This window comes from Bos grunniens, chromosome 3 (assembly GCF_055505025.1).
Source record: "Bos grunniens cultivar Pamir isolate PY7600 chromosome 3, Bosgru_T2T1.0, whole genome shotgun sequence".
NCBI classification, from domain to species: domain Eukaryota; kingdom Metazoa; phylum Chordata; class Mammalia; order Artiodactyla; family Bovidae; genus Bos; species Bos grunniens.
Window position 1 is genome coordinate 27,866,495 of NC_141167.1, and position 117,460 is coordinate 27,983,954.

The window sequence follows — 117,460 nt, forward strand, 5'->3', positions numbered from 1 at the left end:
TACCGGAAATACATATGCTAAGCATTTTTTGATGTATACTTTTCCAGCTGAGCCTTGCAACAGCCTTGTAAAGAAGATAATTATGACATTCATGGGTAAGGAAATTGTGAGGTATGAAATAACTTTGCCAGGTTCATAGGTTATGAAGTTTCAGAGTCACACATAAGATTTAAGTCTATCAAACTCTGAAATCTATGCTCTTAAACACTGTGCTATAAAGGGGAAAATCAATTTAACCATTCAGGACAATCTCAAATCTCATTTAAACATTAAGGCCATTCCCACTCACACTTTGGCCTCTCTCAAAGGATGGAACCCATTGACAGTTTTCCAAGTTTATGATTTGCAACCTCACTGGCCCTTAGCGTCATTATTGTAGTGTCTCCTACAATAAAACATAAGCCTTTTACAACTTAGGGAGAAAATTTCCTCCCCAAAGTAATAGGGCTAAAGAGACCAAGAAACCACCACACTGATACAGATAGAGATTACTTAAATGTGAAAATATCTGAACATGCCTTATCTAACTAGTATGGAGCTTTAGAAGAGTCACCTGCCACAGACCTCATTTGTATGGAGGTCTCCAATCAAAGGGGCACTGACCTTGAGCACTGCTGCTGCTGCTAACTCACTTCAGTTGTATCCAACTCTGTGCAACCCCATAAACGGCAGCCCACCAGGCTCCCCCGTCCCTGGGATTCTCCAGGCAAGAATACTGGAGTGGGTTGCCATTTCCTTCTCCAATGCATGAAAGTGAAAGTGAAGTCACTCAGTCATGTCTGACTCCTAGTGACCCCATGGGCTGCAGCCTACCAGGCTCCTCTGTCCATGGGATTTTCCAGGCAAGAGTACTGGAGTGGGTTGCCATTGACTTCTCCGTTGAGCACTGAGACATTTCCAAATAATTGTATAAACAACTCTCATCAGAACCTCCCATCCTTTGAAGCTCTAAACCAACTCCCCTGCCGTATTAAGCCAGTATGTAAACCTTTCCCCACAGCTGTTCCAGGAGTTAGTTTCTATGTAGGTTATTCCCATGTGTGTAATAAAATTTCCCCTTGTTTACCCTCTGTCAGTCAATTTATAGGTCTCCTTCCACCTCCAACAATCAGACCTAAGTTGGTAGAGGAGTTTTTCCTCTCATAAGCCTTCACAATAAGTTCATTAAAAAAAAAATGTTAAAACTAATAAACACGGAGAGAAAATGTTGGAATAAAGGACAGTACTTTAAATGGATGCATGTAGTTTTATATGTATCACTTGCCCTTATTTTACTCATTTTCTGCCCACCTGTGATAACTTAGAGACAAAAAGAGTCTTTTTGGATGGGCCTTAGAGAATAATTTCCTTAATTTCGTTTCCCTGGAGTGGTTTGTCTTTCTTCAAGTTCACTACTTCAGTGTGTTACCTTTTACTAATCAAATTAGCAAAGAGGGAGACTGGGGCTTCCCAGAGGGCTCAGTGGTAGACTTCCTGCCAATACCTGAAGAGATGTGGGTTTGATCCCAGGGTGGAGAAGACCCCCTGGAGGAGAACGTGGCAACCCCGCTGCAGTATTCTGCCTGAAAAATCCCATGGACAGAGGAACCTGGCGTGCTACAGTCCAGAACTCACAGAGTCGGACAAGACTGAGTGACTGAGCACAGAGGGAGACTAGTCAAGAGGGAGATCTCAGAACTCCAGGCTGCCCCTCCCTAAATACAGGAAGCCTTTTCTTTAGGGCCATTGATACTTTGTACTGCTCTGTGATTCCAGTTCCTTTATTTTCTAAGCAGGCTCTTCCTATAGTAATACAGGTTTTACTGCTGATCACTACAATAAGAAAAATAAACCAAAGCTACAGACATGGATAAGACAAAGACTTAATAGCTAGTCTTTGTGTTTTTGATGCCCAGAAAGCGACAGTTGCTAAAAGTCTCAGAGCTTCAAATGACCCTTTTCCTTAGAAATTATCCTGTCTACTAGAAAGCACAAAACTGACACAGGCGGTGTTGATCTCTTAGTTTTTGAAATTCGGTAAGTTTGGTATTCCAGAAGAGGAAGTGAAGCTCACAGGGTACTACCCAAAGGTAAGGTGGAGATGGACTCTGAATTCAGGCTTTTTTGACATCAGAGCTCATGATCTTTCCCCTGTATTTCATGCCAGTTGTTGTTGAGCAGCTCAGTCGTGTCCAACTCTTTATGACCCCATTGACTACAGCATGCCAGGCTTCCCTGTCCTTCACCATCTCCCGGAGCTTGCTCAAACTCATGTCCATTGAGTCAGTGATGCCATCCAACCATTTTGTCCTCTGTCGTCCCCTTCTCCTGCCTTCAATCTTTACCATGCCAACATAGCTAAAGAAAATTTACAAAGTTCTTAAAGAAATCCAACCATGATCTAAAGAATCTTGACTATAGTTTTCTCATTTCATTGCAGAAGTTTAATTTCTTAAGACTTTCCAATTTATCTGTTCCTGCACTATCCTTTGCCCATTCTTCAGAGTTGTCAGGAAAAGGGAGGGGAATGTCAGGGAAGGGCTCTCTAAAGGAAGTGAGGTCTCAGTGAAATCTGAAGGATTAATACAAATTACTTAGAAGGGGGAGGTAGCATGGACAACAATGAATGTGCCAAAGTACAAGTCTAGAACTGAAACAATTTCGCTATATGATGTTAAAATGAGAATGCAAAGTGAAATGAAAGTGTTCGTCACTTGTATCTGACTCTTCGCGACCCCATGAACTATAGCCCACCAGGCTCCTCTGTCTATGGAATTCTCCAGGAAAGAATACTGGAGTGGATTGCCATTCCCTTCTCCAGGGAATCTTCCCAACCCAGGGATCAAACCCAGGTTTCCTGTATTGCAGGCAATGTCTTTACTATCTGAGCCAGAATACTAATAATTTAAACTAGAGATACAACCAGGAGCCAGATCATGAGGATGATCTAAGCCATCCTAAGAAGTTTGGGTTTTATTCTGAGGACAATGGGGAGACATGGAAGTGTTTTAAACTGGGGAAAAACATCATCAGATTTGTGTTTAGGTAGAGTACTCATTTTAGGTGCGTAAAAGATTGGTTGGGATGGGTCTGGTAATGGATCAGTTAGGAGCATAAATCATCAGAAATTATTGAAGTGGAAAACTGGAGACTAGGTAGGGGATGGATATCGGAGAAGGCGATGGCACCCCACTCCAGTACTCTTGCCTTGAAAATCCCATGGACGGAGGGGCCTGGTGGGCTGCAGTCCATGGGTCGCTAGGAGTCAGACACGACTGAGCGACTTCACTTTATTTTTTCACTTTCATGCATTGGAGAAGGAAATGGCAACCCACTCCAGTGTTCTTGCCTGGAGAATCCCAGGGACGGGGGAGGCTGGTGGGCTGCTGTCTATGGGGTCTCACGGAGTTGGACACGACTGAAGCGACTTAGCAGCAGAGGCAGCAGGGGAGGAAGGGCAGGAAGCACAGTTTATGACACAAATTTGTTCTTCCCTAAGTAGCTGCAACCTTGCCTCTGATTTTGGAGACAAACTTCCTTTTACAACTACAATTGATTTTTTCCAGGTAGCCATTACACTTTTTTTTTTTCCCCCAACAAATAATACTGGCTACCTTCTGTAAGTTAGGCACTATTATTTTTAGTCACTAAGTTGTCTGACCCTTTTGCAATCCCATGGACTGTAGCCCACCAGGCTCCTCTTTCCAAGGGATTTCCCAGGCAAGAACACTAGTTCAGTTCAGTTGCTCAGCTGTGTCTGACTCTTTGCAACCCCATGGACCACAGTATACCAGGCTTCCCTGTCCATCAGCAACTCCCAGAGCTTGCTCAGACTCATGTTCCATCGAGCAGGTGATGCCATCCAACCATCTCATCCTCTGTCGTCCCCTTCTCTTCCTGCCCTCAATCTTTCCCAGCATCAGGGTTCCTTCCAATGAGTCAGTTCTTCGCATCAGGTGGCCAAAGTACTGGAGTTTCAACTTCAGCATCAGTCCTTCCAATGAATATTCAGGACTGATTTCCTTTAGGATGGACTGGTTGGATCTCCTTGCAGTCCAAGGGACTCTTAAGAGTCTTCTACAACACCACAGTTCATAAGCATCAATTCTTTGGCTCTCAGCTTTGTTTATAGTCCAACTTTCACATCCATACATGACTACTGGAAAAACCATAGTTTTGACTAGATGGATCTTTGCTGGTAAAGTAATGTTGCTGCTTTTTAATATGCTGTCTAGGTTTGGCATAGCTTTTCTTCCAAGGAGGAAGCATCTTTTAATTTCACGGCTGCAGTTACCATCTGCAGTGATTTTGGATCCCTCCAAAATAGACTGGGTTGCTATTTCCTTTTCCAGGGGATATTCCTGACCCAGGGATCAAACTTGCATCTCCTGTATCACAGGTTAATTCTTTACCACTGAGCCACCAGGGAAGTCCCTTGGCACTATTTTACACCTGGGTATAACAAAGTCTTTTCCCTCATGTTAGTTCAGTTCAGTCATTCAGTCATTCAGTCATGTGCAACTCTTTGCGACCCCATGCACTGCAGCACACCAGGCTTCCCTATCCATCACCAACTCCTGGAGCTTGCTCAAACTCATGTCCATAGAGTCAGTGATGCCATCATCATCCTCTGTAATCCCATTCTCCTCCTGCCTTCAAACTTTCCCAGCCTCAGGGACTTTTCCAATGAGTCAGTTCTTCACATCAGGTGGCCAAAGTACTGGCACTTCGGATTCAGCGTCAGTCCTTCCAATGAAGACTCAGGACTGATTTCCTTCAGGATTGACTGGTTTGGTCTCCTTGCAGTCCAAGGGCCTCTCAAGATTCTTCTCCAACACCACAGTTCAAAAGCATCAATTCTTTGGTGCTCAGCTTTCTTTATTGTCCAACTCTCACATACATACATGACTACTGGAAAAACCATAGCTTTTGATGGACCTTTGCTGGCAAAGTGATATCTCTTCTTTTTAATATGCTGTCTAGGTTGGTCACAGGTTTTCTCCCAAGGAGCCAGCATCTTTTAATTTCATGGCTGCAGTCACCATCGGCACTGATTTTGGAGCCCCCCAAAATAAAGTCTGTCACTGTTTCCATTTTTTCCCCATCTATTTGCCATTAAGTGATGGAACTCGATGCCATGACCTAATTTTTTTGAGTTTTAAGGCAGTTTTTTCACTCTCCTCTTTAACTTTCATCAAGAGACTCTTTAGTTCTTCTTCACTTTCTACCGTAAGTGTGGTATCATCTGCATACCTGAGGTTATTGGTATTTCTCCCAGAAATCTTGATTCCAGCTTGTGCTTCATCCAATCTGGCATCTCACATGATGTACTCTGCATAAAAGTTAAATAAGCCTTACTGATAAGGCAATATTTGAGCTAAAATTTGAAGGAAGTAAGAGAGATATCCATGAATATAACAAGCAGTCCAATGGTGCTGGAGTAGAATAAATAAAGGAGAGAATGGCAGAAGATGAAGCAAGAGAAGGGCATGGAAAGAACAGATTATGTAGAACCTTGGAGAACACCATCCTTATGAATCTTTATATTCTGCCTGAAATGGGAAGCTATTGGAGGATTTGGGGTAGAGGATGACATGATGTTTAAAGTGATCACTCTAGTTGCTATGTTGGGAAGAGATTTTAATGGAACAAGCCTGAAAGCTGGGGAACCAGACAGGAGGATAGACAGGAGGATATTGTAAGAATCCAAGTTGGTTCTGACAGGGGCTTGGACCAGGTTAGCAGGTGGGAGAGATAAGAGATAGTCCTTGGATATATTTTAAAGACAGAGTCGATAGGATTTCCTAACAGATAGGATATTGGATATAAGAATAAGAGAGGAGTTAAAAATTATTTCCAAGGTTTTGTCACAAGCAACAGAAAGGAAGGAGTTGCCATATACTAAAATAGGAAAAGCAGATTAGGGTAAGGACAACAGGAGTTTACTTTTGGACACATTAGGCTATTTTGATAACCAGGTGTATATGTTGAATAAACCACTGAATGTATCACTCAAGTTCAAAAGCAGGGTACAGTCTAGACATAAAACATGGATATATCAGCATATAAATTTCTTTTAAAGTTATGAAACTAGACAAAATTACCACAAGGAAGAGAGATTGGATAGGGAAGACATATACAAGTACAGAGTCTTGGGGGTACACAAAGATTTAGAACTATGGGTGATGAGAAATCAAGAGGATGAGAAGGAGCAAAAATGAGGTAGGAGGAGAAGAGAAGAAAGAGGAAGGCATGGGAGAGGAGGAGGAAGAGAAGATGCATCCTGGAAGCCAAATGGAGAAAGGGAGGAAGAAATGATCACCTGGGTCAAATGCTGCTGAATAAATAAGATGAGAGAAGAGTGACAACTGAATTCAGCAACCTGGACGTTGAGAAGAATGGTTAGTGGAGTGGCAGGGGAGAAAGAAAAGGGTAAGAAAAAGATTGGAGACAGCATGTACAGACCACATTTTGGATAAGTTTTGCACAAAAGGGTGAAGAGATATGAGGGCAAGACCTGAATAGGTATTAAGTACTAGAAATTAGGTCAAAAGAAGTGTTTTTTTTTTTTTTTTTTAATTATGGGAAAAGTATCAGCTGGTGGCAATGATCCAAGAAAGGGGAAAAAATAATTCAGGAGAACGAAAGGATGTTGCTGGATGATGTCTTTGAATAAGCAAGAGATGAGACTTGTTGCAGAAGCCCAGAACTAGCCAAATTGCCAATATCCATTGGATCATAGAAAAAGCAAGAGAATTCCAGAAAAACATCTGCTTCTGTTTCATTGACTACGTTAAAGCCTTTGACTGTGTAGATCACAACAAACTGTGGAAAATTCTTAAAGAAATCAGAATACCAGACTACCTTACCTGTCTCCTGAGAAACCTATATGCAGGCCAAGAAGCAACAGTTAGAACCAGACATGGAACAATGGACTGGTTTCAAATCGGGAAAGGTGTACATCAAGGCTATATATTGTCACCCTGCTTAACTTATATGCAGAGTACATCATGAGAAATGCCAGACTGGATGAAGCATAAGCTGGAATAAAGATTGCCAGGAGAAATATCAATAACCTCATATATGCAGATGACACCACCCTTATGGCAGAAAGCAAAGAGGAATTAAAGAGCCTCTTGAAAAAGGTGAAAGAAGATAGTCAAAAAGTTGGCTTAAAACTCAACATTCAAAAATCTAAGATCATGGCATAACTGGTTCCATCACTTCATGGCAAATAGATGGGGAAACAATGGAAACAGTGACAGACTTTATTTTCTTGGGCTCCAAAATCACTGTGAACTGTGACTGCAGCCATGAAATTAAAAGATGCTGGCTCCTTGGAAGAAAAACTATGACCAACCTAGACAGCATAGTAAAAAGATCACTTTTTACATCACTTTGCCAGCAAAGGTCCATCTAGTCAAAGCTATGGTTTTTCCAGTAGTCATGTATGGATGTGAGAGCTGGATGATAAAGAAAGCTGAGCACCAAAGAATTGATGCTTTTGAACTGTGGTGTTGGAGAAGACGCTTGAGAGGCCCTTGGACTGCAAGGAGACCAAACCAGTCAATTCTGAAGGAAATGAGTCCTGAGTCTTCATTGGAAGGACTGATGCTGAAGCTCCAATACTTTGGACACCTGATGTGAGGAGCCAACTCCTTGGAAAAGACCCTGAGGCTGGGAAAGATTGAAGGCAGGAGGAGAAGGGGATGACAGAGGATGAGATGGTTGGATGGCATCACCGACTCAACGGAAATGAGTTTGAGCAAACTCTGGGGGATGGTGAAGGACAGAGGAGCCTGGTCTACTGGAGCCCATGGCGTTGCAAAGTGTCAGACATGACTGAGCAACTGCACAGCAACAACAAAGAGTATAAAGAGTTCATGGTAATAGGATAGAAAGCCTGTAGTAGTAGATGGGTAGATACGATGGTTGGAGCTTAGAATTCTTTTTTTTAATATTTATTTATTTGGCTGCTCCAGGTCTTAGTTGCTGCATGTGGGATCCAGTTCCCTGACCAGGGATCAAACCTTGGCCCCCTGCATTTCGAATGTGGAGTTTTAACCACTGGACCACTACAGAAGTCCCTAGAATGTTCTTTTTGATTCTTTTTTTTTCAGTGAAAGAGGAAATTGACAGTATGATTAGGGGAAGAGGTGTTCAAGATTTGAGGACGAAAGTTATAAAATAGTCTTAAAAAATACTCTACTATAAAATTAAAAAGTACACCTGAAACTAACACAGCATTGTAAATCAACTATACTTCAATACGAGGCTTCCCAGGTGGCACAATGGTAAAGAGTCTGCCTGCCAATGCAGGAGACACTGGGTCAGGAAGATCTCCTGGAGAAGGGAATGGCAACCCACTCCAGTATTCCTGCCTGGAGAATTCCAGGGACTGAGGAGCCTGGCAGGCTACAGTCCATGGGGTCACAAGGAGTCGGACACGCCTGAGCGACTGAACAACAATCAAGGACTTGTTCTCTGTCAAGCATTTTCATGTGTTTTACATACATTTTTTTTTTTTTTCTTTTTTAACGCGCAGTTTGTAGGATCTCACTTCCCCAACCCGGGACTGAACCGGGGACAAGGTCGTGAAAGCGTGGAATCAAAACTTTTAGACTACCAGGGAGCTCGCTACATACACTATCTTATTTATAAGGCATTCTCATCCCATTTTACTGATGAGGAAGTTGAGCTTTAGCGAAATTAAGAAGCTTGTCCAAGAGCAGGCATTCCAATGCAGTATTCAAATTCAAGGCTCCCTACTCTTAACAACTATCCTTTTCCAAGACGTCCCTTCTGTTAATTTTACTAGTGTACTAATTTATTGCTCTCTTTCACGGTTTCTTGGAGCAGATTATAAGGGTCTTCTTGATACTTTTTAGGTCATAAGAAACAAGAGAAGTGCTATTGCCAGTTCTAAGAGAAAAGTCTTTTAAAAATATATTTTTAAATGTATGCATTTAAAATATCCCTCAATATCCATGGGTTCTCTATCCCCGGATTCAACGTCCATGGAACATGTTCAGAAAAAAAGTTTTCTTGAGGTTTCAAAAAGCAAAATCTGAATTTGCTAGTACCAGCAAATTATATGTAAATATACAGAATTTACAGTGTATTAGTTATACTAGTATGAGCAAGCTACAAGTCATTTAAAGTATAGAGGAGGAAGTATGTAAGTTATACCCAAATACTACTCTTTTTTATAAGGCACTTCAGTTTCACGGGATTTGGGTATGGTGGACCCTGAAATCAATGCCCCTGGGGACAGAGAGGGACCACCATATTCTGTTTCCCAACTCCACAGAGCTGGTCCATGGGCGTGCCTTTGACGGGCAAAGGGAACGTGGTATTGAACCCTATGGCGTAGGTTTTGTGGGAGACTTGGGCATAGACGTGGGGGTAGGAGTTGAGTTGTCTGTACGGCGTGAAGGAGGTGGAAGGAGAACAGCTGGGTCCTCACCGGATGGAGTGGTGGGTGGCCGGGGTGGGGGTGGTGAGGCCCGTCCTGGGGGCGGGGTCTACGGTGGGCGAGTGCGCGTCGCCGCGCCCGGCATTTCAAACCTCGCGGCTCGATCGCTGAGTGTCAGCTCGCGGGTGTTGCTCAGCTGCTTCCTGGCGCGGGTCGAACTCTCGCGGGATCCAGGCCCACCTCGACGGCAACTCTCTCCTCGACGCCTCACAGTCGCCATGGTTCACTTCTTGCACCCGGGCCTTTCGCCCCGGACCATCGTCCCTCCGGACGCTCGGAAGGATGTACTAGGCTTCCTCGTGGTGCAGGTGAGCTCCGAGGAGGGCAAGAATCGGGGGTAGGAAATGGAACGCGAACCTCGGCTGGACGTCAGCCCTGGGCGAGCACGGCAAGTCGTCGGGGACCGTGCGGAGACATTTTTGGCTCGTTTGACCTACGCGGGGGGTAACGTCTGAAGAGGCTGAGCCCCTGTTAGGCTTCTGTGTTCAGATGCTGGGAAGTGCTTGTCGGAGAGGAGTTTTCCGCCCGGGGCGTCCCAGCCTCCGAGCGCGCCGACCCTGCGCAGCGGAGGAGTGGCGGGGTGTGTCCCGCCTCCCGCTTGACCTTGGGCGGGTCTTCTCCTCTGGTCCCCTTGGTTCTCCTGTGTGAGTGAGTGCGTGCGTGCTAAGTCGCTTCAGTCGTTTCCAACTCTTTGCGACCCTAGGGACTGTAGTCCACCAGGCTTCTCTGTCCATGGGATTCTCCAGTAAGAATACTGGAGTGGATTGCCATGCCCTCCCCCAGGGGTATCTTCCCTACCCAGGGATCGAACGCGTCTCTCCTGTCTCCTGCATTGGCAGGCGTATTGACTAGCGCCTCCTGGGAAGACTACGTGCAAGCGCGGGCGACAGCAATTTTGCAAGGTGGTGTTAAGTTTAGACGTAAGCACTGGGCGTGGCTTTATGCTTGGCCCGTGGCATTTATTGTCATCCTGCGCCCAAATGCCTTAAACTTCAACTCTTCCCTAACGTATGTTGGGGACTTGTTGCTCCCCAGAGTATGCGACCTGTCGGTCCTGGGATTGTTAATAGAAAGAGCCCGCCTGGAAGAACTGGAACCCCAAAGTGAAATTCCTAAAATTCCATGTGTTCTTTTCGGCCCCGCGCACCGTTTCCCTCGGAATGCCTTTCAAACGAAATTGAGCAACACGCAAACCAAAAGAGTGTGTATTTGGAGCCTACTGTGTATCAGTTGTCGCATTTCTAAAATCTCTCGGATTTTTTGGTAGGCATTGATGGTCTCCATTTTACTAGTGTGTAGGAAAATTGAGAACCCTTGACTTGCTCAGGATCTTAAACCTGACATCATTTCTGATGTGATTCCATATTCTACAAAACCCCAAGGGCCTCCCTTCTTAGAACTCAAAATCTAGTGAACCCATATAGTATGGAGGAAAGGAAATATTCTGATTGAGGTTGCACTTTACACACTAACGCCTTGTTGGCCTTTGTGTCCTGCAGAGATCTAACCTGTAATCCTGTAGACCCTTTTGGACTCACTTTTAAAAGCTTCTTAAATAATGCATACATTTATTTGTTATTGTTCAGTTGCTAAGTCCTATCTGGCTCTTTAGCGATCCGACGGGCAGCAACACTGCTCCACTCCCCTGTCTTTCACTCTCTCCTGGAGTTTGTGCACATTCACGTCTTGTCTTTTGGGTTGGTGATGTTCTATCTCATCATCTTATCCTCTGCCTCTCCCTTCTCCTTTTGCCTTCAATCTTCCCCGGCATTGTTCTTCCCTGTTAGCTCAGTTGGTCAAGAGTCCGCCTGCAATGCAGGAGATTCCTCGGTAGGGAAGATCTGCTGGAGAAGGGATAGGCTACCCTCTTCAGTATTCTTGGGCTTCCCTTTTGGCTCAAGAATCTGCCTGCAATGCCGGAGACCTGGGTTCTGTCCCTGGGTTGAGATCACCTGAAAGAAGGGCAAGGCTACCCTCTCCAGTATTCTGGCCTGGAGAATTCCATGGACTGTAAAGTCCATGAGGTCGAAAAGAGTCAGACAGGACTGAATGACTTTCACTTTCCCAGCATAAGGGTCTTTTCCAGTGAGTCAGCTTTTTGCCTTAGGTGGCCAAAATATTGGAGTTTCAGCTTCAGCATCAGTCCTTCCAATGAATATTTAGGGTTGATTTCCTTTAGGATTGACTGGTTTGATCTTGCTGTCCAAGCAACTCTGAAGAGTCTTCACTAGCACCCCAATTTGAAAGCATCAGTTCTTTGGCACTCAGCCTTCTTTATCGTCCAACTCTCACATCCGTATATGACTACTGGAAAAACCATACCTTTGACTATTTGGACCTTTGTCGGCAAAGTGATGGCTCTGCTTTTTGATACTCTGTCTGGGTTTGTCATAGCTTTCCTTCCATAGCACAGGCGTCTTTTAATTTCATGACTGCAGTCACAGTCTGCAGTGATTTTGGAACCCAAGAAAATAAAGTTTGCCACTGCTTCCACTTTTTCTCTTTGTCATGAAGTGATGGGACCAGATGCCGTCATCTTAGTTTTTTGAATGTATACTGTTGGGGTATGAGGTTGAAAGACGAGAGTGAAAAAGCTGGCTTAAAATTCACCATTTTAAAAACTAAGATCATGGCGTCTGGTCCCATCACTTCATGGCAAACAGGAGGAGAAAAAGTGGAAGCAGTGACAAAACCAGACTGGATGAAGCACAAGCTGGAATCAGGATTGCCAGGAGAAATATCAGTAACCTCAGATACACAGATGATACCACCCTTATGGCCAAAGTGAAGAGGAAGTAAAGAGCTTTTTTTTTTTTTTTAAAGAGCCTCTTGATGAAAGTGAAAGAGGAGAGTGAAAAAGCTGGCTTAAAACTCAACATTCAAAAAATGATGATCATGGCCTCTGGTCCCATCACTTCAAGGCAGATAGATGGGGAAAAAATGGAAACAGTGACAGACTTTATATTCTTGGGCTTCAAAATCACTATAGATGGTGACTGCAGCCATGAGATTAAAAGATGCTTGCCCCTTGGAAGAAAAGCTATGACAAACCTAGACAGTATATTAAAAAGCAGAGACTACTTTTCCAGCAAAGGTCGGTCTAGTCAAAGCTATGGTTTTTCCAGTAGTCATGTATGGATGTGAGAGTTGGATGATAAAGAAAGTTGAGCACCAAAGAATTGATGCTTTTGAACTGTGGTGTTGGAGAAGACTCTTGAGAGGCCCTTGAACTGCAAGATCCAACCAGTCAATCCTAAAGGAAATCAGTCCTGAATATTCATTGGAAGGACTGATGCTGAAGCAGAAGCTCCAATACTTGGCCACCTGATGCGAAGAACTGACTCATTTGAAAAGACCCTGATGCTCAGAAAGACTGAAGGCAGGAGGAGAAGGAGACGACAGAGAATGAGATGGTTGGATAGCATCACCTACTCGATGAATATGAGTTTGAGAAGCTCCGGGAGTTGGTGATGGATAGGGAAGCCTGGTGTTCTGCAGTGCATGGGGTCCCAAAGAGGCTGAGCGACTGAACGGAACTGAACTTTCACCCTTATCAAGAGGCTCTTTAGTTCCTCTTCACTTTCTGTCATTAGAGTGGTATCGTCTGCATATCTGAGGTGGTTGCTATTAGTCCAGCAGTCTTGATTCCATCTTGTGATTCATCCAGCCTGACATTTGTTTGTAGCTAATGGAAAAGCTGAGTTGTTAATGTATGTCCAAGCACAGCATGTCAAGTACATTTTTTGCTGCCACTGGCGTAATTGAAATGCAAGGTTTTCTTTAGAAAAGTGATCAGACTAATTCATTTCTGTGTGGGTCATTTGGTTAAGATTTTTAGTTAATTTAAAAAATTGTATAATTCATGAATACTTTTCCTTTAGATTTCTCTGTTGTTTTAAATGTTATTTAGCAATGTTTTGTAGTTTTTAATGTAAATGTCTGTTACATATTTTGTTAAATTTATCCCTGTTTTTGTTAGTACTGTGAATATTTTTTAAAAGTTTGTAGTTTGGGGGGTGTATTGATCTTGTATCTTATGACTTTGCTCAAGCTACTTTAAAAAAAATAGAAAAAAATTTAATCAAAAGTTGGTTCTTTGTAAAGATCAATAAAATTGCTAGATCTTTAGCCAGGATAACCAAAGGAAGACTGAAATAACCAATATCAGAATGAAGGAGCTACTGTCACTACTGATGTAAAGCCACATATATTGTTTTTTTTTTTTTTTTATGTTTTCTTAAGATTTTCTTTATAATCTGTTATCTGCAAATAAAGACAGCTTTACTTATTCCCTTTCAATCTGTGCTTTATATTTCCTTTTCTAAAAAATGCAATATCTAGGACTTTTTGTAGAATGTAAGAGAAAAGTGGTGAGAAGAGACATCTTTATATCATTCTAGCTCTTGGTTTTCCCATAGATGCCTTTTATCAAATTAAGGACGTTTTCTTCTATTCTTAGTTTGCTGATTTTTTTTTTGTTTTTGCTTTTTTCAATCATGGAAATCATGAATGTGTTTTGAAATGTGTTGAAATACTTTCTCAGCATATATTAAGGACGTATGTTTTTGTTCTTTATTGTGTTGATGTGGTAGGTTTTATTGATTGTGAATTTAACTTTACATTGTTGGACCTTAGTTCCTGGACCAGGAATTGAACTCTCACCTTTGACAGTGAAAGCTGAGTCCTAACCACTGGACTGCCAAGGAATTCCCTCCATTGAGTTTTTTTTTTTCCAGTTGATTATTTTAAAAGTTTCATTCTACCTTTTCTGTTGACTTACTAGTTCTCTTCCTCTTCTCTGAATGGTCACACAAAGCTAACAGTTTTTAAAATGTGGACTGAAGACCTCTGGGGTCTCTAAGACCCCATTCTGTTTCGTTAAGCCTCACATTAATGAAATTTGCAAAGATGTAAAACAGTGCTGCCATTGTCACTAAACTTTTAAAAATTCTTTTTGAAAATACAGCTCTTTAAAAAAACTGTTCTTTATTGGGAACTTCCTGGTAATCCAGTGGTTAGGACTTGGTGCTTTCACTGCTGCGGGTGCAGGTTCAGTCCTTGGTCTGGGAACTAAGATCCCACAAGCCATGTGGTGTGACTGGGAAAAGAAAATGTTCTTTGTGTGAACATGTGATTGGTTTAATTTTTATTATTTCTGAATGAAATATTTTAAAGATTTCTTAGTTTTAACTTATAATACAGTAAATGTTGATATATATAATCCAGTTTTTTAAGAGTACTGTTGGTGCTAAGACTAAAAAGTTTGAGAGTCACAGCTCTAGGTTTTAAAATGTACATGTTTTGGAGAAGGAAATGGCAACCCACTCCAGTATTCTTGCCTGGAAAAGTCCATGGACAGAGGAGCCTGGCAGGCTGCAGTCCATGGGGTTACATGACTGAGCATGTGTGCATGAGGGTGGAGGGTCACGGGTTGGTAGCAATAAACTGGTAGAACTAAAAAAAAAAAATTGTACACGTTTGACTTACTGCACTACTTCTAAATATATCACTTCAGCTTACAACAGTGTTCTTTGATTTTCTCCCCTCTTTCCTCTCCTTTGTACTGTTTAAATAATACATTTTACTTTTCTAAGTTGCACAGTATATTGTTTTTACTTTTTCTTTGATGAGTTATTAAAGAAATTAGGAAATAAGAAAAATAGTTGTATATTTATCCACATGCTCCTGTTTCCAGTACTCTTCCCTTTTCTCTAGATCCCAAATATCCATCCTGTATAATGTTTCTTTACCTAAAGAACATTTTACCTTTCTTATAGTGTAGATCTGCTGATGATAGGTTCTTTCTACTTTGTCTGAAAATATCTTTATTTTACCTTTATTTTTGAAAGATATTTCAATGCACTTAGCTTTTCTTCCTACTGCACTTAAATTTTTTAGAAAATTTTATTTATTTAGTTTGATCTTTGTTGCTGCACGGGCTTTTCTTTAGTTGTGGTGAGCAGGGGTGTTCTCTGGTTGCAGTGCAGGGCCTTCTCTTGTTGCTGAGCACAGGCTCTAGGATGTGCGGGCTGCAGAAGCTTGGCGTGTAGGCTCAGTTGTGGCTCTGGGGCTCTAGAGCACAGGCTCTGTAGTTGCGGCACGTAGGCTTAGTTGCTCTGAGGCATGTGGGATCTTCATGAATCAGGGATAGAATCCATGTCTCTTGCTCTGGCAGGTGGATTCTTTAGGACTCAGTCACCAGGAGAGCCCTCTACAGCACTTTAAAAGTGTTACTTCATTGTCTTTTGGCTAGCATTACTTCTGATGAAAATTCAGTGGTCACATTTTTTCATTTTAAACTGTCCACAGTACCTCTAGCTCCCTCTGCCCCACCCCTAGCTTAGATTTTTCTTTTTATCATAGGTTTTTAGCTATTTGTCATGTTGTAGTGTCTTTTATTTCACTTTGGGTCCATTCTTGCTTCTGGGATCAGTTGGTTGATATTTTGTATCTAATTTCAGTATTTTTTGACTTTTTAAAAAAGAAAGTTATTAAGTTTATTGTTTTTTGTACCTGGCGAATTAGCTATGTAATTCAATAAATATTAAGCTATAAAACAATTTCATAGATTCCAAATATAGGACATTGTCCTTGTTGACTTTTTTTATTTTTATTTATTTATTTTCTTGCTGCATGTGGGCTTTGTCTAGTCTCTGTTGAGATTCTATATTTATTCCCTTGTTATATTCATATTCTTCTGTATATCCATGAATTATAATACCTATTTTAAAGTTCTTGTTTGCTAATTTTGTTATTTCCAGATCTGTTTCTTGTTCTCTTTTTTTGGCTGCATCATGCAGCTTGTAGGATCTTAGTTCCCCATCCAGGGATTAAACCCAAACCCTCTGTAGTGAAATTGTGGAGCCCTAACCACCAGACCTCCAGGAAGTTCTCTGGATCTATTTCTTGTGACTGATTTTATTTTCTTTCCTGCTTCTTACCATTTCTTATATTTTATTGTAAGCTAAACATCATGGGTCCTAGTGTGTTTAGATTTTTGTTGTCTTTTTGAGTCAGGCCTATATTTGAGGTTTTTAAAACAGATTTTTTTTTTTTTTGGTCTGTGTTCTGCCCTTCATGAGATCTTAGTTTCTGACCAGGGATGGAACTGAGGCCCTCGGCAGTGAAAGCGCCGTGTCCTTACCACTGACCGCCAGGGATTTCCGTGAGGTTTTTTTGGCTGAGCTGGGTGAAGATCTTTAGTTGCAGCATTGTAACTCTTGGTTGCAGCATGTGGGATCTAGTGCCCTGCCGAGGGGTCAGACCTTGGCTCCCTGCATTGGAGTCCCAGTTTGAAGTCTGTCACTGGACTACCAAGAAAGTCTCTCTGAGGTTTTTAAAGCGCTATTGAAGGGACTTCTCTGGAGGTCCAGTGGTTAAAGAATGCAGGAGCACAGGTTTGATCCCTGGTCTGGGAATTAAGATACTGCATGCGCAAGCCACATGGTGTGGCCAAAAATAATAACAAAACAAAAACAAAAAATGCTGTTGTAAACTTTTAAAGTTTAATTTTCTAATTGTTGGTCGTATATAAAATACAGCTTTTTGTTTGTTTTGATTTATTACCTTATACCCATTAAAACATGTTAATTAGAGTTATGTAGTAGTGTTTTGTATTTTAGAAATGATGAATCTAAACCCTCGGTTGAGATGGATTGGAAAAGGATTAAGAGTGGAAGCAGAATAATTTGGAGTTTTTTAGTATTCTTGGAAAGATATGGTAGTGACTTGACTTAGGAATTGGTAGTGGAGTTAGAAAGAAGGGGATGAACTAGAAATTTATTTGGGAGGTTTGATAGGCATACAGCAGGAAATAGATGACACAGTCAGAATAGGGCTAATTTAATGAGAGTTTTGGAGAAGGAAATGGCAACCCTCTCCAGTGTTCTTGCCTGGAGAATCCCAGGGATGGCGGAGCCTGGTGGGCTGCCATCTATGGGGTCGCATGGAGTCGGACTGAAGCGACTTAGCAGCAGCAGTGAGAGTTTAATTAAGGGATTACTTCCAAAGATAAGGGAGAGGTATGGAAAAACCACAATAATATACTACTTCATGTCTAGTGACAGTAGCTCTTGCTACCCCTAGGCGCAGAGGACCTCTCAGAAGGAATGTCTTAGTTCATTTAGGCTGGTGTGACTAAAATTCTGTAGACTGGGTGACTCATAAAAAACATAAATTTATTTCTCACAGTTCTGGAAACTAGGAAGTTCAAGATCAAGGTGCTGGAAGATTTGGTGTCTGGTGAGAGCCTGCTTCCTGGTTCATATACATCTTTTTGCTGTGTTCTCACATGGCAGAAGGGACAAGGGAACTCTCTGAGGTCACTCTTGTATGGGCATTAATTCCATTCAGTGAAGGCTTTACCCTCATGACCTAATGACTTCCCAAGGTTCCTCCCTCCAAACATCAAATTAGAGGTTAGATTGCAGCATAAGAATTTTGGAAGAATGCAGACATTTAGTCAATAGCAAGAACAGAGGACTAATCTTAGAGGAGTGATTAGTATGCCATAGCCAGCCCAAGATACTTTAAATGAGAAAGAACAGGGGAAATTATCTGTGTGGAGTTTAACCCCCAAAACTTATATCCAGTCTTAACCCTTAGAACCTGTGAATTTGACCTTTGGAGTCAGGATGTTTACAAATGTAATTAAGTTGAGGATCTTCCCCTCTTGCTTCTCTGCACCCCCACCAGGTGGCTTGTGGGACTGGGGATTGAATTTGGGCCCTTGGCAGGAAAGCACAGAGTCCTAACTACTGGACCACCAGGGAATTCCCAGGTTGAGTATCTTGGTGAGAACATCTGATCCATCCTAAAGTTTTAGGCCAGACCCTAAATCTAATGTCTGGATTTATAGTGTTTATAAGATAAAGGGATAGAATTTGAGACCTAGAGATACAGGGAAGAAGGCCATGTGAAGATTAGAGTTGTGCTGCCACAAGCTAAGGGAAACCACAGTCCCCAGAAGCTGATAACGTAAGAATTCTTCCCTAGAGCCTTCAGAGGAACAGTGGTCCTGCTCATACCTTGATTTCTGGACTTCTGTCTTCCAGAACTATGAGAGAGTAGATACCTGTTGTTTTTAGCCACCAATTTTGTGGTAATTTCTTATAGGAAATTACCTAGGAAACTAATACGTGTTCCAGTTTTTTGAGAGTTTCATGTCAGAACCAAACTAACAGCCAGAGGGTAAGGGAACCTATTCATGAGAACCTATTCATAGGATCTACACAGGTCACCTCAGCAGTAGAGGTGGAGAAGATTGAGTGGGTCTGGGGTGAGATGGGAGGTAGTTAGCAAATAGAAGATGTCTGGCACAGGTAGAACCAGTAGGATTTGCTAATGTATTGGATCTGTGTGTTTTGTGGGATGTTGATTAAAGATAAGGAAATGTCAGTAAAGATTAAGCAGCTGAATAGATGTTACACCATTTCCTGAGTAGGGAAAGACTGGATAAATATAGTTTCCTACATGTTAAGTTTGAAGTGTTTGTCTGACATGGTTAAGTAGATACGTCAGGGAGGCAACTGGTTACCTAACACTGGATTAACGAGAGATCTGGCCTGAAGATAATACTGTAGAATTCGTTGGATTTATAGATAACATTTAGAATCATGTTATCGGTAATCAGATATTATAGAGGCAAAGTTATTAGTCATTAGTGGTCTTGATGGGAAGTCAGTCTCTAAAACATACTACTGATTTATAAAACAAAGACAAGTAACAAAATACTGTGGTATAATTCTATGTATATAAAGTTCAAAAACATGTAGAACTAAATAATATTCAGGATAATGGTTACTTCTGGGTGAAGGGGTAAGTAGCATCAGGAAAGGGTATGTAGGGACTTCAGAAAATTGATATATTCTATTTAAGCTGTGTCATGAATACAAAAATATTTTTAAAATATATTGTTTTATATTTAAATATTTTACATATGTTCTAAACTTCATTTATATGGATTTAATCTTTACTGTATTTTAAATATGAGACTGCCATGTCCAATAATTTGGCAAATAATGTCATAAAGCCTTAAAAGGAAATATTCTGGATAAAATGCAGCAAATTCAATTACAGAGTAAAGGAAATCCCCAGCATTCCCACTCAATTCATAGAAGCTGGAAATCACCACTGTAAGCAGGCCCTGAAATAGCCAAAGATTAGAGACTAGACCTTTGCCAAAACCAGGTGGGAAGTTTGAATGGAGACTGTGAATTGTAATATATATATATAAACGTGAACTAACAAAAGCTGATTATACTTCAGGGAAATGGTAGATCTAAAAGTCTGCTTATGGAAAAGAGAAATAGGGGACCTTGTCAGTTTTGGCTTGGATTTTTGAATGAGAAAAATATCTCCTAAAAATGTGCAATCACATTTCTGTCCTCAGACTCAGGGTTTTAATTGACATTTCTTGCTTGGTTCAGGAAATGTGTAGCTGAGAAATTATCAAAATGGTCACTGATGATGCCCCTGGGTAAGTAGCATTTAGCATAACCACCCGATGTGGCCTATCTTCTACCCAGGTTTCATAGGAGTCTAGTAAAATCTCACTAAAGATTAACTCAGAGACTTAAAGATTAGATCATGGACTTCTATGTGGCTCAGTGGTTAAGACTCTGTACTCCCAGTCCTAGGGGTATGGATTTGATCCCTGGTTGGGGAACTAATATCCTGCGTACTGTGCCATGAGGCCTTAAAAAAAAAGAAAAGATTAGCTCACATCTTAAATTATGAAACATGAACCTCTCTGATTAAGAACCAAGAGAATCAGGGGCTGTCCTGCTGGTGTAGTGGTTGGCAGTCTGCCTGCCAGTGCAGGAGATAACAGGTTTGATCTCTGGTTTGGGAAGATCCCACATGCCATGGAGCATCTAAGCCTATACACCACAATGCTGAGCCCTGTGCTCCAGAGCCCAGGAACCACGACTACTGAAGCCTGTCTTCTAGAGCCTGTGCTCCACACCAAGAGAAGCCACTACAATGAGAAGCCCATACAGTACAATGAAGACCCAGCAGAGTAAAAAACAAATAAGTAAATCTTTAAAAAAAAGAATCAACAGAATTAGATTCCCAGACTTCAGAAAATGGTATTAATGAAACACTATAAAGCAAGTGTGTTTAAAATTTATTAAATAAATATTGCATAGGAACCTGGAATGTTAGGTCAATGAATCAAGGCAAATTGGAAGTGGTCAAGCAGGAGATGACAAGAGTGAACGTCGACATTCTAGGAATCAGTGAACTAGATGGACTGGAATGGGTGAATTTACTCAGATGACCATTATATCTATTACTGTAGGCAGGAATCCCTTAGAAGAAATGGAGTAGCCATCATAATCAACAAAAGAGTCCAAAAGGCAGTACTAGGATGCAATCTCAAAAATGACAGAATGATCTTTCTTCGTTTCCAAGGCAAACCATTCAATATCACAGTAATTCCAAATCTATGCCCCAACCAGTAATGCTGAAGAAGCTGAAGTTGAACCGGTCTATGAAGACCTGCAAGACCTTCTAGAATGAACACCCTCAAAAAATGTCCTTTTTATTATAGGGGACTGGAATGCAAAAGGAGGAATTCAGGAAACACCTGGAGTAACAGGCAAATTTGGCCTTGGAGTACAGAATGAAGCAGAGCAAAGGCTAATAGAGTTCTGCCAAGAGAACGCGCTGGTCATAGCAAACACCCTTTTCCAACAACACAAGAGAAGACTCTACACATGGACATCACCAGATGGTCGACACCAAAATCAGATTGATTATATTCTTTGCAGCCAGATGGAGAAGCGCTATATAGCAGCAAAAACAAGATTGGGAGCTGACTGTGGCTCAGATCATGAACTCCTTATTGCCAAATTCAGACTGAAATTGAAAAAGTAGGGAAAACCACTAGACCATTCAGGTATGACCTAAATCAAATCCCTTATGATTATACAGTGGAAGTGAGAAATAGATTTAAGGGACTAGATCTGATAGACAGAGTGCCTGATGAACTATGGATGGAGGTTCGTGACATTGTATAGAAGACAGAAGTCAAGACCATCCCCAAGAAAAAGAAATGCAAAAAAGCAAAATGGCTGTCTGAGGAGGCCTTACAAATAGCTGTGAAAAGAAGAGAAGTGAAAAGCAAAGGAGAAAAGGAAAGATATAAGCATCTGAATGCAGAGTTCCAAAGAATAGCAAGGAGAGATGAGAAAGCCTTCCTCAGCGATCAATTCAAAGAAATAGAGGAAAACAACAGAATGGGAAAGACTAGAGATCTCTTTAAGAAACTTAGAGATACCAAGGGAACATTTCATGCATAGATGGCCTCGATAAAGGACAGAAATGGTATGGACCTAACAGAAGCAGAAGATATTAAGAAGAGGTGGCAAGAATACACAGAACTGTACAAAAAAAGTCTTCACGACCCAGATAATCACGATGGTGTGATCACTGACCTAGACCCAGACATCCTGGAATGTGAAGTCAAGTGGGCCTTAGAAAGCATCACTATGAACAAAGCTAGTGGAGGTGATGGAATTCCAGTTGACCTATTTCAAATCCTGAAAGACAATGCTGTGAAAGTGCTGCACTCAACATGCCAGCACATTTGGAAAACTCACAGTGGCCGCAGGACTGGAAAAGGGCAGTTTTCATTCCAATCCCAAAGAAAGGCAATGCCAAAGAATGCTCAAACTACCGCACAATTGCACTCATCTCACACGCTAGTAAAGTAATGCTCAAAATTCTCCCAAGCCAGGCTTCAGCAATACGTGAGCCGTGAACTTCCAGATGTTCAAGCTGGTTTTAGAAAAGTCAGAGGAACCAGAGATCAAATTGCCAGCATCCGCTGGATCATCGAGAAAGCAAGAGAGTTCCAGAAAAATATCTATTTCTGCTTTATTGACTATGCCAGAGTCTTTGACTGTGTGGATCACATAAAGTGTGGAAAGTTTTGAAAGAGATGGGCATACCAGACCACTGGACCTGCCTCTTGAGAAACCTGTATGCAGGTCAGGAAGCAACAGTTAGAACTGGACATGGAACAACAGACTGGTTCCAAATAGGAAAAGGAGTACGTCAAGGCTGTATATTGTCACCCTGCATAATTAAGTTATATGCAGAGTACATCATGAGAAATGCTGGGCTGGAAGAAGCACAAGCTGGAATCAAGATTGCTGGGAGAAATATCAATCACCTCAGATATGCAGATGACACCACCCTTATGGCAGAAATTGAGGAAGAACTAAAGAGCCTCTTGATGAAAGTGAAAGTGGAGAGTGAAAAGTTGGCTTAAAGCTCAACATTCAAAAAAATAATATCATGGCATCTGGTCCCATCACTTCATGGCAAATAGATGGGGAAACAGTGGCTGACTTTATTTTTCTGGCTTCCAAAATCACTGCAGATGGTGACTGCAGCCATGAAATTAAAAGACGCTTACTCCTTGGAAGGAAAGTTATGATCAACCTAGACAGCATATTAAAAAGCAGAGACATTAGTTTGTCAACAAAGGTCCGTCTGGTCAAGGCTAAGGTTTTTCCAGTGATCATGTATGGATGTGAGAGTTGGCCTATAAAGAAAGCTGAGCGCCGAAGAATTGATGCTTTTGAACTGTGGTGTTGGAGAAGACTCTTGAGAGCCCCTTGGACAGCAAGGAGATCCAACCAGTCCATCCTGAGGGAGATCAGTCCTGGGTGTTCATTGGAAGAACTGATGTTGAAGCTGAAACTCCAATACTTTGGCCACCTGATGCAGAAAGCTGACTCATTTGAAAAGACCCTGATTCTGGGAAAGATTGAGGGCAGGAGAAGGGGACGAGAGAGGATGGGATGGTTGGATGGCATCACCGACTCAATGGACATGGGTTTGGGTGGATTCCGGGAGTTGGTGATGGACAGGGTGGCCTGGCATGCTGCAATTCGTGGGGTCGCAGAGTCGGACACGACTGAGCGACTGAACTGAACTGAAACAAATGATGAAATAAAAAAATGAAAAAAGAGCAATATATAATCAGACTATGAAGAACTAAATGTGACAGAGTAAAGAAATAGTGACCTGGAAGGTAGATCTGTAGAAATTACCCATGGGAAGCATAATTTCCATTTTCACATGGGCATATGAACCAATTCTGGGTTTTGAGACACAAGTAAAAGTCTGCTAAGACTGTTTCAGGGAATTTTTTTGCTTCCCTGAAATTGATGCTTTTTTCTGCATGAATTCCGACGTGGCCAGGGTTTGAAGCAGTTTAAACTCTCATAAGGTCTTTTGGGAATGCAAAATAATAGAGCCACATTACAAGAACAGGTGAGTACTGTCTTATGTAAAGTTAAATTCACACTTGTAGCAAGTGTGGAATTCCAGGGACACAGAAATCCCATTTTTAGGTGACTACCCATGAAAAATGAAAACTGTGTTCCCACAAAAGTTTATGTGGGAAGCCCCACCAGGGACTTCCCTGGTGGTCTACTGGTTGGGAATTCAACAGCCAGTACAAGGGACACAGGTTCGATTCCTGGAATCATCTGGAAAGACTGTACATGCCACAGAACAACTAAGCTCAGCTAAGCTCTAGAGCCTGCAAGCCACAACTACTGAGCCCATATGCTGCAACTGGAGAAAGCCTGAGCACAACAAAGAACCAGCCCAACCAAAAATAAATTAAAAAAATTTTATGTGAGTTGTTACAGCTTTCTTCAAATTTGTCTAAAGTGCAAATAATCCAAATGCTCTTCAGTTGGTAAAGAAAGAAATTCTAGTATATTCATTACAGTGGAATGCTTCTCAGCAATAAAAAGGAACAAACTACAGAAGCATGCAACACCACCAAGAACCTGTGTTAAAATGCATTATGCAAAATGAAAGAAGTCAGATTTGAAAGGCCTAATTACTTAATGATTCTGTTTATATGACATTTTGGGGAAGGCAGGACACTGGAGACAGAACAAAGATGAGTAGTTGCTTGGGATTGTTAAGAGGGATTGTCTGCAAAGGGACACTGGAGAATTTCTGTGTTATGGAACTGTTCTATATCTTTATTATGGTGGTCGTACACAACTGTATGGATTCATCAAAACTCATTGAACTAACTGTATACCAAAATAATTTTTTTTGCTATGTATAAATTATACTACAATTAAAAGAAAAACAATGAATAAGAAAATAGTACAGTATTCAGAGTAAGTCAGAGTAAACTTACTGGAGAAATTTGGTTGTGAAGAAGAGTAACTGAAGAGAATGTGGGAGTCAACAGAAGGTTTTTGTTTTTAAAGCAAATAATGGAGCATAAACTGCATGCTGTTGCTGCTGCTAAGTCGCTTCAGTCGCGTCCGACTCTGTGCGACCGCATAGACGGCAGCCCACCATGCTCCACCGCCCCTGGGATTCTCCAGACAAGAACACTGGAGTGGGTTGCCATTTCCTTCTGCAATGTGTGAAAGTGAAAAGTGAAAGTGAAGTCGCTCAGTCGTGTCCGACCCTTAGCGACCCCATGGACTGCAGCCCACCAGGCTCCTCCATCCATGGGATTCTCCAGGCAAGAGTACTGGAGTGCGGTGCCATCACCTTCTCCAGTAAACTGTGTAAGAATGATCTATTTTATGGGAATTCCCTGGTGGTCTGTTGGTTAGCACTCTGTGCTTTCCTGCAGGGCACAGCCGGGAAAAAGAAGAATGATCCGTTTGAGAAGGATGGTTTGAAGATGTAAATAAATGAAGAAACAACAGGAGGAGCCAAGACAGGAAGGATGAAATCCAGCCAGCACATGTGGAAGTGTTGGTCTTTGCAAGGATGTACGTGTTTTCCATAGAAGAGGAGACCAAGGAAAAGATGCTTGCAGTCTTGAGCTAAATTTGATGGGGAGGTGGCTTCATTTTTTTCACTGAAGTGGATCAGATTCTGGTACCAGTGTGAAATGGGTTTGAGGAACAAGTAGAAGGCATGAAATAATTATTGCTTGATAGTGGGAGAGTGCCCTGTCTAAGGAGACTTTGAATGATTTCCAGCTATTAGGGCTCATTTGAAGTTAATGTTCATGAATTTTCCATGACATAATATGTTGTGTGAATCTTCCCCTCTTCATAGATGATTAGCTGCTGGGTGTTGCCATAAAGAAAGGTGAATAGCGAAGTTCTTCCAGGAGAATATCTGAAGAGCATGATGGAGGAGAGAAAACAGGGAGTTGAGGATATTTATGAAGGTGGCGTGCTGCGATTCATGGGGTCGCAAAGAGTCGGACACGACTGAGCGACTGATCTGATCTGATCTGATCTGAATCTATACTTTGGACTATGGAGGGAATTTATTCAGTAAAAAGTGGTGTGGAGGTCATTGAATGTATTGCATGTTGAAAATTTGATAAAGATGGCAATCCCTGGCTTATCGCTCTCTCTTTATGTCTGAATGCCATACCTTTCAAATGTTTGTTGAATGAACAAATGTCAGTCTCTTAGCGAAGATGTCTTATATCTCTCAGTTTGTATTCTTCTACAGCCTCCTGATTATAACAGTCTTTTATAGTGTGAACACTTTTGAGGGTGGGAATGGGCAGACCTTCTTATCCTCTGGCATGTGGTAATCACTGAATAAATGTTTGCTGAATAAATGACTGTGTGATTTCTGCTTGTTTAGTTCCTTGTGTTGTATTGAAATTGTCAGATTTATTGGATGTATTCTCTACTTAACTGTTTGGTCCAAAAGGATTAGAGCTATATCTTACTCATCCCTGTATTCTCAGGGGCTGGCACAGAACAGGAGATAAGTGAAGGATTGAGAGAACTTAATTTTTTTTAAAGATACAACAGAAGCTACAACAGGTAAAAATCTTCCACATGGTTGATAATTGGAATAAGGTGGTTTCATTACATATAAATCATTACAGTTAGAAAAATGTATCTTAAGATATTCTCATGTATAACATGACCACTTTTATGTTGAATTTTTGTAGATGTAACAAGTTTGTTTGTTTGGGGGTTTGTTTGCTAGGAGGACGCATCTCCCTACTCTTTGGTCAACATATGCCTGAACGTCCTGATTGCTAACCTGGAGAAATTGTGTTCTGAAAGATCTGATGGAACACTCTGTCTTCCGGAGCATTGGTGTTTTCCTCAGGAATTAGCTGACCGATTCGTTTGGTTGATGACTCGGCAAGGTAACGATAAGACTGCTTTTTTGTGTACATTTATAGCACTTTACTATTTGAAAAGCACTTTTGCATATAATTCTGTTTTGTTCCTCTCAACAACCTGCTAAGAAATGTAGAAGTTTGTGTGGAGGTTGATTTTCAGAATCTTTCTGGGATCCTTTAATGAAAATTATCTTCCTTCTAGGTTTGCCCTGCTATTGCTATAGTCTCATCTCCCATTCTTTTGATTGTGAATATGAACCTTTAAAAATTTTTTCCTTTGCTTCTTTTTGTAGTAGGGCTTTCAAAGGGCTTTGTTTGTTATGTTAGTGTTTTCTTAATGAAAAATTTTGGAGAGTAACACATGATTGAGATAAAATTCACATAGTGTATAATTCATCCATTTAAAGTATATAGTTGAGTTATTTTTTTTAGCATATTCACAGATTTGTGCAGCCATCATCCCAGGCAGTTTTCATCACCTCAAAAACAAAACAAAACAAAAAACATGTTATTCATCCCCCTATAATTCTTAGCAGTCACCAATCTACTTTCTACCTCTATGGATTTGCCTTTTTTGAACATTTAGTGTAAATGGAATCACTTAATATGTGACCTATTGTGTCTTCGGAGAAGGCAATGGTACCCCACTCCAGTACTCTTGCCTGGAAAATCCCATGGATGGAGGAGCCTGGAAGGCTGCAGTCCATGGGGTCGCTAAGAGTCGGACATGACTGAGCGACTTCACTTTCACTTTTCACTTCCATGCATTGGAGAAGGAAATGGCAACCCAGTCCAGTGTTCTTGCCTGGAGAATCCCAGGGACGGGGGAGCCTGGTGGGCTGCCATCTATGGGGTCACACAGAGGTGGACACGACTGACGCGACTTAGCAACAGCAGCAGCATTGTGTCTTGCTTCTTTCATTTAGCATAATATTGTCAAGGTTCATCCATTTTGTAATATCAACTACTACTGAATTTTTATGGCTGTGTAATATTCCATTATATCCATATACTACCATTTATTCGTTTCTCAGTTGATGAACATTAGGTTGTTTTTAAGATTTTTGTTTAAATGTGGACCATTTTTAAGTCTTTATTGAATTTGTTACAATATTGCTTCTGTTTTATGTTTTGCTTTTTTGACCACAAAATGTGTGGGATTGTAGCTCCCAGACCAGGGACTGAACCCTCACCCTCTGCACCGGAAGGCAAAATCTTAACTCCTAGACTGCAGGGAAGTCCCTGTGTTGTTTTTATTACACATTTTGGCTATTATGAATAATGCTTCTATAAACATTAGTGTACACATTTGTGTGTGTGGATATATGCTTTTATATCTTAGAGTTTATACCCAGGAGTGGAATTGCTGGGTTAAGTGGTAGCTTTGTGTTTAACTTTTTGAAGAACTTCAAATTCTTTCCCAAAGTAGCTGTACCATTTTATGTTCCCACCAGCAGTTGGAACAGAAGAGTTCCAATTTCTCCACATTCTTACCAAAACTTGTTATCTAATGACTTTGATGATAGCCATTCTGGTGGATGTGAAATGGTATCTATTCTGATTTTTATGTGCATTTCCCTAATAGCTAATTGGCTTCCCTGGTGGCTCAGACAGTAAAGAATCTGCTTTCAATGCAGGAGACCTGGGTTTGATCCCTGGATTGGGAAGATCCCTTGGAGAAGGGAATGGCTACCCACTCCAGTATTCTTGCTGAAAACTTCCATAGACAAGAGGAGCCTGGCAGGCTATAGTTCATGGAGTCACAAAGAGTGAGATGTGACTGAGCATGATATAAAATATAAATATAAAAAATACACATATACCTCCTTTATCTATTCATCTGTTATTGGTATGTATGTTCCTGTTGCCGTTTTAAAAATTGTTTTTATAGGTCTTTTTCTTCTCTTGTGTTTTCCGCCTAGAGAATCTCCTTTAACATTTGTTGTATAGATGGTATCCATTCATCTGTTGCTGGACCCTTACGTTGCTTCCATTTCTTGGCAGTTGTAAATAATGCTCCTGTGAACATCAGGATGTATATATATTTTCAGATCAGTGTTTTATTTTTTTCATGGATTATATACCCAGGAGTGGAATTGCTGGTCATATGATAGTTGAGTTTTTTTAAGAAAACTCCACAGTGTTTTCCACAGTAGCTGCACCAGTTTTTACATTCCCACCGACAGTATATGAGGGTTTCCTTTTCTCCACCTCCTCACCAGCATTTGTTCTTTGAGTTCTGTCTGATGACAGCAGTTCTGACGGGTGTGAGGTGATCCCTCATTCTGGTTTTGATTTGGACTTCCCTGGTGATTAGTGATGTAACACATAAATCTTTTCATGTGCCTATTGGGCATATGCATGTCTTTGGAGAAATGTCTGTTTAGATCTTCTTTCCATTTCTAAATAGAATTGTTTGTTTTCTTGATATTAAGTTATATGAGTTGTTTATGTATGCATTGTAGATGTTTTAGGTTGGTGAAAAAGTAATGGCAATTCTTCAGACTGTGAATTTTAATTTTAAATCATTATCAGTTCAGTTCAGTTCAGTCGCTCAGTCATGTCCGACTCTTTGTGACCCCATGAATCGCAGCACGCCAGGCCTCCCCGTTATCACCAACTCCAGAGTTCACTCAGACTCAGCGTCTATCGAGTCAGTGATGCCATCCAGCCATCTCATCCTCTGTCGTCCCCTTCTCCTCCTGCCCCCAATCCCTCCCAGCATCAGAGTCTTTTCCAATGAGTCAACTCTTCACATGAGGTGGCCAAAGTACTGGAGTTTCAGCTTTAGCATCATTCCTTCCAAAGAAATCCCAGGGCTGATTTCCTTCAGAATGGACTGGTTGGATCTCTTTGCAGTCCAAGACTCTCAAGAGTCTTCTCCAACACCACAGTTCAAAAGCATCAGTTCTTTGGCGCTCAGCTTTCTTCACAGTCTAACTCTCACATCCGTACATGACCACTGGAAAAACCATAGCCTTGAGTAGACGGACCTTTATTGGCAAAGTAGTGTCTCTGCTTTTGAATATGCTATCTAGGTTGGTCATAACTTTCCTTCCAAGGAGTAAACGTCTTTTAATTTCATGGCTGCAGTCACCATCTGCAGTGATTTTGGAGCCCCCAAAAATAAAGTCTGACACTGTTTCCACTGTTTCCCCATCTATTTCCCATGAAGTGATGGGACCAGATGCCATGATCTTTGTTTTCTGAATGTTGAGCTTTAGGCCAACTTTTTCACTCTCCTCCTTCACCTTCCTCAAGAGGCTTTTTAGTTCCTCTTCACTTTCTGCCATAAGGGTGGTGTCATCTGCATATCTGAGGTTATTGATATTTCTCCCGGCAGACTTGATTCCAGCTTGTGCTTCTTCCAGCCCAGCGTTTCTCATGATGTACTCTGCATATAAGTTGAATAAGCAGGGTGACAATATACAGCCTTGACGTACTCCTTTTCCTATTTGGAACCAGTCTGTTGTTCCATGTCCAGTTCTAACTGTTGCTTCCTGACCTGCATACAGATTTCTCAAGAGGCAGGTCAGGTGGTCTGGTATTCCCATCTCTTTCAGAATTTTCAACAGTTTATGTGATTCACACAGTCAAAGGCTTTGGCATAGTCAATAAAGCAGAAATAGATGTTTTTCCGGAACTCTCTTGCTTTTTCCATGATCCAGAGGATGTTGGCAATTTGATCGCTGGTTCCTCTGACTTTTCTAAAACCAGCTTGAACATCTGGAAGTTCACAGTTCATGTATTGCTGAAGCCTGGCTTGGGAGAATTTTGAGCATTACTTTACTAGCGTGTGAGATGAGTGCAATTGTGCGGTAGTTTGAGCATTCTTTGGCATTGCCTTTCTTTGGGATTGGAATGAAAACTGACCTTTTCCAGTCCTGTGGCCACTGCTGAGTTTTCCAAATGTGCTGGCATATTGAGTGCAGCACTTTCACAGCATCATCTTTCAGGATTTGAAATAGCTCAACTGGAATTCTATCACCTCCACTAGCTTTGTTCATAGTGATGCTTTCTAAGGCCCACTTGACTTCACATTCCAGGATGTCTGGCTCTAGGTCAGTGATCACACCATCGTGATTATCTGGGTCATGAAGATCTTTTTGGTACAGTTCTTCTGTGTATTCTTGCCACCTCTTCTTAATATCTTCTGCTTCTGTTAGGTCCATACCATTTCTGTCCTTTATCGAGCCCATCTTTGCATGAAATGTTCCTTTGGTATCTCTAAGTTTCTTGAAGAGATCTCTAGTGTTTCCCATTCTATTGTTTTCCTCTGTTTCTTTGCATTGATCACTGAGGAAGGCTTTCTTATCTCTTCTTGCTATTCTTTGGAACTCTGCATTCAGATGCTTATATCTTTCCTTTTCTCCTTTGCTTTTTGCTTCCCTTCTTTTCACAGCTATTTGTAAGGCCTCCCCAGACAGCCATTTTGCTTTTTTGCATTTCTTTTTCTTGGGGATGGTCTTGATCCCTGTCTCCTGTACAGTGTCACGAACCTCCATCCATAGTTCATCAGGCACTCTATCAGATCTAGTCCCTTAAATCTGTTTCTCACTTCCACTGTATAATCATAAGGGATTTGATTTAGGTCATACCTGAATGGTCTAGTGGTTTTCCCTACTTTCTTCAATTTCAGTCTGAATTTGGCAATAAGGAGTTCATGATCTGAGCCACAGTCAGCTCCTGGTCTTGTTTTTGTTGACTGTGTAGAGCTTCTCCATCTTTGGCTACAAAGAATATAATCAATCTGATTTCAGTGTCGACCATCTGGTGATGTCCATGTATAGAGTCTTCTCTTGTGTTGTTGGAAGAGGGTGTTTGCTTTGACCAGTGCATTTTCTTGGCAAAACTCTATTAGTCTTGCCCTGCTTCATTCCGTATTCCAAGGCCAAATTTGCCTGTTACTCCAGGTGTTTCTTGACTTCCTCCTTTTGCATTCCAGTCCCCTATAATGAAAAGGACATCTTTTTTGGCTGTTAGTTCTAAAAGGTCTTGTAGGTCTTCGTAGAACCGTTCAACTTCAGCTTCTTTAGTGTTACTGATTGGGGCATAGACTTAGATTACTGTGATATTGAATGCTTTGCCTTGGAAACGAACAGAAATCATTCTCTCGTTTTTGAGATTGCATCCAACTGCTGCATTTCGGACTCTTTTGACCATGATGGCTACTCCATTTCTTCTGAGGGATTCCTGCCCGCAGTAGTAGATATAATGGTCATCTGAGTTAAATTCACCCATTCCAGTCCATTTTAGTTCGCTGATTCCTAGAATGTTGACTTTCACTCTTGCCATCTCTTGTTTGACCACTTCCAATTTGCCTTGATTCATGGACCTGACATTCCAGGTTCCTATGCAATATTCCTCTTTACAGCATTGGACCTTTCTTCTATCATCAGTCGCATCCACAACTGGGTATTGTTTTTGCCTGGCTCCATCCCTTCATTCTTTCTGGAGTTATTTCTCCACTGATCTCCAGTAGCATATTGGGCAGTTACTGAGCTGGGGAGTTCCTCTTTCAGTATCCTGTCATTTTGCCTTTTCATACTGTTCATGGGGTTCTCAAGGCAAGAATACTGAAGTAGTTTGCCATTCCCTTCTCCAGTGGACCACATTCTGTCAGACCTCTCCACCATAACCCACCTGTCTTGGGTGGCCCCACGGGCGTGGCTTAGTTTCATTGAGTTAGACAAGGCTGTGGTCCTAGTGTGATTAGATTGACTAGTTTTTTGTGAGTATGGTTTCAGTATGTCTGCCCTCTGATGCCCTCTTGCAACACCTACCATCTTACTTTGGTTTCTCTTACCTTGAACAAGGGGTATCTCCTCACCGCCGCTCCTTCAGGCTCAAACACATCTTTATTAATCAAAAAAGGAACCATTACAATCAACGTTTTTCCAATGAGAAGTAAGTTTTTTTATTCCTGTAGAATAAAAATCTGTATTTTGGGATTCAGTGAACTCTTGGAAGGCATTTTCTGCCTCTGTTGGTTGTGGAAGCATTTTCCCTGCAGAAAGTTGTCGAGATGCTTGAAGAAGTGGCAGTCGGTTAGTGGGAAGTCAGGTGAATATGGTGGATGAGGCAAAACTTTTAGCCCAGTTTGTTCAACTTTTGAAACATTGGTTGTATGACGTGGGGTTGGGCATTATAGTCGGAGAAATGGTTCGTTGTTGTTGGGTAGAATAAGAGAAAACAACACTTCAAAACAATGATTTTTTTGATTTTCAGTCACCTCATGAGGCACCCAGTTACTGAACTTTTTCACCTTTCCAGTTTGCCTCAAATGCCAAATGACTGCAGGATGGTCAATGCTGAGTTCTTCAGCCACATCTCACGTAGTTTTAAGAGGATCAGCTTCTCTCTTTGCTCTCAGTCGGTCGTTGTCAACTTTCAATGGCCAGCTACTACACTCCTCATCTTCGAGTCTGCTTTTAAAACTGCTCAACTTGTCTGCTTTTAAAACTTCTTGAACCATCACTGCATTGTATGTTCGTTATCAGTTCCTGGGCCACATGCGTTGTTGATGTTGCCCGAGTTCTTCTCCACTGCTTTACAATCCATTTTAAACTTGAATAAGAAAATTGCTCAATTTGCTTTTTGTCTAACATCATTTCTGTAGTCTAAAATAAATAACAATAAACAGCATGAGAAATGCTGGATGAAGCACAAGCTGGAATCAAGTTTGCTGGGAGAAATATCAGTAACCTCAAATATGATATCACCCTTATGGCAGAAAGCCAAAGAACTAAAGTCTCTTGATGAAAGTGAAAGATGAGAGTGAAAAAGTTGGCTTAAAGCTCGACATTCAGAAAATGAAGATCATGGCATCTGGTCTCATCACTTAATGGCAAATAGATGGGGAAACAGTGGGAACAGTGACAGACTTTATTTTCTTGGGCTCCAAAATCACTACAGAAGGTGACTGCAGCCATGAAATTAAAAAACACTTGCTCCTTGGAAGAAAAGTTATGACTAAACTAGATAGCATATTCAAAAGCAGAGACATTACTTTGCCAAAAAGGTCCATCTAGTCAAGGCTATGGTTTTTCCAGTAGTCATATATGGATGTGAGAGTTGGATTATAAAGAAAGATGAGGGCTGAAGAATTGATGCTTTTGAACTGTGGTGTTGGAGAAGACTCTTGAGAGTCCCTTGGACTGCAGGGAGATTCAACCAGTCCATTCTGAAGGAGATCAGCCCTGGGATTTCTTTGGAAGGAGTGATGCTAAAGCTGAAACTCCAGTACTTTGGCCACCTGATGTGAAGAGCTGATTCATTGGAAAAGACTCTAACGCTGGGAAAGATTGAGGGCAGGAGGAGAAGGGGATGACAGACGATGAGATGGTTGGATGGCATCACTGACTCAGTGGACATGAGTTTGAGTAAACTCCAGGAGCTGGTGATGGACAGGGAGGCCTGGCATGCTTCAGTCCATGGGGTTGCAAAGAGTCAGACATGACCGAGCGACTGAACTGAACTGAATTGAATTGAAACAGCATGTAACAAGTCATTAGCAAAAAACATAAAGTGAGAAATGCACATTAAAATGATGGAACCACATTTATTTAAGAATGTATCCCAATATCCAATGGCAAAGTTCAATAATGCAAAACCTCAATTACTTTTGCACCAACCTAATAGATTAGAGGGGAGAGCCCACAGTAGTGTTTCACTCTACCATGCTGCTGATGTTATGCCCTCTGCTGTAGTTCTTACTTCTTTTCTTCTGCTTACTTGTGATTTAATTTGTTCTTCTTTTTCTAGTTTCCTAAGGTGGGAACTTAGGTTATTGATTTTAGATCTTTTTTTACTAATGTATGCATTCACAGCTATAACTTTCCCACCTAGCACTGTCTTAGCTGCATCCCATAGATTTGGGTAAGTTGTGTTCTTATTTTCATTTAGTTCAAAATATTTTGTAGTTTCTCTTAATTTTTTCCCCTTGATTCATCTGTTGTTTAGAAGTATGTTCATCTTCATGTATTTTGGAACTTCCAGTTATTTTCTTTCTTTAAAGAAACTGGTCATTTGTTTTGTACAGTATCCTGCAATCTGGACTTTACCATTGTTTATGCTATGATTTGACATGTTTCTCTGATTCTTGTTAATTCCTATACATTGAAAATTAGATGTAGAGGCTTGATCAAATTGCAGTTTGATGTTTGGTAGTGATGTTTGTACTTCTTGTCCTCAGTTGCTTCAGTTGTGTCTGACTCTTCACAAACCCCATGGGCTGGAGCCTGCGAGGCTCTTCTGTCCATGGCAGTTCTCCAGGCGAGAATACTGGAGTGGGTTGCCATTTCCTTCTGCATTGTACTTCTTAAAGGTGTTAATAAAGTCTGATTGTCTGGTTGGTTTTCACTTTTGGTGACCATAGATGATAGTTACCTACCTAGATTTATTAAATCAGCAGGGGTTTTTGTATGTTTGACTTGGTGTTTATTACTCTCAGCCTTGCTGGTTTGGAGTAACTTTGTTTTTTTGTTTCTTATCCTTCATTCCTGTTCCACACTTTCTTTTGTATGCTTCCGTTTCTTTATATATGTGTTGTTTTATGTTCGTCAAGTTGCCATCTTGGGAAGCTTTGTATATTTTCTCACTTTGTATACTCCCTGGATAATCTTCTTTGGTTTAGCTACCACTTCTACTTTAATTTCCCAGAGTTTTCAGTGCAGGTCTTTATTCGAAGCTCCAGAGCCACATACAAGATAGGCAGGTATCTTGGAACTCTTAGCTAGGCTGCTGAATCATCCTCCTCTTTTGGTTTTCTTCTACTTCAGTGTCTGCTGCTTATGTTTCTGCTCATCTGGCTTCCCTTGAAGGACAGTGCAAAAGCTATCTAGAGTGTAGATGCTTTTTGGTAGTTGGTCCTTGTTCCTTTTCCTCTTACATTTCCATGTTTTAAACACCATTCTCTATTCTGAGAAGACCTTGGCTGATTTTCTGGAAAGTCCTGAAGAATAACTACTCAGATCGGTGTTTTGTTAGGGTGTGAGGGCTGGATCTTTATACTTCCCAACACAGTCTTTGGATGTGGATTTCCATGGAAAAGTGGTATGACCATGGGTGAAGCAACTCTTTTCAGCTAATGCAGTCTACACAGATGAGGGCTGTCAGTTGGTGGCATTTCCAGCAGCTCAAGTAGTAAGTCCTTTATTTCTTTCTTTTTTTTTTTAAACCATTTATTTATTTATTAATGGCTGCATTGGGTCTTAGCTCTTCAATATGGCCCGCAGGCTTCTCTCTAGTGGTGATGTGTGGACTCCAGAGTGCAAGGGCTCTGTAGTTGTGGCATGCAGGCTCTCTAATTGGGGTGCGTAGTTGGAGTTTGTGGTCTTAGTTGCCTCTCGACATTGGCATCTTAGTTCACCGACCAGAGATCAAAACTGCGTCCCCTGCATTCAAAGGTAGGTTCTTAACTGCTGGAAGTCCCAGTCATTTATTTTTAAATGTGATCTGGTGTCACATCACAGCATCTACTACACTGCCATTTCCTCCCATCTCAAGATGGTTTGGCCATCTGTCTACCTGTTCAGTGACTTAGGAGTCACTTTTCATCCCCCTCCTCCGCCCCCCTCCTTTGTTCTTTTGACACGTTTTCTGCCTTCAAAGTACATATCTCAAATGTTTTTCTCCTCAAGTCAGGTCAGATGTTAGTTTCTGACTCTTTGCAACCCCATGGACTGCAAATGACCATGGGTGAAGCATTAGCTGCCAGGCTCCTCTGTCTGGGGAATTCTCCAAGCAAGAGTATCAGAGTGGGTATGCATTCTCTTCTCCAGGGGATCTTCCCAACCTAGGGATCAAACCCAGGCCTCCTGCATTGCAGGCAGATTCTTTACCATCTGAGCCACCTTCTCCTCCTAGCTCCTGTCAATGACACCTTTCTCTTTCTTCTCCCCTGGTCTCCCAAGTGGTTTCCTTACCTTTAATTTTGTACATCGCCAAGCTCTGCCACATAGCCGAGAGTAGTCCTCTATATCTTAATCAGATCTGTCTGCACTTTTGCCACTCTTTAAAGTCTTCTCTTGTACTTAGGATAAAATGCCAGTTATTTACCCTGGCCTACAAGGTCTAACTGACTCTTGCCTCTGTCTATAACCTGTCAGATTATGGTATCCCCTTCTCTATTTGTGCTTCAGCTGCACTGGTTTTCTCTCATTTCACAGGAATAGCCAAACTGTCTCTTCTCAGGGCTTTAGCCTGTCCCTCTATCTGGAATGACAGCTACCTTTGCCTTTCACATCCTTTTTGTCTCAGCTTAAATGTCACCTCCTAATACTTCACTGAAAGACAGAAGATTCTTGTCTTCCTTCTCATTTTTCCCCACCCCTGTGTTACAGTCTTGTTTGTTTCCTTTAGAACCTTTACTGCGTTGTTAATAGTATTTTGCTTGTTTTATATTCTTTTGTATCTGTGTTCTTCTGCTGCTGCTAAGGTGCTTCAGTTGTGTCCGACTCTGTGTGACCCCAGAGACGGCAGCCCACCAGGCTCCGCCGTCCCTGGGATTCTCCAGGCATGAACACTGGAGTGGGTTGCCATTTCCTTCTCCAGGGGATATTCCTGACCCAGTTTCTCCACCATTGCAGGCAGATTCGTTAGCAACTGAGGTGCGTGGGAAGCCCTTGAATAAATGTAATAAGTTCTTTCTGAAAGCCTTGAGTATTGAGATTTCCTTTTTCCTAGGTTAGTAGCATAGCCCAACTCAGACTGGGGACTTGTGAATCAGCTTATATACCTTTTCCCTCTGTTCTTTCCCTTAATGCATTCAACTGCTGTGTTCTGTCAGTTTAAACTTTCATCTCTCATCATTAAAATCATTAATAATCTCTTGCCCCATCCCACTCCCATCAAACACCGTCTTAATTCTTTTGTGTCATCACACATAATTGGTCTTTGTAAAAATATATTATAACCATTCATTTTTTGCTTAAAAAGTTTGAGTTTTTCATTTTTGTTTACAGGGTACATGAGTTTCCTAGCTTTGTTTACAGGCCCCATCTGCCTTTTGCCTTCCTCTCTGCTGTCGTTTCCGCCAGGCCTCCCCTTGTACACTGTGGTCCAATAGCACTGATCAAATAGGGTCGTTCTGAATAAGCTGACGTTCTGTGCCTCTGTGTCTTTGTTGTGTTCTCCCACCCTTCACCTTCCCATTGGGAAACCGATATTCAGCCTTAAAACCTGCCCTGATATTAACCTCGTCTGTGTTCAATATCTGGTACAAATCACCACTGAATATAATATATTATTATAGTCACTTATTTGCCTGACATGCTTCCTAGACTGAATTCTTTGTGGTCACAGGTGTCTTATTACCTTGTATGCCTATTACTTAATATGGAATCTCATATATAGAAGATGCTTAATATTAATAAGTTGTTTCTAAATGAAATCTAATACAACCCATTCATTTTACAGATGAGGAAAATGAGGCATAGAGAGAGAAGTGACTTACCAAAGGCCATCCACTAGTTTGGTTAAAAGTAATCATTAGTGCTATTTGCATATTACAGGCCCTATACTTACCTACCTCTTTTATTTTGTCTTTTTTTTTTTTTCTATGAACAAAGTTGAAGTGAAGTGAAGTAAAAGTCACTCAGCTGTGTCCGACTCTTTTGTGACCCAATGGACTATAGCCTGCCAGGCTCCTCTGTCCATGGAATTCTCTAGGCCGGAGTACTGGAGTGGGTAGCTATTCCCTTCTCCAGGGGATCTTCCCAACCTAGGGATTGAACCCAGGTCTCCCACATTGCAGGCAGATTCTTTACCATATGAGCCATCAGGGAAGCCCCTGAGTACTGGAGTGGGTAGCCTATCCCTTCTCCAGAAGATCTTTGCGACCCAGGAATCAAACAGGGGTCTCCTGCATTGCAGGCGAATTCTTTACCATCTGAGCTACCAGGGACGCCCAAGTAAACAAGGTTACTATGGTTAAAACTGTGGACGCTGAAGTCAAACTGCTTTTGATTCTTGATTCTGCCACATATTTTGACCTTGAGTAAGTTCCTTAACCTCTTTAAGCTTTAGTTTCCTGAGCTGTGGGATGGTAATAATCATAATTCCTTTACAGTATTATTTTAAAGAGTAAATGAGATAATCTGAGTAAAGTGTTTAGAACAATGCTCGGCACAGAGTAAACAGTAAGTATAGTCATTATTGTTACTGTTAGCATGTATCAAAGTTTACTGGCCACAGTGCCTCCTGGAAAAGGCATAAGATTTAGTTATTACAAGCTGGTTCTGGTTCTCTTGTAGGCAAGCTGACTGATAGAACAGCAAGCATTTTCCAAAGCAACCGAATGAAACTGAAGCTAGTCAACATTCAGAAAGCTAAAATATCCACAGCTGCATTCCTAAAAGCCTTCTGCCATCACAAACTCATTGAACTGGATGCTACTGCAGTACACACTGACCTCTCCATCCCAGACATCCTAAGTGGACTCTGCAGCAATAGCTGGATCCAAGAAAACCTCCGACGTCTCATCTTGGACTCAACAAGCATCCCTCGAGATTCAAGACTGTTGTTCTTTGGTCAGCTCACTGGTCTTCGTGTTTTAAGCGTTTTCAATGTTTGTTTTCGTAGTGAAGACCTGGCTAATGTTTCACAGTTACCCAAACTGGAAAGCTTGGATATCTCTAATACTCTGGTCACTAACATCTCTGCACTCCTTACCTGTAAGGATCGACTTAAATCTCTTACAATGCACTATCTAAAATGTCTGACCATGACCAAACCACAGATTCTTGCAGTCATTAGAGAACTTAAATGTCTGCTTCACCTTGATATTTCTGATCACGGGCAACTCAGGTCAGATCTAGCTTTTCATTTGCTACAACAGAAAGATATTCTGCCTAATATTGAGTCCCTGGACATTTCTGGGAGTAATTACATCACTGATGGAGCTGTAGAACTATTTATACAACAACGGCCTGCGATGCAATTTGTGGGACTGTTGGCTACAGATGCTGGTTATTCCGACTTCTTTTCTGCAAAGAAAGGCTTGAGGGTTCGTTCTTTTCTGAAATAAGTTTGTTTTATTTGTTCAGAACATTATTAAGCTTTCTTTGTGTATCAGAATCTGTACTAGGCATTCGGGTTACAAAGACAGATGAACAATTCTTAAGGAGCTTAATGATTAAGAATTATTGTGTAACTACTATGTAGTATGAGGTTGTGAAAATATAACCTTAAATAAGATACAGCCCTAGCCTCCAGTGTCTTCCAGTCTAGCTTGATAACCATAAGCAGAGCCATTCACACATTACCTCTTAGGTGCCAGTTGGCATGTTTTGCACATTGTTTTCTATTTTAATCCTCCCATTTTACAGATGAGGAGGTTAAGCTATTTATCCAGTCATAGAACTATTAAATGATAGAGCTGGCCGTATATTTGGGTCTTTGTGAAACTAATGCTTTTCCCTCTAGGGACAGCTAAATATAATGAATAAGGCAGGTGATGTATGCCTAACACCATTTTTGAACGCAATTTTTAAAAGACCCTGAAGGAAAAAGTATTGTACATTGCTAGGCTATGTTTATAGCCTCTAGTGGTGCTGTTTTTAAAAGAGCATATATTTAAATATTTATGTCCTAGAATACTTTTTAAAAACAGTGGCTTTCTACCTCAGTTGTACATTCTAATCACTTTGGGAGTTTTAAAATACACTGATGCCTGTGGCCTATTCCCTAGAGATTCCGATGTAACTGGTCTGGGATTTGGCCTGGGCGTTAAGTAATTCTAACGTGGAGCCAAAGTTCAGAACAACGACTTCAAAAGAACCCATTAAAAACAATGACTTATATAATTTTTACTGGGGTGAGAGTAAAGTGATTTGCAGTCATTAGTTGTTTTCACATTTTATTCTTTTGATTTTAAAATAGCAATTGTGTCATAAAGTTTTTTAATTTTAAATGACTTCTTAATGAACCCATGAAGCTATCAGTTGCATCATTAGGCTGCAAATAGATAATTTGAACTTTCAGATTAAATGTGTATAATAGAGAATTGTTTACCAAGAATGTACACCTAGGCCTGTTTCAGATTAATGGCACTTAGTGTCCCAATGATCAAAAGAACCACAGCAGTTTAAAAAAAAAAAAAGATTTTAACACATCAACTCATGATATATACAGTAATATTGCCAAGTGCTAGAATATTCTGTAGAGAGATTATGCATGTAGTTAAGATATTATCAAAGCCAGTACACCAAAAGAAAATGAGACAAGTTTTCTTTCAGTAAACTTTATCTGGTATACATGTAAGTTTAGTTTATTTTGAAAATGTTAAATAATGCATTGTATACAGTGTTGGATATTTTGGGGGAGGGAGAGGGGAGACCACAATCTTCCCAGTACTAAGAAATTCTAAAGATCCTAATCCAGACTTAGTGGAGTATAAGGTATGGTAAGTTTAAAAGGTGTGTTTCAGAAAATTTTATATTTAAGAGAAATATGTATTTTTCAAATCAGATACAAAATATACTAAGCATTTTTGTTGTTTGGGTTGCTCAAAAGTTTGCTAAAAATGGATAAAATTAAGGGTTAGTGAAAACCTTCTAACAGAACAGGTATGTGTTATTTTCTTGTACCTAATGTTACAGTGGGCAGTGTGTACTTAATTTCTTTAAAATGGGTGGAAAGGGCACCCACCATTAGTCCTAAGAGCCGTATAACATTTTCATTTGCTAGGGAATCCTTGCTGATCCACTGGTGGGGTGTCTCAAGAATGAGAATTGTTTTGTACTGGCATCTGTAGGAAACCTTGGAGAGAGAGGGTGATGTAACAGCTGTCTGGTCTTCTGCTTAGTCTTACAATGGCTTTTCCTGTGTTTTTCTTTCAACTCTTACATCTAGATTATCACAAAATTTAAAAATCTAGACTATATCCATTGTTTAGATTGTTAATAATGTGTAGATCCTTGCACAGTTGATCTACATATAGTACTTGAAAACTGTTTTGAAATAATTTTTAATGTGGCAGATCACTAACTTTAAACATTTTGCCAAATTTGTCTTACCCTATTCTGTCTCTATACATGCAATTTTTAATACACACAAACACACACACATGCGTATTTGGCTGTGCTAGGTCTTAGTTGCAGAATGTGGAATCTTTAGTTGTAGCATGTGGGATCTACTTCCCTGACCAGGGATCAAACCCAGGCTCCTTGCAAGCGCAAAGTCTAGCCACTGGACCACCAGGGAAGTCCCCACACACAATTTTTTTCTTGAGGGTAGGTTGCATACAACATGCACCTCTGCCCATTAATATACTTTAGCTTGTATTTCCTAGAGGAAAGATGGTCTCTTTGACTCTCTGAGAGCATGGGTAATCTCAAGAATGACCATAGTGCAGCTGTCAAATTTCAGGAAATTTAACATCGATACAAATCTTTTATATAAAAGTCTACTGTATGTGTTTCCAGTGTTGATTTTCCCAGTTTAACACCATTTATAAAATATTTTTCCTTTTAGTCCATGATTATTTTTACATTCAGTTGTCATATGTGTACTTAGTCATGTCCAGCTCTTTGTGACCCCATGAACTGTAGCCTGCCAAGCTCCTCTGTCCACAGAATTTCCCAGGCAGTAATAGTGGAGTGGGTTGCCATTTCCTACTCCAGGGGACCTTTCCGGCCCAGGGATCGAACCAGCATCTCCTGCATTTCCAGGCTACCTGGAAAGCCTCAGTTGTCATAGTCCTTCCTTTTCTTCATTATATTGATGTTTTTGAAGAATACAAACTAACATTGTTTTGTTTGCTTTTTTGAAGAATGTTCCTCATTTTGGGTTTGTCTGATGCTTCATCATAATTCAGATTCTTCTAGGTCTACCCAGAATACCACATAAGGGATGTTGTGCCCTTATGTAATACACTTACGTGTCTCAAGTGTATTACAGTATGAAGCACAGAGTGCCCCTCATTGGTGATATTAATTTTCATCACTTGGTCAAAGTATTGTTCAGGTACTAGGTAAAATATCCAGGTGCAGATAAAATATTATCTATATACTCTTGTACTGTTTCTACCCTACATAGATAATACTATTCCTTTTGAAGCTAATGAATGCTGTATAAGATATTAGAAGACTATGCCAATATCCTGGCCCTCATCAGAGTTTCTGATCTAGATTTAGCATCCATTGATGATTCTTACTTGAACCATTCTTTACTGCAGTGGTTGCAAAGTGATGATTTTCCAACTCTAACTCTTTTTTTTCAGCTCTTCTTTTTATTCAAAACATTTAGCAAGTCTAACATATCCTCAGTATGAACTCATTGGTTCCTGTTGTTTTCAGTGATTTATAATGCATTGCTGTTCTTAATTATTTTGATGCTCAGCTTGTCACCGGGTGGCCGATGAGAGCTCCTGTGTCTGTTTTTACATGCCCCCATTATTACTGTTATTATTTTGAGTCTTTCTTTACTTTCTAGGCTTCTTATACTTCCCTGTTTTGGCCTTAGAGTTAGATGTTTCTCCCAAGAGCCCTGGTTCCTTTTAGTGGGAAACCACTGAGTGTTAGATGTGTTTTTAAACCGTTTCATCAAGCAGAGCTAAGAAACAGATGAAATAAGTTTAAAAGTGATACTTACAAATGTCCATCTTTATATTGTTCTTCTTTGCCTTTCCACATTCTGTGTTTGTATCTCTCTTTTCCACATGGAGAACCTCGGCTTCCAACAGCCTCAGCACATTTTCCTTAATCCTATAACATATATAAAATAGTTTCAGAGTTGCTTCATTTATACTACTTTGAAACACAAACCTACTGAAAAAGAGTTGAAGATATATTTGCAATTCTTTCTTTTCACTCTTGACTGAGAGTATAGTCCAAGTATTAAGCCATATATGTTTAGGTTTTTAAATTTCCACTTCTTACACAGTAGGTAGCATAGTACATGTACTCTGGACTTTGCTTTTCTAACTTAGTGGTATGTCTTGGAAATCACCCCATGTCAGTTCATGTTCCCGTTTTTTGGGAGGGGATGGTAAGATACACATAAAATTTATCATTTTAATCTTGTTAAGTGTATAGTTCAGTGGTTTTAAATACATTAATAATTTTGTTCAACCATCACCATCATTCATCTCCATAGCTCTTTTCACCTTGTAAAGCTGAAATTCTGTAGGCATGAAACCCTGCCTCCCATTACCCCTTCTCTCCAGACCCTGGCAATACAAACTTCTACTTTGTGTCTCTACGATTTTGACCAACTCTCTGATGTAAGTGGAGTCGCACAGTACTTGTCCTTTTGTGACTGGCTCATTTTACTTTACGTAGTGTCCTAAGGGTTTGTCCATGTGGCATACTGCCTTTTTCAGGTTGAATAATAGCCATTATGTGTATACCACATTGTGCTTATCCAGTTGTCATTGATATGTACTTGGGTTGCTTCCATGTTTTGGCTTTTGTGTTGATTATTGTGAGTAATGTTGCTGCAAGTAGGAGTATACAAATATCTCTTTGAGACTCTGCTTTTTTTTTGATCACTCTGTGAAGCCTCAGTTCTTTGACAAGGGATTAAATCCAGGCCTCTGCAGTGAAAGCCCGGAATCCTGATCACTAGTCCACTGGGAAACTCCCAAGACTCTGCTTTTGGTTCTTTTGGTATATACCCAGAAGTATATACTAGAATGGACATGAGTTTGAGCAAACTCTGGGAGATAGTGAAGGACAGGGAAGCCTGGTGTACTGTAGTGCATGGTGTCACAAAGAGTTGGACATGACTTAGCGACTGAACAATGAGCAATCCAGAAGTGGAATTGCTGGATCATATGGTGTGAAAGTTGCTCAGTCGTGTCCGACTCTTTGCAACCCCTTTGGAATTCTCCAGGCCAGACTACTGGAGTGGGTAGCCTTTCCCTTCTCTAGGGGATCTTCCCAACCCAGGGATCAAACCCAGGTCTCCCTCATTGCAGGTGGATCATATGATAATTCTTTTAATTTTGGGGTAACTACCATAATGTTTTCTGCAGCAGTTGCACAGTTTTTACATTCTCACTAACAGTGCACAAGTGTTTGAATTTCTTCACACACTGGCCAACACGTTATTTTTTTTTGTTTTTAAATTTTTTAATAGTAACCATTCTAATGGGTGTAAAGTGGTACCTCGTTGCAGTTTTGATTTGCATTTCCATACTTATCAGCTATACTGGGCATCTTTTCAGAAGGTTATTGACCATTGGTATGTCTTTGAAGAAATGTCTAGTGAAGTTGTTTGCCAGACTTTAAATTAGGTTGCTTAGGTTTTATTTTTGTTATTGTTGTTGAGATATAGGAGTTCTCTGTGTAGTCTGGATATTAATGCCTTATGATATAAGATTTTCAAATATTTTCTCCCCTTCTCTGGTTTGTCTTCATGAAGTTCAGTTTGTATTTCTTTTGTTGCTTGTACCTTTGGTGTCATATCCAAGAAATCACTGCCAAATCCAGTATTGTGAAGCTTCCTCATGTTCCTTATAGGAGTCTTATAGTTTTAGTTCATAAATTTAAGTCTTTGATCTGTTTTGAGGTAATTTCTTTCATGTGGTGTTATGTTAGATTTTACAACTTCATTCTTTTACATGTGGATATCTAGTTTTCTTAGGACGATTTCTTGAAAATACAAAATTGTCTTAGCACCCTTGTTAAAAAATAATCTGATCATAAATGCAAGGCATTGTTTTAGGGCTTTCTAGTCTATTCCATGGGCTCCCCTGTGGCTTAGATGATAGAGAATCTTCCTGCAGTGCAGGAGTCCTGGGTTTAATGCCTGGGTTGGGAAGATCCCCTGGAGAAGGAGATGGCAACCCACTCCAGTATTCTTGCCTGGAGAATCCTATGGACAGAAGAGCTGGGCAGGCCAGGTTCAATCCTTGGGTCGGGAAGACCCTTGGAGAAGGGAATGGCCACCCACTGGTCTGTATGCCAGTATTTATGGCAGTGCCACATGTTCTGATTATTTTAGCCTTGTATTGATAGTTTGAAATCAGGATGTGTGACTCCCTTGGAATTCTGTATAAATTCAGGGCGTGTGTTTGTATTTCTGCTAAAAAGGTCATTGGGATTTTGGTAGGATTATATAAATATGTAGATAATTTTGTGTAGTATTGACATCTTAAGTCTGCTAATCCATGAACATGGGGTGTGTTTCCATAATTTATGTCATCTTTAATTTCTTTCATTAGTGTGTTGTAGTTTTCATCATACAAGCCTTTCATCTCCTTTGTTAATTCCTAAGTACTTTATTGGAGAAGGCAATGGCACCCCACTCCAGTACTCCTGCCTGGAAAATCCCATGGGCGGAGGAGCCTGGTAGGCTGCAGTCCTTGGGGTCGATGAGGGTCAGACACGACTGAGCGACTTCACTTTCACTTTTCACATTCATGCATTGGAGAAGGAAATGGCAACCCACTCCAGTGTTCTTGCCTGGAGAATCCCAGGGATGGGGCAGCCTGGTGGGCTGCTGTCTATGGGGTCACACAGAGTCGGACACGACTGAAGTGACTTAGCAGCAGCAGCAAGTACTTTATTGTATTATTGTAAACAGAATTATTTTCATGATTTCCTCTTCAGATTGTTTATTATTATTGTATAAAAATTGAACTGATCTTTGTGTGTATCCTGCAACTTTCTGGATTCATTTATTAGCTCTAATAGATAATAGTTTTTTGTTTTTTTTGTGGTATATAAGATCATATAGTTTGTAAGTAGATCATTTTATTTCTACCTTTTCAATTTGGATGCCTTTTATTTTTTTAATTTAACTTTTTATTTTATATTGGAGTAGAGCTGATTAACAATGTTGTGATCACTTCAGGTGAACAGCAAAGGGACTCAGCCGTACATACACATGTATCCATTCTCCCCTAAACTCCCCACCCATCTTGGATGCCTTTTATTTCTTTTTTCTTACCTACTTGCTCTGTTTAGAACTTCCAGTGCTGTGTTCAGTAGACGCTGTGAAAGGGGCTTTTGTCTTTTTCCTGATTTTAAAAGCTTTTAGTCTCTCACTATTGAGTATCATGTTCATTGTAGATTTTTCATGTATGACTTTTATTAAGTTGAGGTAGCTTCCTTCTGGGCTTTTTGCGAGTGTTTGGGGGCTTCCCTGGTGCCATAGACAGTAAAGAATCTGCCTGCAATGCAGGAGACCCAGGTTCAATCCTTGGGTCGGGAAGACCCTTGGAGAAGGGAATGGCCACCCACTCCAGTATTCTTGCCTGGAGAATTCCATGGACAGAGGAGCCTGGCCCACTACAGTCCATGGGATCACAGAATTGGACACTTTGCCAGAAAGGGTGTTGAGTTTTGTCAAATGCTTTATCTGCATTAGATGAGGTGATCATGTGGTTTTCCTCCTTCATTCTAATACTCTTGTATATTAACATTGATTTTTTAGTATACCATGGTATGTTGAACATTGCATTCTGGGAATAAATCCTACTTGGTCATGGTGCTGTGCGTATTTGCTTAGTCATGTCTGACTCTGCGATCCCATGGACTGTAGCCCACACAAGCCCACCTCTGTCCCTGGGGATTCTCCAGGCAAGAATACTGGAGTGGGTTACCATGCTCTTCTCCATGGGATCTTACCAATCCAGGGATCAAACCCTCATCTTCCACCTTGCAGGCAGATTCTTTATCACCTGAGCCACCAGGGAAGCCCAAGAATACTGGAGTGGGTAGCCTATCCCTTCTCCAGGGAATCTTCCTGACCCAGGAATTGAAGCGGGGTCTCCTGCAATGCAGGCGGATTCTTTACCAACTGAGCTACCAAGGAAGCCCTGGTCATGGTATATAATTCTTTTATTTGGCTGAGTTTGGTTTGCCTGTATTTTGTTGAGGATTTTTCCATTTCTGTAAGGACTGTTAAATTCTAGTTTCCTTTTCTTGTAGCGTCTTTGGCTTTGGTATCAAGGTAATGCTGGCTTCGTAGAATGAGTTAGGAAATGTTCCATCTCCAGTTGTTAAACTGAAAAGTTTTAACATTAATTCTTCCTTAAGTGTTTGGCAAAATTTACTAGTGAACCCATTAGATCTAGGGCTTTTATTTTTGGGGAAGTTTTTGATTATTGATCCAGTTTCCTATTTCAGTTTTCTTCAGTGTCTTCATGATTTAGTCTTGTTAGGTCTTATATGTCTAGAAATTTTCTCATTTTATCTAGGTTATTAAGTTTATTAGAATGTAATTTTTCATAATACTCTTAGAATTCTTTTTTTTTTCCTATTGAATTGGTGGTAATGTCTTCTGTTTCATTTCAGATTTTAGTATTTTGAGTCCTTTCTTTTTTCTTAGTTTCTTTTTTTTACCCTTAGTCCATCCATCTGTCAGTTTTGGTGATGTGTTCAAAGAACCAATTTTTTGTTTCATTGATTTTCTTGCTATTTTTATATTCTCTATTTTTTTGCTCTTTGCTTTAATAATGATTATTTCCATCCTTCTGCCAGCTTTGGGTTTAGTTTTTTGATCTTTTTACGTTTAAAATAGTTACTGATTAGGAAGGACTTTGCTCATTAGTTTCTATATGTTTTACAACTTTTTTTTTAATCCCTCATTTCCCTCATTACTGTTTTCTTTGTTCAACTGACTTTTTGGATTTTTTTTTTTTTTTTTTTGGTTGGTATTATTCTTGTGTATTCTGTAGCTGTTTTCTTTGTGGTTATCATGGATGTTAGTTACATTTAACATCCTAACGTTATGACACTCTAATGTGAATTTATACTAGCTTAATTTCAATAACAAACAAAAGCTGTTCCTTTAGCTGTCTGTCTGCACCCCTTTTAATTGATGTTCCCAAATTATAGATTGTCTGCCCCAAAGCACAGAATAATCCTTTTTAGTGTGTTCATCACAAGTTTTGTAGAAAACAAAATTTGGAATTAAACCAGATTTATAATAACACTAGTTTTTAGATGAATAATGATCTTTTGAAGGAACTATTTGTTTATTAAATCATGTTGAAAAAAAGTGTTACCGACCATTTAAAAAATACCACTAGCTTTTGTAATTGCTCATGTATTTACCTTTGTTGAGATCTTTATTTCTTCATATAGCTTCTTGTTACTGTGTGGTGTTCCTTCATTTTCACCTTGCAGGACTTCCTTTAGCGTTTTTCATGGGGCAAGTTTAGTGGTAATGAACTTCCTTGGCTTTTCTTTACACGGAAATGTCTTGGCTTCATCCTCACTTTTTAAAAAACTTAACAGTTTTTTATTGGGATATAGCTGCTTAATAAACAGTGTTGTGATAGTTTCAGGTGAATAGCAAAGGGACTCAGCCATAAATACACATATATCCATTCTACCCCAAACTCCCTTCCCATTCAGGCTGCCACATAACATTGAGCAGAGTTTCATGTGCTGTATAGTTAAGTCCTTGTTGTTTATCCATTTTAAACATTGCAGTGTGTACATGCCCATCCCAAACCCCTTAACTATCCCATCTGCCTATCCTTTCCCCCTAGCAACTATAATTTCATTCTTTAAGTCTATGAGTCTCTTTTTATTTTGTAAGTAAGTTCACTTGTATCATTTCTTTTTAGATTCTGCATTTAAGGGATGTCATTTGATATTTCTCCTTCTCTGACTTACTTCACTCAGTATGACACTAAGTCTGTGTTGCTGCAAATGGCATTATTTCATTCTTTTTTTAACGGCAGAATAATATTCCATTGTACTTATGCACCACATGTTTATCTGCTCCTCTGTCAATAGACATTTAGGTTGCTTCCATGTTTGGGCTATTGCAAACAGTGCTGCAGTGAGCATTGGGTTACATATATTCTTTTGGATCTTGTTTTTCTCTGGATATATGCCCAAGAGTGGGATTTCAAGGTGATATGGTAGCTCTTTAGTTTTTTAAGGAACTCCCCTCCTGTTCTCCACAGTGACTGTACCAATTTGCATTCCTACCAACAGTGTAGGAGGGTTTCCTTCTCTCCACACCCTCTCCAGCATTTGTTGTTTGTGGAATTTTTGATGATAGTCATTCAAGCTTTCACCCTCACTTTTGAAGGACAGTTTTGCAGTGCATAAGATTCTTGGTTGACAGTTTTTTTCTTTTAACACTTTGAATATATCAACCCATTGTCTTCTGGCTTCTAAGTTTTTGATGAGAAGTCTGCAGGTCTTAACTGAGGAGCCTTTGTATGTGATGATTTGCTTCTCTCTTGCTGCTGCTTAGAATCTTTGGCATTGAAATTTTGATTATAACATGTCTCATTGTGAGTCTTCTTGAGTTCATCTTGCATGGAGTTCTTGAATTTCTTGGATGTTTATATTCATGTCTTTAATCAAATTTGGGACATTTGCAGCCATTTCCCCCCCAATATTCTTTGCTACTGTAAGTCTCTTCTAAGATTCCTACAGTGTGTATGTTGGCCTGTGTAATGGTATTCCACAGGGTCCTTAGACTCTGCTCCTTTGTTTTCAATCCTTTGCTTTCTGTTCCTCTGACACAATTTCCTTTGTCCTATCTTCAAGTTTGTTGATTTTTTTCATCTTCCCGCTCAAATCTGCCTTGAAAAACTCAAGTGAATTTTTATTTCAGTTATTATACCTTTCAACTCCAGAATATTTCTGGATTCTTTTTAAGGTTTTTTTTTTTTTTTTAATTTAAATCTCACTTGAGTTTTCTCTTTTGTTCTTTTTCTTGACTTTATCTAATTTTCCTTTCGTTCTTTGAATGTCTTTAAGGTGGATGTTTTGAAGTCTTGTTTGAGTTGACCTGCTATATCAGTTCTGTTACAGGGACAGTGTCTTTTGATTTTAATTTTTTCCCTTTGAATGGGCCATGCTTTCCTATTTCTTTATACGCTTTGTGATTTTTGTTGTTGAAAACTAGGCATTTGAAACTAATAATATGGCAACTCTGGAAATCAGATTCTTTTCCCTTCCCAGGGTTTGATGTCTATGTTACTGTTTTTGTGTTTGGGATCTGTGTTGAGGATCAGCCTGAAGTATAAATTTTAAGATCTCTAGGTCTTTTATGAGCCTTTCCCTGGATATGTGCAGTAACTTTGGGATATTCTCTGTATATGTAGTTGTTTTGAATGTCATAGTCATTAATGTCTATCTTCTAAAAGGGGAAAAGGAAACAATGAAGGGGCAGCCCTTGAAATTGCTTGGAAGTCATTTTAGCTGGTGGGAGAGGGGCTTTGAACAGTTGGCTGGTGAGGGTGCAGTGGCATTGGCTACCCACCTTTTTGTGCCTGTTATCAGAAGCAGTCAGAGCACAGATTCCTGATATTTGGAGGGTTCTTTTCCCCACCTGGACTCTCACAGGCTAAGTGCAGGCAGCTCTAGGAGCATATGCTGGTGGCTGGGAAGTGGGATGGGGCATGGGCAGCTATTGTGGAAAGAGCTGAAATTGATGGAAATGAGCCACAGTTTATTGTTGAAACATCCTGTAGAAGTTGCAAGCATGGATATAAACTCCTTTATTTACCCTTTTTAAAAATTTTATTTATTAAATTTTTGTTGTGCTGGGTCTTTGTTGCTATTCACAGGCTTTCTCTAGCGCTGGTGAGCAGGGGCTACTCTCTAGTTGTGGTTTGTGGGCTGCACGTTGTGCTGGCTTCTCTTGTTGCAGAGCACGGACTCTGGGTGCGTGGGGTCAGTAGTTGTGACGCATGGGCTTAGTTGCCCTGTGGTATGTGGGATCTTCCTGGACCAGGGATTGAACTGGTGTCCCCTGCATTGCTAGGCAGATTCTTGACCACTGGGCTACCAGGGGAGCCCCCTTTTCTTTCCTTATTTCTTGAAAATGGTTGTCCACTGTTACATTACATTGTGTGTTGCTTGTTAAGTCTGATGACAATCTAGTTCTCTGATTTGTTTTGATATTTTAATTATTTTTAAATGAAAGAGATGAATATTTTTAATGATAAAAGGTACAATTCACAAAGATAGACATCATAAGCCATTAGACACCTAACAACAAAGAAACAAAGATACATAAAGCAAAAATCAGAACAGATCTAAGGGAAAAGAAAAATACAATCATAGTGACACATATTAACATTTCTCTGAGTATTTTATCAAGTGCAAAAAAAAGAATAGGAACATCTTGAGTAATGTCATTAAAAATTATAGTAGATTTCTATTCATATTAATGATTTGTTTGATCTTTTTATAAGAAGGCCCTGAAGGTTGTTTTTCTTTACCATGAAATTTAATCTTTATACTGTGATATGTCTTGGATTTGATTTAGGTCAGTTTTCCCAGGTGGTTGATGGTAGTTCTTTCAGTGTGTTGATTTAGGTCTTTTTTTATTTCTGGAAAGTTTTTGTTGGTAGTAATTTTAAAAATTAGTTCGTTTCTTCCCCAAGAACTTCAAGTGTATGTGTGTTGTATCTTTTTTCCATATCAGCACTCAATCTTAGATCCTTTTAACTTCTTTCTTTTAAAATTTCTTTATCTTGTTTGTTTCTTGCATTTCTTCTCCTTACTAAATTTTAGTCAATTCTATTATTCTTTGGATACTTTGTACTTAGTTTTTATGTTTGATATGACTTGATCTTTTCTTTTCTTGAGTTTAATCATCCCTGTTTCATCTTTTTGTTGAATGTATTTTTTTCACATCCAATAATCCTTATTAAGAACATTTACTTCAGTTTAAAGTGGTATGTTACAGATTTGTTTTTGATTTACGAGAAGAATTTTTCTTAGCTGAAGTGTGTAGTTTTGCTTCAGTGTATAAAGCTGTTACAGGTCTTCGTTGTGGCACATGCAGTCTCTGAGGCATGTGGGATCTTTAGTTGTGGCTCTAATTCCCTGACCAGGGATTGATCCCCGGCCCCCTTCATTGGGAGTGTGGAGTCTTAGCCATTGGACCACCAAGGAAGTCCCTAGATTTGCTTTTTAAAAAAATTCTTACAGTAGCTTTATATGGAATTGGTTTGAATCTTTTTATTTCTTTGCATTTAATTGACCGGTGTCCTAACTCAAAAGCAGTCTTCTGTCATTTTAGTGATGTGATGTTTCTTCAATGAATGTTGTTACTGCTGATCATGGTGGAGTTGTTTTTCTTTTCATTTTTGTGAAATCCTGAATTTTACCCCCTTTTTTTTCTTTTTCTTCACTTCCCAGTAATGCTGAAAACTAGATAAAATCTAGTTTTATATTTTTAAATAAATGTTTAAATAAATAAACATTTATTTTTCATTTACGGTTTGGGTAAGATTACCATTATTCTCCAGACCCAAAGTCTATATACAGACTTCTGGAAGTTATTACTTTAGTGGTGGTGGTTGTTCAGTTGCCTAGTTGTGTCTAACTCTTTGCAGCCCAATCAGCTGTGGCACACTAGGTCTTCCCGTCCCTCACCATTCCATCTCCTGAAGTTTGCCCAAGTTCCTGTTCACTGCATCAGTGATGTCATCCAGCCATCTTATCTTCTGACACCCTCTTCTCCTTCTGCCCTCAGTCTTTCCCATCATCAGGGACTTTTTCAGTAAGTTGGCTGTTTTCATCAGATGACCAAAATACTGGAGCCTCAGCTTCAGTATCAGTCCTTCCAACGTGTATTCAGGGTTGTACTTGAGTTGGTAGCAAAGAAGAATTATCTTAATATTAATGAACTAATTAATTAGTTCTATAAAAGTTCAACTCCTTTTTCATCTTAGTTATTTTATCTTTTTTTTTCCCCTATCTTTTTTTTGTCTATTTTATATGAGTACTTAGAGAACACACGTTCATGGTTATTGGTTGTTTAAGCATTTACATGCTATGCATTATTCAGTCGAGGTCTCTACTGTAACAGCTGTAGGGAGATAGTATTTGAGTCTGTCTCCACTGCTTAATTAGTTTGTTATATTTAGCAATGTACATCACCTCTCTGGAGCCACCATGTAAAAATGAGGTTGAGGAGAACATTTACCTACTAGAATTACTGAATGAGATCAACATTGTAAAGCTCTTGAAACATTTAAGTGAATATTCATTGTTTCAAACACTTGACACACTAAAAAAAGCCTTCCTTGTAGGTGAAAGGTGAAACCTGTTGGTAACATCCTTGTTTTCTAGGTTGCTGGAGGAGCAAATATAAGTCAGATTTCAGAAGCACTGAGCTGCTACAGGAATAGATCATGTTTTATGAAGGAAGCCCTCTACAGGCTCTTCACAGAGACGTTTTCAACGCAAATAACCATGCCTGCTATTTTAAAGGTAACTACAACTCAGAAATGTAATTTTTAAAACTACTTATTACTTGATTCAATTAAAGTTGTTTAAAATTTGGAAAACTCAGCAGTGGCCACAGGACTGGAAAAGGTCAGTTTTCACTCCAATCCCTAAAAAGGTAATGCCAAAGAATGTTCAAACTATTGCACAATTGCACTCATCTCACACACTAGTAAAGTAATGCTCAAAATTCTCCAAGCCAGGCTTCAGCAGTACATGAACCGTGAACTTCCAGATGTTCAGTCTGGTTTTAGAAAAGGCAGAGGAACCAGAGATCCAATTGCCAACACCCGCTAGATCATCAAAAAAGCAAGAGAGTTCCAGAAAAACATCTATTTCTGCTTTATTGACTATGCCAAAGCCTTTGACTGTGTGGATCACAATAAACTGTGGAAACTTCTGAAAGAGATGGGAATACCAGACCACCTGACCTGCCTCTTGAGAAATCTGTATGCAGGTCAAGAAGCAACAGTTAGAACTGGACATGGAACAATAGACTGGTTCCAAGTAGGAAAAGGAGTATGTCAAGGCTGTATATTGTCACCCTGCCTATTTAACTTATATGCAGAGTACATCATGAGAAACACTGGGCTGGAAGAAGCACAAGCTGGAATCAAGATTGCTGGGAGAAATATCAATAACCTCAGATATGCAGATGATACCACCCTTATGGCAGAAAGTAAAGAGGAACTAAAGAGCCTCTTGATGAAAGTGAAAGAGGAGAGTGAAAAAGTTGGCTTAAAGCTCAACATTCAGAAAACGAAAATCATGGCATCCGATCCCATAACTTCATAGCAAATAGATGGAGAAACAGTGAAAGACTTTATTTTTCTGGGCTCCAAAATCAGTGCAGATGGTGACTGTAGCCATGAAATTAAAAGACGCTTACTCCTTGGAAGGAAAGCTATGACCAACCTAGACAGCATATTAAAAAGCAGAGACATTACTTTGCCAACAAAGGTCCATCTAGTCAAGGCTATGGTTTTCCCAGTAGTCATGTATGCATGTGAGAGTTGGACTATAAAGAAAGCTGAGCACCAAAGAATTGATGCTTTTGAACTGTGGTGTTGGAGAAGACTCTTGAGAGTCCCTTGGACTGCAAGGAGATCCAACCAGTCCATCCTAGAGATCAGTCCTGAGTGTTCATTGGAAGGACTGATGTTGAAGGTGAAACTCCAAAACTTTGGCCACCTAATATGAATAGCTGACTAATTTGAAAAGACCCTGATGCTGGGAAAGATTGAGGGCAGGAAGAGAAGGGAATGACAAAGGATGAGATGGTTGGATGGCATCACTGACTCAATGGACATGAGTTTGACTAAACTCTGGGAGTTGGTGATGGACAGGGAGGCCTGGCATTCTGCAGTCCATGGGGTCACAAAGAGTTGGACATGACTGAGGGACTGAACTGAACTAACTGAACTGATTAAACACATCGAATACAGTTACTTAATATGCCTTATTCTATTGTGAGTCACAGTGCCCACACAGTGGGAAAAAAAAAAAAGCAGTGTTAGGCTTAAACTGCCAGATCATCCCATGTTTTGAGCATCTTAATCAATCTCAATTGTTCAGATTTTTGAATTTGATCTGAGCATGGGATGATAGAACCATTGCCTAAAACAGGACTTAATCTGAAAACATGAATTCACTTTGTATAAACATTTTTATTTATTCCTTTACTCTTTAAAATCTAAGATAATAGTTTTTTTTCCAAAAATAGCAACCACAATATCCCTATAAGAATAGAACAAAATAGCATAATTGAAGGTAATTAATTCTAGCATTTAAAGTATTGTGAATAAAGTAAAGTTACCAATATTGATAGGGTCAGACTTTGCTTTCCTTTACAGAAGGATGAATTTGTTTTAAATGTAATTGGAAGAATTATGTGGTTTGAGAAAGAAAACTTCTATTATTTAAACTTAAGTATAAATTGAAGTCCTAAAATTATTGTTTTTATTATTTGTAATTTCTGCAGTTCCATAAAAATAGGCTATTTTTATGACTGTTTTTAGGCTATTTGTGTACCATGGAGAATTAGATTTACTCATAACTTAAAAACAATACCGTATAAAGGGAAAAACTCTGGATCTTTGTTTCCCATCTGTAAGGAGAAAAATTGAATTAGATATTCTAAAAGTCCTTTTCATATCTATGTGAGATTTTGTGGGTTTTTTTTTTATTGAAAATCATGTTTGTTTTACTTTCTATGTATTTATATTGCAGATGATGGCAATTACTTGAAATCCTAAGAGCAGTTTACAATATAGAAAAAAACAGTTTCCATAGAAGCAGTGTATACTGGCTCTGAGTTTATGTAGGTGTCAAAGTAAGGGGTCTGGTCTTTCATTGGTTCATAATCTCAGGGCTCATTTGTATATCAGCAGACTGGTCTCTGAGGAGGGGAGGGATCATTATCCCTATTTGAGAGACAAAACAGATCATGTTGTCCCTGAATGTTGGAGCAGGTATGGTATACACTTGGTATAACACCTTCAGTTTAAATTTATTTCTAGGTCTACACAATATGTCTTCTATTAATAGTTACCTTTCTAATGTTAGGTTTTTTGTTTGTTTTGTGGCCATGCCTCATGGCCTGTGGGATCTCAGTTCTCCAACCAGGAATTGAACCTGGGCCACGGCAGTGAAAACACAGAATCCTAACCACTAGTCCACCAGGCAACTCCCTAATGTTAGGTTTATCACTTTTCAAATTCAAATTTCTTCCTGCTCTTTTGATGGATTCATCCCATCTTTTTGTCCACTTTGTGTTTTTCTTTATCACGTTTCCCTTCCCTCGTAATTCCCTTTCCATTCCACCCCCACCTCCATTTCCTATCCAGATCCTATCTGAGACCCTGCCTAAATGTGTTCTCTGAATGAAACTTTTGACTTCCATACCAGAGATGATTGCTTGCTGTATGACCACCTTAGGCAACACTTTATTTATACCTCTTTTGTGGTGCTTTTTTTCCAATTTCATCTTTTGACATCTCTTACAATGTTATTTGTTTATATACCCTATTTCTTTCATAAGGCTTTATGCTAAGGAGTAGGATATAAGTGATTCCTGTTTATTTCCCCTGTAGTGCTTATCATAATGCCTTGGAGGGACTGAGGCTCTATAAATGATTGTGAAATCACAGATGAGGAAACAGGTCCAGAGGAAGGAAGTGAGTTACCTAAAGTCACACAGCAAATTATTGACTGTGTTTGGGTTAGAAGGTATTGCTGGTGTCCTAAAAAATAAATGGTGAGGATGGGAAAAAATCTATTACTTTTTGTCCTGATAAGCAAGTATTTTTGATAACACAGAAATAAGACTGTGTAAAGAATGCTAATGTTGTCATATACCACTAAAATAAATTCATCTTCAGCTTGTGGCTGTAGGAATGAGGAGTCATCCATTGGATTTGCCAGTGCAGTTCACAGCCAGTGCTTGTGCCCTCAACTTAACACGCCAGGGCCTGGCCAGGGGCATGCCTGTTCGTCTGTTGTCAGAGGTTACCTGTCTACTTTTCAAGGCTTTGAAAACTTTCCCCCATTACCAGCAGGTAATTTGATTTTAATATTTGACTGTGCTTCTTACTTGAGGACAAATACATGAAAAATATGTTTTATTTAGTTCTGATTTTTCATCCTGAGAGAGAGAAGGAGGGAGGCGAGGGAGGGGGGAAAACAAATGCATGATTACTGTAGAAAAAACAAGAAATATAGATAAGTAATATGGTTTAAAAATGTTGCATTTATCAGAAAACAGCTACCCAGAAACATCTACTGTTAACACTTTGGTACATCCTATAGGCTTAGCAACATGTGTGCAAATTGAATTGAGTCATAGATCTAAATATAAAAGCTAAGTCATAGGTCTAAATATAAAAGCCATAAAACTAGAATAAAACATCAGAGTAGGCAACGTTTTCTTAGGATACAAAAAGCACACTTCATAAAAGAAAAATAATAAATTAGAATTCATCAAATTAGAAGCTTCTGCCCAAATACACACAGAGACATTAAAAAATGAAAAGATAATCCAGGACTGAGAAAAATGTCCATTACATATATATGACAGAGGACTTTTATCCAGAATGTAAAGAACTATTAAATAGGTAACACAAGATAAACAAACCAATTTTTTAACAAGGCAGAAGGCTTGAACAGACACTCCATGAAAGAAGATAGTGCAGGTGACAAATGAGCACTTGAAAAGATGCTCAGTATCTTTATCTATCAGGGAAATGCAAATTAAAAGCACATTTAGATACCACTGCACACTTAGGTGGGCTTCCTGGGTGGCACTAGTGGTAAGGAATCTGCCTACCAGTGCAGGAGATGCAAGAGACACGGGTTTAATCCCTGGGTCTGGAAGATCCTCTGGAGTAGAAAATGACACCCCACTCCAGTATACTTGCCTGGAAAATCCCATGGACAGAGGAGCCTGGCAGGCTACAATCCATGGGGCTGCAAAGAGTTGGACATGACTGAGTACACACCACAGCCTCACAGCATAGATAGCCTCATAGATAACACTGCACACCCCCTAGATTGGTTGAAATTTAAAAAGTGACAGTATCAGGTGTTGACAAAAGTGTACAGAAACTGAAATTCTCATATGCTGATGTTAAGAATGAAAAATGATAAAACCAATCCAACAGTCTGGTAATTTCTTTGAAAGTTAGAGATATACCTTTCATACTACACAGTTATTTCACTCGGAGAAATGAAATTATGTAGCCATATGATGGCATACACAAATGCCCATAATGTCTTTATTCATTATCCTCCCAAACCGAAAACTTAATGTGTAGCAACAGGTGAATAGATAAACCAATAATGGTATATTCATATAAGGAAATACTACTTGGTGATAAAAAGAAGTGAAGTACTGATACATGCCACGTGGATGAATCTCAAAAAACATTCTATGCTGAGCAAAATAAGCTAGACATGATAAAATAGATACTGTATGACTTTATGTGAAATCTTAGAAAAGACTAATTAATGACAGTATGATTTTCTGGGGTTGAAATTTGCAAGTTGGGAATGGAGTGGAAAGTGTCACAGTGGAACTTTTCAGGGTAATGGAAGTATTTTTTATGTTGATTGTGGTGGTGGGTAAAGTTATACATAATATTTATAAATGTGTCAGATCTGATTGAAATGTATACTTAAAGTTAAAATGGGAATCAGTCTATTAAAATTACAGTAACATGATCTTTCCTCACTTAAAAGAAATCTGTATTTCCACTTTTTCTTGAAAAATTGGATGATCCTTCTCAATTCAGTCTGAATTCCTACATGGCCATCATTAGTTGGAGCTGATTAATAACTGCCACCATAAAAGGGCCTGAATTGTCCAGTTTGCCATAATTCCTCCCGCTGCCCTGTTGTTTTGCATTCTGCCGTCTTCATTTGTTTATGTTACTGCCTAGTTCCTGTTGGCATTTCAGGTTTGCTCCCCCTGCTTAATACACTATGCTGCTGTCACGGCAGTACATGCCACTGGCCTACTCATGGTCTTTCAAAGAGATGTTACAATTTTTTATTCCTATAGCTTTCCTAGAAGTCCTTTTCTCTCTCCTAGTTCAGTTCCTACTAGTCGTAGATAGAAAGTAGAAGCTCTGTCACAGTTAGTTATGAGATCTGGTTCAGACATAGTCATTCATTAGCTGGGCCAGGCTTCTAGGAATTGGTTTAGATTGACGCACAGGCAGGCAGCTTCCCACATAGATCCTTCTAGGGTTCAGGGGGAACGGAGACTCCCTCTCTGCCAGAAAGGAGGAAGATTACTCTTTGGGCAAAGGTAAATGTTTAGAGTTTAATAGTAAGATTGATACCAGAAACTATATAAACCAACTATACTTCAGTAAAAAATAAATTTAAAAAACTATAAAAAAAAAAATAGTAAGATTGAATGAAGAACTTGGAAAGGACCAGGTATGTAGTGGGCGTTAAATAAGAAAAGCTTAGAAGCTTCCAAATGCTTAGAACCTTTGTTTAGAAGGGGTGTACATTTGCTCATAATTATTTTTCTTTATTCCCTTAAAGTTACAGAAGAATTGTCTTCTCTCCTTAACCAATTCCAGGATTCTTATGGATGTTCCATTCGACAGGCAAGTATAAAATTAGGTGATCTAATTTTGGGGTACTGACCAGTATTATTCTGAGCTTTGTTGTCTTTTGGTTATTAGCCTAGCAGGGGTCTGACTGAGGCTGCGATAAAGCGTTTGGGGAGAATGTTCTGTTCAGAAGTACTGTAGTTATAAATGTTGTCTCACAAAGTGTGAGTCCATTTCCGGGCAGTGAGTGATAACATAGGTGCTAGAGGGTTAAATATCGAATCAGGTTCTAGCTCTTCCATTATCCTTATGCATGGCAGATCTTCCTGGATCAGGGATCAAACCTGTGTCTTCCGCATTGGCAGGTGGATTCTTTACCACTGAGCCACCACGGAAGCCTTTCTCTACCTTTTTGCATACTCTTTTCTTCTCTTCTTTTTGCCAAACACTCTTGGTTTTCATAGCTGAGTCTTTATAAGTCCACAAGTATTTTTAAACAGGATTTGCTGGGGAGGCTGAGTGATTTCTTAACTTCTCATGTATAGTTTACCACGTTTATTGTGAGAAAAATACTGTTTTTTAGGTTCGATGCTGCCAAGTTTGTTATGAGATGGCTTGGTAAGCATGAAAGTCCCAAGATGCAAGCCATGGCAGTGAGCATAACCTCTATTCTAGCCCTGCAGGTATGTGGTTGCTAAATGCAGACCTCTTTCTCTAGTCATAGCGGAGCAGTGATAGAATTTGAAACATTTTACTTTCTGCTTTTTTGTTTCTAGCTCTCACCTGAGCAAATTGCACAACTCAAAGAGGAGGTTTTCATGGCAGTTAAGGTAGGTTGTCACTTTTAGAACTTTTCAATAAAAGTAACAGTTTAAAAAATTAAGAACAGTTTAAAAGTATTATAAAATGAACAGTCTGTGGGACCTGCTACCCAGAAGAAGCTATTCTCTACTCTTCAATAGCTGTTTCTTCTGGTATTTACCTCCATATTTCTAAATGAAATGCTTATAACTGCAGCTGTTTTTTGTTTTGGCTGTGCTGCCTTCGTTGCACTGTGAGCATTCTCTAGTTGCGGCATGTGCTGTGGGGGTTTTCTTGTTATGGATCTCAGCCTCAGGAATTGTGGCATTTGGGCTCTAGAGCACTTGGGTTCTCTAGTTGCAGTGTGCAGGCTTAGTTTTTCCATGGCATGTGAGATCTTAGTGTACTCACAGCTCTCCACCACCACCAGAGATTGGATCCATGTCCCCTGCATTGGAAGGTGGATTCTTAAGCACTGTACCGCCAAGGAAGTACTACAGTTTATTGATTTATCAATTTTAGATGTTACCTCCTGATTCTGCTGCTGTCCGTTCAGTTCAGTTCAGTCGCTCAGTTGTGTCCAACTCTGTGACCCCATGGACTGCAATACTCCAGGCTCCTTGTCCATCACCAACACCTGGAGCTTACTCAGATTCATGTCCATCAAGTCAGTGATGCCATCCAACCATCTAATCCTCTGTCACCCCCTTCTCTTCCTGCCTTCCATCTTCCCAGCATCAGCATCTTTTCCAGTGAGTCAGTTCTTCGCATCAGGTAGCCAAAGTATTGGAGTTTCAGCTTCAGCATTAGTCCTTCCAATGCATATTCAGGACTGATTTCCTTTAGGATTGACTGGTTTGATCTCCTTGCAGTCCAAGGGACTCTAAAGAGTGTTCTCCAACACCACAGTTCAAAAGCATCAATTCTTCATGGTTAGTTGTTGCAGCCTTCTTGGTGTCAGATCCTTTGTTCTTGAGGTCAGGTCATGGTGAGGTAGCGAAGTTTCTTTAAAACTCCACCAACAAATGTTACTCTGTTTTATAAGAAAGGGCAAGGTCCCTAGGCAAAAATTTCACCCTCCAAGATCCAAGTCTAGCTATGAGGCGGGGGTCCCTGCAGGGGTCAGTTACCGTGCCACAAAGCATTGTCCAGCACCCAATCTGGGTTCTCTTGCCAGTGTCCAGGCCTGGCTGAAAAGGTGCATCTTAGTTGGCATCTCCCTCAGGGCCAGGTCTCCAGACCCTGCCCAGTTGGCATCTCTTAGGGAGCCAGGTGCCCTAGACCCAGCCATTCCTCAGCTCCTCAGGCTGTCCAAGTGGTAGGGGCTAGGTCCCACAAACTGCATCCTATACAGACTGCCACTGCTATTAGATCACAGAGGCAGGGATGGGGGAGAGGGCCATCACCTCAGGGCCTGGCTCTGCCAGTGTGTGGCCTTGGCAAGGGTTCTGTGTCTCTGTAGAACACAGGCCTCAGCCTGTTCTCTGGGCCCCCCACTGATGCACGGCTGGGTGAGCTGGAGGCTCCAGGGAGGAGGCAGAGATCCACCTCTTACCTCACTCTGCACAGGACGACCACCACTCTGCCTGCCATTGGTTGAATGGTCGCTCATTGGCAGTTGCTTGCTTGTAGGAGGGGCCTGTTGCCCTGCCGACCAGTAACTGAGCAGGATCACTAAGGGTCACTCGCTGACAGTTGCTGAGTTTAGGGAGGGGCCCACTTCACCACCAACCGGTGCCTGAGCAACCTTTAATAGTCTTTTGGTAACCATAGTCTGGTAAGGGAGAAAGTGGGGGCTAATGGCTACAGCACTGGCTGCATGCTGAGGGCTGTGCACAGCCATGCTGTATTACACTTTCAGGTCTTGCAGCTTTATTTTTGTGAATTCTCTAGATATATTCTCTCTTGACTGTATAAAATATTTGAGGTGGAATTATAACAGAGTGCTGCCAAGCACAGATCTTAGCACGTGGCCATCACTGTGTACTATTACTGTACACCCTGTTACCAGCCATTGATTGGTGCTGCAGTGGGCCCTCCCACAAGCGGCCAACTGTCAATAAGTGACCATTATTGGTCCTGCTCAGCCATTGGTTGGCACCAGGTCCCTCCCACAGGCAACCAGCTGTCAATGAGTGACCATTAGTGGTCCTGCTCAACCATTGGTTTGCACCAGGCCCCTCCCACAAGCAACCAACTGTCAATGAGTGACTGTTAACGGGCCTATTCAGCAAACAGTCAGTGGAGTGGTGGTCATCGGGGAGAGTGAGGTAAAAGGTGGATTGGGGTCTTCTCCCTGGGGACCTCCAGCTTACCTGGCCTTGGGCCCTTGGGTAAGCTGGGAGGCTCAGGGAACAGGCTGGGGGCTGTGTCCTGCAGGGCTCCAGAACCCTCGCCAAGGCCACCTATTTGACTTTGCCCAGGCCTTGAGGCAGCGGTGAACCTCTCCCCTGTCTCTACCTCTTGACCTAATGGCAGTGGCAGTCAGCATAGGATGCAGTTGGCGGGACCTGGCCCCCACCATACAGGTGGCCTGAGGAGCCTGAAGGCCAGTTGGGCTCCTGGCTTCTCATTGATGATGGCTGGACAGGGTCTGGGGACATGGCCCTGAGGGAGTTGCCAACTGAGATCTGCTTCTTCAGCCAGGATCTGGACCTCAAAGGCTGAAGTTTTTGCCTAGGGACCTAGCCCTTTCTTGTTAGGACGGAGAATAATATTTGTTGGTGGAGATTTACAGAAACACCTTACCTCACCATGACCTGACCTCAAGAACAAAGGATCTGATACTAGGTCCCTTGTGGAAATGGCTGTCTCTTTCCTTTTACATGATAGTCTGGCATGTTTGAAAGAAAGCATAAATACTAGCTCAACTTTGATCTAGAAATATTCTAATATGAAATGGTATGTTGGAATCTGTTAGTTTTTTCAAGATGTTAGGACATACGATTATAATACTAGTGTTATCCTCTAGCCACAGTAACCTGCTCAGTGGCATAGAACAGACGGTTTTTCCTCTAGAATATCTCCCCACTCCCCTCCCCCCATTCCCTGTGTCCTCATTCCTTGCTTAGCTGCCTTATCCTCTTTTTATTCTGGTCTCAGTTTAGATAGTACCTTTGTATGTGTTATTGAGTGCAAGCACAAGTTTATTCTGTTTGCCACACAGCAGGCCAATCAGGAGATGAGTTGATGGAACAGAAAATAATTATTTTAATTAGATAACTAGCAGACCAAGAAGATGGCAGACTAGTGTCTCAGAAGCCATCTTGCCCCAGGGACCACCACTCCCCTGGTGGTCCAGTGGTTAAGAATCCGCCTTGCAGTGCAGAGGAAGTGGGTTCAGTCCCTGCTCAGGGAACTAAGATCCCACATGCTGTGGAGCAACTAAGCCAGCATACGGCAATCAGTGAGGCCTGGCACCACTTAGAAGGTCCTTGTGCCTCAAAGAGCCCTCATGGTGCAACAGAGGTCCTGCATGCAGCGACTAAGACTTGATATTGCCCAATAAATAAATATTAAGAAAATTATTTTTAAAAGAACCAAACCCATCTTACCCAATCGTAACTGAGATAAGATTTGGACTGCTTTTATATACAGGAGGGGAGAGGGGCTCACTTGGCACTGACCAGTGGCTGAGCAGGATCACTAATGGTCGAATGTTGACAGTTGCTCGCTTCAGGAGAGGGGCCCACGTTGTGCCAACTGATGGCTGAGCGGGGTTGCTATAGCTTGCCCCTGCCTTGCTGCCACAACACTCTGAGCAGAACAGTGCGACATCAGAAAGCGGCCAGGTCTGAAGAACTTCCAGATCACTCCAGCATGTTGTAACTCTGGTTGGGGCGAAGCACAAGGCGCACAAGCAGTGGAGACCACAGTGGCTACGTGGAGGCAGTTGACACACCCATCCCTGGGATTGCTGTCTGAGGCAGGGGCACTGTGGGTTCAGCCCATACTGACTTCACTGGTCAGCTCGTGACTGATGAGGTGGCCCAGGTGCGAGTGTCCCCAAAGTGGAGCTCTAGCCTGCCCAGCTGTGCGGTGGGTAGGCGGCAGGCATGGACCAGGGGGTCTGTGTCGCTTCGTGCAGAGAGGTGCAGGGTGGTGCAGCAGCCCCTCCCTAGATGGCTGGTGCCAGGGATGGGGGAGGGAAGGGCCCATCACACTTTGGGAAGGCTGCTGTTACATTTGGAGGTTTCTCACACCTTTTCTAAAGAAAATTCTTAGGCTTTTAGGTGTTTCCTTCAGAGCATTTACCAAATCTTAAAATTCTTTTATTTACTTGAGAAAAACCAATTATCTTTTTTTTTTAATCTGTCTCTCTTACCTGAATATGTGCCTGCCTTCCAAAAGGTGTTGACTAGATACTCTTAACACATGAATAATGGAATAGCTAATATGTACTTGATTATGAGGTTTATTAACAAGCATGACAAACTAGATTAAGTGATTATTAAAATTTAATATTTTTTTCTTTTGAACCTCACAAAAACCCTAGGAAATAGGGGTAACTCATTTTACAGAGAGAAGGTAGGAACCAAAGCTATTAAGTGGTCAAACTGGGTTTAGAACCTCGGTTTGATTCTAAAAACTTTTCTTAACCATTGCTTTCCTTATATTGGAAACATTTGAGTCAGTCACCAGCGTGTCTAACTCTCTTTTTCTTTTTTAGGAACTTCTAGCAATAGTAAAACAGAAGACTGCTGAGAATCTAGATGACGTCACCCTCTTGTTTACTTTGAAAGCACTTTGGAATCTTACAGAACAGTCTCCGGCTGTTTGTAGGCACTTTATTGAGAATCAAGGATTGGCGATCTTCATCCAAGTCTTGGAGGTGGGAAGACAGGATTGAGTTTATCTGTAAAGTTATTTTCTTCATGATACAATAACCTGTATATTCTTTTCACAGACTTTTTCAGAGACAGCAATACAAAGCAAAGTACTTGGTCTTTTGGTAAGGTGAATTGTTTTGAATTAATTGTAATTAATTAAACAATAAGAAAACTAACACTTATGTGTTACCTACTATGTGCTAGGCACTTTTGTAAGCAGTTTACATTAACTTGTTTGATCTTCACACCATCTCTATAAAGTAAATACCATTATATATGAGTCAGCTATTGCTGTAAACAAACTACAGCTTAAAACAGCATCCATTTTATTTACTTGTGAATCTGTGGGTCAGCAGTTTGAACTCAGCTCAGCTGTGCACTTCTGCTGGTCTTATGTGGTTACTCATGTCACTGCCGTCGTCCATCAGTGGCTGAGCTAGACCTAGGTGCTCCAGGATGATCTGACTCTGACCTCTGGCAGTTGGTGCAGGTTGTTAGCTGGGCCTGGTGTCTGTATGAGCTTCCTCACTTGGCGGTTTCAGGGCAGTGGTAGACAGCAAGTCCACTGCACAAATGCTTCTTCAGTTTCTGCTTATGTCAGATTTTCTAATGTCTCACTGGTCAAAAGCAGGTTATACAATCTGGGGTGTTTTCCAACAACCACTTCTCCAGTTCTCTGACACCAGCTAGATGTCCTACAGTTCGATTCAGCTAAATTCTGTCACTGACTGTCAGGCATTAGCATCAGATCCTGAAAAGCTCAGTTCCACAAGTCTGCCTCCACTTTAGTTGCCAACTGTTAAGTCCAGAGCTACTCCTGCTTCTGATTGACTTTAAGTTGAGGGATTCCACAACCCCTTCCTCAGGTTGGTAATTTGCTAGAATGGCTCACAGAACTTGGGAAGGCACTTTATTTGATATTTTTAAAATATATATTTATTTGACCGTGCTCGGTCTTATTTATGGCATGTGGGATCTTCATTGTGGCGTGCCAGATGTGTAGTTGTGGCCTTGCGGAATCTAGTTGTAGTATGCAGACTCTTAGTTGCAGCATGTAGGGTCTAATTCTCTGACCCGGGATCAAAATTGGGCCCCATGCATTGCGAGTGTGGAGTCTTAGCCACTGGACCACCAGGGAAGTCCCAAAGGAAAGATTTTTTTTGGGTCTGTGTCCCACATGGCATGGGGCAATCTTTATTTCCCAGCGAGGGATTGAATCACTGCTCTCTGCAGTGAAAGTGTAGAGTTCTAACCACTTTGTGTTCGTGCTAAGTCGCTTCAGTCATGTCTGACTCTTTTTGACCCTATGGACTAGCCTGCTAGACTCCTGTCCATGGAATTCTCCAGGGAAGAATACTGGAGTGGGTTGCTGTGCCCTCCTCCAGGGGATCTTACCAACCCAGGGATCGAACCCATGTCTCTTCTACAATGGCATGCAGGTTCTTTAGCACTGGTGCCCACCTGGGAAGCCCCCCTAGCCACTGTACTACCAGTTAAAGTCCCCTGCTATTTTTAATTTATTATAGATACAACTCAGGAAAAGTCAAATGAAAGAGATATGTTGTCTCCAGCAAGAAACTCTTAATTCCTGCAGCCACAAGGAAATGAATCCTACCAACAGTCCGAGTGAGCTTGAAAGTAGTCTCCCCACCCCCACCTCACCCATTGGAGCCTCCCGATGTGAGCATGCAGCCCAGCCAGCACTTTGACTGCAGGCTCGTGAAACCCAGCTAAGCAAGGCCCATACAAACTGAGAGAGGAAAAATGTGTGTTGTTTTAAGCCACCAAGTTTGTGTTAAATTTGTTACACAGCATAGAAACTAATATAGTACATAAAATAATGAAACTACTACCTGCCTTTCATTGTTACTGTTAAAACTGACGTAACATACAGCAGGCCCCAGGAATGTTAAGTTTTTGAGTCAGACCTGGATTTGTAATCTACTCCAACCAGTTGTTAGCGATGTGAAGCTGACAAGTTAGTCTTTCTGAGTGTCAGACTTTGTAGGACTATCAAAGATTAAATGAGATGAGGCAGATAAAAAAAGATGTAAGATAAGGCAGATAAAAAAGACATTTCAGTCTAAGCGCAGTGCCTGGCACTTAGTAAGTGCTTCCTCAATGATTTGTTCTTACTAATCATCTTTATCATCAAGGGGATGGGTTTGTAGTAGATGTGAGGCTAAATCAGAGGGAGGAGCAGGGACTGAGTGTTCTTATATGTATCTGAGCTGAGCAGTAAGAGAGGGAGAGGAACCGATTCCTGATATTCTCTACTCCATCTGCCCCATAGAACAACGTGGTTGAAGTCAAAGAACTCTTTCCCAAGCTGATTACTGAAGATATGGTAAAGCATATCAGTAGCTTGCTCCATAGCAAGGACTTGGAAGTCAGCTATTTAGCTGCAGGCATCATAGCCCACCTGACATCTGACAAACAGCCCTGGATATCCTGTGACCTCCAGAGGACAGCGCTTCTCCAGGATCTGGTATAAGAACTGTTCCTCTTTACAAAATCCAGAGTCATCTCTTCTTGCAGAAAACTTATTTTTCTAGATCATAAGAGTTTTTGAAATATGTGTTAATTGTAGAAAATGGGAAAGATAGAGAAGAATATAAACAAAACATTATAAATCATCCACACCTTACCACCCAAAGCTAACCTCTATTAACATTTTCTGCATTCTTTCTGATACTTCCCTTTTATAAAATTAAGCATGCAGTTTATATAGGTTATTTCCCTTCTGTTTCCCACTTTCAGCTCTTTTTAAAGCTGTTTCTTTTGGTGTTTACCTTCTTATCTCTAACATATGTTGGTATGCCTGACTTTGTAGTTTTAGACATTGTCAGTTTATTTTCCACTTAGGAAAATGAAAATTCCCAGTGCACACCCTTTCTTATACTCCAACTATATGTCTCCTTTCAGTACATTTAAATGTATTCTGTCCACGTCAGCTTATTTCCCAAGCCTCTGTTTTTGTTCCATCTGTTAGATATATTTTGTATATCTGTTAGATCCCGGGAAGTTCCTTTACTGTCGTCCTGAAGATTCTCTTTGCTCTCTCATGTTGGATTCCCTGTTTCCTGGATTGCATACCTTTCTATTCTTTGGTATACTCCCGCATTCTGTTGGGTCATATCCTCTAGTAGCTTCTTAAGAGATGTAAGAAAAGAATTTGAAACCTTTTATATTTGAAAGACCTTTATTTTACATTCACCTTTAGTTGATCAGATGGCTGGATATAAAACTCAAGTACTGAAATACTTTCCTTTCACATTTCTAGGTCATTGCTCCATTGTTATTTCTTGGTATCACTGTTGAGAAGTCCTGTGCCATTTTTCTTTGGAAGTTTTAAGATCTTTATCTTTATTGTTTTGAAATCTCAGTGATGTGCCTTGATATGAGTTTATTTTCATCTGTTCCACTGGCTACTTACTGCTCTGGAATCTTGTTTTCCTTCAGTTCTAGGAGATTTCTTTCTATCCTTTTCATTCCTCCATCCCTTCTTCCTCTTTTACTTCCTTCCTTCCTTCCTTTCCTCTTTTTCTCCCTGTCTCCCTCCCTTGCTTAATTCCTATTCTCCTGATTGAAAATCATAAGGTTGGCTTCCAACAGTCTAAACACCCATAGAAGGATAGAGTTGAGGGCAGGGGCACCTCAGCATTTAGTATTTAGTATTTTTCACTTTAGCCCCCTGTTTTTAGGATGGTACTTCCAACCTCAATTGTTCATGGGGTTGCCCAGTCCAAACATTTTTGTAAGGGGTGGTAGAGGAGATCTGGTAGTCTTGATTCCTTGGTACTTTCAACCAGTCCTCCTATTTTAAGCCTACCTGTAATCTCACTTCCTGAAGTACTTTGTATGCCCAGTTTTTAGGTCTGTTAGGGGTTCTGTTCAAAATGGTTTTTTTTTTTTTTTTTTAACCTTCCCCAGTGCTAGACCTATTAAATCATTTGCCATTTTTCTTCTGCTTTGTTTCATGTGTGTTTATCTTCTTTTAAACCAGTTGTACTGTTCCATTCATGCTCAGTCTTCCATCTTTAAACAGAAGTCCCTTTCTGGTGTATTGTTTTCCACATGACTTTCTTCATATTCTACATATATAATGGCTGTCTAATTAATGGTTGGTTGGTTAGGTATACCTAAATTTGAGTAATCCTCAATTTTGAAAATTTATATTGTTTCATATGTATATAATTATAAATGACATGAAACAATACTAGAATCTTGATTTCTCTTTTTGTGTAGTATGCAACCATCCAGAAATGGCCAAGTTCAAGTTGTAAGATGACAGCTTTGGTTACTTACAGGTAATTTCGTCATGGTGTAGTACTTCTCTTAAAGCTTGTCCTTAGTCTCCTCACTCTGTAGAGGCCATGGTATAATAAAATATTAGAATCAAATAGCCTTATATTCAAATCTGATTTCTTTGTGATACTTGTAAAATCACTTTAAGAAAATCTCTGAGACTTAGTTTTTGTCATCTGTAAAATGAAGCTGACAGTGTGCAATATTGAGGGTGGAATCAGTTTTTGAATGTATAGTGTCTAACACAGAATATAATTTCTTAAATGCTGCTGCTGCTGCTAAGTCGATTCAGTTGTGTCTGACTGTGCGACCCCATGGACTGTAGCCTACCAGGCTTCTCTGTCCATGGGATTCTCCAGGCAAGAACACTGGAGTGGGTTGCCATTTCCTTCTCCATCTTAAATGCTAGTTCCAATTATATGCTCAGCAATACATCTGTCTTAATGAAGAATTGACTCTGGGAGTGGCTGCGGGGATGTTGAAAATATTACTATATCCCTGATGTTAGCCTGAGTTCTGAAGAAATATCTTCTTTGTACTTATTTAGATCCTTCAAGGCATTTTTTCCGCTCCTTGGCAACTTCTCTCAACCAGAGGTTCAGCTCTGGGCACTATGGGCCATGTATCATGTCTGCAGTAAAAACCGTATGTATTTAAAAATAATTGTTTTTTAGCTATTTTTTTGTAAAAGGATTAAGTTCAAGATGGAATTTTGAAAAATTGTTCTCTTATGTCCTGAGTTTAACCCTTTTTAAGAAGAAACTAAAAAGCTTTTGTATTAGTATAAAAAATGCTACAGAATTATAATTTATTTGGGGATGGATGGTAAACAATATAGAAAGTGAAAGTGTGCTCCTGCTCCTATTCCCCACAGGCAAGCACTGTTCATTAACTATAACTATCCTTCCAGGTAATTTTCTGTATATATGCTATAGTTATTATATACTGTACGTGCATATGTTTTTAGACAAAATGGGCTCATTCTGTGCATGGTATCCTATAGCTTTCTCGTCACTGAATATTTTGTCATAAGACTATCTTTCCTATAAGTAATACATAGATTTGCCTCTTTGTAGTGGTTTGTGGGAGACTGGGGGGCCAGATGTCAGGAGTTGTTTCTCAGGAAATTAAATGTTTTTCCACATTTGTTGCTTTAAATTCCTCTTGGGAATTCTTGGCTTTTTTTCTTTGCTAAGGATTATTACTAAAATTTTTGCTTGTATTATAAAAGAATCCTAGACTTTAATTCTGTATAAAAGAATTAGAGAATTTGTATTATAAAAAGGATTATAGACTAATTTTATGCTGAAAAATCTTAAAGGTATAACTTTTAGAATTAATGAAATGTTTAACTATCAAAAGCATAAACTATCTTAAAATAGCTTTAACAAGTATTGGGGCCTATGTACAAAAAACTCTAGGAAATAATTTATAGACTGAAATAATTATGGACATATTATACTCCTCAGTTCTTTTCTATTCACATATATAATACAGTTCAAGTGAATGAATACAGTAAATGATGAGGAATCTGAAGATTATTCTAAAGCTAAAGTGGCAGAATAATTAGGAAAGAACTGATAGAGAAAAATGGTTTTTAGGAGCTTGCCCTAACACTTCTCTTTATTTTTGGCTACACCCACAGCATGTGAGATCTTAATTCCCCCAGGAGATATTGAGCCTGGGCCCCTACAGTGGAATCTTGGAGTCCTAACCAGTGGACCACCAGGGGAAAAAAAACACACAAACACTGTATATATTTAGGAAAGATACATATGTCTGATGATTAAGAGAACAGACCCCAGAACCAGACTATTTGAACTTTACTCCCTGTTTTTCCATTTACTAACTGTGGGAGCTTGAGCAAGTTACTTAGCCTTTCTGTGCCCCAGTTTCCTCATCTGTAAAATAGGGATCCAAGTACCTGTTTTATAGGACTGTTATGAGAATTAAGTGAGTTAACATTTGCAAAGCATTTAAACATTGCTTGGCTTATAGTATTAGCATTTGCACATAGCATAGTATTAGTACAAGCATAGTATACTTTGTGAGTATAATCTGCAGAGCTGAGTCAAAATGTTATGAATGTTTATAATTTTGTTGGGTATTGCTAAACTGTCTTCCAGAGAGTTGATTACCAGTTTGCATTCCCATCAGCAATATATGAGAGCTTGCAGTTTCCTTTTATTCTTGCAAAACTTTTAGTTGAATTTTTTATCTTTGCCTGTCTAAGGTGAAAGTGATTCTAACTTGACATTTTAAGTAAGGTTAACTGTCTTTTCTTATATTTGGATTGTCTGTTGGTTTCCTTTGCTTATGGTTGTTTACTGTTTTTTTTTTTTTATCTTTTTAATTTGAAGGAACTCTTGCAAATATTTTTTTCCAGTTTATTGTCTTGATTTTATTCATTGTTTTTGCTAGTCATTGTTTTGTTCTATGGTGTCTGGATTTCAGATCATGGTTATACCTTACAAAATCGATGAACATTTTCAGAAATTTTCTTTTAAAGTATTACCCTCCAGCTATTCTCTCTGTTCCTTTCTTATAACATTTATCAGAAATATCTTATATCTTCTCTCAATCAGTCCTACATATCTTGTTACCATTAAAAAAAAAAGTATCCATGTCTTTGTTTCTTTTTAGTGCATTCTTGGTTGTCTTAGTTGTGTGTTTTTTCTAAGATTTTTATTCATGTGGATGGACCATTTTAAACTCTTTATTGAATTTGTTACAAAACTGCTTCTGTGTTTTTTTTTTAATGGTTTGTTTTTTTGGCCATGAGGCGTGTTAGCTCCCCAGCCAGGGATTGAATCCATGTCCCCTGCATTGGAAGGCAAAGTCTTAACCACTAGTCTACCAGGGAAGTCCTTAAATATGTTTTGGATCATGGTTTCTGTGTTTAATTGACTGTTTCACTGATTAAGAGAATCTTTTTCAGACTGAGTTGTGGACATATCCCTTTAGTACAGTTTTGTATTTGCTTCTGTCAAGTGTTCTGGAGGTTTTCCTGGGATTGGTCTAATCCTTATATTAATTTCTCAGCTCAAGGATTCCAAGAACATTTAGGCTAACCCTGTACCAACTTGGGTTGAGATCCCAACTTGGGACTCAGGAAAGACTTCTCCCCAGAACCCAGGCCAAGATAGACATGTTTCATTGTCTCATCCCTTGTCTCATCTGGCCTTTTGAGGGGCCAAATTTATGCATTATTTTTGCTTCTGACTTCCTAAAGTTAAAATTGAAATTCCTAGATTACTGAAACTGACAGTCCCTTTCTACTCCAGAAAAGTTACAGGTGAGGTTACATGAGCTTTAAGTGCTTTTTTTTTGCTCTTTGTGTCTGACTCCTTGACAGTTCCTTTACTTTGTACACTCAACCATGAATTTAAAATTTTTCAATTATATTTTATCCAGCCTCTGGTATTTTTAGGTTGTCTAGCTCAGCATACTGCCTGAACATGAAATTTTTATTATTTTCGTAATAGAAGAAGTTCTTATCCTTTTAGCTAGAGATATTTGAAGCATAGAGTTGTCTGGAAATAAACTTAATAAAATAATCATCCGTTATCAAATTGCATAAGCCGAGCATTATTGGCATCTTTAAAATGATGAATGTGGTAACTGGGAATATTTAAAACACCAACTTGAACATCAGGTTTCTTTGCTTGATTTTCTTTCAGCCAGCAAATACTGCAAAATGTTAGTTGAAGAAGAAGGATTGCAACTTGTGTGTGACATCCGGGAGCACAGTGAAGCAGACCCCCAAGCACAGCAGATCGCAGCCTCCATTGTAGATGACTTCAAAATGTACTTTATAAATTACCAGAGGCCCTCTCTCTGTTGAAGGCCCTTCTTAACCTCAGGGCCTCAGAGGTGCTACGTCTTCAGTATCAGGCCTTCTGCTGTATCAGCAATCAAGTGTTGGATTGAAACAAGTTGTCGGAGTTTGTGAGCTGACCGCCTTGTTGGCCTTTTGGGGGATGATTTTCTGTAAGTTATAAGAAGTTTGGATTTGTGTGATAGCCATAATCTCAAATCAAGTTGGAATCATTCTCGGAATACCTTTTCAGTAGTTTTGAAAAATCAAGCCCTAGACTCTGTGGGAAGACCTGTAAGCTTTTGTTCAAACAGCTATGCCAGTTAATTTTCTTTAGCCCTGACCAGTTTCTAACTGAGTATTGTCAGAGGAAAGAAAAAAAGAAATACCTATGGGGGACCTCTGTATTTATGTTAAATTTCATGGTTGAAAGAATCTCCTGAGTTGTTTTTCCTGGCTATGTGAGGCCTTTGGAAAAGAAATGCATGAAAAAGTTCTAGGAAACATGTGTGTTTAAATGTATTGTTTGGAAGGCAGAACCTCTATTGGAGGGAAGGGAAAAATTTTTTTTAATACATACCAAATTACCTTCCACTTGTTGGGTGGAGGAAAGAGAAATACATTTTTATGATTTTTGGATAGTCTACCTTTGACCTTTTTTCCTCCAACTTTACACCTTAGACTGAATGAGCATAATAACATTGTGGGTAATTGGTGCTGGTGGGGCCTGGTCACAGGACTGAGAAGTGTTTAGATGAAAGATTATATAGCGAGTATAAATCTCAATCCCTCAGATTTTTAATTTGAGTGCGACTGTGACCAAAACAGAGGAAGGACTGTGCCAAAGATTTAAAGAGGTGCTCTTACCTAACTTGGATGAGAAAAATAATGAGCTTTTCTGAGAACCAATCTCAACCTCAGTGTAAGCTATGAAAGGCTTTTGTTTGTGTCCTCTGCAAATGTGCTTTATGGAATGAAGTCCTTCCTCACATTATTGACAGTCAATGAAACATGTTATGCCAGTCATCTAAATTTTTCGAAGAAACAATTTTTTTAAATTGGTAGCTTATTTTAGTATTAGATTTTTATACTGTAAGCTGGCCAGATTCTTAACCGGAATGCCCCATATCGTCTTTTGAAATCAAATGAGGTTTATTCTTATTCTAAATTATTTTCTCAAACTATTGCTCACTGGTGTCCCACTGGATAAGGGGAATTTGTGACCTGCTTCCTTCAACGGCCCTGAAACTCCACAGATTTTCTCATTCACTCTTGTGCATGATTCTAAAAGTATGTCTTAGTTTCCTGACCTGGGTTCCATATGTCAGAACATGCTGTTACCAGATACAAGCGTGGGCTGATGTGAGGAAGATGAGTGGGAAATAGTACCTGTTGAGGTCCAGTTCAGCATTGGGCACCTCTGTACATTTTCTCTGATTTTCAACAGTCCTCTGGGATAGTTTTAGTCTTCCCTGGTGGCTCAGATGGTAAAGGCATCTGTCTACAATGCGGGAGACCCGGGTTCGAGCCCTGGGTTGGGAAGATCCCCTGGAGAAGGAAATGGCAATCCACTCCAGTACTATTGCCTGGAAAATCCCATGGACAGAGGAGTCTGGTAGGCTATGGTCTATAGGGTTGCAAAGAGTCAGATATGACTGGGTGACTTCACTTTACTTCAACAGATAAGAAGAAGGAAGTACAACAAGATGGTTACTTTCCTAGATAGACAAATTTTGCTTGTGTGGTTGGTGCTGATTCCTAAGACTTGGGTTCTTGTCTTACTTTTCCTTCCAGGAAATGAGTACAGCTTTGAGGCACATTTGTTTTTAAAAGCAAGTCAACAGTGTTACTGGTCTGTGTCCATGCCCATGCCCATGGTTCAGTAACTCCTGAGCCTGCCCAGGCACAGGCTTAGGAAGCTCAGATCAGTTAAAGAATGACCACATGACTGTCTCTTGCCCTGCCTTGGTATAGGAGGAGGGCTGCTGAGGCTAGTGTGCACATGTGTATATCAGCCCCCCTTTATTTCAAAGTGCCATCATCTTGCTTTTTTGCTCGTGCTAGTCCCCTCAGTTTTCCTCTTCTTTGCCTCCATTGCCTGTTTGATCCTTCAGCCTTCAACTGCAGTATTACCTGTCCATTTCTTAGTCTTCCATGTTGTCCACCTCAGTTAATCGTTCCCTTCTCAGGGCTCCTAAAAGTTAATTAAATGCACCAGCAAAGATTTGTCTGCCACCCTACAGTTTACAAAAGGTTTTCACAGCAGTGATTTCATCTGGTTCTTAAAAGAAAACAGTACATTAATCATAACTCATGTTTATGGAACATCAGGTATTTTATTATTTTTTAATCCTCAAGACAGGTTCATTATAGTTGAGGAGGCTGAGGCAAACAGTGAGTAACTGGCAGAGAGCTGAGTCTATTCAACCACAACCAAGGTCTCCTTATTATCTCTATTGTACTGAGGGAGAAACAGGGCCATTGTGGGGTGGTTCTTACAGCATCTTGCATCTCTGGTGAGCACCTAATAACTGAGACGCAGTGATCAGACTTGGGTGCCAGTGCTATAAGGGCCCAGAGGGGTCTGTTTTATCCTTAGTTTATTGTCCTATTAGGGAGAGACAGGTATGCTCCAAAGCCAACCTCACCCCAGTGATGAGCTCGCCTGGGTGAGGAGTAATGAAGGGAGCAGTAGGTGGCATAGTCAGCACCCTAGTACCAGGCACCATGCCTGTTATTTCCTATCCATCATTGTCCTTGTGAGGAATCTGGAACCCAGAGAGGTGAAATGATGAGGGCAGAGGTGCTGCACATCTTCCTTCTGGATCCTGCCCTGTAAGCTGTGCATCTCCCTTGCTTCAGGTTAAATGGAGGTCACTCGCCAACAAATCTGGGGAGGCGCTTCTCCCTGAAAGCAGCCATGCCTTCCAGCCGATCCCGGGTTGGGATGTTCTGAAACAACATACAGAGTATCAGTTTGCAGGGACAGGTGCAGAAACCAGTAAAGACTTGCTGAAGGTTGTTCAGCCCCTGGCGAGGCCAGAATCCAGTCTTTCACTGTCTTTGGACTCTGGTGTTGGGTCATGCAAACATGTGGGCCTTGGTGGCTCCTTGATCTCCTCACACCAGCCTGATTTTGTGCGCAGTGTACGTGCCTCTGAGAGCTCACAGTCTCATTCAGCAGTCTGAAATGAGGCTACTCGGTAGAAAACAAAGACTAGGCTTTGTGGTAAGAGCTCTGGCTCTGAATCCTGGTATGCAGTTGGTTTACATTGGGTTCTATAAGTTCCCAAACCCCCGTTTAGGAGGATTTTGTTACTTGTTAGCCTGGAGATTCATGTTTTTGACTCACTAAGGAGTAAGGGGCTAAATGGGTCAGCCATAGTTTATTGTCCCACCATCGAGCATACACAACCTATGGGCAATAATCAAGGCCTTGGCATCCTCCAGCCTGGGCTCTAGGCTGGTACAGCCTGGCCTGTACCAGTAGCCACTGATACAGAGAACTCAGAAGCTGCTCTTCTTCTGTCGGGTTCCTCTGTGATTCTCTGGACAGCAAATTAGGGCAGGGTGCAGTGCCATTAGATGGCTGAGGAAACAGCCCCAGAGAGTGCTCTGTGGCTCCCCTGGGATCAGTGCAGGCTGACTGTGTGGGTTGGGAGGAACCTGTTCAATTGGTCATGTACTAATAGTACCCAAGAACCCCACCCTGGCCTGGCCTCTGCTTACAAGCATGCAGGACTGGCAGCAGACACGTACCTGGGCGTAGCATATCCCTTCAATGGCCATCCCTGATGCGATGTCCACCTGCAGGAAAGAAGTGGTGCCTGGATCAGCCTTGCCCACCTCCATGTGCCCTGGGCGCCAGCTCGCCCTGCTCTCTACACCACTTCCTGCTGTTCCCTGGATTCTTCCAGCAAAGAATTATCCAGGCTTACTGTATGCCAGACCATATGAAGAGAGATGGTGTGATAAGGAATCCCCTACTGGAGAGGGAACACCATTCATTACAGAGGTGAGGCAGTGCTAGGATGAGTGGGGGCTGTGAGAACAACAGGGGGGATTACAAACAGCCTTAGAGATGAGGAGGGAGTGTGTGAGCTGTGCTTGCGCAGGCATTGTCCCCTCCTTCCCCACCTGGCTGCCTCACCGTGTCTCCTGTCACCCCCATTAATGAACTCTGCTGGCTTTCCATTGCCCTCAGAACCAAGGCCTGCATGACTTGGCCCCTGGCAACTTCCCAGTCTCTACTGTCCACTGCTTGTTATTACTCACTTAAAGGCACTATTATAAGAGAAGTGCTGTTCATAGCAGCAGTTATTTTCCCTACTACACAGCTGAGAAATCTGAGGCATAGAAAGGTGGAGTGATTTGTGTAAAGACACAACGGTGTGTGGGAAAACAGGTCTTAGAACCCAGATGGTCCAGCACCAGGGCCCATGCCCCTAACCTCACTGCTGTGCTGACTCACTCGTCCCTTCCTCTTGTTCAGTTGAGTTGCTTATTTATGCACCTCTGTTTTTTCTCTCACACTTTCCAATTTTTCTGGAATTCTTATCCAGCCTAAACCCCAGTTCTAGAAAACATTCTCCAACACAGCACTGTCCAGCCCTGTACCCAGTAGCCCCATGGAAGGTGCAGCTCTACCCTCTCTGGGCTGTCTACTTGGTACTCGACTTTTTATTAGTGACTTATGTCAGTCCCTCTCCTACCTTGGGGGCAGAGACCATATTTGATTCATTCTGGTGTCCCAGTTCAGGTCTAGGTTTAGTGTGTAATGAATGAATAAGTTGATGTGTAGGATGAGTTAGCTGCAGCCAAGTCAGCGTGCCTGAGCCCCGTCTGTGAGGCCGCATTGCTGACCATCAGCATAATCCTGAGAACATGGACTGATAGCCATGCAGACCTGGGTTCTTGTAACTCATTTGCTCTGTGACCCCGGGTAAGTCATTTACCCTTTCTGGACTTCAGCTACCTTCTCTAACCAAGGGAGAGAAATGAGGATAAAATATAATTTGGAGTATTTTTACCTGGCCAAACTTCATTTTGTAGATGGGTAAAACTACAAAACAAAGAGAGAGGTTCAGGCTCCAAGTCTATTAGAAGAGTCTGATTGCTGAGTTCTTTCCAGCTGTGTTGTCCATCTGTGTGCCCTGAAAGCACTGCCTCCCAGCCACCCCACTGACCTTAGCAGATGCTAAGTTCCGACCCAGAACCCTCTCACCTCTATTCCTCGGTCAATGGCTACTTTGCTCAGCCGCACAGCAATGGGGGCCTAGGGAAAAGCAAACGCTTGGTTGAGGGGATCAGTTGGTGCTCACAGGCACACAAGCTCCATGATAGGGGATGAGGTCTGGGTAGAAATCCAGCTATTCTAGTGACAGTGTTTACTTTTGTTAGTGTTATACCTACTAATTAGCTGATGTTCCTTTTCAATAATGAAGGAAGCCTAACCGATCCCTAACCCTCCTAGTCCTGACCATCTGGAATTCTTGTCAGTTAATACATGCCTCCAGCATGTACAACATACTCCACTGTACACATGCTTTCCCACTCACAGACTTGTCTAACGGTCACAGGCTGCTCCCCAGCCCTTCAGGAGGGGTTTAATTGAGGCTCAGGGTGGGGAAGCAGTTGGCCACGTTTATCCAGTCAGTGGCGAAGCTTGGATCCGATTCCCAGTCACCTTTCCCACTCCTGTCCCTTCCTCTACCCGTCTCATCTCAACAAATGCAAGCCTCCACTGAAAGCACGTTTTACCCCAGTAGGGTGAAAAATGTCAGTAGTAGGAACTTGGACTTTGGAATCTGACAGGCTGGGGTTGAAATCCTGAGGGCCATTTTGTAGGGCCACTTGGAAGCAAGAGCACTGAAGTGACCATCTTTGCCTCATTGGTCTTGCTTCTAATTATTTTGTGCCACTGCAGGTCTGGCTCTCCATCCCCCACCACACTTCCAGGCAAGGAGTGCGTTTGCCTCCTATTTTGTTCATATTGTATTATTTGAAGGTTTTGTAAGACTTTATCAGGAAAGAACAATTTAAAAAGTCTGTTAGCATGGAAACCATAAATGAAAAAACTAGCTACATAAAGATGAACTTCAGACAGGGAAAAATACCACAGATTCAAGCAAAAATCAAGATCTGGGAGAATATATTTGTGATATTGTGACAGAAGCGTTTCCTTTACAAAAAGCTTATATATATATATATATATATATATATACACACACATACTTTTTAGCATTCACACAGTATGGAAAGCTAGTTCACAAAAAGGAAAAAAAGACATAAGGTGTGCTCAGCTTTACTTTTAAAGAAAACGTAGATCAGAACAGTTAGGTGCTCCTTTTCACTTCACACTTGGGAACTGTAAAGGTTGATAATGCCCATTATCGTTGAGAAGTATTTGCACACAGAGTTGAATGGAGAGTAAACTGGAACAATGCTTCAGGAGGACAATTTGCCAAGAACTGGCAGATTAGATAGATGCCCATGCTCTTTCATGTTGTAACTCCATGTAGGCATCTACCCTATAGATTCATTTCCAAGAGTACACTAAGATGTACAAAGTTAATCACTCCAGCTATTTTTAAGGAGCATAAAGATGTCAGTAATGTGAATGTTCCTCACTAGAGTACTGGTTAAATGATGGCACATCCATACCATTAATGAAAAAGTGTGCAGTTTAAATGAATGAGGTTGATAAGTATGTGCTGAAATGAGCAACTCTCCAACATATAAGGTGAGAAAAGGAAGCTGCATCGTGCTGTGTATATTATTCAGTTTGTGTAGAAGGTGTTGGTGTGATGTGTCTTTGGGGAGAAAGGTCATGAGAATGAAGAACTTCACTTTTTGTTTTATACTTTTCCATACTGATTGAATTCTTTTCTGTGCATAGTTTTTAAACGTCAGTTAGAACTGGACTAGCCTTTAAAGGTGTGTTCCTTGTCCCCTAAATTGTCCTAAAGGAATTTAGAATTAGATATGTGAGTATATGTGTATATTTTACATGTACAATGAATATTTCTGGAAGAGTATGCGAACTGTTAACAGTGGTCATCGCTGGGGAGAGTGACTGGGGAACTGAGGACTGTTTAGGTGACCCAAAACACTTGTCTTTTTGCCAGTGACTGAAGGGTTTTAGGATGTGGGACTTTTCACTTTGAACCTGGAACAGCCCCAGGATAACAGGATCACCCTACTTTTGATTTTTACTCTGTGTCCTTCTTATTCTTCTCTCCTTTTTGATTTGTTTATCATGAATATAACTCCTGATTTCTCATTGAAGAAAATTAAAAACTATATAGCATGTTGTCCCTGTGTTGAAAACACACATATTTATGTTTCTGAGTGTGTGTGAGTACATATATGTAGTTGACCCTTGAACAACCCAGGGCTTGGGCGAACCAACTGTCCATGCAGTAAAAAATCTGCACGGAACTTAAAGAGTTCTACATCCACAAATTCAACCAACCTTGGATCGTGTAGTGCTGTAGTATGTATTTAGTGGGGAAAAAAAATCCATGTATAAATGAACCTTCACAGTTCCAATTTGTGTTGTTCAGTGGAACACTCTGTGAAGCTCAGTTAGAAATACGATGGATCATTATGTGTTATTTGGAAATGAGAACAGTGAGTCACAGTTGCCACAGGATGTTCCATTACTTTGATGTTAAAATGGAAAATGTATTCAAATCCATATTCAAAGGGTAAAGTATATGTACTGTTTAAAGGGGAAATCTGAGTGTTAATTTCTGGACCTTGTGTTTATTGATAGGCTCTTTGAGGCTGTAATCTCTGGAGCAATTTCACTGCTGGTTTTGGTAATTTGTCCACTAGAGGGCAGCTGTCTACAACAGCATCTCTTGCACTCAGGAATCTTTTCATATTTGGCACTCAGTAACTCACCTGGAAGTTAAACAGGTTGCATCAGAATGCCCCAGGATTTGCATTAGTGATTCTAATACTAGTTTTTGGTAGGCTGTTGTTTTGGTATGGAAAGCTACTTTTAAATACTGGAATACTAGTAATTAGTAAAATACCATTATTTCAATATATTGAAAAGTCATGAGACCAAGCTCAAAGACCCAGTTATTTATTTTATGCAAAAAGACAAACCCTAGAGTCTACAAATAGACCCCTCAGTCTGTGTAAGTGTAATCAGTTACTACCCCGAGTCACTCAGAGTTTTTGTTATCAGTTCAGACTTTCTGACCAAGTATAAGAGAAACATGACAGCATTAAAATGAACAGCTTCAGACTCTCCATTTATGTGTGATGAAACTATAAACAAGAAATGAAGACAAAACAAATGCTTTTAAACCAAACTTACCATGTTTTTTATAGTCCTTGCCCTCAAGTAACTAAGCAAGTAAGTAAGTAAAGATCTCAAAGTTATAAAAAGAGGCAGGATAGGATTATTTGAGGGAGATTTTTTTTTCCCCCTAAGTAAGATAACTCTTTTTTACTTTTCATGATTAATACAAATATTGTGTTAATAATATTAAAATTATAGATTATGGTTAACAATATTGTATTACTTTTGTAACATGTCTTTAATTTTTTGTATTTGAAATCCATTAAAGATTTAGTTTGTTCTTTAAAAATTGTGTACATGGTCTGCACTCTTTAAAATGCTAGTTATCATCTGTATTTCTGTATTATGCAGAATGGATGCCAAAACAGTGTCTGTCTTTGTGGTGGTGCAGTCACTTTCTTTGACTTTGATGAGCAGTCACTTAACCTTGTTGGGTCTGTTATAGCACAGACGCGACAGGCATAATCACCTCACCTGGATTGTTCTAACATTGGGACACTATTAAAGTACCCAGGATTGCTTGTGTCTGATGGATGAGGCACCATATGGGCTCAGTGAGTATTACAACTTAACAGAACCTGGCTCCATTTCAGCTGCTTGCCTGTCTTTGTGGAAACTTGGGATGTCCCTCTGGCTCTCTTAGAGAAGTGAGAAGCCAGTGGAGCCTCTCGGGTACTTGGAGATTACATGTAGGCAGGGCCTAACCCACTCCCTGGGTATCTACACCTTTGGGGAGACTATGCTAATAGGCTATTTGAGGATTAAAAAGTATGGGTCTTAACACATGTCCTACATCATGTATTTCAAGTGCTTTTCCACCATGTAGTATGGTCGAAAGATGGGCTGGTAGTTCTTTATCTGCTTTAAAGAATCTTGCATTTTCAATTTTGGGACACATTCATGCTTTACTGTCCAGTACAATAGCCAACAGCCAGATGTGTCTGTTAGCATTAAAATATGGGAAGTGTAATTGAGAAAGTAAAATTTTAATTTAAGTAATGTGGCTAGTGGGGCTTCCCAGGTAGCTCAAGGGTAAAAAACTGCTTGGCAAGCAGGAACCTCGGGTTCAGTCCCTGGGTTGGGAAGATCCCCTGAAGAAGGAAATGGTAGCCCACTCTAGTATATTTGCCTGTAAAATACCATGGACAAGAGGAGTCTGCTGGGCTACAGTCGGTGGAGTCGCACAGAGTCGGACATAGCAACAAAACATGGCTAGTGACTGCCTTAGTGGGTGGCACAGATAGAGATCATTTGCATCATCTCAGAAGTTCTGTTTTACAGGCTGTTCTGAGGATTTTCAAGCTTAATTGATCCCAGCACCTCGGAACTCAATTTTCATCTTAACTTAAAATCTGATTTAGTATTATTTACTAGATGGCTGAATGGAAGCAAAATCGCCAAAGATGGTTAATTTTGTAAATCTGGGAAAATGGATCTTGTGGTTGCATGAGACACCCTTGCCCCCTGGCTTCCGCACCTGTGATCCCCAATGGCACAGGCCCGCCTGTGCTGAGCGGCAGTCGTACCTGGGGTAGGATCTCCTGGGCCAGTGCTCGTGCCCGGTGGTAGGCAGCATTGCCATCCTCGTTCTGGGCCACAGCGTGGTTCACCAGCCCCAGAGCCTGGGCCTGCGCCCCACTCAGTCGTCGGCCTGTGAAGATGAGCTCCTTCGCCAGGGCCACCCCCAGGCATCGAGGCAGCCTCTGAGTCCCTCCTGCCAGGATGGAGTAGGGATGGTGAATCCTCATGGAATGTGGGGGCCCAGAGGAGGCCCTGGCTGGGAGTCAGCCAAAACCTCTCAGAGGACAAGATTGGATTAGGCTGGCGGGGAAGAGCCCAGAACATAGGGCAAAAGAGGAAAGTAGGGAATTATGCTGGATAGAATAAACAGGTAGAGGATGGATGGTGTGTGTTGAGATTACCTGCTCCTGGGAGGAGCCCTCTGGTGGTCTCGATCAGTCCCATGACAGCCGAGGAAGCTGCTTAGACAAAACAGAGTGAAGCCCCCACCCTGCCTTCCAGCTCCAATCCCAGAGGATAAGAGACACTCTGTGGGCTCTGCTCACCCTTCCAGCCAATTACTTCCCTCATGGTGCGGCTACAGCCAGGCTCCTCCAGTTACTACCTTTGGAAGAGCCCTAACCTGGAAGTCAGAAGGCCCAGCACTCATCCTACCTCCACAACTCACTGAGCAACTCTCTTAGCCTTTCTGAGCTATGTGGATGAGGGAAAAAAAATGATAACGTCTCTTTTACCTGCTTTATAGAGTTGCTAAGGATTAAGTGAGGTCATGGTGCTTAGAACAAGAAGGGTTCCTGGATGATACCCAGTACCTATTTGTAAGTTAATGGATTCCTAGTCTCATGTTAACTCTGGTCTGGCCTAGAGTGTCAGTGACTCCTGCTTCTACCAGTTTTCCCTCCGAGCTTTTTGTCAGCCTGAAATTTTCCTGTATTCTGATCCACATCCTTTTTTCTGAGTTGCACTTCCTGTGAGAAGCCTTCCTTGATTGAGTGTCCCACCCCACAGGCTTCTCCTGAATTCCCTGAACACGGTCCCTCCAAACCATGCGGTATGGGAGGGAGGGGTCTACATTCACCCTCCTATCCATCAAACCCTGCAAGTTAGCTCCCCTAAACAGGCAGGTAGAACCAGAGTTGGTGCTATGACCTGACCTGGTATTTTGATGGCTTCTCTTTGCTATGTATCATGTGGATATAAAGTCCCTCTATGCCTGGGGCTACATGTTAAAAAAAAGTTATTGGTGGCAGGAGAAGTAGTAGCACCATGATGACACTCAGATCTTCTCTAAAGTAAGTAAGTAAGTGTTAGGCGCTCAGTTGTGTTTGACTCTTTACCACCCTATGAACTTTAGCCCTCCAGGCTTCTCCAAGCAAGAATACTGGAGTGGATTGCCATTTCCTTCTCCAGAGGATCTTCCTGACCCAGGGATCAAACTCAGGTCTCCTGCATTGCAAGCAGATTCTTTACTGTTTGAGCTACAGGTAAGTGTCATATCTTCTCTGATCGGCTCTAAAAAGGGCACACCTAACCACCAAGTCCGCAAGGTTAAAAAGCAATTATCTTCATCCTCCCTGCCCTCCACACTTCAAAGTTCAATTTCTCTGAGCTACTAATGCAAACCTCTGTGGACTCTGATAGAGCTACTGTAGGGCACTGTTCCTGCCCAGTCATGCTTGTGATTAACTGGGCATAGACTGCCCTCATGGCTCACCTTTGTTCACAATATGATCGATACAGCTGGCTTGGACAGAACTGGAAGACTGAATAGATACCTTTGTCCCCAACCTTCACTCTCTGTGTTCTTTCTAGCTGTGTCAGCGGTTGCCCTGGGGTTGGTACAAACAGTCCTGAGCTGAGGGCAGCTGACTCTGAGAAGGGACGAGTCCTGTAGCAGTCAGGGGCTGGGCGGTGGGTGGGGAACCACTGCTTCCTGAATTCCTTGGCTCCCACTTTGCCTTTAGTTCTGGGGTTTGTTGGAAAGCTGAGAGCAGTGGCTGACTGCAGAATCCCCAGAATTAGCTTGTTTCATTCGCTCTTCCCTCCCACCCTTCCACACCTCTCCCTGTACCCAGTACCTGCCACTCGGAGGTCACAGGCCAGGGCAAGTTCCAGGCCTCCACCCAAGGCAAACCCATCCATAGCTGCAATGGTGGGTGCAGGGAACGCTGCTGTGGAGACAAAGGAGGGCTCAGCCTGTGAGGCCCTGGTAGGACCAGGACAGTGTCTCAGGGTAGGAGATGGTCTAGCTGGTTGTGATAGAAGGCTTGCTTCATTGGTCCCAAGTTTGGGGACCTTACCTGGTACCTCAGCCAGGTTACCTTAGCAGTCGGTTTTCCCACTGGGGCAAGTTGTGGGATCTGCTGGGGAATAGGAGTGGGGAGATGGATGGGCAGGGTGATGCCTGGTCAGGCCCACCCTCCTGTGGGCCTCCCCAGGACCCGCCTTTTTACTCTCCCTTCTCATTCTGTGTGCTGAGAACAGAATTGAATCTGACATGGGGAAGGCCAACAGGCAAACAGGTGATGATGACCCAGGGTGATCAGTGATCTGAGAAAGGAAGCTTGGATGATGGGCCAGGGATGGCTTCCTGGAGGAGGTGGCACTGGTTGTCTTAAAGAATGCATAAACAGTTCAGATGGCCTAGGAGGGATATTCCAGAAAAAGAACAAGCATTTATCAAAGCCTGCAAGCATGCTTGCTGAAAGTTGACTCTGGAATGGCCAGGCTTGTACCCTCAGGGCACAGGGGCTGGGGGTCAGAACTAGCAGGGCACTAATGCTGGGGAGCCAGTGCCCTTTGGACCCTCGTGGCACCCTCCTCCTTGTAGAATTCCTTGTCCCTGCCCCCTCTCCCTGGGAGGATCATCTCTCCACAGAGCTCACAACAGAAACCATTCTGTCTTTAGGGTATGGTAGATTGGGTGAGGCTGGGATCAGCAGGACTCCTGAATGCGCCCCTCCTCCCCACTCCAGAACCCTCACCAATCTCAGTCATCAGGCCTCGAAGCCGCTGGACAAAGAGCCCCACTTCTGCCTCACTCATCTGCTCCCGCTCCTTCAGGTCTGCACCTGCAGATGCAAGGGTGACAGCCCTTGGGAAATGACCTGGCACTGAATCCCAGGCTGTCAAAGGATCCAGCAATGGAAACCTGAAGAGAAGCGGCCAGAGAGGAAAGAGAAACGCCAGGAAAACTCGTCAGGGAAGCCAGGGAGGGAGGAGGGTGGGCAAAAAAAGACACAACAACAACAACAAGATAAATTGGATTTCATCACAATTAAAAACTAATGCGTCAGAAGAGATTATGAAGAGGGCAAAGACAACCCATGAATGGAAGGAAATAACTTGCAAATCATACATCTGGTAAGGAACTGATATCTATGATATATAAAGATTTCCTACAACTAAAAACAAATAAAAAGGACTTCCCTGGTGGTCCAGTGGTTTAAGACTCCATGCTTCCCCTGCAGGGGGCACGGTTTGATCCCTGTTTGGGGAACTAAGATCATGCAAGTTGTGCAGAGTGGCCAAAAACAAACAAAGGACTTGAGTAGACATTTCTCCAAGGAAAATATGCCAGTGAGATTTCCTGGCTAGTCCAGTGGCTAAGATTGGGCTTCTAATGCAGGTGGCCCAAGTTCCATCCCTAGTTGGGGAACTAGAGCTCTCATGCCGGAACTGAAAGGTGGCATGTCACAGAAGACTGAAGATCCTGCGTCCCTCAACAAAGACCCAGTGCAGCCAAATATTTAAAAAAGAAGATAAGGCAGTAAGCACTGGAGAGTGTGTTCAGCATCATTGGGGAAATGCAAGTAAAAACCACAATAGGATAGTGCTTTGTACCCATTCAGACGGTGATTATAAGTAACAAAAAAGTGTTGACATTGGTGTGGAGAACTCTGATGTACCGCTGGTAGGAATCTCAAATGATACAGCTGCCGTGAAAAATATTTTGGTGCTTCCTCCAAAAGTTCAAAGTAGGATTACTATGTGGTCCAGCCACTTTACTCCTAAGTATATACCCCAAAGAATTGAAAACAAGGACTCAAAACAGATAGGTGCACACCAATGTTCGTAGCAGTATTAATCACAACAGCCAAAATGTGGGAACCACCCAAGTCCATCAACAGATGGATTAAAAAAATGTGGAATATATATGTGAAAAAGAATATTATTCTCTTTTAAAAAAGATAGGAATTCTGCAATATGCTACAATGTGGATGAACATGAAGTACATGATCCTAAGTGAAATAAGCTAGCCATGAAAGGACAAATGGATGATTCTACTTAAATACTTAGAGTAAGCAAATTGGTAAAGATAGAGAGTAGAATGGAGGTTACTGGGTGTTAGGGAAATGGGGAGGAATTGCTTCAGTATATAGTTTATTGAGATGATGAAAGTTTTCTGGAAATGGATAGTGGTGATTGTTGAATAACCTTGTGAATGCACTTAATACCAGTGAATTTTACACTTACAAGTGATTAAAATATAAATTTTGTGTAATGTATATATTTGTGACAACTCAAAAAATACATTAAATAGTAATAAAATTTTATTATTTTTTCCTGTTTTATTGAGAAATAATTGGCATACAGCAGGTATAATTATTTTTTAAAAGAAGGGCTTGGTTGAGGAGTGAGTGCAGGGACAGTGGCATGGGGGGGGGCAGGGTCCTTGGTGAGAGTAGTGACAGTGGAGGTTCACTGAAGCCCAGACAGCCAGAGCCTGAGTCATGAATAGGGGGTGAACGTACTCTCTGCAAGTCCTAGATTATGGGAAAGTCAGTTGGGAGAGCCTTTGGGAGTCTGATTAGTCCTAGCCCCTCAGTGACAGATGGGGAAACTGAGGCGCAGAGAGAGACAGGGACTAGCCCAGGATTCCAGAGCAAATCAGGGGCAGATTCAGACCTCCTGCACGCCCCCTGCTTTCCTGTCCTTCGCTGGAGGGGTGAGGAGTGGGGCTAACAGTCATGAAGTGACCGTGATGGAAGACGTCAGATCATGGGGGGAGCCAAAGGAAGAGGCCGGAGTAGGAGGAGGGCCTCGATCAGGGCAGTGGGGTCAGGCAGACTGGTCCGCATACTTCCCTTGCCACCTCCCGCCCCAGGCTGTTCATGGGGATCCTGACAGTTGAGGCCTGGGGACTGAGCCACATGCCCTTGAAACTGCCTAAGAATCACTCGCTTCCCACCCTCGCCCTCCGCAGCCTCTTCCCGTCTCCCTGGTGTCCCCTCCAGAGCCACCGCAGAGTCAGTTCTTAGCTCAACTCTCGTTCGCTTGCTTCTTGTAGTGGGCCTGGGATGCAGCATTTCTCGTCTCAGAAAGGAAGTGCGTGGTGCTTGCCCTGTTGTGGGGACCAAATGGTGCAGAGACATGGAAGAGTTTCGTTGACAGGGACTGAAATCTTGTAGTGGGCAAAGGGGCAGTAAGTCAGTCCTGTCTTGGCCACAGACCTGGTGAGTGTCGTTGGACTCCGTTTTCTCATTTCCTCAATGCAGTGTCAGAACAGAAAGAACAAGGATTTGGGGGTCAGAAAGGTCAAGTTCTAACCGAATTCTCACTAGCTGTGTTGCTCTAAGCAAGGAGTTTCACCTCTGAGTGCATATCTTTAAATGGGAATGAGTCCTGTGCTGTGTGCTAAGTCTTTTCAGTCATGTCCAACTCTTGGCACCCTCATGGACTGTAGCCCGCCAGGCTCCTCTGTCCATGGGGATTCTCCAGGCAAGAATACCGGAGTGGGTTGCCATTTCCTTCCACAGGGAATCTTCCCGTCCCAGGGATCAAACCAGTGTCTCCTGTACCCCCAAGTGGGTTCTTTACCACTAGGGCAACCTGGGAAGCCCGAGTCCTGTGCTAAAACAACCTAACTGTTCCCTAAATGCAGGCTGGTGGGAGCCCTGCTGAGCCCCGGGTTGGGGGCAAGGAAGGAAACCCACCTGCGCAGAACACACCCTTCACTCCACTCCTGAAGATCAGGACACGCACTTGACGGTCCTCCCGAAGCTGGGCCAGAGCTTCCAGCAGCTGCAGAGGAGACCAGATCAGATACCTCCCAGCTCAGCCCCTCCCACCCTGGTGCCCGCCCTTACTCACCTGACTGACGAAGATGTTCCCCAGGGCATTGCGGGCACTGGGTCTGTTCATCAGAATCTCAGCAATTCCTGCAGGGGACAGGGCAGCGTTGGGTGAGCCAGCTGCCCTGCTCACTCCTGGGCTGGGGCCTGGGATCTGGGCAGCCTCTACCCTTGATGAGCAGTGTGACCTCGGGCAAGTCACACACACTCAGGCCTCAGTTTTTCCACCCATAAAATCGGGAGAATAACCCTTGCCCTTTCTGCCTCACAGAAGTGGAAGGGCTTGAGAACCTCAGAGCACCATGGGGAGAGGGACGAGAATGACTGCCCCAGTGGTTCCTGCCTGCTTCTGCCATTGCGAGACACACACACACACACCTACACACCCTTTCTTCAATTTCACATATCTCTCTCCATGTGATTCTTTTCTCTACAGCCAGACTTCTTCCTCTCGAGCTGAATGAGTTATGATAACACTACCATGCAGAAATCTTGTGTGCCCTGACTCAGTCACTGCTCCCACCTCCCCCCAAAAGTAACAACTCTCCTGACTTTTTTTCTCCTGACTTTTTATGGTGATCACTTCCTTGCATTTCTTTACAATTTTATCACACAGATGGTCATCTCCAGACCATATAGTTTAGACTTGCTAATTAATTAACAAAAGAAAACTCTTAAAAGCTTGTTAAAATCCTTAGGTTCTGCTTCTAGCCCTGTCTTTTGCTCAAAGATATTTATTAAAGAACTTGAGGTGGGACTTCCCTGGTGGTCCAGTGGCTAAGACTCCCTTAATGCAGGAAGCCTGTGTTCAATCCCTGGTCAGGGAACTAGATCCCACGTGCTGCAACTAAGATCCCAAATACTGCAGCTAAGACTGGCACAGCCAAAGAGAAAAAAAGAACATGGGGCATTTGACCTGTAAGATTTCCTGCAGCATGGAATTTACTGATTGCACACTCATGGGACAAGCGAGCAGACGCCTCTGTCATAGGAATTTAGCAGCTAATCCAGAGGCTTGAGCACATTCACATTCTGTCCTCTTTGGCAAGAGAATATCCTTTGCCCTACTCATGTGATATTCTTTCATGAGCACCAGTGAAACTTCTTGAAAGGCTTTTCTGTATTCAGTTAAAAATTTTCTTGCCTTCCATTCTCTTAAGTCTTCTCCAGTCTAGCTCCCACCCCATCACTTGGCAGAAACTGTTCTCACCTAAGTGAGACCAGTGTAACCAGTGTAATCACATCACTAACCGAGGGACATATTTCCATCCTTGTCCCAGGCTCAGCAACAATTAACTCTCCTGACCAAACACCTGTTCCTCCTTGAACATTTTCTGCTTGGCCTTTTTTTTTTTTTTTTTAGTAGACAGTTTTTTTTTTTCAGAACAATTTTAGGTTTACAGCAAAATGGAGTAGAAAGTGCTTCCCTGATGGTTCAGAGGGTAAAGAATATGCCTGCAATGCAGAAGACCCGGGTTCAATCCCTGGGTTTGGAAGATTTTCTGAAGAAGGAAGTGGCAACCCACTCCAGTATTATTGCCTGGAGAATTCCATGGACAGAGGAGCCTGGCAGGCTACAGTTCATGGGATTGAAAAGAGTCGGACATGACTGAGAAAATGCAGAAGTTCCCATAAATCCTCTGCCAAATGCACATGCATAGCCTCCCACCAGAGTGGGACATTTGTTACCAAGATTAACTTCTATGCATATGTCATTATCACCCAGCTTTCATGTTTACATTGGGGTTCACTCTCGGTGTTGCATATGCTATGGGTTTTGACAAACGTATAACAACATGTACCTGCCTGTGGCTCCACATTTTCCTGGCCTTCCTACGTCTCAGATGATCCTCTGCACTTCTTTTCTAGGTTTTCTTCTACCCAATTTAAAAATTCTTAAAACATTTATTCAACATATATCTGTAATAAATAAGTCTTGGGGATATAATGTACATCATGGTGACTAGAGTTAAGAATATTTGAAAGTTGCTAAAACTGTACATCTTATAAGTTCCCCTCACTCACACAAAAATGTGTAAGTGTGTGGTGATGGATCTTAACTACATTTACTGTGGGGATTACTCCACAATATATACAAATACTGAACTGTTACGTTGTACATGTGAAACAAATGAAACAAAGCAAAGGCTAACAGAGTTTTGCCAAGAGAACACAGTGGTCATAACAAACACCCTCTTCCAACAACACAAGAGAAGACTCTACAAATGGACATCAGCAGATGGTCAATTCTGAAATCAGATTGATTAATATTCTTTGCAGCCAGATGGAGCAGCTCTATACAGCCAGCAAAAACAAGACCAGGAGCTGACTGTGGCTCAGATCATGAACTTACTGCAAAATTCAGACTTAAATTGAAGAAAGTAGGGAAAACCACTAGACCATTCAGGTATGACCTAAATCAAATCCCTTACCCATTATACAGTGGAAGTGACAATTAGATTCAAAGAATTAGATTTGATAGAGTGCCTGAAGAACTATGGATGGAGGTTCGTGACACTGTATAGGGAGGCAGTGATAAAGACCATCCCCAAGAAAAAGAAATGCAAAAAGGCAAAATGGTTGTCTGATGAGGCCTTACAAATAGCTGAAAAAGAAGAGAAGCTAAAGGCAAAGGAGAAAAGGAAAGATAGACCCATTTGAATGCAGCATTCCAAAGAATAGCAAGGAGAGATAAGAAAGCCTTCCTCAGCAATCAGTGCAAAGAAATGGAGGAAAACAGTAGAATGGGAAAGACTAGAGATCTCTTCCAGAAAATTAGAGATACCAGGGGAAGATTTCATGCAAAATGGGCACAATAAAGGACAGAAATGCTATGGACCTGACAGAAGCAGAAGATATTAAGAAGAGGCTGCAAGAATACACAGAAGACCCTACATAACTACAATGGTGTGATCACCCACCTAGAGCCAGACATCCTGGAATGTGAAGTCAAGTGGGCCTTAGGAAGCATCACTATGAACAAAGCTAGTGGAGGTGATGGAATTCCAGTTGAGCTATTTCAAATCCTGAAAGATGATGCTGTGAAAGTGCTGCACTCAATATGCCAGCAAATTTGGAAAACTCAGCAGTGGCCACAGGACTGGAAAAGGTCAGTTTTCATCCCAATCCTAAAGAAAGCCAATGCCAAAGAATGTTCAAACTACTGCACAATTGCACTCATCTCACACGCTAGTAAAGTAATGCTCAAAATTCTCCAAGCCAGGCTTCAACAGTACCTGAACTATGAACTACCAGATGTTCAAGCTGGATTTAGAAAAGGCAGAGGAAGCAGAGATCAAATTGCCAACATCCATTGGATCACCAAAAAAGCAAGAGAGTTCCAGAAAAACATCTATTTCTGCTTTATTGACTACACCAAAGCCTTTGACTGTGTGGATCACAACAAACTGTGGAAAATTCTTAACAGTGGTAGGAATTCCAGACCACCTTACCTGCCTCCTGAGAAATGTACATGCAGGTCAAGAAACAACAGTTAAAACTGGACAGGAACAACAGACTGGTTCTAAATCAGGAAAGGAGTATGTCAAGGCTGTATATTGTTTCCCTGCTTATTTAACTTATATGCAGAGTACATCATGAGAAATGCTGGGCTAGATGAAGCACAAGCTGGAATCAAGATTGCCAGGAGAAATAACAATAACCTCGAATACATAGATGACAGCATCCTTATGGCAGAAAGCAAAGAACTAAAGAGCCTCTTGATGAAAATGAAAGAGAAGAGTGAAAAAGGTGGCTTAAAACTCAACATTCAGAAAACGAAGATCATGGCATCTGGCCTCATCACTTCTTGACAAATAGATGGGGAAACGAAACAGTGACAGATGTTATTTTCTTGGGCTCCAAAATCATTGTAGATGGTGACTGCAGCCATGAAATTAAAAGATGCTTGCTCCTTGGAAGAAAAGCTTTGACCAGCGTAGATAGCATTATTAAAAAGCAGAGACATTACTTTGCCGACAAAGATCCATCTAGTCAAAGCTATGGTTTTTCCAGTAGTCATGTATGGATGTGAGAGTTGGACCATAAAGAAAGCTGAGTGCTGAAGAATTGATGCTTTTGAACTGTGGTGTTGGAGAAGACTCTTGAGAGTCCCTTGGACTGCAAGATCCAACCAGTCAATCCTAAAGGAAATCAGTGCTGAATATTCATTGGAAGGGCTGATGCTGAAGCTGAGCCTGATGTGAAGAGCTAACTCACTGGAAAAGACCCTGATGCTGGGAAAGATTGAAGGCGGGAGGAGAAAGAGAAAAGGGAGGATGAGATAGTTGGATGGTATCACTGACTGGATGGACGTGAGTTTGAGCAAGCTGCAGGAGTTGGTGATGGACAGGGAAAGCTGGCGTGCTGCAGTGCATGGGGTCGCAAAGAGTCGGACATGACTGAGCGACTGAACTGAACATCTGAAACTAATATGTCAATTGTATTTTGATTAAAAAACCACTTCTTAACAAAAGATAACCACACAAAAGAAGATATACAAATAACCACTAAGCACATGAAAAGATGTTTAATTTTATTAGTCTCAAATAAATGAGAGTTTTAAAAAAGCCTAGATATGGCTGTACACCAAATACAATGACTAAAACTAAGAAGACAAAAAATAAAAACCAAGTGTTGGTTATTAAAAAAAAAAAAACCTGAATATCTAGCAAACAACTTTGATGTATAATAAATTGTGGGAGTTACAAGGATATGTACCAATCCCTGTCTTCAAGGGATTGTTGTATTAGTGCTTATAGCCTAATATAAGTAAATGATAATGAGGTCATAAGTAAAATAAATACATAAGTACTATAGGATTATAAATGGTAGTTCATAAATGGTAGCATTTGAGCAAGGTGGAAATAGGTAAAAAAAATGTCATTTTCAGAGTGAGGGGAAGTGCGAAAAATACTACATGTAAGAGACTACTCCATTTGAAAAATATTTTATCGAATGTGTTAATTTCTATTGTACAGCAAAGTGATTCAGCTATATACATATATATTCCTTTTCCTATTCTTTTCCATTATGATTTGTCACAAGATATTGAATATAGTTCCCTATGTTATACAGTAGGACCTTGTTTATCCATTCTGTATATAATAGTTTGCAAAGTAGTTGAAGTTCCGGAAAGGTCAATCCAAGATCTCTTTATTCAGTCGTTTGTACAGTTATGTATTTAACACACTCTGGCCTCTGTACTAAACACTGATGTCAGAGACTAGAGCAGACTCAGTCCCTGTCCTCTTAGATCCTGAAAGTCTAACAGAGGAGATCGACACTCAACAAGTAATTACTATTTGTGACGAGTACATGGGGGAAAAAAAGACAGGAGGATAGGGGTTTAGAGTGGGCAGAGGGGAGCCCTAGTGTAGAAGATCAGCAGTGACCTCCTGGGGGAAGAAGTGACCTTTCAGCTGAGAGCTGAGGAATAAATAGGAGTTAGCCAGACAAAAGTGTGTGTGTGTGTTGGTGGGGAAAAGCCTATTTCAGAGAGGGAGTGGCACAGATGAGGGCCCTGAGTGCAGCAGAGCGGGTACTATAGGGTTTATATTGCTGGGCCTTTAATGTTTTTTGGCTGCACCTGAGAATTAAACCAACATAAAACAGATTAACAGGAGAAAAGCATACGAATTTGTTCAAGTTTTATGTAACACAGGACTCCTCAAAAGGAAATGAAGACCCCTAGAAATGGTAGGTCCACATGCTATGACAAACCTAGGCAGCGTGTTGAAGAGACATTACTCTGCTGACGAAGGTCTGTATAGTCCAGACTGTGGTATTCCCAGTGGTCATGGATGCTTGTGAGAGTGTAAAAGACACACCTTTTAGTGTCTTTACAGTGGACCACAAAGAAGGCAGAGTGCCAAAGACTGTGCCAAACACCTTCGAACTGTGGTGCTGGAGAAGACTCCTGACAGTCCCTTGGACAGCAAGGAGATCAAACCAGTCAATCTTAAGGGAAATCAACCCTGAATACTCATTGGAAGGACTGATGCTGAAGCTGAAGCTCTGTATTACGGTCACCTGATGTGAACAGCCGACTCTTTGGAAAAGTCCCTGATGCTGGGAAAGATGGAGGGCAGAAGGAGAAGAGGGCATCAAGGATGAGATGGCCAGATGGCATCATCCATGTAATGAATATGAACTTGGGCAAACTCTGGGAGACAGTGAGGGACAGGGAGGCCTGGTGTGCTGCAGTCCACGGGGTCAAAAGAGACGGACACAACTGTGTTGACAACACAACACAACACGCTTTTACAGTAGGAAGAGCAGCAACTGTGGCAAAGTTAACTGTGTGGGAGGCTACAGGAAGATAAGGCCTGTTTCTACACAGTTGCCCACACTTGTCTGTTTCAACACACTTGTCTGTACAGGATTCTCTTGGCTTCAACTCCCTGTTGAATATTTTTTTTAATCCCCAGTTTCAGGAAGGGCATTTTTCAAACAGGAGTTCTTATCTTCTGTTTTCAGTAAGAAATGCCCTTCTTGCATCTGCTGTTTATTTCAAGCGGCTTTAGCTCAAGATTATCCCTATGCCAATGTAGCATATTTCTTGGCAGGGGGAGGGGGGCACCTTTTAGTGTCTTCCAGAACTGGAGGAGTTCAGAGGAAAGGGAGAGCCCCGTGAGGCGTGACAGGAGTCAGGAGGGCTGCGCTTGCTTGTCTGCCCCTTCTCCTTCCCGCTTCCCGTGTGCTTGGCTCCTGTACACGCAGGACTTCCCCGCACACCCAGCCTGCTCTCCTCTGAGCTCCAAGCCTGAAAATCCTGCTGCTCACTTGACATCTAGACCAACATGTCAAAAAATGATCATTCTTCTGCTCCTTTGGTGAGTGAATGACATATCAACTCGGAGGTCTCTCCTGTTGCCGGGGTCCAGCCCCGGCTGATCCAGGGTATTCGAAGGGGAGATGGCTTATTCAAATGTTAATTAGAGATGTAAAGAGTAATAGAATGAGGATAGCTCAGTAGGAAAATTCAGTGGAGAAAAGAAGCTGAGTAGCTTGGTTTACGCGGAAAATCAATATAACCTGTGACACGAGGTTAGCTCTGACCACGGAGGCCGCAGGCGCCCTCTCGAATAGCGGAAGGTGCCCCACCTTAGACACCTTCTCAAGTGGGTCTTAGAAGCCCAGGCAAATAAATGGTCGCAGAGGATATCCGCGCTCCAGATGGAGACTCAGCTGGAGGACAAGGAGAAAAATGACATGGGGAGACCAAGCATTGGTGAGCAAGGCCCGTAGCTTTATTTTCAACAGGGGCTTATATACCCTAAGTTACACATAGAGGATAATAGGGGATGCAAAGTCAGCAGTTTTTGATCCTTATCAAAAACCGGGGTTTCTTTCCTGCAAATTTATCGTATACAAATGGTTTAGGTGATTTACATCATCTTCTGGCCAGAAGGCCTATTAACATTTTATGGCTCTTGACAAAGACTTATCAACCATAAGACTTATTTTCTCTAAGAGTAATTATTTTAAGGTTTGGTGCCATCTTCCGAAGATAAAATTGCATTCCTATAGGGCGGATGTGTAATGGGTTTACAACAAAGGAAAGAATTTATTACCTTAAGGGTCTAAAGTTACTAACACCAAGGCCACTACTTATTTTTTCTACATAGCAACTATATTAATTAATACACATTCAAGGATACAATTCAGGAGATGTGAAAACTTGGCAACAAACATTGGCTCATCAATGAAATCTTTTACTAGTTTTATTCTGACAGTTTCTAACTCTCTGAGAGGCTCTAAGCTATTTGAATATCTTAAGCTTCCTGTGCCTCTCGAGGCTGGGAGACTGTAAACAATCGTATGCATAGCTGTAGGAATCCGGGTAAACTTGTCAGGCGAGTTAGAGAGCCATCTGAGGGGTTTGGATTTAAACACTCCTAGTTGCCCAGGAACTTTATTAATTGGAGCTGTAAGTTAGCTCTTGGACAGAGAGAGTGAGATGGTGGTGGGGGACAGCCCCCAGTAAAGTCAGAGGTGAGAGCACAAAGCAATAAAGTAGGCAGACTCTGGTTTTTTGGGGGTAGATGCTCGAGAATATCCAGGGGGACTCCTGAGGCTCGATCCCGCCTTTGCGTATGCCGAGCCTCCTTCCTCATGACCTTTGTCACGAGTGGAATGCCTCACCAGCTCCCGGCATCCTGTTGCCTCCATTTTTCTGACACTTGAAGTTTACTCAGTGTCCGAGGCAGACGATTCAACCTCTTGGATCTCAGACCTTGCAGCTCACACCCTGCCCTCCTGCAGCCACTAAGCTGATGGGCTCTTCCTTCTACTGCGTGAATGCCCCAGCTGGCCCACTGTCCTCAGTTTTGCCTCCCCTTCCCCTTCCACATTCATTCCCTCATTTGGGTCAAAGTCATCTTTCTAACCCAAATCTGACCATATTCTTCTTGCTTCTCTTTTCATCAGAATTCAGTCTAAATCCTTATTACCACCCAAAAGATTCCCTACAATCTGGCCTTTGTACATCACTCTGGCCTCATGTGCCAAATCAGGGCCGAGTGTGGGGGACAGAGACCGACTCTGGGCAGAGGCTCAAATACGCTTATGCCTTCTCGCTTGTTTCCCCTCCTGTAAAATGTCCGGATGGATTAGAGGAATGTGTTCACCAATCCCTTGGTCTTCAAAGGCCTCTTATTCTTTTCTCTCAGTGTACCTAGCTTGGTGGAACAAGCAGAATTTATTAAGATGGTGTTCTCAGTGTGAGTTGATCTGAGACACCCAGAAGGGCCAGTGAAAGTTCTGGTGCTCTCAAGGACAAGGCTTTACAGCCACAGTTAGAGAACTGTGGTCTAGGACAGAGAAATGTAACATGCAGTCTATCTGGCTTCGTCAGCCTCCCTGGAAACCTTCATAGAACTCTTTGAGCCCCGCAGGCCTGGAGGTCCCACTGAGGAACTCAGATGTCCCAAAGGTCCTCCTCTCCAGAAAAGAAAATGTCGCAACCTGGGGAAGGGAAACTGGTGGATACAGAGGAACCACATCAGAAGGGTTGAGGAGAACAGTCTAGGTCCAAGGTCACTGTGGCAGATAGACTTTAGAGTGGCCCCAGTGTTCATATCCTGAATAATCCCCTTCCCTTGAATGTGTGGGCAGAACCTGTGAATTGCTTCTAACCAAGAGAACCACAGGTAAGGTCATAAAAGATCACTTCTAAGATTAGGTCCAATTACATGACAAAGATAATGAGATGTCACTTCTGTGATTAGTTTATAATGTATATAAGACCCTGTATTGGACTTCCTGGTGGTCCACTGGTAAAGAATCTGCCTGCCAATGCAGAGGACGTGGGTTCATTTCCTGACCCAGGAAGATTTCACACACTGCAGGGCAATTAAGCTAATTCACCACAACTACTGCCCAGTCCTTAAACCCTTGAGCCACAACTGTTGAAGCCTGAGTGCGCTAGAGCCCAAGCTCTGCAACAAGGAGCCAGCGCCATGAGAAGCCTGCACATGGCGACTAGAGAGTAGCCCCTGCTCGCGGCAACTAGAGAAAGCCTGCGTGCAGGAAGAACCAGAGCAGCCAAAACTAAGTAAAATTTTAAAAGACTGTATTACTAGCACACACTAGTGGGCCCATGGATACGGTCCTGTGGCAGGGTCCACAGGGCAGCCTCCAGGAGCTCAGAGTGGCCCCTGGCCAACAGGAAGAAAACAGGACTTCAGTACTACAACAATACGATATGAATTCTGTCAATAGCCTGAGGAACCTGGAAGCAGATCCATCCCCAGTTAAGCCTATGATGAGAGACCATAGCCCCTGCCAACTCTGGGATTGCAGCCTGCTAAAACCCTGAAGAAGAGAACCCAGCAAAACTGTGCCTGGACTTCTGACCTATGGAAACTATGAGATAATAAGTGTACGCTATTTTAAGCAACAGTCTGTGGTAATATGTTATGTGGCAATAGAAAACAAATATAGTCATTACATCCTGGGATTGACAGGAACTTTCCTCTCTCCTCTTCACTTTCCTGTTCTGTCTTTCCTTTTTCTCTGGCTAACTCTCTCCCATATTTCATCTCTAGCTCCCTCTTGCAGAATGCAAATATGGTGCTCGGCTGAAGTCACAGCTCAGTCACATCCCAGCTCCATAGCCTTGGACAAGTTACTTTATCGTTCTGACCTTCACTTTCCTGATCTATAAATAGAAATACTAAAAAGGTTGTAATGAAGATTAAGAGATAATGTCCATAAGTGTATAACTAGAGTCTGTGGGCACTTTGAGCAGGGAAAATGCACAGAAGCTGGTGAAAGTCTAGGACCCAATATGAGGTGTGAGCTCTAAGCTGGGAGACCTAAGGGGCCAGACAGGGTGTCTTTGGCTTTCATTCATTCACCTGACAATGTTCAGCTGGTACTACCACATGCCAGGTCCCGGAGAAATAGAGGACCCAGCCGTGGTCCCTGACTTCTTAGTTGACACCCTATTCTGGGAACATTGCCCTTGCTGGACCCCAGTAATAATGATGGGTTTGCATTGCACCCTCTCTACTCTTATCAGACTCCCGTGATGGTTTGATTTGCTTAGCAGAAGACCTAGAGTCACATCTGTCTGGTTCTGGATCACACAATGATGTGGGTTGGAGTCGATAGAAACCACTGGAAGGTCGTGTGGGTATGTGTGCTCAGTTGCTCAGTAGTGTCTGACTCTTTGTCATCCCTATGGACTGTAGCCTGCAAGGCTCCTCTGTCCATGGGATTCTCAAGGCAAGAACACTGGAGGGGTGTTGCCATTCCCTTCTCCAGGGGATCTTCCTGACCCAGGGATCAAACCCAAGTCTTCTGTGTCTCCTGCATTGGCAGATTCTTTTACCACTGAGCTGTGTGGGAAGCCTTAATAATCCCTTAGTATACAGAGGGGGAAACTGAGGCTCAGAAAAGAAGAGAATGTGCCAAAGTTACTAGGTGGACCCAGCTAGCAATCCTCACTCTCAGAGTTAACAAGTGATTAGGAAGACAAGTTCAGACAGAAGGAATGTAAAAGGACAAGGGTGGGGGAAGAGGGTGCAATTCCTAAGTGGTTTACAAAGGTAGAGAGGGAGGAGAGGACCCAAGTCAGGGGCATAGTTAGAAGAAAACACGTAAGTGGGATGGCTTAAAATGAACAAACCCATGGTAGGAGATATAAGGTGACATGGTCAGGTTGTGGTGGAGAACCTTGAATATTCAGCTGAGGAGCTGGAGTAAAGCCATAAGAGTGAGGAGTGGTTAACGGGCTAATCTCATTTTCAAAGACAACAGGCGCAATGTGACAATGCTCTGGTGCTGTCACGCCAAGTGGAAGACAGAACTGGTGAGTTGTAGGAGGATGGTGGGATGGTTCTCCTGGGTGTGGGTCTCCTCCTCATGCCTCCTCCACTGCCTCTTCTTGGTTTCCTTATCTCCTTCCCTCTAGGACATTCTATATGCCCTCTGGCAGGGGCAGAAGCTTAATCTCCTGATGCTTATACTTTTGTTCAGTGGCTTAGTCATTTCTGACTCTGTGACCCCATTGAATGCAGCACACCTGTCCTCCATCATCTAGAGTTGCTCAAACTCATGTCCATTGAGTTGATCATGCCATCCAACCATCTTATCCTCTGTCTCCCCTTCTCCTCCATCTTTCCCAGCATCAGGATCTTTTCCAGTGAGTCAGCTCTTCACATCAGGTGGCCGAAGTATTGGAGCTTCAGGTTCAGCATCAGCCCTTCCAATGAATATTCAGGATTCAATGAATATTCAGAATCCTTTAGGATTGACTGGTTGGATCTCCTTGCTGTCCAAGGCACTCTCAAGAGCCTTCTCCAGCACCACAGTTCAAAAGCATCAATTCTTCGGCACTCAGACTTCTTCAAGGGCTTCCTTGGTGGTTCAGGGGCTTCCCTGGTGGTTCAGATGGTAAAGAATTTGCCTGCAATGAGGGAGACCTGGGTTCGGTCCATGGGTTGGGAAGATCCTCTGGAGGAGGGCATGGCAACCTACTCCAATATTCTTGCCTGGAGAATCCCCATGGACAGAGGAGCCCGGCAGACTATACAGTCCATGGGATTGAAAAGAGTCAGATATGACTGAGAGACTCAGCACAGAGCACAGCACAGCTGGTGGTTCAGACAGTAAAGAATCTACCTGCAATGAAGGAGGCTTGGGATCCATCCTTGGGCCAGGAAGATCCAATGACGAAGGAAATGGCAACCCACTCCAGTTATCTTGCCTGGAGAACTCCATGGACAGAGGAGCCTGGAGGGCTACAGACCTTGGAGTCACAAAGAGTCAGACATGATGGAGTGACCAACACATTGCAGCCTTCTTTATGGTCCAATTCTCATATCCATATGTGACTACTGGAAAAACCATAGCTTTGATTATGCGACCTTTCTCAGCAAAGTGATGTCTCTGCTTTTTAATATACTGTCTAGGTTGGTCATAGCTTTTCTTCCAAGGAGCAAGCATCTTTTAATTTCATGGTTGCAGTCACCATCTGAGGTGATTTTGGAGCCCAAGAAAATAAAGTCTGGCACTCTTTCCATTGTTTGCTCATCTATTTCCCATGAAGTGATGGGATCCCATGAAGAGATGCCATGATCTCAGTTTTTTGAATGTTGAGTGTTAAACCAGCTTTTTCACCCTCCTCTTTCACTTTCATCAAGAGGCTCTTTAGTTCCTTTTCACTTTCTGCCATAAGAGTGGTATGTATCATCTACATATCCGAGGTTATTGATACTGCTCCCAGCAATCTTGATTCCAGCTTGTGCTTCATCCAGCCTGGCATTTCACATCTGTACTCTGTATATAAGTTAAATAAACAAGGTGACAATATACAGCCTTGATATACTCCTTTCCCAATTTGGAACTAGTCCAGCTCCATGTCCAGTTCTAACTGTTGCTTCTTGACCTGCATATAGATTTTTCAGGAGGCAGGTCAGATGGTCTGGTATTCCCACCTCTTTAAGAATTTTCCACAGTTTGTTGTGATCCACACAGTCAAAGGCTTTGGCATAGTCAATAAAGCAGAAGTAGATGTTTTTCTGGAACTCTCTTGCTTTTTCGATGATCCAGTGGATATTGGCAATTTGATCTCTGGTTCCTCTCCCTTTTCTAAATCCAGCTTGAATATCTGGAAGTTCTTGGTTTACATACTGTTGAAGTCTCGCTTGGAGAATTTTGAGCATTACTTTGCTAGCATGTGAAATGAGTGCAATTGTGTGGTAGTTTGAACATTCTTTGGTATTGCCCTTCTTTGGGATTGGAGTGAAAGCTGTCCCTTTCCAGTCCTGTGGCCACTGCTGAGTTTGCCAAATTTGCTGGCATCTTAATGCAGCACTTTAACAACATCATCCTTTAGGATTTGAAATAGCTCAGCTGGAATTCCATCACCTCCACTAGCTTTGTTCGTAGTAATGCTTCCTAAGGCCCACTTGACTTCACGTTCCAGGATATCTGGCTCTAGGTGAGTGATCATTATCTGGGTCATTAAGACCTTGTACAGTTCTTCTGTGTATTCTTGCCACCTCTCCTTAATATCTTCTACTTCGGTTAGGTCCTTACCATTTCTGCCCTTTATTGTGCCCATCTTTGCATGAAATGTTCCTTTGGTATCTCTGATTTTCTTGAAGAGATCTCTAGTTTTTCCTATTCTATTGTTTTCCTCTATTTCTTTGCATTGTTAACTTAAGGCTTTCTTATCTCTCCTTGCTATTCTCTGGAACTCTGTATCCAGATGGGTATATCTTTCCTTTTCTCCTTTGCCTTTTGCTTCTCTTCTTTTCGCAGCTTCTTGTAAGGCCTCCTCAGACAACCATTTTACCTTTTTTGTATTTCTTTTTCTTGGGGATGGTTTTGATCACCACCTCCTGTACTGTGTTACAAACCTCCATCCCTAGTTCTCCAGGCACTCTGCCTATCAGATCTAATCCCTTGAATCTATTTCTCACTTCCACTGTATAATCATAAGGGATTTGACTTAGGTTATACCTGAATGGCCTAGTGGTATTCCCTACTTTCTTCAATTTAATTTTGAATTTTGCAATAAGGAGTTCATGATCTGATTCAAGGTCAGCTCCTGTCTTTTTTTTTTGCTGACTGTATAGAGCTTCTTCATCTTTGGTTGCAAACAATCTAATCAGTCTAATTTCTATATTGGCCATCTGGTGATGTCCATGTGAAGAGTCAGCTCTTGTGTTGTTGGAATAGGGTGTTTGCTATGACCAGTGCATTCTTTTGGCAAAACTCTGTTAGCCTTTGCACTGCGTCATTTTGTACTCCAAGGTCAAACCTGCCTGTTACTCCAGGTATCTCTTGACTTCCTACTTCAGTCCCCTATGAGGAAAAGGACATCTTTTTTGGTGTTAGTTCTAGAAGGTCATGTAGGTCTTCATAGAACTGTTCAGCTTCTTTGGCATTAGTGGTTGGGTCACAGACTTGGATTACTGTGGTACTTGTTATTTCTGGATAAAAAATTCTCCTATCTACAAGTGAGCCATGATAATTTTTCAACTAATGTACAAGTCTGTGTTCTTAGTCTCTGAATTACTAGAAGAATAGTGATGTCCATTAATAGTTGAGAACACAGGTTTTAAAATCAGACCGGGTTCATGTTGCTTAAACTCTCTGTTCCTCAGTTTATTGATCTGTAAAGTTGGGAGAATAGTTATAGCTATTTCAAGGCAAACACTGTTGCCCGTTTGGCAGTGAACAAAGCATGAGAGCATCTGGGGTATTCTCTAACCCTAGCCATCCCACATGGCCAGAGAATTCTCACCAAGTGAGGCAGTTGGAGGCCAGAAGCCTCTTCATGTCCATCAAAAGTGGGGGACGTACATAGGGAACAGTATGCAATATCACGGAGCAAGGAACAATTCTTCAACAGCTCTTCAACTTAGCATCAAGCAAGAAAAAAGAAGAAATATGAGATGCCTAGAACAATACAATCTGTGTCAACTAAAATTTGGACACAGTGCTACTTTAAATGCGGGGAAGGTTAGAGGGGTTGGACCGGGGGAGAAAGTAAAGACAAGAAGAACTTGCCCAGCTGGTGACACAACAGCAGACAGGGGAATGCCACTGAATGCAAAGTCCAATCACTGCCCTTCACCCGCCTTCACAAATAACACTGCCCCCAAACAGAAACAAAACAAAATATAACACAACCAAGAAAACCCAACACAAGGCTCAATCAAGGTGTTCTTGCCAGTGAGTGCTGTGAACTTTCCCTTGAGTCAGCAGGACTCCACATTCCAGCAGCAGCTGCAGGGCAATTGCACAGGAGGGCGCCAAGCACTCCTCCTGGCCTCTCCTCTCTCTCCTCCCCTCCTTTCTCCCACCCCTCCCCCCTCCTCAGCTCCTCCTTTCCAGGAGGCGGGACACCCTAAGCCAAATGGAATTGGCTCGGCTGCCCCAGCCCACTGGAACTTCGCCAGGAAGCTCAGCCTGGGAGGAAAATCAGGCATTTTAAAGCTGTAGTCGGGGGTGGGGATGGGGGTGGGGGTGGGGCTTGCTGGCACTTAGTTCTACCCTTGAACGAGTCCCTTCTCTTTCCTCACAGCCCCAGGCCACTAAATCTGGGGCTGAGGGGACCGATATTGATGCAGAATCCCTTCACAATTACGGTGGGGGCGGCAGGTAAGGTGGTCACCTACCAAAGGATTTAGGCCAGGGGAGCCTCTACTGGGATGCAGGAACTTTGGGGTCCAATCCTCAAACACACTGAGCAACCTGCCTCCCCCTTACTGGTTTTGGGGTAGGAGATAGATGGGCCCCCAGGCCAGACAGCTAGTGTTTGTCAGTGGAGTAAAACTGAAGTTTCTCACCCAGACCCGCCAAGGACAAAGCTAGTGTCAGTAAATGAGCTCTGCTGGAATAAAGAGGTAAGATGATCACCCCTGAGGTCAAGAAAAATGTCCTTGTCTACACATGTGCAGGAAGGCTTTTTAGGGGTGAAAAAGGGCGGGGTTGCCACCCCTTAGTAAGTGTGGACACACCCCCATAGGTCTCTGCAGTGGAATCCATCTTAGCAAAAAGTTGCCCAGGCATGTTGGGGAGGTCCTAGGGCCAGTCGGGTGTGAAGAAACCAGATAATTTGCCATATATAAACACCCAAAGGCTGTCCTTTATAAGTGATTTAACTCACCTCTTTACTGGCCTCCTCCTCGTTAGAGAGGCCCCAGATACCCTTTCTCTCTGGATGTGTATTTCTGTCTAGCTTTTCTGACTTAAATATAACTGCTTCTCTGTGTGCTCTCCCATATGTTGTGCTGTGTCTGTAATAGTAAGCTTTGTACCTGTTTTTACAGTCTTTGCCTCCTTGAAACATTCTTGTTTTCAAATGCCTGCTTGCCTTCTAGCCTCTCCCTGCTGGTGGTCTAGGAGATAGGATTCCTGGTTTTCATCCAGGCTACCCAGGTTCAATTTCTGGGTAGGGAACTAAATTCTCTCTCAGGACCACTCACTGCTTTCTCTCTCTGAGATCAGTTTCAGTCTGCCTCCCTGTAGTGGGAGTACTGGCCATGGGTCCGTACTGGCCAACAGCACCAGGCATGCCAGGCCTGCCTCTCAGCCAGCCAGAGCTCACCCCAGCCGCTTTCCGGGCTCTCGGCACTTACCCTGGTTTGGACCCGCCAGAGCGCACACCTGGATCTCCCGGCCTGCAGCCCCGGGGTTGGAGGAGCAGCCGCGGGTCTCAAGCGGCTTCCAGGAGCGCGGAAAGCGCAGGGTGCTGGTCAGGACGCGCAGCATGGGGGCCCACTTTGGGAACGGGCCACTCGGCCCTCCACCACCGCCTCCCGCTGAAAGCTCGCTGCTCTGCTCCAGGCCTTTACAAACTGCTCCTCCTACGGGCCGAGAGCCCTGCGCGGCTCCCTGAGCCTGTAGGAAACCGGAAGACATGGGTAAGGAGAAAGCCCGGCTCTGTTGTGTACTTTAGGACAAGGCTGCCAATCTAAGTCCCCAAATTTTAATCTGTAAAGCGCGGGTAATAAAAGTGACAAGTGCCAAAGATAAAGCCGAAAGCTAAAGTAGTAGAACAGATTTTAATCAGTAATACACTGTTGCAAAAGAGAAATGAACTTTTATGAACAGCATGAACTCTTAACATAGTTTCTAACAGCTCATGGACACATCCCTAGGATGACTCTAGCCCCTTTTAAAGTGCCGGCCTGAGAAAACTCAAGACTGCCAAAAGAAATTACTGTTTGTTCCAGCCAGCATCTGAAGGTAGGGTTCCTCTCTCCCAGTCTCTGTGGGAGCCTAAGCTTGCAGAAGGGACAGCAAACCTAGAATAGTTCCATGTGGACTAACCCCGCTCTGCGTATTTTGAAAGTTTTCACTTCCCTGACTGTCCACAGTCCTGGCTCAACCACATCCTTATTCCTTCATTTTCCTTGTAAAATCTCTTCTCACTACTTTAGGGGAGGCTGAAGCCTAGTAGCCAAATAAGATGGTAATAAGCCAGATAAGATGGTAGGTGTTGCAAGAGGGCATCAGAGGGCAGACACACTGAAACCATACTCACAGAAAACTAGTCAATCTAATCACACTAGGACCACAGTCTAACTCAATGAAACTAAGCCATGCCTGTGGGGCCACCCAAGACGGGCCGGTCATGGTGGAGAGATCTGACAGAATGTGGTCCACTGGAGAAGGGAATGGCAAACTACTTCAGTATTTTTGCCTTGAGAACCCCATGAACAGTATGAAAAGGCAAAATGATAGGATACTGAAAGAGGAACTCCCCAGGTCAGTAGGGGCCCAATATGCTACTGGAGATCAGTGGAGAAATAACTCCAGAAAGAATGAAAGGATGGAGCCAAAGCAGAAACAATACCCAGCTGTAGATGTGACTGGTGATAGAGGAAGGTCCGATGCTGTAAAGAGCAATATTGCATAGGAACCTGGAATGTCAGGTCCATGAATCAAGGCAAATTGGAAGTGGTCAAACAAGAGATGGCAAGAGTGAATGTCGACATTCTAGGAATCAGCGAACTAAAATGGACTGGAATGGGTGAATTTAACTCAGATGACCATTATATCTACTACTGCGGGCAGGAATCCCTCAGAAGAAATGGAGTAGCCATCATGGTCAACAAAAGAGTCCAAAATGCAGTACTTGGATGCAATCTCAAAAACGACAGAATGATCTCTGTCCATTTCCAAGGCAAACCATTCAATATTACAGTAATCTAAGTCTATGCCCCAACCAGTAATGCTGAAGAAGCTGAAGCTGAACAGTTCTATGAAGACCTACAAGGCCTTTTAGAACTAACACCCAAAAAAGATGTCCTTTTCATTATAGGGGACTGGAATGCAAAAGTAGGAAGTCAAGAAACACCTGGAGTAACAGGCAAATTTGGCCTTGGAATACGGAATGAAGCAGGGCAAAGACTAATAGAGTTTTGCCAAGAAAATGCACTGGTCATAGCAAACACCCTCTTCCAACAACATAAGAGAAGACTCTACACATGGACATCACCAGATGGTCAACACTGAAATCAGATTGATTATATTCTTTGCAGCCAAAGATGGAGAAGCTCTACACAGTCAACAAAAACAAGACCAGGAGCTGACTGTGGCTCAGATCATGAACTCCTTATTGCCAAATTCAGACTGAAATTGAAGAAAGTAGGGAAAACCACTAGACTATTCAGGTATGACCTAAATCAAATCCCTTATGATTATACAGTGGAAGTGAGAAATAGATTTCAGGGCCTAGATCTGATAGAGTGCCTGATGAACTATGGACGGAGGTTCGTGACATTGTACAGGAGACAGGGATCAAGACCATCCCCAAGAAAAAGAAATGCAAAGAAGCAAAATGGCTGTCTGAGGAGGCCTTACAAATAGCTGTGAAAAGAAGAGAAGTGAAAAGCAAAGGAGAAAAGGAAAGATATAGACATCTGAATGTAGAGTTCCAAAGAATAGCAAGAAGAGATAAGAAAGCCTTCTTCAGCGATGAATGCAAAGAAATAGAGGAAAACAACAGAATGGGAAAGACTAGAGATCTCTTCAAGAAAATTAGAGATACCAAGGGAACATTTCATGCAAAGATGGGCTCGATAAAGGACAGAAATGATATGGACCTAACAGAAGCAGAAGATATTAAGAAGAGGTGGCAAGAATACACAGAAGAACTGTACAAAAAAGATCTTCACGACCCAGATAATCATGATGGTGTGATCACTCACCTAGAGCCAGACATCCTGGAATGTGAAGTCAAGTGGGCCTTAGAAAGCATCACTACGAACAAAGCTAGTGGAGGTGATGGAATTCCAGTTGAGCTATTTCAAATCCTGAAAGATGATGCTGTGAAAGTGCTGCACTCCATATGCCAGCAAATTTGGAAAACCCAGCAGTGGCCACAGGACTGGAAAAGGTCAGTTTTCATTCCAATCCCAAAGAAAGGCACTGCCAAAGAATGCTCAAACTACTGCACAATTGCACTTATCTCACATGCTAGTAAAGTAATGCTCAAAATTCTCCAAGCCAGGCTTCAGCCATATGTGAACCATGAACTTCCTGATGTTCAAGCTGGTTTTAGAAAAGGCAGAGGAACCAGAGATCAAATAGCCAACATCGGCTGGATCATGGAAAAAGCAAGAGAGTTCCAGAAAAACATCTATTTCTGCTTTATTGACTATGCCAAAGCCTTTGACTGTGTGGATCACAATAAGCTGTGGAAAATTCTGAAAGAGATGGGAATATCAGACCACCTGACCTGCCTCTTGAGAAATATGTATGCAGATCAGGAAGCAACAGTTAGAACTGGACATGGAACAACAGACTGGTTCCAAATAGGAAAAGGAGTACATCAAGGCTGTATATTGTCACCCAGCTTATTTAACTTATATGCAGAGTACATCATGAGAAACGCTGGACTGGAAGAAACACAAGCTGGAATCAAGATTGCCGGGAGAAATATCAATAACCTCAGATATGCAGATGACACCACCCTAATGGCAGAAAGTGAAGAGGAACTAAAAAGCCTCTTGATGAAAGTGAAAGTGGAGAGTGAAAAAGTTGGCTTAAAGCCCAACATTCAGAAAACAAAGATCATGGCATCTGGTCCCATCACTTCATGGGAAATAGATGGGGAAACAGTGGAAACAGTGTCAGACTTTATTTTTTTGGGCTCCAAAATCACTGCAGATGGTGATTGCAGCCATGAAATTAAAAGACACTTACTCCTTGGAAGGAAAGTTATGACGAACCTAGATAGTATATAGAAAAGCAGAGACATTACTTTGCCAACAAAGGTCTGTCTAGTCAAGGCTATGGTTTTCCCAGTGGTCATGTATGGATGTGAGAGTTGGACTGTGAAGAAAGCTGAGTGCCAAAGAATTGATGCTTTTGAACTGTGGTGTTGGAGAAGACTCTTGAGAGTCCCTTGGACTGCAAGGAGATCCAACCAGTCCATTCTAAAGGAGATCAGCCCTGGGATTTCTTTGGAAGGACTGATGCTAAAGCTGAAACTCCAGCACTTTGGCCATGTACTCATGCGAAGAGTTGACTCATTGGAAAAGACTCTGATGCTGGGAGGGATTGGGGGCAGGAGGAGAAGGGGACGACAGAGGATGAGATGGCTGGATGGCATCACTGACTCCATGGATGTGAGTCTGAGTGAACTCCAGGAATTGGTTTTGGACAGGGAGGCCTGGCGTGCTGCGATTCATGGGATTGCAAAGAGTCAGACACGACTGAGCAACTGAGCTGAACTGAAGCCTAGTAGAGAAGAGGGCTCAGAGGACCCTGACTAGAGTCTGGTGATAGAATCTTTTTTTTTTAATTGGGTGCTAATTACTTTACAATATTGTATTGGTTTTTGCCATACACTCACATGAATCAGCCATGGCTGTACATGTGTTCCCCATCCTGAACCCACCTCCCTCCTCCTTCCCCATCCCATCCCTCAGGGTCATCCCAGTGCACCAGCCCTGAGCACCCTGTCTCATGCATCGGACCTGGACTGGCGAGCTATTTCCATATGGTAATATACATGTTTCAATGCTATTCTCTCAAATCATCCCACCCTCGCCTTCTCCCACAGAGTCCAAAAGTCTGTTCTTTATATCTGTGTCTCTTTTGCTGTCTCGCATATAGGCTCATATATGTGTGTTAATGTACTGTATTGATGTTTTTCTTTCTGACTTACTTCTCTTTGTATTATAGGCTCCAGTTTCATCCACCTCATTAGAACTGATTCAAGTGCATTCTTTTTAATAGCTGAGTAATATTCCATTGTGTATATGTACCACAGCTTTCTTATCCATTTGTCAGTCCATTTGCCTGTGGACTGGATAATTATCTTATCCATTTGCCAGTGGACATCTAGGTTGCTTCCATGTCCTGGCTGTTGTAAACAGTGCTGTGATGAACATTGGGGTACACGTGTCTCTTTCAATTCTGGTTTCCTCAGTTTGTATGCCCAGCAGTGGAATTGCTGGGGTGTATGGCAGTTCTAGTTCCAGTTTTTTAAGGAATCTCCTCACTGTTCTCCATAATGGCTGTCTTAGTGTGCATTCCCACCAACAGTGTAAGAGGGTTCCTTTTTCTCTGCACCCTCTCCAGCATTTATTGTTTGTGGACTTTTTGATAGCAGCCATTCTGACCAGCGAGAGATGGTACCTCATTGTGGTTTTGATCTGCATTTCTCTGATAATGAGTGATCTTCAGCATCTTTTCATGTGTTTGTTAGCAGTTAAACTGTATTATTCATTGATTTGTTATTTCTTTATAGGTTGCATAACCATAACCACTCCCTCATTCTAGAATATTTTCATCACTCTAACAGGAAACACTATCCATTTGGCAGACATTTTCCATTTCCCCCTTCATCTGGGCCCTGGCATCCACTCCTCTATTTTCTGTCTTTAGAGAATTACCTAGTCTGCGACATATTCATTCACATGAACAGAATAATGCAATATGCAGCCTTTTGTGCCTGGCTTCTTTTAATTAACATGATCATTTCAGGGTTATGGCATGTTATAGCATGTATCAGAACTCCATTCATTTGATGGCTGAATAATATTGCATTGCATGTTTTATTTATTTGATCACCAGTTGATGAACATTTGGGTCATTTCAACACTTTTTTCTTGTTTCAATTTGTTCCTCATTAAACTTTCTTTATTTTTAATTAAATAACTTTAAATATTACAATTTAATGGCTTTTTTGGGCCCATTTTTTGATTGGGTCACTTATTTTTCTGGAATTGAGCTACAGGAGTTGCTTGTATATTTTTGAGATTAATTCTTTGTCAATTGCTTCATTTGCTATTATTTTCTCCCATTCTGAGGGCTGTCTTTTCACCTTGCTTATAGTTTCTTTCATTGTGCAAAAGCTTTCAAGTTTAATTAGGTCCGATTTGTTTATTTTTGCTTTTATTTCCATTACTCTGGGAGGTGGTTTCTAGAGGATCTTGCTATGATTTACATCAGAGAGTGTTTTGCCTATGTTTTCCTATAGGAGTTTTATAGTTTCTGGTCTTACATTTAGATCTTTAATCCATTTTGAGTTTATTTTTGTGTATGGTGTTAGAAAGTGTTCTAGTTTCATTCTTTTACAAATGGTTGACCAGTTTTCCCAGCACCACTTGTTAAAGACATTGTCTTTTCTCCATTGTATATTCTTGCCTCCCTTATCAAAGATAAGGTGTCCAAAGGTGCGTGGATTTATCTCTGGGCTTTCTATTTTGTTCCATTGATCTATATTTCTGTTCTTGTGCCAGTACCATACTGTCTTGATTACTGTAGCTTTGTAGTATAGCCTGAAGTCAGGCAGGTTAATTCCTCCAGTTCCATTCTTCTTTCTCAAGATTGCTTTGGCTATTCGAGGTTTTTTGTATTTCCATACAAATTGTGAAATTATTTGTTCTAGTTCTCTGAAAAATACCATTGGTAGCTTGATAGGGATTGCATTGAATCTATAGAGTGCTTTGGGTAGTATACTCATTTTCACTATATTGATTCTTCCAATCCATGAACATGGTATATTTCTCCATCTATTTGTGTCATCTTTGATTTCTTTCATCAGTATTTTATAGTTTTATATATATAGGTCTTTTGTTTCTTTAGGTAGATTTATTCCTAAGTATTTTATTCTTTTTGTTGCAATGGTGAATGGAATTGTTTCCTTAATTTCTCTTTCTGTTTTCTCATTGTTAATGTATAGGGATGCAAGGGATTTCTGTGTGTTAATTTTATATCCTACAACTTTACTATATTCACTGATTAGCTCTAGTAATTTTCTGGTGGAGTCTTTAGGGTTTTCTATGTAGAGGATCATGTCATCTGCAAACAGTTTTTCTTCTTCTTTTCCAGTCTGGCTTCCTTTTATTTCTTTTTCTTCTCTGATTGCTATGGCTAAAATTTCCAAAACTATGTCAAATAGTATTAGGGAGTGTGCATCCTTGTCTTGTTCCTGACTTTAGGGGAAATGCTTTCAATTTTCACCATCGAGGATAATGTTTGCTGTGGGTTTGTTATATATGGCTTTTATTATGTTGAGGTATGTTCCTTCTATGCCTGCTTTCTGGAGGGTTTTTATCATAAATGGATGTTAGGGCAGTAATCCCATTCCTTTAAAAAAATGTATTTATAAAAAAAAAATGTATTTATTTGGCTTGTCAGGTCTTAGTTGCAGCACACAGGATCTTTAGTTGTGGCATGTTGGATCTAGCTCCCCAACCAGAGATCAAGCCAGGGCCCCCTGCATTGGAAGCTCAGATTCTAAGCCACTAGACCACTAGGGAATACCTTCAAAAAAAAATTTTTTTTTTTAATTTATATACTAGTCCCCTCTTGAGGGCTCCATCTGCATGATTACCAAAGACCCAAGTTCTTAAGGAATGTATAATATGGAGAAGGAAAGGGTAAATCATTTAAATATGATGTGTTAGGATGTTTGGTTAAGTGTAGTAGATTGGAAATATGAATTTATCTCTATTGGTGCTTTCCAAATCTCACAAAAATGACAGTAAAGACATTAAAGCATTAACCCATCAGGGTGAAGTGACTAGGAGAGGAAACAGAATGATGTCAGAAAAACACTGGATGATTAAAAGCTGGTGGAAGTGTGGTTATTGACTCAAAACAGAGAAATGCAGAGCCCAAGTTCCTGAAGAAGGGTTATACTGGCTGAGTCTTCCTGCAGTACTCGAGAAGGCTTAGGACCTACATGTACTAGATGTCAAGTAAGGTGGGATGAGAGGAGGGAAGAAAAACACTTCCATGGTATAATTGGATTCCAAGATCCTTTTTACCACTAGGTGACTATCAGTTCCTTGTCAAAGTATAGGAGGCTTGTTCCCTGGAGAAATTGAACTGATGCTTCTCTAGCATCATCTGACCTTTAGGTTTAGTGGAAGACAGGAAGGAGGCCCAAGTTGAAAAAAAGGATTTAAATGGAATTCTTTATATTATTTAATTATAGTAATTGGCAACCCTGTTCCTAGAGCACTGGTGATCAGATACATACCAACTTCCTGGCAGAGGTTTGGGAAATTATGTGAAATGGCTCCAGAGAAAAGCCAGAACACCACCCTACTCAAAGGGCAAGATTTTAATGGACTTGAGTATAGCAAGAGTATGAAAAGTTCATTGATATTCTTTTAAATTCAACATTGCTTTTAGCTTGTCAGAAACTCCCACTTGTCATGTTTTAGTCTAGTATTAAAAAAGAATATCCACAATTATCTTAAGAGGCTATTAAAGTGTTTCTTCCTTTTCTAACCACAAATCTATGTGAGTTCAGATTTGCTTCATAGAATTCAACCTAAAAAATAATGCCAAAAGTTGAATGAAGAATCAGCTGTGTCAGATGTAAGAATTCACCTGCCTCTTATGAAAGCAGATGTTAAAGAGAATTGCAGATTTGCAAAACAGTTGCACCTGATCAGTTTTTCTTGCGAGATATAGGGAGATATAGGGTGAGTCTGCAAGATTCTGGATCCAGCTGTCCATATGTGGGACAGAGAACAGAGGAACAAGTTGAACTGCATGAATATGCAATCTACAAAGTCCAGACTGTGGGAAACCACAGTCCCAACAGTCTAGGTCTTTAACAGATGTGTTGAGAGGGAAAAAATGTAGTGGAGAGGAACCTTAAATTAAAAAATAATTTTAAAAGCCCAGAATTTTTTTTTAAAGGCAAGGCCGAAATATAGTGTCCATAGACACTTTGGTGATAAAACTATGAGTCACTACAAGGAAGTAATTATTATAAGAATCAGGATAATAATTACCCTTATTCTGAGGTGGGGTTGAGATAAGGGACAGTGTGTTTAGAGGAGTTTGTGGAGTAGCAGGGAAAGTTCAGTTTTTTAGTTTGCATGGTTGTTACCAAAAAATAAAGGTAGAAACTAGGTAAAATGTTAGGGCAGATTTTAATCAATAGTTCAGTCCAGTTGCTCAGTTGTGTCTGACTCTTTGTGACACCATGGACTGCAGCACGCCAGGCTTCACTGTCCATCACCACTCCCAGAGCTTACTAAAACTCTTGTCCATTGAGTCAGTGATGCCATCCAACTATCTCATTCTCCGTCATCCCCTTCTCTTCCCACCTTCAATCTTTCCCAGCATCAGAGTCTTTTCTAGTGAGTCAGTTCTTCACATCAGGTGGCCAAAGTATTGGAGTTTAAACTTCAACATCAGTCCTTCCAGTGAATATTCAGGACTGATATCCTTTAGGATTGACCGGTGGATGTCCTTGCAGTCCAAGGGACTTTCAAGAGTCTTCTCCAGCACTACAGTTCAAAAGCATCAATTCTTTGGCTCTCAGCTTTCTTTATAGTCCAACTCTCACATCCATACATGACTACTGGAAAAACCATAGCTTTGATTATAAGGATCTTTGTCGGCAAAGTAATGTCTCTGCTTTTTAATATGCTGTATAGGTTGATTGGAGCTTTTCTTCCAAGAAGCAAGTATCTTTTAATTTTATGGCTGTGGTCATCATCTGGAGTGATTTTGGAGCCCCCCAAAATAAAGTCTCTCACTGTTTCCATTGTTTCTCCATCTATTTGCCATGAAGTGATGGGGCTGGATGCCATGATCTTCGTTTTCTGAATGTTGAGTTTTAAGCCAACTTTTTCACTCTCCTCTTTCATCAAGAGGCTTTTTAGTTCTTCTTTGCTTTCTGTCATAGGGTGGTGTCATCTGCATATCTGAGGTTATTGATATTTCTCCTGGTTGTGGCTATTAATCAATAGTAGGCTGTTGCAAAAGTCCAGTGTGAAGTAACTTTGTACACATGTGACTCAGTGTATTAAGGGGGTTATAAGGGAATAGGGAGGATGGTGAGTAGGGACTCAGTACAGTAGTCCCTTGGTGTCCCTGAGGTATTGGTTCCAGAATTTCTTTTGGATATCAAAGTCCATGGATGCTCAATCCCCTTAGTTATCACACTGTATCTGGGGGGTGCAGAACCCACAGATGCCAAGCACCAGCCATAAGGTCAGGAAAGTGAAAATTTACATAAACTGGAAAGAGAGGAGTTTAGTGAAAACCATCTGGATTTGCTCAGTGGCTCTTATCCAAGCTTAGGGTCCTGCCCTCCCACAGAGACTAAGAAATCAGCCTTATATTCAGGTGTTGGCTGGAGGAAGCAGTGAATTCTTTTGACAGCCTGGAGTTTTCTAAGTCAGGCACTTTAAGCGGAGCCTCACTATCCTAGGGACCTGGCCTTGAGCAAGTTAGAACTCAAAAAATTATCTTAATGCCTCAGTCTCTTAGGTCAAGATTTAGATCTAGTAGAGAAGAGGAATCAGAGAAGCTTGAATAGAATTTGGTGAAGGAGAGAATCTTTGTCAATGGTTACAAGAGTATTTGCCTTAAACTTTCAAAATGAGGCAGTTAACTCCAGGAAAAACAAAGCAAAACAAAATTGTTCAATGAAGCACATGTAATCATAATATACAACCTGGCCCTGTAATAGGCAACATTATCTTAATAAGGTAAGCACTACATACTGATTTAATTTAAAACTTGTGTTTCCACTGTATAAGGATGCTGCTGCTGCTGCTGCTAAGTCGCTTCAGTCGTGTCCGACTCTGTGCGACCCCATAGATGGCAGCCCATCAGGCTCCCCCGTCCCTGGGATTCTCCAAGCAAGAACACTGGAGTGGGTTGCCATTTCCTTCTTCAATGCGTGAAAATGAAAAGTGGAAGTGAAGTCGTTCAGTCTTGTCCGACTCTTCGCAACCCCATGGACTGCAGCCTACCAGGCTCCTCCATCCATGGGATTTTCCAGGCAAGAGTACTGGAGTGGGGTGCCAGCGCCTTCTCCGGTATAAGGAGGATGGGAACTGTAAATATATAAGTGAGGTGGTCTAAGAGACATAATTCTCATCGTCCCATATTGGAAACTATGATATAATTTCTTAAATTGATAAGTCAAGAAATAATAGTATCAGAATACTTAGAAATGTGACATTTTAAAAGAACTATCTATAAGAATTGAAAATGGATATTTTGGGAGCATGTAAGACTAGTGCTCAGTCAGTTCAGTTCAGTCACTCTCACATCCGAATCTTTGCAACCAGTGAGTGGAAGGTAACAGGTTGCTGTTTTTATTATAGGCTTTAGGGTAGGTTTTTATTTTATTTTTTGCATTTCTTTGCTCTGGAATTTCCTTTTCTGTCAATTACCTAGCTCCTGCTGCTGCTGCTAAGTCGCTTCAGTCGTGTCCAACTCTGCACGACCCCAGAGACGGCAGCCCACCAGGCTCCCCCGTCCCTGGGATTCCCCAGGCAAGAGCACTGGAGTGGGCTGCCATTTCCTTTTCCAATGCGTGAAAGTGAAAAGTGAAAGTGAAGTCACTCAGTCGTGTCCGACTCTTAGCGATCCCATGGACTGCAGCCTACGAGGCTCCTCCATCCATGGGATTTGCCAGGCAAGAGTACTGGAGTGGGTTGCCAACCTAGCTCCTACTTATCCTTAAATACCCTATTTAAATATCAGTTTCTCTGGGAAGCCGTTCTAGTCCCCTGAGGCTGGGTAGTTGTCTCTCCCAGAT

The 117,460-nt window shown here is 41.7% G+C and overlaps 2 protein-coding genes and 2 long non-coding RNA genes across 10 annotated transcripts; 3 read left to right on the forward strand and 1 right to left on the reverse strand.

The window, feature by feature from the left end:
• The first annotated feature begins 8,506 nt into the window (after positions 1-8,506).
• ZYG11A (zyg-11 family member A, cell cycle regulator) lies at positions 8,507-82,148 on the forward strand. Of its 3 annotated transcripts, none has more exons than XM_086388773.1 (14): positions 8,507-9,762; positions 26,420-26,585; positions 38,816-39,567; positions 53,570-53,710; positions 57,106-57,282; positions 59,777-59,841; positions 60,371-60,470; positions 60,564-60,617; positions 65,258-65,419; positions 65,495-65,539; positions 67,711-67,905; positions 69,666-69,727; positions 70,273-70,370; positions 73,406-82,148. In XM_086388773.1, exons 1-14 carry the CDS (start codon positions 9,238-9,240, stop codon positions 73,567-73,569), a joined length of 2,706 nt encoding a protein of 901 aa, XP_086244899.1. In that variant the 5' UTR covers positions 8,507-9,237; the 3' UTR covers positions 73,570-82,148. The 3 variants fall into 3 exon arrangements, with proteins under 3 accessions (XP_086244899.1, XP_086244904.1, XP_086244909.1); XM_086388783.1 differs by lacking the exon at positions 8,507-9,762 and adding an exon at positions 26,169-26,250; XM_086388778.1 differs by lacking the exon at positions 65,495-65,539 and having other exon boundaries at positions 73,406-74,186.
• On the reverse strand, positions 75,859-106,256 carry ECHDC2 (enoyl-CoA hydratase domain containing 2). 5 transcript variants are annotated; one of them, XM_086388791.1, is made up of 10 exons: positions 106,056-106,256; positions 89,474-89,541; positions 89,317-89,404; positions 86,365-86,451; positions 85,459-85,551; positions 83,782-83,838; positions 83,386-83,573; positions 78,767-78,817; positions 77,302-77,349; positions 75,859-76,494 (listed from the first exon to the last, which is right to left on the reverse strand). In XM_086388791.1, the coding sequence occupies exons 1-10, from the start codon at positions 106,186-106,188 to the stop codon at positions 76,417-76,419; spliced, it is 891 nt and encodes a 296-aa protein (XP_086244917.1). In that variant the 5' UTR covers positions 106,189-106,256; the 3' UTR covers positions 75,859-76,416. The 5 variants fall into 5 exon arrangements, with proteins under 5 accessions (XP_086244917.1, XP_086244932.1, XP_086244939.1 ...); XM_086388806.1 differs by having other exon boundaries at positions 86,365-86,531; XM_086388813.1 differs by lacking the exon at positions 89,317-89,404.
• Positions 96,066-102,275, forward strand: LOC147375356 (uncharacterized). Its single transcript, XR_015159448.1, has 2 exons — positions 96,066-96,287; positions 101,088-102,275. It is a non-coding gene; the product is annotated as an uncharacterized LOC147375356 (long non-coding RNA).
• LOC147375357 (uncharacterized) lies at positions 104,972-116,783 on the forward strand. Its single transcript, XR_015159451.1, has 2 exons — positions 104,972-105,075; positions 116,451-116,783. It is a non-coding gene; the product is annotated as an uncharacterized LOC147375357 (long non-coding RNA).
• Positions 116,784-117,460: the final 677 nt, after the last annotated feature.

Bases quoted from the DNA above. Each gene is read 5' to 3' on its own strand.
- ZYG11A (XM_086388773.1), top strand. From the start codon at position 9,238: ATGCCCCTGGGGACAGAGAGGGACCACCATATTCTGTTTCCCAACTCC. The intron at 26,586-38,815 runs GTAACGATAAGA...GTTCTCTTGTAG, and splicing joins TTGGTTGATGACTCGGCAAG to GCAAGCTGACTGATAGAACA. The intron at 57,283-59,776 runs GTAATTTGATTT...ATTCCCTTAAAG, and splicing joins CTTTCCCCCATTACCAGCAG to TTACAGAAGAATTGTCTTCT.
- ECHDC2 (XM_086388791.1), bottom strand. From the start codon at position 106,188: ATGCTGCGCGTCCTGACCAGCACCCTGCGCTTTCCGCGCTCCTGGAAG. The intron at 89,542-106,055 runs GTAAGTGCCGAG...TGTCCCCTGCAG, and splicing joins TCTGGCGGGTCCAAACCAGG to GAATTGCTGAGATTCTGATG. The intron at 76,495-77,301 runs GTACGTGTCTGC...ATGTTGTTTCAG, and splicing joins AAGGGATATGCTACGCCCAG to AACATCCCAACCCGGGATCG.